Here is a 144179-nt window from a genome sequence, read left to right on the forward strand (position 1 = left end):
TCGGGTGACCCTCTTGCTTGCGGTTGGGTTGAATAATTTACGACCGAAGAAAAGAGTGAATCTAGATTTACAATATTTAAAAGACATTATTTTCTGTATGCAGGAAACCCATTTTGAGGGGACTCAAAAACATCTATCAGAATTCAAAGGATATCAAAATTATATCTAGGACTCTGCAAGGAACTCGCACCCGTAGTGCGACAATACTTACAAGGAAGGGCAAAATACGATTTACTAGAACCAGGGTGGATAGCTATGGTAGATGGGCTATTGTAGAATGTTTTTACATGGGACATTCTTTTACTCTGTGCTCTATCTATGGGCCTGTCAATGACGACTCAGAGTTATTGAACTGGCTTTGTGTTGAACTAGCAGGGTAGGCCCTTCCAGTGGTGATTTGTGGGAATTTCAATAATAATATTAAGGGGAAGGCCCTGAGGGCGGGCGCTATAACTTATCAAGGATGTAAGCCCAAGGTTTTCCGGTCATCGATGCAGCTTGTAACCACTCATGGGCTTTATGTTGTATGGGCTGATAAGGAGCCTATAGATCCTGGTCATACATTTTACTCAGTTCCTCATCAAGTGCATGTCCGCCTGGATTACTTTTTTATATCAAGCAGATTGGTACATGCTTCCCAAATATTTAAATATCCCCGGGTGATGTCTGATCACAACCCCTTAGTTTTAGAGCTTGATATCCAATCTATTCCACAATCTAGTAAGGGCTGATCATTTGAGAGGGCTTTGTTGTTAGATGATGACTATGTCATTCATATGAAGAAGTGGATCCCAATATTTATGACTAAAACATAGAGAGTGTTCCCATGGGTATGGCATGGAATGCATTTAATGCAGAGGTTTGAGGGGAAACCTCGAGATTTAGCAGGTCTAGGCAGAAGAAGGAGAAGCAACAGCTTCAGGAACTCTATCAAGCCTTATCGCAGGGTGAGACAGGTCTTGTAGAAGCTGTTTCTACTGGACTAGCTATTGAAGATGCTCAGCTTCGTGTTGATTTTGCTAAGGCGGCGATCAGAAATATCTCAGCTAAGAAAGCAGTGGAAAAATATATGGTTTGGAAAAATAAAACATAGATTTAATGAAAAGGTGGGGCATATGTTAGCGTTTCGTGCTAGGCAGCAGGCAACCTATGGGGACATTAAGCAAATCCGAGAACCTGATTTTAGAATATCTCTGATGTAGGAGGGATACGGTCTGCCTTTCAGAGATATTATCAGCAATTCTATGCCAAGGAGATCGTAGAGGCAGGAGAGATAAAGTCATATCTGGATCATGAGGTCTAGGGAACATTAAATGCAGAGGATTGTGATCTTTTAGATCAACCTAATTCAGCAGAAGAAATCACATCAGCGGTTTCTAGATTAACATCCAGAAAAGCAGTAGGAACGGACTTTATTCCAGGGAATTTGATGAAACTTTTGCCACTAGTCTCCATAAATATATTCTTGAGGTATTTTTAGCTATTCAAAGGGGTACTCTTCCTCCGGATTTATGGGCCTCCACCAAGACTGTGGTGTTTCCTAATGAGGCACAACCTGTGTTGGAGCTTGGTTCATATCGACCAGTCACATTAATCAATAGTGATACTAAAATTTATGCTAAAATCTTAGCCACAAGGTTATCTGGGATAATTACGAAAATTGTTACAGCTGTACCGGAATGGGTACAACAAACCACATTCGTGGAGTAATTACCCTATTTGACGTTGCTAAGATCCAGGGAGACCCTATGGCATTGTTACTTCTAGACGTTGAGAAGGCGTTTGATAGTGTCTCCTGGTCATATTTATGGGCAATATTGGAGAAGGGGTTGGGTCTGGAATATATCAAGTGGATCAAAGCATTATATAATAATTCTATGGCTAAGATCTAGTTAATGGGATACGAGTGAGAGATAGTAAAGATCCAGTGGGGGATAAGGCATGGGTGTCCGTGTTCTCCATTATTTATTGCTATCTACATTGATCCTTTAATCCAGTGAGTTAAAGGTAATTCTTCTAGCCTGCCAATGTCTACTAGCGGCTGGGATACCACAATCCTGGCATATGCAGACGATCTGGCTATAGTCACCCCAGATCCCACCTCAGCAGTTAAGAAAATTGAATCGGAGGCTGATCAATTTGGCCATATTTCTGACTATTGACTCAACCGAGATGAAACTCAGATACTTATAAATTGTAATCTGCAGTTTGACATTACACGGGTAGTGCAGAATGCAGTATATCTGTGCTATATCTGTGCACTTAAAGAGGGATATAGAGGATCGCGGGCTAGTAGACACACAAGACTACTCCTTCTACTCACATGTTCATGCTTCTTACGCATAGACTTCGCCTTTGTCACCTCTTTCCTCCTCCGTTTCCTAAGTACTGTGGAACTTGCAGACATATCTATCTCGGATCATGCACACATAGAGCTTATTTGGGATGCTATGGCCGTCCACCCTGGGAACACACCACAATGGCTGCTGCCGAGATCTCTCTCATACTTAAAATGGGTGAAGATCTTGCCCTGCGCTCCTCTTACTGCCCGATAGCCCTACTCAACATGGATGCCAAGCTTTTTACTAAAATACTAGTTACCCGACTGGAACCATACTTATCATGCCATATTAGCCCTGACCAAGTGGGCTTCATTCGTCAGCGGCAAGGGGCAGAAAATGTCTGTCACAAAGCATATACAGTGGAAAAATCACACCGATTTGATATCCCGGCTTGCCTTCTCTCACTTGTGCAGAGAAGACAATTGTCAGAGGAGATTGGTCATATCTTAAGGCAGTACAAAATAGGCCTTGGAGAGGACTTTATCACTAAAGTCAAAGCCTCCTATGTGGCAAAGGTAGCTTGTATCCATGTCAACAGGCAGATCATTTGTTCCATATCTCTGGGACGGGATTCCCGCTCTCGCCCTTATTGCTTCACTCTGGCAGTCGAACCTTTGGCTATCCGAGTCCGAGACACGTAAAAGATCAAAGGCATACCCTTTGGTGGCCAAGTGCAAAAGATAAGCCTGTTCGCAGATGACCTACTTCTACCCTGATACAACCTGAGATATCGCTTGCCAGAGAAAATGTCTACAGTCCTTTTTTTGGCCATCTCTGGTTTTAAGATTAACATGACTAAATCTTCCGTGCTCAATCTCACTAATCTGACTACTCATTTTATCCCCCCTCCGCCCTTAACCCCATGCATGCCAGCAAAAAGCACAAAAAAAAAGGAAAAGAAGACAGGTGCATACAGCAAACATGTTAAACAGTGACAGCATACAAGAGGCACAAATATGTGGTGTGCTGTTCCCAGCTTGCTCCTGGAAGCCGGTGTGGCAGGCACCTTTTCTTTCTCCCAAAAAAGGTCTGGGTCGACATCCTAGTGGTGGTGAGCTCCTTCTTCTTGTCACTGACCACTTTCTTAGTAGGACCTTTTTTAGGGGGAATCTTGAAGCTGTCAGTTGACAGTGGCACTTAGCTTCATAAGTTGAAGAGATGTCTGCAATGTGTGGTCACATGTCACGTCATGCACAGGCCTTCTGTCTAGAAGTACTGTGGGTGATGTCTGTTCTCTTGTGCACCTAAAAGCAAAGAAGCAAGATGAATATCAGCGAAATGAGACATTGTTACAGTGGTCACTGGTTACATAAGTTATAAATAATTAACCATACTGTGTATCCATTTGTACAACGGAAAACCACACCAACATGAACTCTCATGGTGTACACTCAGGAAGTAACTGTTTGCTTTATGTGAATCACATGGGATGTGGCAATCAGGAAGGTGCAGCTGAAAAAACTACAATGGAATAATCCTTAGACAATTAATGCTCTTTTGCACCTATAGCAGACATGGGATTGATTAAGTGATGCCAGATGTTTTGAAAATGATTACAAAAAATCAGAGTGTTTTAAATTTACTTTTCATAAAATTAAAGCAACATTTTAAAAAATGTGATACAAAAATACAAATAAAATATAAAATATTAATTAAAATACAAAACAAAATGTAAAAACGAAAATTTAAAAAAGCAAAATTATACAATTATAAATAAATTAAATAATCTTTAAGAATGTAATTTTAATTTATTAAACTGCTATCTCTTTGCTCAACCATCCATACAAGCATATGGCAAAAGGCCATACTGGGTGGACACACAAAATTGTTGCCTGCCATTGCCACATGGTTATCAACAACAACACTGAGCAAGTAAGCTTTGGGAACAAAGAGAAGACATGCAGGCCTATGGCCGAAGCACACTGGCTGCCTACACAAAATGGGCACCGACCGACCACGTGGTGAACCAGCAAGCAAGGAGGCATGGCCACAGCATAATAATCGAAGAACAAGACATGCAGGCTTATGGCAAAAAGCGCACTGAATGCCTATGCAAATTGGTCGCCAGCCACATGGTCAAACAGCAAGCAAGGAGGCATGGGGAACAAAGAGAAGACATGTAGGCCTATGGAAAAAGCACACTGGCTGGCTACGCAAAATGGCCACCAGCCACATGGTCCTAACATCAAGCAGGAGGCCTGGACAATGAAGAACACATGCAGGCCATGGCAAAAGCACACTGGGTGCCCACACAAAATGGCCACCAACCACATGGTCAAACAGCAAGTAAGGATGCATGGCCACAACAAAGAACACATGCAGGCATAGGGCAAAAGCAGATTGGCTGGACACACAAAATGGTGACCAGCCACATGGTCACAACAAGAAGCAGGAGTCCTGGAAAACAAAGAACACATGCAGGCCTATGGCAAAAGTACACTGGCTGCCTACACAAAATGGCCACCGACCACATGGTCAAACAACATGCAAGGAAGCATGGCCACAACAAAGAACACATATAGAAGTAAGGTAAAATCACACTGGCTGGCTACACAAAATGGCCACCATCTACATCATCACAACAACAAGCAGTAGGCCTGGAAAACAAAGAACATGTTCAGGCCAGCGGACACTGAATATACAACATGGCGCCTGACTACATGGGGAACAAAGACACTTGGTGGTCTATGGCAAACACATTCAAACACTGTCCAGACAAAGGACGCATGGTAAAGATTACACAGCATTAATTCAGCCATACCAAAAATGAAAATAAACAGGGCAAAAAAATGAAAATTTACAGGGCAAAAAAATGTTTAAAAGTTAAAACATTACACATCCTCTTAATCCATTACCCCACCCTATATACCCTTTGCCCCAAAATAAACGTGAAAAAACACTTTTTGGATTTTAATCCAAATCCATCCATGTCCTAAATTATGTTTCAATTCAACAAACACCACAAAAACTGTTCTTTCTTGCACCCATGACTGGCACTGGGCCTCCTGGCTGGAAGGCCCATCGACAGACTAGGCCACATAGTGAATTAAATACATTTTGAAAAAGTATTTTAAAAATGGAAAAGATTTAGTGAATTGTGCAACATTTTCCCTTTATAAGAGAAGAAAAAATACTTCAAATAAATACCTAGGCCCCTACTGAAACTACAGGCCACCCACCTCAATGAATTTGACAAATTAATTAAAAGTACAAATAAATCCAGGTGCATGGTCCCAATCAGGTGTTCGCCTTAAGTTGGCAGGGTATGCCCAGATGTGGGTCCCTTGCTCACTTTGCCACTGGATTCAAGCTAACCTGGCTGATGAGGGCTGTTATCCCGAAACCGGTCCCAGGATGCTTGTTTCCAGTCCAGGGAAGACATGGCTCGGCAGTTCGGGCTGGATTGTTCCCATGAGGCACAGAGTCAAGACTGATTTGCATATAGCTGTGTCTGAACTTGAGTGGCAAAGTGAGCTAAAGGACGATGATGGATTCAACCCAGATCTGTAACTGGGGGTGAGTGTCTGAAAAGTTTCAGCGCTCCGTCCATCATCTCCTTGTGTTTGCTTTGTTCGCGCTAAGTTGGCAGGTTTATGACCAGACGTGGGCCCCTTGCTCACATTGCCACTGGATTCAAGCTAGCCTGGCTGATGAGGGCTATTAGCCCCAAACTGGTCCCATGATGCTTGTTTCCGATCCAGGGAAGACATAGCTTGGCAGTTCGGGATAGACTGTTCCCATGAGGCACAGGGTCAAGACTGATTTTCATATTTCTGTGTCTGACATGGGGTGGTGAAGTGAGCTATAGAATGATGATGGATTCAACCCAGATCTATGACTGGGGGTGAGTGTCTGAAAAGTTTCAGTGCTCCGTCCATCATCCCCTTGTGTTTGCTTTACTCGTCCAATCAAACAAACAACATCAGTTTTTCAACTTACTTGAGAAATCTCAAATACAAAGTCCTTAAATCCAATGGTATATGCAGCAAACAATGATCCTTTCAGCTCCAAATCCAAATTCAAAGTGAACAGGAGATGACAAAGTACTGGGATGAGCCTGCTGGACAGGAACAGGACGTTGGAGACTCGGGGGCACTAACTTCCAGTTGGAAAGAAAGTTTTAAAAAATATACTTCTTGAGCAAAAAAAAACAACAGAAAAGGCCCATTTGAGGAGGTTTTTGACTCCAAATCATAATTTCAGGATGCTTTTGGTAATTCTTGAGTAAAAAACGTCCCCAGATTGTAGCCGTGGTAGATCCTGTGCAGTTGGTACCGCTTATGTCAGAAAGCATCCGCCGGAAGTCACTGGCACGCATAAATGACATGTTAGCGACTGCAAAATATTGTGGGAGCATGCGGCTGGCTTGCAAATCCCGTGCCACTTGCAAACAGTTCTGAAAATCCGGTGGGAGATCATGAGCACCCAGCAAGTCACTCCAGTACCAGTATGCCCGAAAGAACATTTCAAGCTTGCTAACAAAAAAAACCTCCACTCTGTTGAAGAGTGTGGAGTTTATCGTTAACTCTGTGTTCTACGCAGAGTTGCCGAACTCTGCAAGAGGAATGAAGTTTTATGCCAGGCCTACTCATCAACAGCTGTAACCAAGACGTTATCCACTTCTGTTTTCTGTTCAAAGGTAAACCAAGAGTCTGAGACCTGGTACTCATCTATGTGGACTAGAGGGGTGTGCATTTGTGAAATGATGTTGTGTGTGTGTTGGACTTGTGGCAAAAGTGAAACTCTGAGTCCTCCTCATGTGTTTTTTAGCTCTGCATCTAAGTCTTCTTGGTACACTCCTCATGAAACTTACCTTCCTTCTGTCCTTCTCCTTGATTCGAAAATACTATTTCTCTTTTAAAATCTGCAGCCATTCTTCTAGTCTCCTGCATGAACGAATGGTGAAAGCTGAGCTCAATAACTCTTCTGCTTCTTACCTACTGGACCAGTCCAGACAGGACCAAGGAGTGGACAATCCTGAGGAGAATGCAGATGCTATCAACAAATAAAGAGCAAGGATTATTTGGACCACGTCCTTTTCCTCTCAGTAATGAATTTCAACAATAAGGATGGGCCCTGACAAAGTCAACTGCATCCAAAGACAATCATGCTAAAAGACCATTAGGTTTTTAAGAACACTCACCTACCAACCTAGTTGGTGGCATGCTTCATCATTGGGTTCCCACCTAAGGTGCTGAGTGCATCCTAGGTGTGCTTTGATGCCTGATTACAGCGGATCTGGTATATTTGTGAAAGACGATGAAAAAGGTGATTTTTTAAATTCTCTCAAGGATCTCCCTCCAAAGCAGGAGGACTTTTAGTAGCGGGGTCCTGGAGTATGGTTAAAAGCTGAATGCTGATGTTTCAACCAACATTTTATAGATTCTAAGGCCTTCTTCAAGACCAGAAATGAAAAGGCCATTTAAAAACGGCCTCAATGTGGTGAGAGTGAATGCGCTAAGGTGTAACATCTATTTTAAGGGTGAGACAATCACTTAACCAGTGTCCTGTATCTGTATGAGAAAATGACGCAATGATCAATTGTCACCATAGCATAGAAGTTATTGAATGCATTATGTGGTGTGGTATACCAATTTCGTGTTACCTTCACCATAAAGCATTCATGCAGAAAGGAACTGTATTCCTGCAATGCACCTGTGTAGGACTCGTCGTTCCCAGTATTTAAGACCTTGTGCTTCTTTAAAAAAAAAAAAAATTCTTTATTAAATGAAACTTTTTTAATCTTTGCATGTATTAGGTTACAAATCAGGTGACCTTAGAACATCAGGTGCATAGCGTTTTATACAGGTATATACTCATGCAATCAAATCAGATGTAGAATGATTATTCCTAGATATTTCCATTTCTACAGTGGGAGATATACATAGGTTCCCTCGATATATATTCCACCCACTCCATTTTTTATCCCATTTCTTGGGACATCCCCTAGATTTAAACACTTCTTTTTCTGCAATCATACATTTATCCAATTCGGCCGCCCAGACATTCGTCGATGGTTGCCCCGGTACCCCCCACCTCATTGTTATTGCTCTTTTTACTAATGTGTAACCTAAGGTGACTAACTGTTGTTCTACTTCTGTGAGATCAGTCGCTTCCCAAATATTGAGGAGCCCCAGTGGTGGAGGGAGGTTAATCGCCTTCCCAAGTGCTTCTTGCATGTGTGTGGTTGCCCCCTCCCAAATGGCTCGCAGGGTTGGACAGTCCCAAAGAGTATGATAGAAGGTGGCTTCTTGGTGACACCCCCTCAGGAAAAGTGCATCCTGCCTAGTCCCTATTTTTGCCAGTGTGACCCCTGTGAGGTAAGTTCTATGTAAAAATGTTAATTGGATCAATCTGAAACGGAGCGAAATGGCTACCTCTCTTGGGGACATTAGAGCTGTTTGCCAATCCTCATCATCTATATCTCCAATGTCATCTTGCCACCACCTGCGGAGAGCCTGAAAAGGATCTGGTAAGTTATTACATACTTTGCGATACGTTAAAGAGATAGCTTTGCTTGAGATTGGTTCAGAGAGCAGCTGATCTTTCACTGTAAATATTGGAACATTTCCCCCGAGCCATTTCATATTTCTTATGCAGTTCCTGGAACATTAGGATGTTACCTTTTTGATCAAGGTGGCCTATGTTGGAGAGTCTGATCGCATCCCATTTGTTGAACCCTGTTTGATGGCACAAAAGTCCTAGCTTAGCTTCTGGGTGTACCACAACGGAGTGGACTGAGTCAGTACACCAGCCCAGCCTAAGCGTTTAGTAGCCTGATTCCAGAGTTCCACCGTACAGGCTGTGGGGCCCAGATATCTACCTTTTTGGACCTTAGTTTACAAAGCACCAAGGTAACCCTCCCTCCCCATCTGTTATTTGTCGAGCATATAGGCTGGGTCCAACGGAGAGCGATACAACCAGTGGTTCACCGCCATGAGCTGCGATGCCCAGTAGTAAAGTCGCATATGCGGAAGGGCAATCCCCCATTGTACCACCCTTTGGTCAATTTATTCAGAGCTATGCAGGGTGCCTTCCCACTCCACAGCAATGATCTAACCTTGTTACCAATACTGTTAAAATATGAGTTGGGAATCTTATATGGGCAGTTCTGAAGGACATATAAAAACCGTGGGAGAGCGACCATCTTTAACAAGGCCGCCCGGCCTAGCAACAAAAATGACAGGGATCTCCAATGAGTGACATCATTCCTGAGTCTATCCAATGGGATACATAAATTCTTGTCATAAAAAAGTTGAGGATCAGGGGTAATAAAAATCCAGAGGTAGCGAAAACCATCAGTGGCCACTTCCAGCTTGCATCCCGTGGGAAGTTGAGGAATTGAGCCCTTGAGAACAAATAAAACCAATTTAGCCCAATTAATGGCATAGCCTGAGTATTTGCTGAAGTTGGTGAAGATATTGAGGAGTCAAATTAGAGACGTGCAGGGGATGCCAGATACACCAGGATATCATCTGCATATAAGTATATTCTTTCTTCAAGACCCTTTTTCCATTTCAGTCCTCTGAGTAGGACATCACCTCGCACCCAGGATGCGAATTATTCCAGGATCAAAGAAAAGGTAAGGGGGGATAGCGTGCAACCCTGCCTGGTGCCCCTACCTAATGTAAATGTCCAGGATATATGATTATTAAACATGACTTAGCCACGTAATTCCGTATAGAGCAACCTGATCCAGCCCTGAAATTTTCAGGCCAAACCCCAGGCGCTCCAACACCTGAAAGAGATAGGGCCATTCAATGGACTCAAACGCCATGGAGGCATCAAGGGACAACACTACAACATCTTCCTCTATATATTATTGCCTCCCCAAAACACTGTGGAGACGACGAATATTCAATGCTGTGTTTCGTCCCGGCATAAAGCCAGATTGGTCAGCATGGACTAATGATGAGATTATCGGGAAAAGACAATTAGCCATGAGTTTGGCCAGTACCTTGGCCTCGACATTGATCAAGGAGAACGGTCTGTAGGAACCGCAACTATCGGCAGGTTTGCAAGGCTTCCGAATGACAACAATAGATGCCAGTCGTTGATCCTCAGGTAGAACACCTTTGTCAAAACTCTCAATAAACATATTTTTAAGGTGGGGGCGATTCACAAGGCCACAGTCTTAAGGAATTCAATAGGGATGCCGTTAGGTCCCATTGCCTTCCCTGATTGGATATTAGTAACTGCCCGGCAAATTTCATCATCCGAGATATCTACCTCGAGGCCATTCCTATCAGCTGTGGATAGAGTGGGTAGGGGCATGTCTGTTAACAGCTGACGTGTATGTGGTTGATGTAGTATAAACCTTCTGTAAGTGGTCTGCAAAGGTGTCTGCCACACCCTGCGGGTCAGTAATCTGCCCTGTTGTAGGTGGGGTCAGTCTGGGCACCCAGTGCTCCCCTTGTTCTCGTCTCTCCAACCATGCTAACTCCCCACACTGTCTCCCATCTCCTACACCTTATGCTGTGTTTGTAACAGTCTGGCCCTCGTCTTTTCCTCAGCCAAAGCTTTGTATTCCAGCTGTTTGATGGCTAAGTGATGTGTGGTGGTTTCACTATTTGAGTGTGTATTTTGAGTTGTCAACTGTTGAAGCTCAGTCTCCAAAGCGAGCAATTGCTGGTTCTGCTTTCGGACATATCCCACTTTTAATGCTAGTGCATGCCCCTTGATCACTGTCTTATATGCCTCCCATACAATCTGTGCCGAATCCACGGAACCAACATTTTCGGTAAAGTAGTGTTCTGTCTGAGTTGTCAAGCTCTCCCTTATGTCTGGGACCCTGAGCAACCATGGGTTAAGAGCTATAGTTTTACGGTGTGTGCGTTGAAAATAAGTAAGCTCAAACCACACTGGGGAGTGCTCCGAAATGCCTCTCGGCAAAGCCTTTGGATGCCTAAAGTGCCCGATGTCCGTCAGGTGTGTGAGGAAATAATCGAAGCGGTACATGCTCTTGTGTGCGTTGGTATAGAACGTATATTGCGTCACGTCAGGTTGCAAGGAGTGCCACACATCCGTCAGGCCCAGTGCTCAAGTGAAATCCTCCATGTGTGTCGTTGGGCGGGTTAGGTGGCGCCGAGGATATGGCATCTATTTAGGATAAATACTTCTCAATCAAGTGAGGGCCATCCAAAATGACCCTGTGGCATTTTTACATTGTTGCTTTTATATTCCTGACAGTGTATGTACAGATTACGTAAAAGAGCAAATTAGCTGGTATTCAGTGAGTTCCAGGGAATGTTGTCATTCAGTCCTTTTTTATGTGTGGGCAGTCTATACACCCATCTTTGTTCTTTTTTCAAGAGTCGACTCTGTAGAATATCTTAGGTTTTTTCCAATGTTCTATGACAATCTATTTTAGGTCATTTGTTGTGTGTCCCATTTGCAAAAAGTGGTCAGTCATTCTTGTTGTATTGCAGTTGCATCTTATGTTACTGTGATGCCAGCAGATTCTCATCTTTATCTTTCTAATAGTCATTCCAATATACTGCAGACCACAAGGACAGACCCAGATGCCTGGAACGACACCTGGTGGCCACGTGCCCTCGAAAGCCTGCCCAACCCCACGGACCACACACGCAACCTGGGAATCATCCTGGACTCAGAGCTCAAAATAGACCGCCAGATCAACTCCGTCACGTCCTCCTGCTTCCACACCCTCCGCCTCCTACGTAAGACCTTCAAATGGATCCCCCTCAAACACAGAAAGACCGTCACTCACACCCTGGTCACCAGCAGGCTCGACTACGGCAACGCACTCTATGCCGGCATAAACAAAAACCTCACCCGCAAGCTACAGAACATCCAAAACGCTTCCGCAAGACTGGTCCTCAACCTGCCAAGAAACTGCCACATCTCCCAGCACCAGCGCACACTGCACTGCCTCCCCATCGAAGCTAGAGTCACCTTCAAGATGCTAACCCACGCTCACAAGGCCCTCCACGACAATGGACCAGCATACCTGAATAGCCGACTCAAATTCCACGCACCCCAAAGGACCCTACGATCAGCGCAGTTCTCCTATGCCGTAGCCCCCCACACCAGAAAGACCAGATCCGGAGGCCCCTCCTTCTCCTTCTACGCGGCTATAGCCTGGAACGACCTTCCGCTCTACCTCAGACAGATAACATCGCTCCCCATCTTTGCAAGAAACCTCAAAACCTGGCTCTTTGACAGACCCCCTCCTTGATGGACTGGAACCTGCGAACCACCCCACACACCCCCCAGTGCCTTGAGACCCATTCGGTTGAGTAGTCACACTTAACAAACACCTGATATATATTATGATATTTACATATATATCACATTGCTTGAATTGCAATTGGTGTGTTTTTTAGGTGCCAAGATTTTTTTGGTTCTAAATTGAAGGTCTTGGTGGTGTTTGTCATCTGACATACCCTACAGTTGCCCCACGGAAAATGTCCTGCCACGTTCGGCAAGCCCAATGCATTGAGCACCATGTTGGTAGGGTGTTCAGGATGTTTTTTGGGTGTGTAGATACTAGGCAATCTTTTAGTCTTCTTGCTTTTCTGAAAGAAAGCAGGTTTTTTCCCTAGTTCGATTTGCATGTTTGCAGTATCCCCCAGTGTTTATTAAAGGCTTTGGTCACTTTGTTTGAAATATAACTGTAGGTTGTAACACACATTGGAGGTATTGTTGTTGCTATTCTGGGTGACTCTTCGTGAAGGGCTTCTCTGTTTTCATTGTGTGTGCGCTTTTGAGAAGTTTTTTATAATTTTGTCTGGGTAACCACAGTCCCTCAGTTTGTTGGACAGAGCTGATGTTTGAACATGATAGTCTTCCACTTGGCTGCACTTTCTTCCAAGTTGGAGGAATTGCCCGAAGGGTAAATTCTCCCTTAATGCCCTTGGGTGGAAGCTGTCAAATTTTAGTAGGGTGTTCCTAGCTATAGGTTTGTATTAGGTCTTTTTTCAAGTTTCCCATTATCAGCAGTTATCTTAATATCCAAGAATGTTATGGTTTCATTGTCCACACAATGAGTACATTTCAGGTTCCTGTCATAGTTGTTTATCCACTCTTAAAAAGGGAACCAGTGTCTCTTCTTGTCCTTGCCAGATCATCAGTATATCATTATAAACCATTTCCAGAATGCTATATTTCCTCTGAAAGGGTTGTTTACATTTAGTATGTATGTTTTTGCAAATTCAAAAACATACAGGCCAGCCACAATCAGGGCAAAGGTGCTGACCATGGTGCCCTAGGTTTGTAAGAAGAGGTACCTTTCCAAGTCAAAAAAAGTTTTCTTTTAGTGCTAATTCCTCTTCACATTCCGCAATAAAGGATTTGGGGGTTTTGAAGTCCCATGTGTGTCCCTCTAGGGTGTTTTAATGACCTTGATTGTGTCATCCTGGGGGAGGCTTGTGTAAAGACTTTCAATATGCAAGCTAACAAACAGAGAGGTCTCTGGGTCAAAACTAATGTCTTCAAATAGGTTCAAGAGATATTTAATGTCTTTCAAGTAGGTGAAGGTATTCTGTACTAGAGGCTTTAGAAAGAAGTCACAGAACCGAGACAAGGGTTGAAGTAGAAACCCAATCTGGGAGACAATTGGACTACCAGGATTTGGGGTTTGATTCTTATGTATCTTGGGCAATGTATAGAAGTACGGGATTTTTTCATTCTCGGCGTATAGAAATTCAGTAATTCAGAAATGAAACCCCTTGTCTCTGCTTTTTTGACAAAGAGTTTAATCTTTTCTTTCAGTTACTCCGATGGATCCTTTTGAAGGGTCTATAGTTTTTGTCATGTTGTAAAAGACACCTACATTCTGCGTTGTAATCTTCCTTGTCTTGTAAAACTACTCCTCCCCCTTTATCAGCTTATTTTATGACAACGGTGCCATAAGTTTGCAACGTTTTTAGTGCTGTGAGTTTTTTCTTTGCTCAGGTTGTGGATTGTCTCCTTGTATTCTGTTCTTTCTATCTCATTGAACATAGCTTGTTCAAAGGCAAATAGCTTTACTGGTATCGCATTAGGAGAGGGGCAAAAGGTAGATTTTAGTCTTAGGCCTGTATCTCCTTTGTTTTCAGAGTTTTCAATGGGATCATGGCTCTCAAAGAATGCTTTTACATTTAGTTTCCTGAATTTTTTAAAATAAAGTTTGAATCTGTCCAAGTGTGCTGTTGCAACACAACCCAGACCCTTGTTAAGAACTTTTTCTTCAATTGGTGTAAGTGTATGTGAAGAAAAATTGGTCACTAGACTCTGTGGGTACTTGTTCCCGGTTGCAGGCCTTTCGAATTGCTCCTGGTGTAGGCTCCTACAATCTTCTCCTCTTCCCAGTGTACCTGGTTTGTCCCTCTTCTTCTGCCTCTTCCCCTTCTGCCCCTTCCTAAAAAAGGAAACCTCTGATTATGTTTGAGAAAGGGTGAGGTGGGTGTTGAAAAGGAAGATTCCATCCAAACATCGGATGCAGTTGGTGTGGATTAAAATGTCCCGGGAAACCCATTGGACCTGGTAGTGGATATTGTTTCCATTTTTGTGGCCACTTTTGGAAAATACTCTTTCCCTTTTTTTTGCTCCTATATCTGCCTCCACTCGATCCGCTACTTATTGAATAGTCCTCATCTGAGAAATCTGAGTGGTTGTCAATTTTGGCTATAGGAGCGTAATCTGGATCTGCTTTGGGATACGTTTTTATGTATGAGAGTCTTTTCAAAACATTTTGGAACTTTTGAATTTTTGACTGCATTCGATTTTCTTTATATTCTGCCATTTCTTTGGTTATCTCACCAAGCCTCTTTTTAAAGGCAGTGATTGTTGATTTTTCAAAGTGATTTTCAGTTGCTTGTATTTCAACTAGCATAGCTTCTGATATCTTTTTTGCTGTTTTAATAATCAGGATAATCCAATCCTCTGTACAGTGCCAAGCAATCTGTGCCCAGTTTTTCCTGAAGGAGGCATCCTCCAGAAAAATCCTTGGTGCATTTGTGACAAACAAGCCTCTTGGGGCAATGTTGATTCTTAGGTATTCAGTTAATATCACTCTGTGTAGGATTGTTCTGTTTCTATTCTTTTTTTGTTCGGTTAGATTATCCCAGTCTGTCATTTGTGCAATTGCTTGGGCTATGTTTAAATCTGAAAGCAGAGTGAGACCTGAGAGGATTTGATTCACATCTTCCTCTGTAAGGGTTAGCCGTTGATTCGCTGCCATTGTGTTCCGTATAATCCTTGCTCTTTAATTGTCGATACCATTATTGGCAGTGCACAGCTGCGAGAGCCTTTTTGTGATTACTAGCTTTATCAAAACATTTGTTTTGTACTCCTTGTGTGTGCCAATTCCACCATGGCAGAGAATCAAGGGTTAACCTTTAAAGAGGGGGACGTGAATCAAATCACATAAAACAAGTGAAAGTGTTGTGCTGTGATTTACTTTCCAACACTTAGTGTGATTTGTGTTGAAAAGTGGTCTAATGTGTCGCAAAGTAGAGCTGCATACTACTTTGTGGCAAGGAGGAGTTCCATGGGTGGTAAGTGGGCATTCCCATGCAACCACCCACGGTTTTTGATGCAAAGCCCCAGCTACTAAAATAATTAGACAGCCCTTTGTGACAATAATCTATGCTTCCTCAAGGCAGCTGTAAAGTATTTTGAAAGTGTTAAAGGGTATTCTTCAATCCAAAACCTATGCTTGACTTCAGATTTCCACCCTTGCATTATTGCAGAATGTAAATAACAATAAACCATACTTGCAGACTGTGACTACATGCCTGATTTTCTTTTTCACTTCAGAACTATGCAATTGAATTTGTTTACATTTATAGAAGCCAGGCACTTTGTATAGGGACAGTGGAAAGTCCCCAAGGCCAGCTCTGTCCCCCTAGAAATTTGGTGTCCACTACACCGCTGGTCTCATGTTGAGGTGTTCTTGCCAAAGATCACTACTTCTGTCTTGTCAGTGTTGGGTTTGAGCCTGTTGGCTTTCATCCAGTTAAGGACTTCAGTCATGGAGACAGTAAGGTTGTTTCTTGTGTTGGGTGTCTTGATTTAGAGGGAAAGTATGAGTTGCTTGTCATCTACATAGGAGAGGATGTTGATGTTGAGTGCACAGATGCCATTGGCCGGAGGAATCATGTATTAATTGAAGATGGTGGGACTGAGCGATGTACCTTGTGGCACTCTACAGCTGAGTTTGCAGTCTTCTGAGGAGTAAGGTGCCATGCTGACAGCCTGCTCTTGGTTGCCAATCACATGCAGGTGAATGCTGAGGATGTGGAATGAGACTGTGTCAAATGCTGTAGAGATGTCAAGGGGAAATAGGGCTACTGTGTCTCCCCTGTCAAGGATCATTTGATATCCCTTGTCAAGGATCATGTCATGCTGTCTGTTGTGGTGATGAGTGTTGTTTCTGTACTATTGTTGCACATGAATCTGTACTGCATGGCATCGAGGAGCTGGTGGTTTCTGAGGTGACCAGTGAGGCGTTGGTTGATCAGTTTCTTTAAGAACTTTGCCGGGTATTGTAAGAGAGAGATGGGTATGTAGTTAGAAAGCATGTCTAGGCCAGCGGATGAATTCTTGAGTGGGGGCATGGCATGTTTCCAGGTGTTCAGGAATGTGGCTGAGCCGATGGATGTATTGAGGATGGGTTTCGTGCTTTGCTGATCAGTAAGAGTACTTTGGGGCAGGTGTGGTGGGGTCAAAGGTCAGATGGAGCATCCGAGTTGATGGTCTTCATGGTAGCAGCGATTTCTATTGTGGTGACGCAGGCAACAAGGTCAGAGTTTGTTCATCTGCCATGATTGGAAGTTGAGTTTTGATGGTGACGGGGTTCAGTTGAGGGAGGAGATTTTGATATGAAAGAATTCTTAAAGCTTGTGCAAGGATCCTGTGAGGGGGTGATATTGCTGGAGGCAGCTGGAAGTTTGGTGAAATCTTTCATGATGGCAAAGATTTCCTTGCTACTGTTAGTTTTGGCATCGATGTGATTTGTAAGAGTTGTGTGATTGATGTTCTGTATCTGCTGGTGATTGCGTCTTAGGGCTGATTTGAAGACGTCTTTTTCTTCAGTGTCTTGACTGTTCTACATTTGTGCTCATGTTGCTTGGAATGGTATATCTTCAGCCTGATATCTTCTGGCCTTTTTCAGAGAAATTTGTAACACTTTAGGCCAGCCTCCCCAAGATCCTTCAGAATCACATGACAAAAGAACCTGAATCTCAGCTTGAGTGACTGCTTATGAAACCCAGAAGACTTCTTTGAGTTTGAATTGAGAAAAGCACAAACCACTTGCAAAATGTGTCTTTAAGAAGTTTTGATCACAGTCACACGGTTCTTGCACCCCTACAGGGTGGCTTTGTCCAACACTATTTTAACCATGCTTCTGGACTCTTAATGCAAGCTCAATAAGCCTGATACAAAAGCACAGTGGTTTCCAAAAAGCTGCAAAATTCATTAAGGCTTTCAGTTATTTTCTGAGAAAAGCACAGAAGGAACTAAAATCAATAATAAAGGTCAACTCACATTAGACGTTTTCCAATAAACCAGAAATGAAGGCATTGGTGCTATTAAAGCAGATACAACACAGTTAGTGAAAGGTTTGCTGGTGCCCTTTCAAATGCTTGCAGACATACTTTGCAGCAGCAGGACGCATCCAACGGAATTACATTAAATTAACAAACAACATTTTGATTAGAGACCTGAAATCGTGTGGGCGCTCAGTGCTATGCATGAAATAAAATTATGTGCTACTATTCGTGAAAAGATCTTTATGTCCAATGTCACAATTCTAACATGCCAAAGAGCACCTCCTGTCAGTATCATACTATAGAAAATCATATATAGCAGAGTTACACTTTGTCCCAGGAATATAAAAAATGCACAAGAGATACAATTCACCGATTACTGGAAGGCGACATAAATAAAATACAATTTGTTTGGCAAAGCCAAAAGACCTGACTTGAAGCTGAACGTACCTAGATGGTTCCATCCGTGCAGTCACTCACACTTGCGCTCACACAGCTACTAATCAACCTATTGACTCATTGTTGCATTAACCCACTTGTCCATTTACAACAGCACAAACACAAAATCACCAATGATAAGGCACTTTCAGTTATTTCCTACACATATTGGCTTTGCTCGTAGTTTTTTAGGTTTGTGCAATCTTCTAATATGTGAGTGGTGTGAAAGAGCTCTCCGTGGTTTGAGGCTTATACTCTGAGAGGGTGTTTGTGACTGCTATCGTTAGGCTATGACTGCTAGTCTGTAAAGAGAGTAGGACTTCTTTTGGTAGTGTGTGAATACTACTCATATGTGTGTTGTAGTGCACATTTGCGAGTATGTGAAAGGTAATATGGGTGCTTCTAGTAATGTGCAACTGGGGGAGTGGGAGTGCTTCTGATAGTGTAACAGTGTAGTATATGAGGGGTGTGCACTTGGGGGTAGATCTACAAGAAAGTGCTGCAGCGCAGCACCGCAAGCCCTTTGGCTGCCCCACACTGCACCACTTTCAAAGCACAGGAATGCAACATATTTACAATAATATGTAGCATTCCTGTGCTCTTCCGCGCGCTGGCTCACAAACAGCAGCCAGGCGCTGGTGCAGGCACCCTTGCACCATGGTGCTAGGATGCCTGCATCATGGGGAGATTGTTTTTGTGTAGGAAGGGGCACTACAGGCATTTTCCTCTTTCAATGCGTGCTGTAGAATGCGGCACGCATCGAAAGAGGAAAAAACATGGAGAAATTAAAAATTTCTCCTTGTTGCGCCTTGCTATGCCACCCCTAGGGTGGCGTAGCATTCTAACACATTTCCAGGTTAATGATTCCTCATAAATCTGGAAATGTGTTAGGTTCCATGGTTGTTGCGTGGGAACACCCACAGCAACACCCATGGAGCCCCCTTTCACGCAAAGTGTTGCGTGTAAAGGGGCCGTATTGACAAGGACAGAAAAAGTCACGGAGGGTGGTTTTTCCTGTCCTTGTAAATATGGGGCACGAAAAGTGACGCACTGGTGGCGGAAGGGGCTTGTAAATCTGCCTCTTGGTAATTAAGGTGGTTTGCTTTTCCACCACTACCCCTTTAACAGTTCACCTTCATGTTGTCATTATAGTCATGGATTAAGCCTCACTGTCCAAAGATTGGATGATACATTAGTGATTTAAGCTGTGCATTTACTATTGAGAACTTTGCTAGTGACCACTCGCAACTAGTGGCTTGTTAGTGAAACTTGCAGACAGCCCATGTCCATCAACCCCTTGCACATATCATTGACTCCCACAAAACGTGCACAAATCATAGCATTTAATGTTTTTACCAAGCACAAGTTGCTCCACTGAACATAGTGCAAGTGTTCCTAAGATACTGGTCACTAGAAGTGGTTGCAAATTCTGACAATTTTGGGGGGTGATCTGACCTATGTACTATTAGGACAATTCACAAAATATTGAATAGTAGTAAGTCTCAGACCAAACCCCCTAATAAATATTAAGGCGACAGGTCACACTTTGCAATTTACCACAATTGACTGCACTGACAGGGCTCAGGGGATGCAATGATCAGCATCCCTGTGATTGCTTTTCAAAATTGAAAACTGTTTTTCAACATTCGGATACCCTTAAAATAAATGTGCCTGATTTTAAAAAAACATTTTCACTGTTACAAAACATCAGTGACAGCTAGCAGGGGTCAGATGACCCATTTCCTACTTCAGCTGAATCTGTCACCGATTCAAACAAAGGAAGGGATCCAAAGGGAGACCCTGTGGTCATTTGCGAATGACTTACCAGCACAACTTGGAAGTCAGTACCTTATTGATGGCTTGCAATCAGAATTCTGATCTGCACGCATTAATACACAGGGGACCAAATCATAATTTTTAAGGGACGCCAAACATGCTCCTTCCAAATTGCAATTTGGTATTCATTTATAAAACCATTTTAGGAGTCAATTACATTTTACTGACTAAAATGGGTTTGGTACACACTTAATAACTTTTTAGTGGTAGAAAACCCATGGCTTTGTGAATCGGAGGGTTTGTGGCCATTAACAGGTTAGTATGTACGGCCCTTAGTGTCACTACTCTCCCACCACACCCAATAATGTTCACAGTCATTCCTCCTTCCTCTCGGACTTTGCAGCAATTATTAGCAATTGCGCTCTCTGTCTGCTACCGATCGCGGTACCCCTACCCCAAAATTAACTGCTTCATCCCGGCATGCATGGCACAGAGAGCACATCGGTCACAAAGCATCCTGCAGTGCAGATGTGGTATTTACTGAGATAAGCAGAAGCAGTATGGTGCCACAGGCAGGATCTCTATCATGTACATGTCCCAATGAGCATGTACTAGTTCACGCACCAAAAAGTTAAATACTCATGCACTAGCAAACCAGCTTAGAGCAACATTGATTCCTCCCAGTGCTTTTATCGTCTTCTGAGATAAAAGGGTGTCAGCTCTAGCAAAGGAGTGCCAACTTTAACACATCCAAGAACAATCAAGAGAGAATACAAGGGGCATGTGAAGCCCTCAAGGCTAAGATCAACACACTAATGGAACGAGTATCAAGGGTGGAAGCATCATTGGAGTAACTGGGCAGAGAGGTCGAGGCGAACCAGGAAGAGATACAAGTTTTGAGAACCAACAAGAAAGATCTAAGGGGAAAAATTTAAATCATGGAAAACCAAGCGAGAAGTAACAACCTGAGAATCTTGAATGTGCCAGGTGCTTCGTCATAAATATTCTGAAGGAATTTGTCCCAGGCACTGAGCTTGCTCTCCTGGCTGAAGATATCCAGAGAGTTCACCGAGACCCGTTCAGGAAAGGAACTCTAATTAAGAATCAACAGAAGATTCTAATCAGCTTCAAATCTTATGTATTGAAAGAGAAAATACTGAATGAGGCCCTCAAAGCCGGCTCCTACACCAAAGGTGACTGGTCCTTCAGAATTCGATCTGACACACAAGATCAACAGTGGGAATTAGGGCAACTCATTCTGGAACTAATGTCCTTGGGGGCATCAGCACAAATGCGCTTTCCAGCCACTTTAAGAGTGATGTAGAAAAGACGAATGCATAACATAAGGGACCCCAAGGAGGCGGGGGCACTCATTGACCAGCTCAAGCTTCAGGCAAAGGGATGAAAGGGAGGAGAGGAGAGTAGAAAAGGGACGCACAAATCGCCCAGAGAGCAGAGATCTTTGAAGGGGCGAGAGTGGCTTTTGCCTAAGAGAAGATTGGGAGGGTACTTCAGAGAAAGATACGGACTGAGAGGTCACACATGGTAAAACATGAATACAAATTTACACTGGGTGTGGGAGCAAGAGGGGGGAAACATAAAAAAATGAAATGTTCTCCATGAATAAAGTCAAGAAACAGGGTTTAAAGGGGCTCAAGGAGAATATCTCCAATAACATAGATGGCAATTGACATAATAAATTGGAATGTGAATGGCCTAAGAGTGTGGAGCGAGAAGGCAGATAATTATGGAGTATTTAAAAGCAACACATTCTGGAATTATAATTCTACAAGAAACTCATGTGAAGTAGAATGGGTAGAGATAGCTAAAAAAAATAAAATGGATAGACACATATGCGTGCACTAACCAAGAATGCAATGTTAAGGGGGTGGCTATACTATTTAAAAAATCAGCCAAAGCAGTGGTGGAAGAAAGAAGGGCTGACACAAAGGGGAGGTGGCTTATGGTCAAATTAAGACTGTCCAGCAAAGCATTCATCCTGGCAGGCTACTTTGGGCCAAATACTGATGTCCCTACTCCATTACAAACCCTATATAGTCAACTTTTAGATTTCTCAGACCTGTTAATCATAGGTGGGGATTTTAACTCAGTAATCAATCCAAGGGAGGATAGAGTTCCAAAAGGGAAAATATCTAACCTGCCGAGAATGAGAGAATGGCTGAAGCGCTATATTGACTATCTGGGCATGGAGGATGTCTGGAAAACTAAAGGGGTCAAGAACATAAATTCACGTTTCAGAATAAAAAATATGGTCACTCCTCTAGAATAGACTTTTTTCTGACTGACAAATCCTTAAGTAAGAGCGAACAAAAAATTGAACATCTACCAGCACATCTGTCTAGTAGTAAACAAGATTAATACCCCTCCCCCAGATTGGCTTTGGACAGAACACTACTCTTAGACCACCAGATTAAGGAGAAACTGAGACTAGAAACAAAAGAATACATTCTAACAAATAAATCGGGAACCTCCCTACAGGTCACTTGGGATGCATAGAATTCAGTCCTTAGGAGGAACCTGATCAGCATTGCAGCCCAGAAAAATACAAAATAAAAAGGAGCTCAATCAGATAGAAACCGAGATACAACGCTTAAGTGGGACACTAGAACAAGCTCAACAGCCTCAAGATATAGACAAAATAGAAAAAGAGTTAGAAATGAAAAAAACAGGAGCTATATTACATTCTGGAACTCTCAGTCAGAAGCAATAGGGAGACAAGCAAACTTGCTCACTATGAATACGAGGAAGTGTGCGGCAAACTGTTAGCCTGGAAACTGAAAAAAGAGCAATCCTATAATAAGATCACAGCAATACAACAGAAAGATCAGACAACCCCCAGCACGGAAGACTCAGGAATTGGGAGAGCCTTTGCAAACTTTTTTCAGGACCTATACACAGAGGATACCATAGCCACAGAGGAGCAAATTAATGATTATCTAGTTAAAATAACAACCCCAACATTGTCAGAAGACCAGAGATATGTACTCAGCTACGACACAACATTCCAAGAGGTGGTCAGCGCAAAAGCAAAATTAAAAAAAGGGAATTCATCAGTGCCAGATGCACTACCAAATGACATCTACTACACTCTAACAGAAGAGCTAGCTGCCTTCTTAACTGAGCTTTTTAATTCCATTTTTGTAAATGGGTAAGAAATTCCAAAATCATGGAATTAGGCAATTAAATGCCTAATATTTAAACCAGGAAAAGACCCTAAAAAATGTGAGTCTTCCAGGCTCACATATCTACTGGACTGTGATTACAAAATATACACACAAATTATAGCTGGAAGGCTAGGGGAGGTCGCTGCACATCTGATACACATGGACCAAAAAGGCGTTGGGAATACAAATCGAAGAACTATTGCATGAGCTATTGGGGGCAATAGATGTAGCCTCTCAAGAGAAGATTCCCCTCTTGGTGCTCACATTTGATGCTGCAAAAGCTTTTGACAGGGTCAGCTGGCCTTTCCTGTTCAAAGTAATTGACTGAAATAATCTAGGAGGGGTATTCACAGGGGGATGAATACTTTCTTTAAAAACCCAACCGCCAAACATCTAGTCAATGGGTTTTTCACAGAACAGATAGACATAAGGAGGGGCACCAGACAGAGCTGCCAACTCTCTCCCCTACTTTTTAATCTGTACATAGAACACCCTAGCCTATGCTCTTAGACAGAACACCAGAGTCACACCCTTCTGCTTCCAGGGACGGGAAGAAAGAATTGCCTTGTACGCAGAAGACTTAAAGTCTTCACAAATAATCTCCCAGCTACATTCCAAATAATACTACAAGATCTTGAAGACTTTGGGAGAGTCTCTAGATGCCAAGTAAACCGGCAAAAAAAATAAATTTGGAATGGAAAACGCAAAGCAACAACCCGCTGGTAAAAGTTGAAATAAAATATCTAGGCATTCAAATGACACAAGACATAGACAAAATAGCCTCGGTGTACTTTAATAAGTTGTTCTTGAAACCAAAAATGTAATAAAAAGCTGGGAGGCCCTTCCCTTAACCTTTATTGGCAGATCTAACATTTTAAAAATGTTGATTCTCCCAACATGTACTTTCATTTTTAACACTAAACCATTTGGAGTTCAAAAGGGACTGGTTTAAAAAACTTCAAGGAGAGCTGAACAGCTTTAAATGGGCTGATAGAGGAGTTAAAATAGCTTGGATTAAGCTCAGAACAAAAAAAAAGAATGCAGTGAGATAGCTACACCAGAGTTTTATCAGTATTGCAGAGCCTTCCGATTAAAAAATGTAGGAGTATTAAGAGAACAACAAACGTACCCCCCTCATCTGTTGGCCTTGATGAAGGCACTTTCTTCCTGTACAAATTTGGTCACCCAAAGTTCTACAAAAAAGTGAAGTTGAAGACACTATGTTGAGCGTGCAAATTATGGTGCCAGATCAGGAGAACTACCAAGATACCTAACTACAGCAAATTTGCAATAATCTGAGACTCCTTAGGAACGCCGGCCTGCCTGAAAGATTCACACGCACGACCATTAAGGAAAGAAGGTATATTGAAATGGGGTCAACTGCTAGAGGAAAACAAACTAATAGGCTGGGAACAGCTCTGATCAAGGACAAATGGCAATACATTAAAATTCAAATGCTACCAGCTCAAGAGCTGCGCAGGCTCATTTAGAAATGAAGAGTCAGAAAACAGAGATCTAGAAGAAATAATGCAAGATAGTCTGACGGAAAACAAGGAAACAGCAAGATGGTATTGGAGCTTAATAACAGCGGAGGGTAGGGACTGTACCTTGCAAGTGGAGGTCTGGGGGAGAGTGCTGCTGACGCTGAAGCATTCGGACCTATGGCAAGTTTCAATGTCTACATGTTGGTATGTTGTTAAAGCTGCAACCCTCAGGAAGAATCATTTATTCACAGTGCACAGAGCAAACTGGATGCCCAAAAAGCTAACAAAAATGAGCAAGCAAGAGGTGAAGTGCTGCCTTAAATGTGGAGAAGAAAAGGCCGATGACATACACATGTTCTGGCAGTGCCCATAGCTCCAAGATTTCTGGCAAGATGTGGGTAAGACGCTTACAGATGTGATGAGTTACAACATAGAGGTAAGCCCAGTACTAATATAAGTTGGGGTACTCAGTTGTAATGAAAACAAGGTGAAATTAAGCAATAAGTATAACAATCTACTCTTCATTTGGATTCTATTGGCTAGGAGGGAGATTTGCATTAAGTGGGTATCTAACATCTCACCCACGCAAGAGGAATGGGCGACCTTAGTCCAGAGAATAAACAAAATGGATAGAGGGGGGAGCCAAGCAAGAGGGTAGTTTTTTTGGATATTTGGGATAGGAAATATGGTACAGACCTAATGGGACAAGTGACAATATAACGTTCAATGATTATGCAATACAGCAATAATCTATAAATAAGGTACTCGCACTGGCGGTGCCAGAAAGCAGACCTCCATTTGCTGGAACCAATGGGACAGGATGGAAGCGGTCTATCAGAGTAGAGGGCCCCTAGAAAACAGAACCCGACTCCAGACGGCAAACAAGTCCCTGGATTTCTCCTTTATCCCTGTTTATTGCACGAATAAGGACAATTTTGTTTAAAAGAATAAAAAAAATACTCATCTCTTCTATATATGTGTAGCACTAGCTAAATGAATTGACATGCTCTTCCTCTCTGATACAGACGGACATTCACATATGGCAATCTATATTTATCATATTAATTTAGCCACAGAATGATATAAAGGGTCTCAGTGACCTCACTGTAAAGATGGACTACCTGCTAATGGTCCTATTACTCTAGAAATCCCCCCATACCTCACAGGACCTTAGTTGAGCTATATGAATGACCCAAACAAATTAAAGTAAAGGCCTTGGAATGTTGTGTCATTGGACTTTCATGCCTGCCCAACTCTACATTCTGCAGTTCTCCTTGCAGTAAGATCCAATTCATAGCTCTTTGCTAATGACTCAAATGTAACTGGAGAATGAAAACTCATTGGGGCATATTCTCAAGGACAGAGTTAGCGGCACTTTATTGCCGCCAAAGTAGTGATAAATTAATCACACTATTCACAAGCTGGTGCTAACAGCCGATATCAACACATTTCCTGCGATAGCAGCCGCGAAAAACATCGCCACAGATGACACCGGCAAGTAACGCTAATAAGATGTAGAGTAGGCGTTCCCGTGCAAAATGCTGCGACAACACCACTTTGCAACATTCTCAATGACCAGCCACATCGGCGATAAGTGCACAAAACATGTGATAAGGTGCGTTAGCAGCAGGGATTTAACACCTGCTCTTACCTGGTATAAAGTCGGATGACAACCTGCACCATGAAGGGGAGCCCAGCCCAGAGCCACCCCTGCAGAATGACAGATGCCATGGAGCCACTCATCATGCAGCTCGGAGCCCCAAGAGGACCACAACACCACCGCGACCACCCCCAAGAACCCCTCCAGACAAAGAGATATCACATCAACTGCACAAATTCCAGAACAAAACAATTCGCCTGATGTTGCACAATCACAGCAATCAACAATCATGTGTGGTCAGAAAAAGGCGATTCAGTCATTCATCTTTTAATTTAAAAACAAAACAATTTATTCAAATTAAACCAACTATGTGGAAGAGTCATGGCGTGTCTTCTCTGGACAATGTGTAAGTCACAGCCTGCAAGACAACATTTAAAGATAAGAAGGTGTGTCACGCGCTCATCCAAGGACAGAGAGAAAGTGAGAGAGCATGAAAGGGAGAGAGAGACAGAGTGAAAGGAAGAGAGAGAGAGAGAGAAAGAGAAAGAGAGAGAAAGAGAGCGAAAAAAAGAGAGAAAGAGAAGGAGAGCGAGAAAGAGAGCAAGAAAGAGAGAGAAAGATAAGGAGAGTGAGAGAGTGAGAAAGAGAGAGAAAGAAAAGGAGAGCAAGAAGGTGAGCAACAAAGAGAGCAAGAAAGAGAGCGAGAGAGAGAAAGAGAAGGAGAGCAAGAAAGAGAGAGAAAGAGAAGGAGAGAGAGAAAGAGAGAGAGAAAGAGCGAGAAAGTGAGCGAGAAAGAGAAGGAGAGATAGAAAGAGAGAGAGAAAGAGAGAGAAAGAGCGAGACAAGGGGGAGAGGGATAGAGTGTGCTGACACTGCAGACCCAGGCCTCACTGCTCACCTGCTGCCACCAGTGTGACTCCAACCACATGCCGGTACACACTGCAGTCCACCAGGTCCCTCATCCGAAACAGATTACCGATTCATGAATGGCGGAGTCTACATCATTGCACACGCCATCAGCGCTTGCCCGCACCTGCGCACACAGTCTGCTGCACACCAGCCCCTCCCGCCACCCAGCGGTGATTGGCCACCCCTGCTCAACCAGGCCTCCTTGCTCACCTTCTGCTAATGTGCCCACCACGTGACAGTGCAAGCTCCAAGCCCAGGTCAAGTGACCTTGGCAGCCTCCACATCATGCAGCCCCGCACCACGTGCCACAAGGTCACACACCTGATTCAGGGTCTTGATTAAACAATGGCAGAGATCACATCACTGCACAGGGCATCATCACAGGCTGCACACCCACCCATCCCTTTCAGTGCCACCAACTCTGCGAACTGCGAGGCAATGCCACGTGGCGGTAGGCCAGCGCTGCCCCCTGGCTCAGGCTTACACTGTGGTCCAGCAGGGCTCACACAAATCCCTACTAGTCCAGACCACCAGGACGGCGCATCATCGCAGGCTGCACACCCGTTCAGCACCTACGGTGCCCCTACCTCAGTGCACCGATAGTCACCGACCCGTGGCGGTAGGCCCGTGCCAGCCGCTGTGCATCCAGTGCCACCAACTCAGTGCAACACAAGTTATGGACCCTCTATGATTGAGTCCAGTAATATGCTAGGCAGACGCAGCCATGTCACCTCTGGCAGTGGGGAAGAATTGGGACACGTAGCGACGTCGTCTCCCCTTTCTACATAAGCCGAGTGGGCTGAGTTGGCGTACGCCAGGCCAGCGTAGGGGTGTGAACAATTATCCCTGGACTCTGAGCGTGGTTCATTTCTTGGCTGGATAGGAAACCAACTGATGCTGTCTCTGTCGCCGTGTCGGTGCCACACAGCCCGCAATTGGCAATGTTGCAATTTAGCATGTACCCATAGGGCAGCCGTGCACGAAGGGATTGTACAAGGAGCGCAAGACCGCTCAGGGTCCTGGATCATACATGCCAACTGTTGTGTATGTTTCGCCAGTGGTGCACCATAAGCCTAAGGCTAGACTCATTTCCAGCGTGAAAGAAACCTCACATTTCCAGAATGCAAGCAGTTGTCGGACTAACATTAGGGATGAAAGCACCTTTGTCTCAATACATAATGCGGAAGGACATCTGCACCTCCAACTTTGGTCTTGCATGTTGCCAGCCCCCCTGAGAGAGATACCATAGCAGATGATGTTGACTCCCACACTAGGCACAGTGCAAATGTAAGAGCAACGTATCCACACCACAGACACAGAAGTCCTGGCTCGAGGTACTCTTGCATGGAATGTCCTTGACCCTTACGTACACAACTACCCATGCGTCCAAACGTTGCACACACATATGACTCATTGCTCCAAGCTGTGGCATGTCATCCACATAACTGCCACATGTCAGAAGAGTGCCGAAACTACGGGCCCGATTCACAGAACTAACTTAAGACAAAATCCTAAACTTACTACCATTTTGGTATTCACAGAAGGCACTTAGTCATTTCGGTATTCACAGAAGTTAGGAGTCCTAAGTTTAGGACTCCTAAATGCCTTCTGTGAATACCGAAAGTCTTAAAATTAGGATTTTTCTCAGTTTAGTAGTAGTATAGTTAGGACTCCTAACTTTAGGACTCCTAAAAGCTTTCTGTGAATACTGAAAGTATTAAAATTAGGATTTTTCTCAATTTAGTAGTAGTAAAGTTAAGACTCCTAACTTTAGGACTTCTAAATGCCTTCTGTGAATACCGAAAGCCTCAAAATTAGGATTTTTCTCAGTTTAGTAGTAGTATAGTTAGGACTCCTAACTTTAGGACTCCTAAATGCTTTCTGTGAATACCGAAAGTCTTAAAATTAGGATTTTTCTCAATTTAGTAGTAGTAAAGTTAAGACTCCTAAGTTTAAGACTCCTAAATGCCTTTTGTGAATACCGAAAGCCTCAAAATTAGGATTTTTCTCAGTTTAGTAGTAGTAAAGTTAGGAGTCCTAACTTTAGGACTCCTAAACTGAGAAAAATCCTAATTTTAAGACTTTCGGTATTCACAGAAGGCATTTAGGAGTCCTAAAGTTAGGACTCCTAACTTCTGTGAATACCGAAATGAGTAAGTGTCTTCTGTGAATACCAAATTGAGTAAGTGCCTTCCGTGAATACGAACATGGTAGTAAGTTTAGGATTTTGTCTTAAGTTAGTTCTGTGAATCGGGCTCTATGGGCCCGATTCACAGAACTAACTTAAGACAAAATCCTAAACTTACTACTTTTGGTATTCACAGAAGTTAGGATTTTGTCTTAAGTTTGTCTTAAGACAAACTTAAGACAAACTTAAGACAGACTTAAGACAGACTTAAGACTGACTTAAGACTGACTTAAAACAAACTTAAGACAGACTTAAGACAGACTTAAGACAGACTTAAGTTAGGATTTTTTCTTAAGTTTGTCTTAAGTCTGTCTTAAGTTTGTCTTACGTCAAACTTAAGACAAAATCCTAACTTCTGTGAATACCAAAAGTAGTAAGTTTAGGATTTTGTCTTAAGTTAGTTCTGTGAATCCGGCCCTACGAGAGCCACCAACGCAATGACAGGACCTCCCGGGCACATGCACAATGGCTGTCACGTGTAACTGTACCATGACCGAATGCTGCCTGTTAGTTTCTGATGCATTGGTCTGCATGTTGTTGCCCTTGTCCTGCCCGTACTGACACCCACATGCAAAATAAGTCTACGCAACTTTACTAGTGTCCAACCATGATGAGTGTTGATTAGAATGACAAATCGTGTGCCTCAATGAGCATTGGCCGTACACAGTGAGGGACTGACTGATGCATTTCACTGTGGGGTGAATCCCTATTTCCAGCTCCACCTCTGGGAGCCAGACATTGTGGTTGGGATAGTTGCTGATAGACCTGTGCTCTTACGTGTCTTCAGCAATGTGAGCATGGTGTCCAACTTCTTGCCATGTGGATCAATGTGACCCCTCACAAGTGTGAGTAGGTATGCAAAGAGATGTCCTGTTGTCAAATGTGATGGGGGACACTACTTTAGGCCTGCCAACGACTTAGACATTACATACACAGCCCCATTCCTAACATTGCGTGGGGCTAAGTCGTGAAAGTGCGTGAGTGTTGTTTCTGTGCATTGAGGCCACAGCAAGTGCACACAATTCCAGTCATCTCACTGCCTATGTGTGTCACAGTCACACATGCGCATTGCTTTCATTTCCCAGGGTGTAACTTTTTGTTCAATCAATGTCCTTACATTCATCCATACTTTGCCGCCAGGTTGAGAATACAACGTTAACACGGCGTTATTTTTCCGCAATAGAGTGCGATGTGCAAAGTTGCGTTAAGCAAATTTTGCGATAGTTATCACACGTTCTTGAGAATATCCCCCATTGGGTTTGGTGCATTTGCTAATTAGGCTTGTAAAAAGCTACAGACAAGGCAATATTGGTACATCATCAGTCTCTGTCTGTGGGTTTATCCTGTGGCCATTAAATAGCTTGCATTACAGATATATCATATACCACACACTTGCCTCTATTTAATAATCAAGTTGATCCTACATTGCCACCAAGACCTGGATCAACCTGCCCCTCCACCTCTGAACACCCTCCCTGGCGGACATCAGGAAGAAACTCAAGACCTGGCTTTTTGACAGAGGCACGGCACCTTCAGTACCAAGATACCCCTAGGGGTGATAGTGCTGAGCTTTACAAATGATTTATTGATTGATTGATTGAAAGATAAAAACATGTACATTTGGGATACTGCAATAAGCATCCAAAAGTGTATGTTTATACCCTTTTAGTTAAAGAAGTGGTTTCACCGTTTATGTGGCTATCTCTTCTGCCTCAAATGTATTCCATTACTACATAATCTCCATATTACGATAAAAATGTTTATACAAACCAAAGGAAATCAATTCATAATGTTAAAACAGATATGAGCAGATAGATATGTGGTTATACTTTTAGCTGCACTCTGGGGGCCTGTGGCTAGCAACAAAGATGTACGTTATAATGTCAAACAACCCTTTTCACTCTAACTCTCAAAAAGCATGTTTGTGCTATAAAATATCTGACTGGTATTGCTGCTGGTAGAGTAGAGGTTTACCAGTAAACTTGCGTACAGTTCAGACAATCACTTAAATACAATTTAACATAAAATAAACCCATCAAACAATAAACCCAGACGATGCTTTAATAACTGTGTTTGTGGCTAAGGCATTTTTGTTCTACTGGGAAATTTCACCAGGCTAAATTGCAAAGGGTTTCCTCTTTTTCTTGTCGATTACCACAAATAAATTATGCATACCTATGTAATTAGAAGAAAGCTGAACTTTGGGAACTTTTTGACCACATCACAAGCGGTAGGTCAGAACGAATTTCCAAGACGCCAACCTAATATAGGTTGCAGTTTCCATATTCAGAAATGTACATCAAACAGTGCATTTCTTGAGAAAGGATTAGCTTATTGCTCAGACAGTGTTCCCCAGAGCATGACTACATTTTAATATCCCTTAACAATCAATTAGGCCTGAAATAAATTCTGATACGCAGTTCATTTCTTTCCCTCCCTGCTAAGATCATATGAGTGAGTAGGAATCATGTGACTATTTTGATGAATTGAAGGTGTTTGCAACCCCCTGGAAATTGTAAAATTAAATTAATTTCAAAACTGAAGGATTATGCTAATGCACTGCTGCTTTTATCATTCCTTTTTTCTCTCTCCATAGATCCCGTGATACAGAAGCATATTACTCACAGACACATTAAATAATATAGTCATATTTCTGTTCAAGGTTAGAATAATATGCTGAGTTTTTAAAAGTGTCTGATTAGAAAGGCCATCATAATCTCTACCTGTGAACAATCTGTACCGCTGAATGTAGGTGCTGCTTCTGGATGAGAGAAAGACTCAACCAGAGCGAGAGTCAGAAATGTTCCCAACTATGAGGAAATTGATTCAACCTGTCCTTCTTAACAGAATGAACCCCGGTAGTGATGGCAGGATAAGAAATATGGCCATTTATAGATGGTTTGTTATTTTTATATTATCTTTGTATTGTTCAAATATGATGGGGGAAATAATAGTTAAGGAATAACTAGAGAAATCCTTACTATTTCGAAACATTCAGAATTATAGATTCTTTTGTATTGAAGCCACACATATTTCACTGTAGCTAGGTAAAGGCATGGGACCGCTTTTAGATTTCGCCGTATTGGGCACTATTCCTCTGCCATGGTGGAATATTGTGGTCTGTTAGATTGGCAGATGACCGATTAGGATATTTAAGGTTCTTTTCTGTCATGTCCACTCTCAAGGCTAGAGCTAGAGCCCTGAGGCGGAAGCCGGGGCTACTAGACTGCAACGAAACCTCTATTGTGTTTTAAAATTGCTTACTTGCACAATCTCAAACTGCTTTTAAAAATCGATCTTTTCTCCTTGTGTAACACAGCTAGCGTCGCTGTATCACGTGACACGAGGCCACGCCCCCCTCGCTAGCCACGCCCACTCCAGGAAGCTCTTAAGCGCTGTGCCTGCCAGAAGCCAGTGCTGACCAGCTAGAGCCCTGAGGCGGAAGCCGGGGCTACTAGACTGCAACGAAACCTCTATTGTGTTTTAAAATTGCTTACTTGCACAATCTCAAACTGCTTTTAAAAATCGATCTTTTCTCCTTGTGTAACACAGCTAGCGTCGCTGTATCACGTGACACGAGGCCACGCCCCCCTCGCTAGCCACGCCCACTCCAGGAAGCTCTTAAGCGCTGTGCCTGCCAGAAGCCAGTGCTGACCAGCTAGAGCCCTGAGGCGGAAGCCGGGGCTACTAGACTGCAACGAAACCTCTATTGTGTTTTAAAATTGCTTACTTGCACAATCTCAAACTGCTTTTAAAAATCGATCTTTTCTCCTTGTGTAACACAGCTAGCGTCGCTGTATCACGTGACACGAGGCCACGCCCCCCTCGCTAGCCACGCCCACTCCAGGAAGCTCTTAAGCGCTGTGCCTGCCAGAAGCCAGTGCTGACCAGCTAGAGCCCTGAGGCGGAAGCCGGGGCTACTAGACTGCAACGAAACCTCTATTGTGTTTTAAAATTGCTTACTTGCACAATCTCAAACTGCTTTTAAAAATCGATCTTTTCTCCTTGTGTAACACAGCTAGCGTCGCTGTATCACGTGACACGAGGCCACGCCCCCCTCGCTAGCCACGCCCACTCCTCTCTCCTCCCATAACTATGCTCACTACCCGACAGCGCAGCGGTCGAGCGCAGCGGGCACACCCTCAGCACGCCGAAGACACGCCAAAGACTAGCCCGTCTGTGCCCGTCCGTGCCAGGACGAGGCACGAGGCCGAGGCTCTCCCCCCAACTGCACCACCCAGATTGGTAAGAACGTCTTCCGCTCTGAGAGCACTGCGCCCTACCCCTAAACCGAACTGCTCTCTACCCAACCTACACATAGTCGGAACCCATGTTTGCTCGGAGTGTAAACTATCCACTGACGTCCATAAACCTTACTCCGACCCACCTAGGAGAAGCAGGAAATGTAAAATCCTACGTTATAATGTACAGCCAACATACGTATTTTACAGTACTAACTGCAGATCACTGCCCAAGCACAAGCATGAAATTTTTAATCTCCTCACTGAAGAAAGCCCCAGTGCTATCTTCCTAACCGAGACCTGGCTACATGACAGCGCTGGCCCAGATGTTGCTATTGCCCTCCCTGACAATTACGCCATTGTCAGACTCGACAGGGAAAAACAGGTTGGGGGTGGGATTGCCATCATTTTCAACAGAGAATACAAATGCACCCTGGAATCCGTTCTAATTCCAGATTGTGAAGCGGGTCTTTTTAAAATAACCTTAAACCCCAATTTCACTATGTCAGGCCTTCTAATCTATCGTCCACCAGGTAACCCCTCTCAATGGGTATCAAACTTCGCTAATCATATTACCCCCTATTATATGTCATCTAGCAATTTCTCTCTGCTAGGTGATCTTAACCTACACCTGGAAGATCCCACCATCCCATCATGCTATAATTTTCTGGAAGATCTAGCTGTAATGAACTTATCTATTATCAACTCCGGCCCTACCCATATTGCTGGCCACCTGTTGGACCCCATAATAACGAACGTCAGTGAACTCACGTACATTGCCACCGTCCCTTCTGGATGGTCCGACCATCACCTCATCAACTTTAGCATCTCTTTTCCACCCCCCCCTAGAGTAAAACAAAATACTATTGCTACTAATAGAAGGAACTGGAAGTCAGTCGACATAGGTGCCTTAAATGCGGCACTCAAACAAAACCCTCCTAGCTTAAACCCCAACATGGACCACGCAGCAATTGAGACGCAAAATTGGCTTACAAATGCTGCCAACAGCTGTCTGCCTTCTATTCACACCAAAAGGAGTAGGCATCGTCCCCCGGCTCCATGGTTTAACGACAGCCTCAAAACTGAAAAGTCAAGATGCAAAGTATTAGAAAGAAAATGGCGTAAAAAGTACGACCCTTATGCAAAAAAATGCTACCATGAAGCCAGAAACAAATATCATACGGCGTGCACAAAGGCAAGAGCTGCCTTCGTCTCAAAAACAATCATCGAAGCAACTAATATGCCCAAAACCCTCTTCTCTACAGTTAAGGAATTGGCAGGCGCAAATACTGCAGCCGCTGCACCCCCTTTAAGCACTCAACAATGTCAGGCATTAGCTTGCTTTTTTACTGAGAAAATTGACAAAATTATCTCAGACATCAACACCAAAATATCTAACGCTGACCCACCCCTTCCATCTAACCCCTGCCTACCTCAACCCACTGCTGCTGACAAAAACCTGCTGGAATCCTGGCCGAATCTCTCACTGGAGAATCTCAAAGGAATCCTTAAATCTGTCAAGTCTGGCTCCCCTAGGGACCCCATCCCTATTAAAATTATAAAACAATTGGATGACCAGTCCCTGAATATCATTGCCAACATTTTAAATTTGTCCTTCGACCTCGCCACTGTCCCTGCCTTATGGAAGCACGCTATGGTGACACCCCTCTTGAAAAAGCCTAATGCAAACCCAGAAATACTGGCCAATTATAGGCCTATATCTCTGCTCCCTGCTTTCTCTAAGTGCCTCGAGAGACACGTACATTCCACGCTAGCCACTTTTGCAGAAGAAAACTGTTTACTCCACCCTTCGCAATCTGGTTTCAGGGCTGGTTTCTCGACGGAGACCGCCCTGTTAGGTGTCACCGAAAATATCCGACAACTCCTTGACCAAGGCCAAACGGTAGCACTTGTGCTATTGGATCTAAGTGCGGCGTTCGATACCATCTCCCACGAAACGCTCCTTAGAGAACTACACACAAATGGCATAAGAGGAAAGGCTCTGGAATGGATTAAATCCTTTCTGGCTAACAGAACCTTTCAGATCGCATCAGCACAGGCCGAGTCAGACTCTCTACCTGCAGCTCATGGAGTGCCACAGGGGTCCATCCTGAGCCCTCTGTTTTTTAATATTTATCTAAAACCATTAGTAGAACTTGTTGAGAAGCTAGGGCTAACGCTCATGAACTACGCCGATGACACCCAAATCATTTTTTCCCTGTCTAACTCTTGTCCCCACTCCCCGTCGCTACTCAAGGAAGGACTACTAAAAATACTGAACTGGATGACAGCAAACCAGTTAAAACTGAACGGGGACAAGACGGAAATTCTGATTTTGGGAAAAGACAACGAACTCTGGAACCCCGCGCATTGGCCAGAACAGATGGGCACCCTTCCTACCCCGGTGCCCCATGCTCGTAATCTGGGCTTTCTACTAGACAACGCCTTATCCATGGATAAGCAGGCCAGCAAAGTTACCGGATTGTGCCTCACCATAATCAGATGGCTGAGGAAAATCCTGTGGATGTTGCCTTCGTCAACACAGAAGACCGTAGTCAATGCCCTTATCACATCTAGGCTTGACTACGGCAACATCCTTTACTTAGGCGCAAATAAATCAGTCATTGGACGCCTGCAAGTGGCACAAAATGCCGCAGTCAGACTCCTATGCAAGATTCCCAGGAACGCTGGAGTCTCGAACCACCGCCGGGACCTCCATTGGCTCAGGATTGAGAACAGAGTTCGTTTCAAGGCTTTGAACTATATGTTCAAAATAAAAACTGGTGGAGCCCCAAAATACCTCCAATCCCTTGCCTGCCTCTACACACCAAAGAGAAACCTCCGGTCCCAGACAGCAGCACGGTTCTGTATACCTAGGTTCAAACGTGCAAGATCAGGGGGCAGATCCTTTGCCTATCTTGGACCGACTCTATGGAACTCTCTTCCTCCAAACATTCGGAAGGAAGATAACCACCTTAGCTTCAGAAAGCTTGTAAAGACCTGGCTATATGAACAGTAACCACTCAAAATCCCCCCTCCGTCTTTTGCCTTTTCTTTTCTAGCTGTGTCTAGGCGCCGGGAAACCCTTCTTGGGTAGCTGTCGCGCCCTACAAATTGACAAAATAAATAAATAATAAACAAGGCAAAGTTAAATCTATTGACGGTCCTTTCTCCATTGGCGGGTCAACCTCCTTATGTGGGTGGTCATATGTCTGCAACATTCCTGTAGCGGAACATAAAAGAACGAGAATTTGAATTTTGCAACAAGCCATTGTGACAGAGAATGCGAATGGTGGACAGCAAAACATATGGCAGAGATCCATAAACCTTAACCAGATGATCCGTCAAAACATACCTGATGCACATCTACCAATTACAAGTACATGTTGCCTCCCCACAAGCTAAACCATTTATCACTCACACCACTGACCTCTGTTGCTCCACAACAGAGGCTACTGCCTTGGCAGGCAGAAGAGCCCCTTGCTTGTCTGAAAAGGTATAAACTGTAATGGATGATGAAATTTTGAGAGTAGAACAACAGTTGTTCAAAGCTTATTTGCAGAGTATACCCAAGAGTCAGTGTAAGGAAATGTGGACCAGATTAGTAGTTAGGGAGAATGCTGGATTCAGTGAGTGTTGCTCACAGGATGACATACTCATGAGATAGAATCATTCGCATCTAGAGTCCGTTCCCTCTACTTCCAGTCCATGGCCGGACTGGCCGGAGTGGGCATCAGGCGTTTCCCCAGGAGGCTGGCAGGGTGCGGGCCGGTTTTGTTACAGGGGCACTTTTTTGAAGCAGTGCAGCAGTTTTGAAAGCCCCCGCTGCACAGTTCCTTGTAAATAAAAAAGTTTTCAGGCAACAGTAAAAATGATAAGAATACTCCTGTGATTAATATACCATATGGGGGCTGATCTGACAATATTTGCCAGGGCGGCTTCGGGTTCCCAGTTCGGCCCTGTTCCAGTTCCTCCAACATGCAATGGGTAAGGTGATGGGTCTCCTAGGCCCCTCTATCTCAATCCATGCCTCGAAGGAAAAGGTATTGGCAGTATTCCACACTAGAGGCATAATGGGCTTCGAAGGTGTAGTGGACAATAGCAAGTAAGCTATAAAAATTTCTTTACATTAGGTGGGATGTACCTTCTTTTCTGGACCAATGTCAAAAATCGATAACCTTTTAGTTAGTTAAGTGGTTTTTATGTGCAAAACATTAAAGCAACAAATGATTCGACATTTGCACCTATTTGACTCAATATACACAATACTTCTATTACTCATTTCCCATTTCCAAAATTCGCAACAATTTCAAATGTATATGACTTTTGGGTGAGTAAAAAAGTCCATGTCATCATTATCACATAGGGCCTGATTACGATGTTGGGCAGAAAGCCACTGACCAGCGGTCAAAGGTTTTTCCACCCGAGATGGTAGGTTTAAAGTCCAACCGCCGTATTGGGATGGCGGCGGTTGGAGTTTAAACCTGCGAAGGAATTCTGACGTGGCCCCGGCAGGCTCTGCCGTCGGGATTATGATGTTTGTTTCTGACAGCCATTCCATGTCAGCCTTTCCGACATGGAAAGACTGTCAGAAAGTGACATTGGGGGGCCTAAAAGGGGCCCTTTTTCCTGTGGCCATCCGTATTTGGGCATGGGAGGGCACCTTTTTTGCCCCCCATAACAACCCTGCACCTTGCTGTGCTTGCCACACAGAGCAGGGATGTTTCAAAACATCCATTTCACAATGAAAGCTTGTGTTGCAGGCCTTTTCCGCCCGGTGCAACAAGCTTCCATTGTGTAATTGATGTTTGCGACCTCCCTACAAAGCGGTGTTAAGCCACTTCACATGGCTTAACGTTGCTTGGTAAATATGGTACCCTTTCACGCAGGTATCTGCGTGCAAGGGGCGTACAATGGGTGTTGCTGTGGGTGTTCCACCGCAACACCCATTGCTTTTTGACACTGCCTCAGATTTACAAGGAAGTGTAAATATGAGGCAGCACCAAAAACTAACGCCATGCAAAAGCAGACGTTAGATTGGTGCAATGAGGAGAAATACTTGCAGCACATAGAAAAAGCAAAACACCATTAGCCCCTTCGATGCTGCGCAGATTCCGCCGCTGTGCTGGCGGAATCTTGCGCGGGCGTGGTCATGACGGAATGGTTCCGTCATGAGCACAGCTCAACCGTGGGTCATGACGGAACCGTTCCGTCATGAGCACCGAAGGGGTTAATGATTGTTTTTTGTGCAGGAAGGTGTCCCTTCCTGCACAAACACAATATTTAAATAATGGCGATTTTCTACTTCTATGTAGAATGCAGCACACAGATCGATAGCAAATCACCATTATTGATTGTTTATGTACAGGAACGGACACTTTCCTGCACATAAACAATCATCCCTGCAACACAGGCACTCTTGCACTATGGGGCAAGGGTGTCTGTGTTGGTGCTAAGCAGATATTTGTAGCGCCAGTGAAAGGGAAAACACAGGGGTGCACCATATTCTTGTAAATATGGTGCATTGCAGCATTTTTTTTAAATGACACAGCACAATGCTACAAAATTTACCTTCAGCCCCACGCTGCACCATTTCCTTGTACATATGCCCCATGGTCTGTGGCACCCTGTGGCTTTGATAAATGTAGGTAACATAGGCCTATATGTACAGAATTCAGGGATTAATTGTGAATCGTAATTAGGAAATCACAGTTCCCAGTGCAGTGGTGGCTCCTCAAGGAAGTGCTGTGGATTGGGGGGAGGGGACAGGGTGGGGAGTAGTAAACTCCTGCATATGGCTGAACGGAGTTAAGAACATAAATGAATAAAACAAATTACATTGCGCACGCTGCATCGCCATTTGGCGTTGCATCACACGCAATGTAATTTGTTTAATTTATGTATTTATGTACTTAACTCCATTCGGCCGTATGCCGGAGTTTACTACCCCCACCCTGCCCCTCCCACGCCCACCCCACCACCCCGCAGCACTCCCTCGAGGAGCCGCCACTGTCCAAATGTATGAAAACCTAGAAATTGGAAATAGTGATTCCGCAATAGACCTACCTCATAAATAATAATAAGGCAGGTTGCTGTGGTGCCCCTTAGGAACTGCAGCTATCACAGACATGGTGGTCTGCTGGGGTCAGCAGGCCACTATGTCTGTGATTGCTTTTTAATAAAGCAATCTTTTTTTTTTTAAATGCAGCCTGTTTTCCGTGAAGGAAAACAGGATGAATTAAAAAAAAAAATGAAACATTTAAATTAGATTTTTTAAGAATTCGCAATGGTACATGGAACCACTGTCTGCTATTAAAAAATATTTGTATTAACATTCACAAAGGGGAAGGGGTTTCTTATGGACCACTTCTTATTTGTGAATGGTTACTATCACTCTTGAGGAATCAGTAAAAAATGAATGTTTTGGAACCATAATTTGGTCTCAAAACATTCATACATACCTCTGCAAATCAGTATTAGGAAAGAACGCCCCAAGCACGCCTCTTCCAAATACCGATTTGCAAACCCAAATTGCGATTCGGTAATAATTTACTGCATTGTAATTTGGCTTTAGTATATTTCAAAAAAATTTTTTGCCGTAGCAAATAACCTGATTCTGCAAATCGGAACATTTGCAAACAGAAAAAAGATTTTGCGCATATGGCCATTAGTACTACCATTTTATTTTACATTCATTTTGAAAATAGACCTAGAATTTGAATGGACTGATAGGGAATGATATGGACACAATCTCCATCACTGTGAAATAACCAATACATGTTACCAAAAATGAAAATGCATATTCATGTTCTGTCTTAAAAATCAACAGTAGGCACATTCAACATTGTGGTTTAATAAAAATGCTTCATTGCTTTCTAAGATTTGAATAATAACAATGTCTCATGTGAAATCAGAGTTCTAGCAGATGTACTTACATAAGTGTGGCCTACTTCTTTACATAGAAGGGCAGTTTAGTTAATGGATTATATAATCAGTATGTATTTTATTTTTTTCCTTACATCAATAATTTATTTCATTTAAATTATTGTACACAAATGTGTATTAGGAAATGGTTGTACGTAGTGTTTTAAATCTTCAACAGCTAGAACTACAACTATCTTAATCATATTGGTTGTTTGTTCTTAAAACAATGGAGGGAATGATTATAGGAAGAATATTTGAGGGAGGAATTGTCATAAAATGATATCCCTCTGTTGATATTTACAAAAGGATTAGTAGTAAAGTTTGTATTTCTTTAAAATAATACAATCATAGTACAATGAATTAATCTTAATATCTGATTAATTTTACTTGTCATCCATATTCTATTATATGAACTGAAAATGAAATAATTCTTCTGAACAAGAAAAAGATATATTTTTGTCTTTAGGCCACTGCAATATAAGCATTATTAGGTCAGTATGTCCATATTGTTAGAAAATGGCGCCTATTCACAAACTTCATTTAGAAGTTCTACAATCCAAATGCTAAAATGCTACAAAATTCTATTCATTAACCTATATGCATAGGTCTGCGTTCCGCCTCTCCTATCTTTCATGTGTGGGGATCTCCACCTTGTAGGTATATGTTTTAGCAGTAACTGTGGGAGGGACAGTGGGGATTGGCGGGAAAATTGGGAGCACTCACAAATAAATGGGAGTGGTACAGGTAGGAGTAACAAACAGTTTAGGTTGGGTTAAGCAGGGATTTAGAGAGTGCCATGCACCCATCCACAAAAGAGTAATTCATTGCTATTCACAAATTGCAATTTTACAGTTATAACTGTCAAAATTGGACCCAAAACAGTAGCAAATGTACTGCAGCTCTGAGCTGGAGTAAATGCAGGACCAAATGTGGCCACCATCGGTCCTGCCAAACCCTCCCATAGAAAATAGTTGAGTCAGGGATTTAAATCAAAAGCTGATAGAAGCTAAAAATCAGTGATACCACCTTATTGTCACTTTTTAAAAATAAAAATACATTTAATGCAATGTTAATAAAAATATATGTAAATAAAACAGAATTATTCATTTTTTTACAACATAAACTTTTTTTAAATGTAATAAATAAAATTCAGGTTGTGGGAACATGTAAGTCTATACTTTTAAGTAACTTTAAACTCATAAATGGCAAATAGTCAAAAGTAGTAAACTTACTCAAAAATGTAAGAGTTAACTCACACTTGTACATTCACTCATGTGTAAGTTTACCCTAGTAATAGCCCCCATCGTTTACGTATTTTATATGATGAAGATTAAATAATACTTGATGACAATTTATACAAATCTTTTCATTAAATTGTAAATTATAAATTAAAAAAACATCTGTCTTCATATTGTTAATTTAATTGTTATTATTCACTTAAAATAATGATCTAGCAATAACCTCATAATGATCATCTAAAATAATGAATTGTTAATTATTTATCTAACATTATGAATGCATTTATTTTAGATGTATTTCCTTCATAAAAGAATTGTTTATTTACAGTCTTTAGGAAAATCAAGTTTAACATTAATTCACTACTCTGTTCTGTAATATATGGATTACTGTAATTTTCGAAAGACAGTAATGAATACAAATATTTTTTTATTTGAAATCCTATTATTTTGGAAATCTAATATATGTGTTCATAACTTACAAAGGAAATATGATCATTACATTAAAATAAGGATATTACATTTTTTTTATGTTTTTCAATATGAATTACCTATGCAATTTTTAAACAAAACCATTATTGTATAACCATTTTTAACAGACATTCCAAGGCAACATGGTTCAGATACTATACTTTTGTCAACATCTTCTGTAGTCGGACTTCACAAGCCTTCATTAGGAACAATGGTTGGTCTGAACATTCAAAACAACGGATAACTATGGGGCTAGATCAAGACCTACAGTATTTGTCTCACAATGAAATTATCATTCATCATTGTCTATATGAATATATTAGAATTTCCAACAGGTTAAAATTATTTATTCACCCCCTGCAATGGAAAGGTATTTATTACATTTTCTTCAGACTTTATGCCTCTGTACAGTTGGCATACATTTCACCACATATATACTGAATATATGAAACATAGTAAATTACAGAAAATATTTTTGTTTCTTTTCCCTCATTGTACATCGTCAAGCATGTAGGTGTTTATCTAATTATTAAGTTCATAATCCATCTGGAGGTATTACCAAATGTCAAGGAGTGAGATAAAATTGCCTCCATTAATTTCTTGCTCAAGCAGTCTAAATTGAAGTCCATTTGATCGAATTATAACGTTCTATGCATTTCAACCATGTTAAATCCTCTTCTGGACCAAAGAAAGACAAGTTCACACATTCCCACTAAACACATTCATGATACATGATATATTAGGGCCTGACATTCTCAATTATTTACATACATAAAGATACAGAAACCAATGCTGTTGTGTACCACCAATTGGACAGAATTAAAATCACAGATGGCACACATTTATTCATCAATCATAGCTGCTCACTTACAAAGGTACACATCAAAATATGGGATTAACCTGTATTCCTCAGAACCAAGATTGAGTTCAGTATTCATAAAGTGGTTCTTCCAGGACCAATTTACATATGTCATTCTCTTTAAAAAGAGTCCATAGTACAGATCCTCCTTCTAAGCAAAATAGTGCCCATACACATGAACAAAAGAGCGAGTTTTCGAGGTTATATTGACTTGACAGAGTTCATTATTTCAAGCAAGCATCATAGTTCAACATTTTTGAAGAAATGCATAAAATGGGTGCTCTGTACAGTGTGTAACATGATCGTCACCTTTACGGCAGCAGATGCGTCATGCATTTGTCTATTCTTGCCTCCATGGTGCGCCGCATTGTAAATGCGGCACATCCATGGTGGCGCAAGAGGTGTCTGCCATGATGCAAAATTACTGGCGTATCCCTGCTGATATGCAAGGATGCGCCAGTTATTGTAAATCTGCCCCTGTATATTTACCAATAACTAGGTTTAAATTTAGGCACTGATCAACAGTGCCAAGGCCTTTCTTAAAGCCATACTGGGTATTGATTAAGATGTTGTTCTCAGCAACCCATTTTTTCAATCTGTGTAGGAGAATATGACCCATAACTTTTGCTAGTGTGTCCATAAGAGAAATCAGTTTGTATTTCTTGGGATTAGATTTATCTCCTTTTTTATAGATGGGGATGATTACAGAGCTGTTCCAAGTGGGTAAGGGGCCTACTTTAGCCACAGCATTGAATACATTGGTTAGGAATGGTGCCCAAAAGTCAGAAGTATCCAAATAAACCTCAAGTGGGACCCCATCTGGGCCAGGCATCATACCCTTATTACTTTCCACCAGTGCTCTACAGACCAGGGGGGAGCTCAAAGACTGAGGGCACGCTAAATACCTCCATATTATTCATTATTCTTTTATCAAGTTGAATGATTATTATAGATCATGCGAATGTGCTAAACCCAAGTATGAGCTCGAATATGGGTTCCTATGAACGGGGTTGAGGGATAACTAAGGAAGGTTTCATTCACCACCCTTCAAAAGGCCATGCTGTCTTTCATTTGGCTGGGATTTTGGAGAGCTCTTCATATTTCCTCCTTACTTTGCTTTTTTCTAAGTGCCAGATGGATTTATAAAGTGTTCTTGCTCTGGCAAGTCTTGTAAGGGACTCCCTAATTTCCATAGATATATCTATAAAGGCAAGCTTAAAAGTATCCGCCTGTGCTAGTGGGTCGAGGCACATAGCAACCTCTTGTTGTTCTCCTTGACAGTTGTGAACAAATTGAGGGTGCTCACCTTAGTCCATTTAATTGTGTATCCATTTTTCCACAAAAAAGAGCTCATATGCTCATATATCAGTGCCCATACAGTATTCTACGTGGTTTAAGTTACGGCTGGTTATGCATCAATTAAGAGATACGAGGGTAGGGTGGCCAGGAGTCCTGGATTTGCCGGAACTGTCCCGGTTTTCCACCACCTGTCCCGGGAGACTTCATCAAATTTAGCTCATGTCCTGGTTTTCATCAAATTTAGCTCATGTCCTGGTTTTTAGAGAGGGCCGACTGAAAACTGTGGGAGGTATCTTTTTATGTTCTGCAAAGCAGGGATCATAAGCAGCTATTATAAGAAAGCAATTTAATAAACAGGCATACTACTAGCTTTAAAAATGGCACTTTATTTATGTTTTTAGTGCCTCTCCTGTAATTCTCTGCTAAGGAGCACTGTCACTCTGCACTTTCTGTTAAAGTAACATTGTAGTCCTTCTATGTTTGGGAAATGTCTGGTTTTTATCTTTAAAATTCTGGTCACCCTATACCAGGGGAACAAAAAGTAGCCACCCGATGAAAAAAAAGAAATCACTGGGAGGTTGCCCAGTCCAGCTTTGTCCGGCCTCGGACTTGCTGTAGAAGCTGCTGGGCAGTTTTAAGCAGGTCAAATGATTGGCACTGCCTTCTCCCTTGATATCAACCACAGGTGTGTGCTTCCGGATGTCTCCTGGGACAGCAAGTCTCTTCGTGCATAAGTGTGTCCCCATTATGGGAGCCATGGGCTCATTTGAGCAGTTCAAAAGAATTACACCTCCGACTCCCTCGATATCCGACACAGGTGAGTGCTTCCATATGTCCCCTGGGAGAGCTAATCCCTTTGTGCAGAAGCGTGTTTCATCATTTACAATTGATTAGAACAATTAAAGCAATCCATCCATTACACAATGAACAACCCTTACAGCTCTAATGTCACAAATGCAGTCCTTATGTATTAGCTAGATTCAATGGCACGGAGAAAACTCCTATCCTCAACCGGTTTGACCTCAACTGTCCACCGTGTACTGAAAAATATACACAGGGGTCTTCATCAGGACAGCAATGAAAAAAATGCCATCAGGAGACACCCTTGACTCAAATGAGAAGTGTTGATGGGTCAATCAATCAATCAATCAATCAGGGGGTTTATAAGCGCACTACTCCCAAGTGAGTTTCTCAAGGTTCTGGGGGTTCAACAGCTCCATTTCAGTCGAAGAGCCAGGTCTTCAGAGCCTTCCTAAAGGTGTTCAGGGAGGGGGCACATCTGATGTCGGTGTGGAGCGTTTCCAGGTCTTGGCCGCGATGTAGGAGAAGGATCTCCCTCCTGCTCTTGCTCTGCGGATGCGCTGGGTTTCAGCGAGGAGGAGGTTGGTGGAGTGGAGGTTTCGTTTGGGTACGTGGTGGGTGATTCTGTCCTTGAGGTATTGGGGTCCGGTGTTGTGTAGGCATTTGTTGGCATAGGTCAGTATCTTGAAGGTGACACTTTTCTTGACAGTGGAGTTTGCGTAGGTGTTGGCTGATGTGTTTGTGTCGAGGGACCCCGAGGACGAGTCTGGCGGCGGTGTTCTGTATTGTCTGGAGCTTGCAGAGTAGAGATTTGTTGATGCTGGCGAGGAGGGCATTTCCATAGTCCAGGCTACTGGCAATGAGTGACTGTCTTCCTTGCCTGAGGGGGATCCATTTGAAGGTCTTGCGGAGGATGCAGAGGGTGTTGAAGCAGCTGGAGGTGACGGCGTTGACCTGTCGATTCATGGAGAGGGATGGATCCCTAATGGTTACCTCTTAAAAATCAATCAGCCATCCTCTCTGGGGGCTACTCACGTTCAATTTATGTTTCACCATCTCATCACGCTATAGTAACAATGTATTGGTAGTTTTGAAATCCAACCCAAACCTTGCTGATGAAATAGCAGGGGTGTTTTTAACTTAAATAGTACTCCTCGCATCCTCCCGAACAATAGATATATCACAGCATTTTTTCTCTGGCAAAGGATTCTAATTGTTTGAACCCAGGAATCCTTTTGCCATATGCAAGTACTGCACTCGCAAAAGTGGGCAGCTGAAGCACGACCCCCTAGGTTGCCATGCATAAAATTCATGATGAGCCACACTAATGGCAACACCAAGGGCAACTGATTTAAACGTATTGATTGCAGCTTTTGTACTTCCCTTAACATCATGCATACTAAGTCAAATAAATAGTGTGACTTAGAGCGAACTTAATGATGACTTGTCTTCACACTGTGCACACATCATAAGAAAAAGTTGTGTAAACTAAAGCAACCATAAATCACTTGTGGTGCAGTAAATATTGCGCTCTTATCATGGCATCCAATTGTGGGACTTACATGTTCTACGAGTATGACATGTAGGCATGCAAGAGCTGGATCTGCAATGTACCTACATCTCTACCAACCCTGTGTATCCTTATGTGATGGATTGGGAAAGAATACTCTTTAAGGTAAAACACTAAGCTGCAGTCTAAAAATCAAGACCAACAAGTATGAAAAGGAATACTGCCACCCACTATTCTTGTCTTACCCTGTTTACTTAACCCAGGAGAAGAAGAAGGAGCATCTTTCCTCACAATCACAGAAAGTTATCTGGAAACATCAGACACAGAAAAGACACTCTCTAAAGAAAATCAACGAAAAAGGGAACACAGGGACCGTTATACCCTTGAACTCTTGCTTAACTTAGGCTGCACAATGTAATTCGTCATGTCTTTCTTGGGCTACAACTTCAGCAGCATACAGTTCTACATAAAATAATGCATGCGATTTAAAAGCGTCTTGAAAAGTGAATTGGCGAGGCACGCTTTATCAATGGGGCGCAGGGGGAAAGCTTCTTGGGGAAACAGGAAAATGTGTTCAATCCTTATGTATCAAAGTCAGCAGCCTTGGAGTTGCTTATGGACATTTTTTTTATAGCCAGAGAGACTCCAAATATAACAGTGTCCATGGAATTAACATAACATAGAATCACATTTTTCTAGGATTTGTGTGATCATAATGAATGTAACTGATTCATGCCATATTAAACTTGACAGCCATCTTCAATTGCTAACATGAATGTATGTTATTGCCAAAAAACTCAAATTATCCGTGTATCAATGGAACGAACATGACACAATGCAACATTTGTGGACATATGGAATATTTCTGCTGTAGTCAATAGAAAGGATCTGGTTAACAAATCCAGCAGTGGAAGAATAAAGACTTCGGAGTGACTGCTAAATTCCCAACGTTTTTATTTATGAATAATTCTCTCTAAACTGTTTAACTGCATATATGTTCATATATTATTATAATTGTCTATAAAAGGTAGTGAATAAAAATATATTTTTTTTATTTGAAATCCTTTTATTTTGGAAATCAAATGCATGTGTTCAAAATTGACAAAGGAATTATGATCATTACATTAAATTACTGTTTTGAAGTATGAATTTTTAAACACAATATTTATCTCATACCCATTTTTAACAATTATTCCAAGGCAACATGGCTTACACTCTACACTCTTTTCAACACCTTCTACAGAAAGGGACTTCACATGCCTTCAGGGAGAACAATGGTTGGTCTGAACATTTAAAACAAAGGAACAATATGGGGATAGATCAGGGCTTATTGTATTTGTCTCACAATGAAATGATCATTTATCACTGTCTATCTGAATATATCAGAATTGCCAACAGGTTAAACATAATTTATTCACACTACCCAATGGAAAGGTATGTGTTGGAATGGGTAAATACAATGTCAATGGGTACCATGATGTGTGACGTCCTGGCAATGACCATACCGATAAATGCTATACCAACATATGCCATAAACTGTGCACATATGAAAATGTCAATGCTCCAAAGTACAATGTCAAAATATGTCATAATTTATGTCTACACAACAGCAATTATACTGGCAGTAGCAATGTCAATTTCTTCCATAATCCATGTACCAACAACAATGGTGTTACCAGTAAAAGCAATGTCAATGTATGTCATGATCTAGGTACTGTAATGCCTTTTCAGAATGCAGAAACTGGTTTATGATGCTTCCAATATGTGCATACAACCAGTCAAGAGGTTTTGTACACCAAGAGATTTTCCTCAGTCTGTCAATACACTCCCGGCCGCTGTGTCTAATTCAACCAACTTGTTACTGTTTTGCCAAATGACTCTTGTCTTTTCTTTTCTTTAAGGTAAATTCATATCCACACAACATATGTATTACATTTCCTTCAGATTGTATTCCTCTGGACAAATGACATACATTAAGTAACATATATACACATATATACTCAATATATAACATAAATAAATTACAGAAAATATTTTTGTGTCTTGTCCCTTGTTGTACATCTTTAAGCATGTAGGTGTTTGTCTAATTATTAAGTTTATAATCCATCTGGAGGTAGTCCCAAATGTCAGGGAGTGAGATGAAGAAGCCTCCATTAAATTCTTTATCGCGCAATCTAAATGAATTAGTTCAAAGTCCATTTGATCTGCAAAGACTCCTCCAATTATAAAGGTCAATGCATTTCAGCCATGTTATATCCATCCAAATGCATGTGGAAGAATGTTTTTCCTAGCATTCTAGATCGTATATTTGAGTGATAATCAAAGGATTTTAAGCTCAATGTTTTGATGTATGACCTCATGTTGCCTGCATCACTAAACCCGGTAATCAGTGTATAGAATTTCAAAATCATTTTGGCTTCTATGTTATACAGTGTGGGAGCTAGAGACCCTCATCTAATATTATGTTGTACTACAAAGAGGACAAGCAAATTTAACAAATTTTCTGAATGATTCATTGCCTCAGTGTTCACATAATGTGGTCCCTTGTGTACGGCATCTGATGAGAGACCCATGTTGGAGAACTCAGGTTTTGACGGGTTGTGTTGCTTGTCCAATGTATACTTTCTCACTGGCATTTAACATAACACACAACATTTTTTGTTTAGGTGCTGGAGATACCAATCAAAGATTTGGTTTCATTAGTACATTGACATGCTGTGCATCTTTGACATCTGTAATGCACTGATATGGAGGTTAGGCCTAGTATATTCTTTATGTCTTCTCACACTTCTTGCATTGTTAAGTCATATATTTTCATCTCTTTTGAAGGAAAATAATGGTTTAGAAAGCCTGAAGCTTGATAACATTTTCCTATTTCGTTGAGGGGTGAACCAAGCCCATTTTAAGGAGGATTTGAAGAGATTCATGGGATAGCCTCTATTTATAGGTCTATTTCTTGCATACATTGTCAGCATTATGGAAGTAATCACCTTGTATAGTACAGTTTCTCCTAATCCGGAGGAACTGGCCAAATGATCTTGGGTGGCCACGCTTGAAATGGGATAATGTATTGCAGTCCATAGGTTTGGTGTATAGACTGAGTGTAAATTCACTGTCTCTTATGTTCATCCTAAAGAACAGGGAATTGATTTTTTGTTGGATATAGGGAACAGTAAATTTTAGATCCCATGCCCTGTGTTTGAGCCATACAAGAAACTGATTCAATGCTTCTGCGGCACCATCCCAGATCATACAAATATCATCAATATAACAATACCAGGTATTTATGTAATGTCTGAATGGGTTATCCTCACCATAGACACATTTCTGTTGAAAGAAATATAAATACACATTTGCAACTTCAGGGTAGAAGCTACATCCCATCGCCACTACTTTCCTTTGGAAGAATAATTCATCTTTAAAATGTGTTTTTGAACAGATGTTTGCAAAATCCAACCCAAAAATCGGTGGGTACTTTGTACAACTGTAGGAAAAATCATGTTGCAATACCAATTCCACAGACATATTGGATTAAATACTTAATTGAACTGTATGTAATTATCTCTGGCTTGATGGATGGCGAGAAGCTCCCAAAGACATCTATTGAGCTGAACTGGCATATGATACCTCTAATTGAGAAACAGATCAAGATGTATGTAAGGAAAGCAAGATCATCTGCAGCAATTGGCCCTGATTAGTTTCCCATAAAAGTATTGCAGAGTGATCCAGAAGGTTGGAGTAGTCTTCTTACCTCCTTGTTTTCTCATTGTTATGAGACAGGGCAAATTCCAAGTTTATGGACAGGAAGTTCAGAAGTTCCTTTGCATAAAAAAGCATCCCACCGTTCTCTTTTCAACTATCATCTATATTGCACTATTAGATGCAACGGGAAAGATTTTCACCTCAATAATTTTGGACCACCTCAAAGATTGGGCATACTCGAAGGGTGTGATACCACTAGTCCAGGTCGGTTTTAGACCCAAACAGTTGTTCACTCATAATATCAAAATAGTGCAAACTGTTATTGATAAGTATGTAGTATCTAAGTCACAAGTTATATGTGCTGTGTTTGTGGACTTCTCTACTGCCTTTGATTGGGTCGATAGACCAACCCTTTGGAAAAAACTAGTGAGATTGGAGATCCATAATGACTTTTTAAGACTGATCATTGCACTTCATTCATCCACTTGGAGCAAATTTGTAATGGGGGGGAACAAGGGACTGAATACTAAGATTTTAACTTACAATTGCTTGAAGCAGGGATGTATTTTAGCCCCACTTTTGTTTTCATTATTCCTTAGAGATTTACCAGCCTGTTTTAATACCACCAAAAATTCCCTCCACAAATAGCACTTCAAAATGTGCATATTTTAATGTACTCTGATGACGTGGTCATTTTTGACCTTACATCCATTAACTTCAGCAGAATCTGGATGTCCTTTTGAGTATGCAGAGGATAACTACCTGAAGTTAAATATTTCTAAAACCACGTTAGTACCCTTTAGAGGAAAGAGACAGTACTGCCCTTTTAACTGGAGATTGGGTGGAAGGCCTGTATTGGTGGTAACTACATATATCTATTTAGGAAGTGTCTTCTCACAGACCCTAGAAAGTACCTCCCATTTCTTTCACATAGGTCTTAAGGCAACTGCTCACATTGGTGTTTTAAAAAGGTTGTATTGCTCTTCTGGCAGACCACATTTTAAAATACTTTTAGACATCTATTAGGTAAAGATTCCGCCCATTTTATCTCATGCCTTCGAATATATTCCCACAAGAAAAAGGTCTCTTTTAAATGTATTCAAAGGAAAGGTTCTATGGAAGATAGAATCCCTGAGTCATGGGATTACCGTCCAAGCATTACACTTGAAGCTTTCCCTCTTTAGCGCCTACACCAGATCCTTGGCAAATGTGCTTAGATGGGCCTACAATCTACTTCATTACGAGATCTCTTAAGGAATGAAATATTTATGGATAAAATAGGAACCTATACCTTTTATATTGATCTTGAGATTGCACTAGTAGTATTTTCATGTTCTATTGCTCACTTTTAGCTATGGACACCAGCATAACTAAAATTGTTTTTAAAAAATGCGATAGCCAGACTGTGTTACACACAGTATATTACACATTGTTCTCAGTTAGAAATATATAAAACTTATAGCAATAGCCAATCTTTTAAGCAGAATCAATAATACATGTTTATTTTGGAAAAAAGTACTAGGTGCTTCCTAATCATGCTCAGAATGGGTATTTTACCTTTTAACAATTTTAAAGAGCATTGGTTTGATAAAGAGGATAAGACAGGAACTTGGGAACTCTGTAAGGATTGAATACAAGATATTCAGCATGTTTTTTTTCATCTACACCTGCAAGCGAATGACGAAAGTTGGGAAACGTTTTTTAAAACCCTTGTGTTTCAAATATAATGTATTTAAAGCCAATGATCTGATTGCCTTAGCAAAGATGCCTTCCAATGAACTTGTATTTTACAATCTGTATACATTTTTAAAATCATATTTACCTATGTATTGACAGTATGCTTATTTTGTGATTGTCACATTGATTATGTGTACTTTCAATCAATTATTTATAAATTGTATACATTGTTGATCTCTGATGGGATCTACATCAATACATTTTTAATTTTTAATTTGAATTTGTACAGCTGTGTACTTGTTGCCAAGACCTCTGATAACTGCGATAACCGCATTGTAAAGAATACTCTTATATAATGCTTTGTTGTCACAGCTGTTGAGAATTGCATTTTCTATATAAAAGCCTTTCCCCTCTATCTTGTTAATCAAGTTCATGAAGTCCCTTATATAAGCCTGTGTGGCATAGGCAAATGGCTTGAGAAACACATCATTAAACTGGGTCAGACGTTCAAGCAAAGAACCCACATGCTGAAACTATTGGTCTGCCAGGTAGATTATTTTGGTTTTTGTACCCTTTTGGTAAGCTAAACATTGCAGGCATCTGTGGTTCCTTTTTATTGAAGAATTTCAAATCTTTCGTACAAATCCACTTTTCAGCTCTTGCCTTCTTTGTGATGTTATTATTCTGCACTGTAAGACTTTTAGTGGGATCAGCTTTCAGTAGTCAGAAGTGAGTTTCATTGTTCAACTGATGGAATACTTCATTGTAGAGCTCACTGTCTTGTATTACAAACCTTCTGTATTTACCTGCCAGTTTAACACCAATAGCATTGTCCTTGGTAGTATTGTCCCACCTGGTTGGTCTGACCTACCCCAAACACTCCCACAAGTTTCTTCAGTACTACTTCATCCAGATATTTTCTATTTTACACGCAACCAACACAGTTGGGCTAACAACATTCACATGTGCCATGAACATTATCATCAGCACTGTGCCGGGTCTTGCCTTGTTTCATAAGAAGACAAACCACATCAGTGTTTGGCAGGACAAAGGAGTCATGTGGCCACACCTTTGGGGCCACAGGGACCTCCTCAGGCTAGTTAGACCTACTGTTGAGAGGGGGTTGCAGGGTGAATGCCAAAATTTAAATCAAATGAAGGAAAGCCTGACTAGTGTTGCAACACAGCAGGAAGCACAGCTTCAAAAAGTCTAACCCTTCTTGAAACAGAGAATGGTCTCCTTGGAACAGAACAATCTATCATTATTTTTGATTGGTTTATGAAACTATTTAGAGCCATTACACATCTTCTGTTATTCATGGCTGAAGAACACCTTCTGCCACCAACACATCTATAAATATCATGATGGCATAGTTATAGAGAGATCTGTAGTGCCACACACTGCTGCCACTGACAAACATCATCAAACTGGCACCTGATCAACATACACCAAAAACAACAGCCACTACAGGAGTTCATTCTGAATGTACCACTGATACCAACATTAGGAAGTCTACTACAAAGAAAAAGAAGAACTAATGTAGGTCTTTGAGTCCATTTCTTGTTTTTTGAGTGTGACAGTACTCATGTGATGGCTGCATATTTTTCAACCTTAAGAATACTTTGCTTTATGTACTCTGACTATAAACAACTATGGTGTATTTTAACCTCTGGGAAACCATGGACGTGGCTTCCACATCCATAACGCTCTCAATTGGGTCCTATGAATATGAATGAATATCAGAGCATCCCTCTGGTACTGACACAGAGGAATTCCCTTGTTTTCTTTTTGAGTCAGACTTCAGGGTAACAGCTACCACAGCAGATTAAGGCTGTTTTTATTTTTTGGGGGGGAGGAGCTCATTAACTATCAGCATGCATGGGGCACTGATTTCATTACTACAAAAAGTGAAAATAAAATGAGCTGATTTTCATTTCACTTCATCAGTGCTCATGGTTAGATTTCAGCCTCTCAAACATTGATTCAGTTGGGGGTAAGTATCACTGGAAATGGAAGAATGTCCCTTTTCCAATTGTATGCCGCCCAATTGAATTTCTGCTTGGTATCAGAGCAAGAGTGTGATCCCCAAGCAGTAATCCACCCACTAGACTCCAGGAATTAGTGTTTGAGGTAGAGTTGCCTCCCGGACCCTTCTTCTCACAGAGAACAACTTTCTTTCTGCACCCCAGGCAGATGGAAGGTCTTTACCCCCATTCATTCGCAAGGGGAGCAGAAAGCCCAGTAGACATCATTTGAAAAAAGGAAGGAATGGGTGCAACCCACCATGGACAGGGCTATGTTTCATCTCCTTAAAAGGCTCCAACAGTATTTATGTGCCCACTTGGGGGAGCAGGCTGGGAGTTTTTCCCAAATCTGCACCTGGGAGTGACACCAACATACCCAGGGTCATACTTCTACCCAAAAAAATGGCAAAACAGTCTTTCTGTGGCCTGGGGTGGCAGATTGTGGAATTTCACCCAAGTTGCTTTCCAGAGATCGGAAATCACACTAGAGTGCATGGATGATAAAAGAAAATATAACAAAGGGGTGGGGGCAGTCCACCATGCACTGGGTGATGTCCCCATCGCAAAAAAGGGCACTGCAGTCTTTCGTCTGCCCTCCTTGGGAGACAAATTGAGGGTATTTCCCCAATCTGCTTCCCCCATGGTGCAGAAAGTCTACTAGACACCTGGGATTATGGGTAGGGCTGTATCCTCTATCAAAAACAAGGCACAACATTCAAACTGCCTTCCCGGAGTCAGCTGGGAGTTTGCCTCCAATCTTCCTTCATGGGGGGACAGAATGCCCACTAGAACACGGGGAAAGAAAAAAAAAAGGATGGGGTTGGCCCACCACACGCAGACCTATGCCCCACCCTAAAAAGGGCAAATCAGCCTCTTCCCCAGGGAACTGATTGGATGTTTTGGCCAAATCAGTCCCATGGGGCTGAAAACCCACTATACGCCATGCCATGCCCCCAACCCAGAAAGGGTCAGATTGAGTTAATTGTCCTTAATCTGCCCCTACTGGCAGAAAGACCACAAGATACCATTAAAAGTACATCAGAGCAAGCAGAAGTATGCGGGCAGCCTACCCAGGCATCAAGACATTCTTCCTCCCCATAAGGGGCAATTTAACCCAAGCTTGAGGAAGTTAGCAGGTTGGGGACTAAAATGGGGAGGTTTCCCCAAACCTGTCCCCTTGGGGGTGGTGGGCACAAGGCCCACTAGACACCATGGATTTCAATACGGCCACAAAACAAATAAAAGACAAAATTAAGGGGTGTGGGTGTCCCACCTTGGAATTGGTCCCTCCACCACCCCAAAAGGGACAACCAGTATTTTAAAACCCCTAGGGGCAGAGAGGGAGTTCACTCCCAGTTAGCCCCTTAGGAGTGAGAAAGCCCACTAGACACCAGGTATTTCAAAATGGCACCAAAACATACAAAATGATGCAGAGGCATACAGTGGCTTTGAGCAATAGAGCCATTTTCAGCCCTGTGGCCTTATAAAAGTCTGTCCCGATTGGAGAGGTGGACCGTAATCTGCATGCAGGGGTGCCATATGGTCAGAATGCCCACTAGATGCCAGGAATATATTTTATGAAATAATAGGTTGGGGCCTGGCTCATCCAAACTTAAGGCTATCCTCCGCACCCCAAAATCCTTAACAGTCATTCAGCTCTCCTGGAGAGCAAAGCATCCAATTCCCAGTGGCAAGTGAGAGGGAATTCTGGTTTGTTTGGGTGTTGTTTTTACATATGGGCTGCCAAAGTGTGCAAATATTGTCCCACTTGCCATGTTGAATGGCTGCACTTTTGGGCTTGGGTTGGCTGAGAATTGAGGAAATATACCAATCCCAGATTTTTCAGAAAACTGACACCTGGGGGATTCTCATGTGGATCCCACAAGGTTTTCTTTTCCACATTTCTGTTTTGTAAACGTACGGAATCCGGAGAGTTGCAGAAAATTCCTACCACCTATCATTCTCCCACATGCCCCAATGAAAATGTTGCCCCATTTGTATGCCTAGCACCTGCAACATAAATTTCACAAAACTTAATGTGGAAATATCACCAATAGGAGGGCTTGAGGGAACATAATGCAGTCATAAGACCAAACACTATGCATCCCTTCATTCTTCAGCTGAAGAACGAAAGCTCCATTTTGAGAATGCTTGTAACCACCACAAACCTTTCCTGGGGTCATGTTGCATACACCTCATGAAACATAGAGTTGCTTTTCATAAATGTTTTCTGGGAGCCTTCTGCACTCCCTGCAGCCTCCATAACAGTGTGCCTGCCCAAATTAGACTAAATAACAAAGTGATGGATCGAATGCTTTAATTAATCTTAGCCACTGGTAACTGCTTGGCCCGCATGCCGGTCCATCATTATTTTGCACACTGTGCCACCTCAGTTTGGACACAGCCATATGCAAATCAGTCTTGACCCTGCTCAGAAGATAAATGGTGCAGCCTGAACTATCAGGCCATGTACTCTAATTCTCTTTGTATATCATTAAAGAAAGGCAACTTGAAAAAGAAGTAAAAATACTGATAACATACACAACAATACAATCTTCCTAAACTATTATGAAACCAACAATTAAAACCTTAAAGACATGATGAAGCTGATTGTTAGACCTGTCAGCCATAGGGTGTTCTTCCTCCAAACCTTTTGCCTCTCTTAACTTATTAGAAGTCCTCAGACCTCGGTCCAAGGCACACACTCTGCCCGGCAGCTCTGTGGTGCTCTGCATCACCTGTGAAGCCAGCCCCTCTCCATGGCAGGGTTCAAGAATACCTTGGTACAGCTTTCCCCAACTAGCGCATGGTGATTGTTTTGGCTGTGATTTCTGTGATTTCGCATATTGTTGATCTGAGCTATTCTAGTGTCACTTGTGTTCTTTTTCGTATTTCCACTCACTTTACAGCCCTTGCTGTGGGCTACTGCTCCCCCTGCTCCCCTTTGTCTCCCCGCCATTTTTTTCCACCACCGCTGACCCCTCCCCCACCACGCCGGTCCCACCTTCCAGCTCCTCGTCCCTCCCCCCTCCCCTTCATTATGGCGACAGCTGCACGGTCATGCAGCGGATGCTTGCAGCATGTGCGCTGCTGGCGTGCCGAAGGTGCGCCTAAGTAAAGCCCGTCTGCGTCCGTCCGCACCTCAACCGCGCCCGGCGCCAGACCCCCTGGCCCCTGCAAACGCCACATCGCCCGACGCATCTACAACACCAACACACTCCACGAACTCAACACCGGCCGATCATCCACCTGCATCCAGGCCACCCCAAAACTCACACACGGACCTTTCCCCTGCCAAAACTGCAGCTTCACCAGCCAGCTAACACCGGAATGTCCTGTCCTCCTCACCAAGGCAGGTCGCAACAATCTCAGATGCATACTACTCAACACCCGCTCCGTCCACAAGCACGCTATCGAACTCTGGGACCTACTCGACTCATCCTCCCTGGACGTCGCCTTCCTGACGGAGACCTGGATAAACCCCTCCTCGGCGCCAGACATCGCCATAGCCATCCTGGACAGTTACAAGATCACCTGCAGGGACCACATCAACAGACCAGGAGGAGGAATCACCTTAGTCCACAGGAACACCCTCAGAATTTCGACCAGCACTGAATACACCCTCAGCGCTGCCGAACACCTGTACTTCCAGATCCACACCGATCCCAACACCATCCTCAGAGGAACCCTCGTCAACAGATCCCCTAGGCCCCAGCCATTGTTCAGCGACGCCATCACCGACGTTGTCAGCACGCACACCCTTGCATCCACAGACTACATCCTCCTTGGAGACCTGAACTTTCACCTCGAGAACTCCAACAACAGCAACTCTACCACCCTGCTCGACAACCTCGCCAACCTTGGACTCAAACAGCTTTTCATGACACCTAACCACTCCGCCGGACACATGCTCGACCCCATCTATTCCGCCAGCAACCACGTCACCTTCAGCCACACCATCAAACTCCACTGGACCGACCACCACTGTACCCACTTCTCCTTCGAGAAACTCACTGCACAGAAGACCAGCTGATCACCACCTTCACCCGAGACCCACCTACCGACCCCACCGACAACGACACAGCTGCCCACGACTTCAGACTCTGGTTCACGACTCCGCCAATACACTCGCCCCGATCAAGAAACCCTCAAACAGACATTCTAACAAAAGGGCCATCTGGTTCACCACTGACCTCCAGGCATCCAAGCAGACTTGCTGAAGACTCGAGAAGAAGTAGCGCCACAAACAAACACCAGACAACCACGCAGCCACAAGAACGCCAGCAGCAAGCACCACCAACTCATTTGAACCGCCAAAAGGACCTCCTTCAAGGAACACATCGACAACAATGAGCACAACCGCTAAGAGCTCTTCAACATTGTGAAGGAACTCGCCAACCCCAGCTCCAGCTCCAACGGCATCCCGCCATCACAAGACCTCTCTGACTCCCTAGCCACCTTCTTCCACTGCAAGATCGCAGACATCCACGACAGCTTCAACATCCAGACCCCCCGACAGATGCAGACACCTCACACACACCACCCCCCCAGCCACACCGGCCTCCTACTCTCCTGGAACCGCATCAACGATGACGACACCATCAAAATCATGAAAAACATCCACTCCAGCTCACCATCCGACCCCTGCCCTCACCACAGCAAGCTTCATCATCGCACCCCAACCCCGGAAGATTGTCAACAGCTCCTTCAAAACCGCCACCTTCCGGGAGAGCTGGAAACATGCTGAGATCAACGCCCTACTCAAGAAACCCAAGGCGGATCCAAAGGACCTCAAGAACGTCCGGCACATCTCCCCGCTTCCATTCCCAGCGAAAGTCATCGAGGAGATAGCTAACAGGCAACTAACCCGCTTCCTCGAAGAGAACAACGGATCTCTGACATATTATCGACAGACACATTATCGAACTACACAAATATCGCATCAAATATATCGACATCAAAAACATCGACATTGTATATTTATTTAAAAAACTACACTAATATCGACACTACAATATCGTAATACAATTATATCGATCACACAAAAATCGCACACATAAATATCGCAATACTAAATATCGACATGAGTCAATAAATATGACACATGTCACAAATATCGATAACCAAAATATAGACATCAATAATATCGTTTTTTTAAATATATCGACAATTCTAATACTAATAAAACCAATACTTTAAACAACATAAAGACAATATTTTCCGAAAACATACATTTTCAAATGAGATTCTACTTAAACATAAACATAACATTTATAGCGATCTCAATATTTAACAACATAATAAAAAAACACTGAAATAATTATCACATTGGCATTTCGAACACATTTTAAAAAAATTACTACACATTATAAACAATCTTTTTATATATAATGATTTAAAACTCTCCTCCTTTAAAACTAAATATACTCTTACTTAACATTTTCCATAAAACGAAACCAATTAACTAAAAAAAATTCAAACCATCCAATAGAAAGGCCACATACAGAAAACAACCAATAACATTCAAGAAACAATTTAAAACCACTATATAAACCAATTAAAACAAGTCTTCTACTGTGCCTTAAACCAAAGCATTGAAGGAAGAAGAAACTGTGCTAAACAGAAGAAACCTACATCCTACTACTATTCTAAAAACGTAAGTAAATATTCTTTTCAAACTAAACTGCCAAATTAAACTAAAACACTAATTTATCTTTACTCAAATAAATAACTAACTTATATATTCCATCTCTTTATGTTTCCACTACAGATATTACTCCAAACAGCTAAAGAAAATATTGAAGATTGCCAGAAAAGACTCACTAAAAAGTAAGTATACTATCAAAATACTTTATAAAATATTAATTAAATCCTACTCAAACCCCAAAACATCCTAAACCCCTAAACAAATCCATGTTCTCTTTTTTAAGTTTTAAAAAACCTGTATAAATTAACACCTATAGTCTATACCACTGGGCATGAGGGAAGGCTCTGTTTGCTTAGGGAGAGGTTGGGCTACTGCATCTTATTTATTAGGGAGGAGGGGCACATAGTAAGAGGGGTAAGGGACGGGGGTACATTGACATGTGGTGGGGGAGGGGGGGTAGAGAGCTGAGTGGAAAGGTTGTTCCTTCTCCTGAATAATTGGTCTTGATGATAAATGTGTGGTACTTCCGGGACAGGTGAAGGCGGGGGAATGTTTTTTGAGTTGTTGATTTGTAAAACAATAAAATACGTTTCAACAAAAAAAATATAGTCTATACCAAACAGCAATACCACCCCACTTAAAAAACTAAACCAACCAAAACATTATATGTTCTTTAACTTTCAGAGACTACATCAACTAAACAGCATTTTCTCTAGAAACAACATCTTCATTCAAATACAACCAAAAACACTTGGTAAGTATATATAAAAAAAATGCTTTTTTGCTATTTTCATTTAAATATATAAAGTACTATTGCATATATTTTCATATACATTTTTTCCAGATTTCTAACACATCACGATGACAGAAGAAGCCCAATTTATAACTTCGCAGAAAGGAAAATTCCTATTGTGTTACATGGGTTACACATACACCCAAGAAAAGCAGACAGACCGAAAAGTGAACTGGAAGTGTACTAAATATTATTCTAACAAATGCTACGGACGAGCAACAACAAGAGAAACAACTGTACTATATACAAGAGAGCATAACCATCCACCCAATCTCTCTGAAATAGAAGTCAGATCAACCCTTGAAAATATCAAAGAATTAAGCACTGGTTCACAAACTGCTACAAGTGTAATCCTAAAAGAACTATTACCTAGAGAGCCCAAAGAAGCAAGAGGCCAATTACCATCAATTGCTTCTATAAAAAGAACTATTGCTAGGACCAAAAAAGCAACCACGACAACTATACCATCCCCTAAAACTTTTCAAGAGATCATCATTCCACCAGAATTAACTATCACCCACAATAATGAACCTTTTATTTTTTTTGATAACAAAAGCACAGAAAAAAGAATAATAATGTTTGCTACTGCAAACAATATAACTAAACTGCAACAATGCCAAACATGGATGATGGATGGCACCTTTACAATATGCCCAAAACCATTCTACCAGCTTTACACAATACACGGTCAATATCACAACACTTCCATACCTTTAATTTATGCACTATTACCTAACAAACAAAACACAACATATAATGAAATGCTAGGAAAACTAAAACAAAAATCAAATGATTTTTACCCTCAAAGAATTATCATAGACTTTGAGCAAGCCATGATAAATTGCATTCTAAAACTGTACCCCCATACAGCTATCCAAGGATGTTACTTCCATCTAAACCAATGCATATGGAGACATTTACAAAAATCTTCACTTGGGTGCCGATCACGATCCGGTAAAAACCGGGTACGAACCGTCGGACGGAGCATATTCTCCGTCCGACGCGTACCCGGTCGTCAAAATGTACAAACAAGGAATTACGATTCGCACGGAACACCATTTCCTTACGATTCGTAAAAAAGCCCGACCGAACAAAATAAACCTACCAATGCGATCCGGGAAAGGGCCGACCTGACGTCGGGACGCTCGCAGCCTGCCATTCACGAACCAGGAATCACGATTCGCACCGACGTCATCCCGCACGGTGAATATTTTCCGGCTGCCAAAAACTGCCGGGAAATCAGGACGACGCGAACAAGGACCACCAGTACGCGACGGACACACAGGATGCCGCGAACAAGGAGGACCAGTACGCGACAGGACGACGTGAACAAGGAGTACCAGTACGCGACGGACAGACAGCACGACGCGAACAAGGAGGACCAGTACGCGACAGGACGACGCGAACAAGGAGGACCCGTACGCGACGGACAGACATGGACCCGAACCTACGGGTCATCCCGGCCCTCATAGCAGTCCACCTCCTCTACAGGTTACGACGCAGACGCCGCAGAAGGTCAGAACAACTAAGGGAGGGGGGAACGGGGGGGGTGGGGGTGGCAGGACCAGGGCAGGCCACAAAACCCCCACCAAAGTCACACACCACACATGCCCAGGACATACCTGACACCCATGCCCTGGTCACTACGAGGGGGTGGGGGCGTGTCCAGCTAAGCCAGCGACCGCCACAACGGAAGTCCGTCACCACGCGAACCGGCAACACAACCAGACCGGTACGTCCCGTACCCACGCCTCAAGAGCGTGGGTACGAGACGTACCACGCCCACACCCACGTCACCCCAACAATGGCGGGACGGATCGTACCCACGTGGCAAAGGCCTGGGTACGGCCCGCACAAGCATCACATAGCGTGGGGATAGAGATGTACGGACCCTACCCCCACCCCCCCTATGCATGGAACGTACCCCCACCCCAACAGTGTAAGTACGACCCGTACCCTCACCCGCGTATGCATGGAGCGTACCCCCACCCCAACCGCGTATGTACGTACCGTACCCCCACCCCAACAGTGTAAGTACGACCCGTACCCTCACCCTCGTATGCATGGAGCGTACCCCCACCCCAACAGTGTAAGTACGACCCGTACCCTCACCCGCGTATGCATGGAGCGTACCCCCACCCCAACCGCATATGTACGTACCGTACCCCCACCCCAACAGTGTAAGTACGACCCGTACCCTCACCCTCGTATGCATGGAGCGTACCCCCACCCCAACAGTGTAAGTACGACCCATACCCTCACCCGCGTATGCATGGAGCGTACCCCCACCCCAACCGCGTATGTACGTACCGTACCCCCACCCCAACAGTGTAAGTACGACCCGTACCCTCACCCACGTATGCATGGAGCGAACCCCCACCCCAACCGCGTATGTACGTACCGTACCCCCACCCCAACAGTGTAAGTACGACCCGTACCCTCACCCGCGTATGCATGGAGCGTACCCCCACCCCAACCGCGTATGTACGTACCGTACCCCCACCCCAACAGTGTAAGTACGACCCGTACCCTCACCCGCGTATGCATGGAGCGTACCCCCACCCCAACCGCGTATGTACGTACCGTACCCTCACCCGCGTATGCATGGAGCGTACCCCCACCCCAACAGTGTAAGTACGACCCGTACCCTCACCCGCGTATGCATGGAACGTACCCCCACCCCAACAGTGTAAGTATGACCCGTACCCTCACCCGCGTATGCATGGAGCGTACCCCCACCGTGTATGTTCCAAGCGTACATATCCAGAAATAGGAGGTGTGTGTGCAGAGTCCTCCCAGCAGTGCCCTGAGACAGGAGGGGTGGGTGCCTAACACTCCCAGCAGTGCCCTGAGACAGGAGGGGTGGGTGCCTAACACTCCCAGCAGTGCCCTGAGACAGGAGGGGTGGGTGCAGAGTCCTCCCAGCAGTGCCCAGACACAGGAGGGGTGGGTGCCTAACACTCCCAGCAGTGCCCTGAGACAGGAGGGGTGGGTGCTGAGTCCTCCCAGCAGTGCCCTGAGACAGGAGGGGTGGGTGCCTAACACTCCCAGCAGTGCCCTGAGACAGGAGGGGTGTGTGCCTAACACTCCCAGCAGTGCCCTGAGACAGGAGGGGTGGGTGCAGAGTCCTCCCAGCAGTGCCCTGAGACAGGAGGGGTGGGTGCCTAACACTCCCAGCAGTGCCCTGAGACAGGAGGGGTGTGTGCCTAACACTCCCAGCAGTGCCCTGAGACAGGAGGGGTGGGTGCCTAACACTCCCAGCAGTGCCCAGACACAGGAGGGGTGGGTGCCTAACACTCCCAGCAGTGCCCTGAGACAGGAGGGGTGGGTGCTGAGTCCTCCCAGCAGTGCCCTGAGACAGGAGGGGTGGGTGCCTAACACTCCCAGCAGTGCCCTGAGACAGGAGGGGTGGGTGCAGAGTCCTCCCAGCAGTGCCCAGACACAGGAGGGGTGGGTGCCTAACACTCCCAGCAGTGCCCTGAGACAGGAGGGGTGGGTGCTGAGTCCTCCCAGCAGTGCCCTGAGACAGGAGGGGTGGGTGCCTAACACTCCCAGCAGTGCCCTGAGACAGGAGGGGTGGGTGCCTAACACTCCCAGCAGTGCCCTGAGACAGGAGGGGTGGGTGCAGAGTCCTCCCAGCAGTGCCCAGACACAGGAGGGGTGGGTGCCTAACACTCCCAGCAGTGCCCTGAGACAGGAGGGGTGGGTGCTGAGTCCTCCCAGCAGTGCCCTGAGACAGGAGGGGTGGGTGCCTAACACTCCCAGCAGTGCCCTGAGACAGGAGGGGTGGGTGCAGAGTCCTCCCAGCAGTGCCCTGAGACAGGAGGGGTGTGTGCCTAACACTCCCAGCAGTGCCCTGAGACAGGAGGGGTGGGTGCCTAACACTCCCAGCAGTGCCCAGACACAGGAGGGGTGGGTGCCTAACACTCCCAGCAGTGCCCTGAGACAGGAGGGGTGGGTGCTGAGTCCTCCCAGCAGTGCCCTGAGACAGGAGGGGTGGGTGCCTAACACTCCCAGCAGTGCCCTGAGACAGGAGGGGTGGGTGCAGAGTTCTCCCAGCAGTGCCCAGACACAGGAGGGGTGGGTGCCTAACACTCCCAGCAGTGCCCTGAGACAGGAGGGGTGGGTGCTGAGTCCTCCCAGCAGTGCCCTGAGACAGGAGGGGTGGGTGCCTAACACTCCCAGCAGTGCCCTGAGACAGGAGGGGTGGGTGCCTAACACTCCCAGCAGTGCCCTGAGACAGGAGGGGTGGGTGCAGAGTCCTCCCAGCAGTGCCCAGACACAGGAGGGGTGGGTGCCTAACACTCCCAGCAGTGCCCTGAGACAGGAGGGGTGGGTGCTGAGTCCTCCCAGCAGTGCCCTGAGACAGGAGGGGTGGGTGCCTAACACTCCCAGCAGTGCCCTGAGACAGGAGGGGTGGGTGCAGAGTCCTCCCAGCAGTGCCCTGAGACAGGAGGGGTGGGTGCCTAACACTCCCAGCAGTGCCCTGAGACAGGAGGGGTGGGTGCAGAGTCCTCCCAGCAGTGCCCAGACACAGGAGGGGTGGGTGCCTAACACTCCCAGCAGTGCCCTGAGACAGGAGGGGTGGGTGCAGAGTCCTCCCAGCAGTGCCCAGACACAGGAGGGGTGGGTGCCTAACACTCCCAGCAGTGCCCTGAGACAGGAGGGGTGGGTGCTGAGTCCTCCCAGCAGTGCCCTGAGACAGGAGGGGTGGGTGCCTAACACTCCCAGCAGTGCCCTGAGACAGGAGGGGTGGGTGCTGAGTCCTCCCAGCAGTGCCCTGAGACAGGAGGTGTGCAACACATGTGTGTGAGGCTGGAAGTACCCACATGCATACTGCCTACAAGGGAACATGTCCCCATTAACTCATGTCAACAGACTCCACACACAAGTACAGTGATCACCAAGGATGCCACGAATGTTGCAGGTGGAGACATGGCCCTGCATGCATGGCCAAAGTAGAAGGGCTCCGTCACACACACAGCTCATGTAGACACAGCTCTGCACTAAACATTGGGAACACCCTGCAGGGAAGATATCAGGGTACACAGAGGGAGGAATACACCCTGGGACAATTGCACCATGCAGTAACTGCTGACATGAACAAAGAAAGTTAGCTAACACCTTGTGATGGCACACAGATCCCAGGGTCCCCCCAATGAGCAGCCCACTACTACATTTCCCACACACCCAACACATAAACACCACCCAAAACCATGTAGCAGCCCCACCAACACCAATACCAGCATAGCAGTAGTGTCAGAATGGAAAAAAAAATAAGCTTTATTCAGCATGATCACAGTGTCCGTGGATTGCAGGCAGTTAAATATTCACAAAGCCCATAGGGCAGTCAATAAGTCTCAGCTGGATGGGGGACACAGTGGGATGCGTGTCCCCTAGCTTGCCTGCACAGTTACATGCCGTCGTCTTCCACAGGGGTGAGGCCATCAGGGGGGGGGGGGAGCACCAGGCACCGCAGGGACATCAGGGCAAAGGGGAGGCGTTGTGGGTGCAGGGATGGAGGACTCCACCACAGGGGGTGGGGCAGGGCCAAAGGCGGAGGCCAGGATGGCACTACACACCTTTGCAAGGTCCTCCAGGGAGTCCCCTGCACCCGAAGGATCCACCGGCCCCAAGGAGGGGGGGGGTCAGAGGGATGGGTCGCAGCGCCACCGGGGGAGGGCGTAGACAGGGGGGGAGAATCAACCACCGTGACCGAGGACTTCCTTGACCGCTTGCGGGGTGGTGTCACTGTGGGGCTCAGGGACAGAGCGGCCATGAAGGAGTCCTTGGGGGAGATGTGGCCAGGAGAGCTTAGGGGAGGGGATTTGGAGGGAGTGGACTGGGTGGAATGCGGACTCCCACTATGGCTGCGTGTCACACGTTTGCCCCCCGACCCAGGGGGTGTGCCTACCTCACCCTGTGTGTGCGTGTCAGGAGGAGTGCGGTGGACCTTCCCTGCTGGTGTTGTGCCTGTGTCTGTTGATGTGGGTGCATGCCGACGTCTGGGTGTACGTGGGACAGGCATGGGAGTGGGAAGTGTGGATGGGGCAGGGGTAGGTGGGGGGAGGTCGCGCTGCAGGAGACCCACTGCTGCAGTCAGTGTCGAGTCTATGGACCTCAGCAAGTTGCGTTGGTCAGCCTGCGATGAATGAATGCCCTCCAAGTATGCCTCGATGTTGTTGAGTGTCTGCCCGTGGGCATGGAGGACATTAAGGATCGCAGCCTGACCAACCTGCAGTTGCCGCTGGATGTCCACAGACTCAGCATTGGCGGCAGCAGTGGAGACAGGGGCAGGGGGTGCGGTGCCTGGCATGAAGGAGACATGCGGTGACCGGGCACGCTGGGAAGGGACACGAGCAAGTGGGAGGCGGCTGATGGGAACTGAGGGGGCGGTGCGAGGTGTTGTTCCGCTGTCAGCTGCTGGTGCAGCCTCCGCCCACTCGGAGACATCCTCCTCGGACCTGTCAGCTTCGTATTCTGATGTGCCAGTCGACAGGTCCTCGGCCACACTCTCCTCCGCCTCTGTCCCACTCGATGTGCCAGCCCCGATGTCACGGCTGGCACTGGTGCTCGGTCCCTCCGCCTGGTCCGTGTCCATGTCTCCCTCTGTGTCCCCCGACGATGCTGTGGGCAGGGTGGAGAGACAGAAATTAATCAGACACCTGTACACATCTGTCACATGAGTCCAATCTACATAGGTAACATTGCATAGCCTGAAAAGGAAGATCCCTAACATCTACTAAACAAGGTACCTATGTAGGGCATGAAACACACAGTTGGTTGAGCCACCATGCCACTGAAATACCATGGAGAGCATGAGACAATAGCTAAAGACAGGAAACGGAGTCTGACATAGCACCCAGGCCATGGGGACAATCCAGCACTGCATCTGCACCACACAGCGTTGGCGAAAATACCGATGACCAGGGACCATATCCATGAACTTGAGACACATGCTGCATAGGTAATGCAGAAAACATGCACAACATGACTCGGTCACTGCACCTTGCGTGTGTGTCCAGACAAACATCACACACTGCCCAGACCCAGCAAGTAGAAATCTGGATTTGACATATAGGCTTTGCCCGCCCCAACCACCCCCTACACGAGGCAAATAGTTGAGACACAGGTGGCACCAACATCTCATAGTCTGGGTGATAAACACAGGGGCAGGCAAAATGCAAGATTGGACGCCAAACAGCCAAGGTGCGCCTGTACAAATAATGAGGCACCAGTGCCCATCCTCAGATGAGTATAACAAGACACACAGGCACTAGCAACTGTGAGTATGAAGAAGGACATTCAGGTCAGGCTGCACAGTGGACACCTGTACAAAATAGCACGTCTATATACATGGTGCCAGGGGACAATGGCACAGAGCACAACCTACGCTGTAGACACTGAGAGTGTCCACGTTTATGATGACACATACAACACCGATGAAAAGGTGCCCCAGGGGACAGTAGTGGCCACGCAACTCTATGCTCCTGAATGGTAATGACTGCAACACACGCCACCATCCCTGCACTATGTGTATCGCACACTCATGCACATCATGTCACAGGCCACTACATAGGACATGCGCGCTGTAAGGCATGACACATGAGAGACCAACTCCCATGCCTGGAGTCGGCATCAGTGCCAACTGACATGGAACCCACATGCAGTGAACTTGACAGGGCACAGCCAAGGTCCCAAAACCTGTTACCCACCACCCCCACACATGATGCTACAGGCATAGTTCTCGTGGACAAAGCGCCAGCCTACATTACCTTGTGAAGGAGTGGCTACACACAGACCAGGGAACACTTTGCAAGGAGGGGAAGGGTGGCAGGGGCGCAGCGCTATACTGGGGCAAAATGGATCTGCACAGCACCTTTAAACCCTGGCAGTGAATTCATGCTACTGTGCCCTTACAAATGCTGGTGACACACAACACACACATGTACCTACCCCCTTCCGGCTGCTGCTTCGCCTGTAAGCGCCGATCCAAGTCTGGAAAGACCACCGGCAGCACACGCCTGTGGAGGTGGCTCAGACGGCGGCGCCCGCGGTTCTTGTGGCTCTCAGGTGAGTCCCCCAGCAGGACCCGTGCAATCCTCCGCGTCCAGCACCGGATATCCTGCCAGCGTTTCCTCACCTGGGACATGCTCCGCCTCCGACCATCCACACCCCTCACGGCACTGACGGCGGTCAGCCAGATCTGCTCCTTGGCAGTGGCGCCTACCTGTGAGGAAGTACAAGTGACACCACATCAATACACCAGCCACATGTCACAGAGAGACATTTTATAACAAATTAGCTGGTAACAACAAGGCATGTCATGCAGCTAACGCATTGCACCTTTGTCATAGGGACATGATCCTCTGGTGAGGGAAAAAGCAGTACGTGCCATAGTGGGTACACAGGTGGAATGATGGCAATGTCACAATCAATGATCAAGGCTCAGACTGTGCATCACACCCACCCCTCCTGTCTCAGGGCACTGCTGGGAGCACTCTGTACCCACCCCTCCTGTCTCAGGGCACTGCTGGGAGCACTCTGTACCCACCCCTCCTGTCTCAGGGCACTGCTGTTAGTGATAAGCACACACCCCTCCTGTCTCAGGGCACTGCTGTTAGTGATAGGCACACACCCCTCCTGTCTCAGGGCACTGCTGTTAGTGATAGGCACACACCCCTCCTGTCTCAGGGCACTGCTGGGAGCACTCTGTACCCACCCCTCCTGTCTCAGGGCACTGCTGGGAGCACTCTGTACCCACCCCTCCTGTCTCAGGGCACTGCTGGGAGCACTCTGTACCCACCCCTCCTGTCTCAGGGCACTGCTGGGAGCACTCTGTACCCACCCCTCCTGTCTCAGGGCACTGCTGTTAGTGATAGGCACACACCCCTCCTGTCTCAGGGCACTGCTGTTAGTGATAGGCACACACCCCTCCTGTCTCAGGGCACTGCTGGGAGCACTCTGTACCCACCCCTCCTGTCTCAGGGCACTGCTGGGAGCACTCTGTACCCACCCCTCCTGTCTCAGGGCACTGCTGGGAGCACTCTGTACCCACCCCTCCTGACTCAGGGCACTGCTGTTAGTGATAGGCACACACCCCTCCTGTCTCAGGGCACTGCTGTTAGTGATAGGCACACACCCCTCCTGTCTCAGGGCACTGCTGGGAGCACTCTGTACCCACCCCTCCTGTCTCAGGGCACTGCTGGGAGCACTCTGTACCCACCCCTCCTGTCTCAGGGCACTGCTGGGAGCACTCTATACCCACCCCTCCTGTCTCAGGGCACTGCTGGGAGCACTCTGTACCCACCCCTCCTGTCTCAGGGCACTGCTGTTAGTGATAGGCACACACCCCTCCTGTCTCAGGGCACTGCTGTTAGTGATAGGCACACACCCCTCCTGTCTCAGGGCACTGCTGGGAGCACTCTGTACCCACCCCTCCTGTCTCAGGGCACTGCTGGGAGCACTCTGTACCCACCCCTCCTGTCTCAGGGCACTGCTGGGAGCACTCTGTACCCACCCCTCCTGTCTCAGGGCACTGCTGGGAGCACTCTGTACCCACCCCTCCTGTCTCAGGCACTGCTGGGAGACATCAGGCATCCCCCCCTGGGACCCCCCCAACAGTACATGGCATGTGTGTCACACCAGGACACAATGGCAGAAGTCACAGTCACAACATAGGGACAGTCTGTGCTACTGGCCTATGCACTCACCTGATACCCTGGTCGCCCATACAGCATGGGGTACTGTGGGAGGATCACATCCAGCAATGCCATGTTCTCCTCCAGGGTGAATGGCTGTGACCTCTCCACAGCCCTTGACATGGTTCCAGGGAATCAGTAGCAGCAGCCGGGTCGACGAATTCAAAGATGTGCAGGCAAGTACTCCCTCATGGGACCTGGCTGCCTTATATGTGCCTTTCTGCCCTGTCTCATGCACAGGAGTACAGAGTGATTGGTCACTCACATTTGCATCCTATGTTTCCACCAATCCCTTCAAACCTAGCAGTCTGTGTGTACTCCATCGGTTTCATTCTCCTGCATGATGTCAGCTCCACAAACACATTGCAACAAAGTATTTTTATTCCAACTGACTTCTGCTGTTCACCTTCCAGAAGAAATTCGAATTTTGAACTTGGTCTCCATGACAACCAGCATGCATGTAGACCTTAATACTTGTCCCTCATGTGTCCCCTATGTAATTCTGAGCTCCACACACAGGTACGGTGCGTTCCAGGGCCCTAGGGCACCCCAAATGGATTGCAACGGCCCGTACACGCGTGACTACGTTCACTATCAGTATGTGTGGCCTCGCGTATGCGTACTCGTAGTGGTACGGGCCGTACACACGCCTGTACGCTCCCTATCACTACGAGTACGCATACGCAAGGCCACACATACTGATGGGGAGCGTACAGGCGTGTGTACGGCACGTACCACTACGAGTACGCATACGCGAGGCCACACATACTGATAGGGAGCGTACACACGCCTGTGTACGCTCCCTATCAGTATGTGTGGCCTCGCGTACGCGTACTCGTAGTGGTACGGGCCGTACACACGCCTGTACGCTCCCTATCAGTATGTGTGGTTCGCGTATGCGTACTCGTAGTGGTACGGGCCGTACACACGCCTGTACGCTCCCTATCAGTATGTGTGGTTCGCGTATGCGTACTCGTAGTGGTACGGGCCGTACACATGCCTGTACGCTCGCCATCACGATGGGTACACATACGGCTGCACTCCCATAGTGATATGGGAACGTACACAGGCCCTCTTTGCAGCCGTACAGCGGGATTCACACATCACAGTGGTGACAGGCGGCACACAGGTAGGGATAGGGCGGACATACTTGTCCATGGATGGACATACTTGTCCATTAATTGACATTGAGGCATCGTCTGTGCATCACTACATGTGTGGGGCACAGGTGTGAAAGGCCTGTGATGTGGAACATTACTCCTGAGTCGAGAAGGCACCAGATGTAGGATGAGATGTGTACAGATGTACTGTGTGATGGTGCGATGTGTGCCAGGCATGCCCTTGACTCCTTTGACATGTGTACATGTCGTACTGCGCACTTGGGGTGAGCGTCACTGGCATGGCACGGACACCAACACACGGAAGTGTCCCCTGATGCCCGGTACAGGGGTTATGACACCTGACTTGTCACTACCCACGGTGCACAATGTGACTATGTCATGTATGTGTGGGGGCTTCACATCAGGTTGATGTGGGAGCACCCTCAAAAGCTGCAGCCGTTGCAGCAACAAACATGTGTCTGTGTGTAGATTGTCATTGCACACTGTTCCGCACCCCATGCCACATGTGGTATCGGATGTGAGGTGCACATGTATGCATGGGACACGGAGTAGCGTGACAAGGACATGTCAGCATCCTCACAAGGTATGTGTGGTGAGTCATGACATGTGCACCTTCATGGCAAGGTGTGTGGGCTGGCCTATTGTAATGTCATGTGACCTGTGGCTCCAGTGTTCCGCTACCAATCTCTGCAATCGGCATCCTACTGCTGCTGATGTGTGGGCGTATGTCACTCCTGTGTTGCGTCTGGCTGTTCACTTGCACTGGGACACAGCTATTCCCATGGCGTGGCATGGGGTGGTTCTCAATCTCCGTGTGTAGCTGGGTCTTTGAAGGAGTGTCACCTTGCATCCATACGTGTCCTGGCCATGTAGCACATACCTGACTCCCTATGTAGCATGTGTGTATTGCCAGATTAACATGTGCTCAGTACACATGAGTTGTTGTCGTAGTGCACTCACTCTTCCTTGTCACTTCCAAATTACTGCAGAGCGCCGCCTCTTGCCCGAAGAATTCCAGACTTGGCTGCCATGCAGGAGAATGACAGCATCCGGCTCTACCGCTTCACCCAACCATTGATTCTGGAGTTGACAGCGAGACTGGCACCACACCTGCAACCGCAGCACAGGTATCCCACGGCACTGACACCCCAGCTGAAGGTAATGGCTGCCCTACATTTTCTTGCCACGGGTACCTTTCAAAATACCATAGCTCATGTTGGTGGCATGTCCCAGAGCACGTTCAGTGGTGTGCTGCATGATTTCTTAGAGGCCATGTTGATTCACCTGGATGACTTCATCAAGTTCCCAACCCCTGAACAGATGACTGAGGTCAAGCGTGGATTCTATGCCCTGGGAGGGATGCCCCATGTCATTGGGTCCATTGATGGGACACATGTAGGTTTGGTACCACCACACGCACGGGAGGTGGCGTACCGCAATCGGAAGCACTACCACTCCATCAATGCCCTTGTGGTGTGTCTGTCCAACATGGTGATTTCACATGTCTGTGCTCGTTTTCCAGGATCAGCACACGATGCCTACATCATGAGGCGTAGCGGGATGCCTGATATGATGATGCAGCTGCGCAACGAACGGGCATGTGTTGTTGGTGGGTACAGTCTGTCTGTCCTGTATTCAGTATAGCCTACCAGCACGACTGCTTCACCACTTCTAACGATGACCATGTGCTTTCCATGTAGGGGACGCTGGCTATCCCAACATGCCTTGGCTGCTCACACCTCTCCGCAACCCCATCACGCCGGCCCAGCTCCGCTACAACACCGCCCATGGCCGGACAAGGCGAGTGATAGAGAGGACGTTTGGCATGCTGAAGAGCTGATTCAGGTGCCTCCACAAGACCGGCGGCGCACTCCCATATGCCCCGGCAAAGGTCTGCAAGATCTTCATGGTCTGCTGCATGCTGCACAACATGGCAGTTGAAAGAGCTGTGCCACTCATCCTGAATCAACTTGACGAGGACCATCCACCCGTGGAGGACGAAGGGCTTGGCAATGGGGCTAGTGATGTTGAGGATGTGGAGCCGCAAGAGGACATCCGGACTCGGCTCATACGCGACTTCTTTGCATAGTGGTGAGTACCAGTGTCTGAGTGTGCACGCATTGGTCCCCGTGTGGCATGCGTTGTGATGTGTGTCTCCACCTGCATGTATGGCACGTGAGTCAGAGGTGTGTGTGTGTTTGTCACTGGAGTGATGGTGCCAGTGATGGTTGTACTTCCGCAGTCATAATTGTGACCTAGCATGTTGTCATCCATACATGTGTCGAGTAAATGCCAATGCAAGTGGCTGTGCTTTTTGTGGCTGACTTCTTGTGTGTTTCTCTTCCCCAGGTACCTGCGCATGCCGTCTGCTGGTTGCATTGTTGTGGCACTGCTATTCCTCATGGACATGACATCGTGGGCTGACTCAGCGTTACAGGCACGGACACGTTTGGAAGTCTCCATGGGGTAAGGGATGCATCTGGGGTGTATTGGGTGTGGCAGTTGTTCACGATGTGTGCACACTGCCCCTGTCGGTGTTTGGTTCCTCTGCAGCCATGTCGCATCCCCATGGGACACGACATGCAGCTGTGTACACCTGAATAGATGGTCTGCCTGGTTGACAGTCATCAGTGATGGGATAGGGGATTGTGATGATGGCATCAATGTGTGTGACACTGCCCTCGGACACATTCGGTTAGCATTGGCTTGACATGGTGTGGGACTTCGACATCCGCGGATCTATGGTGTATGGCAGGCTCTCCGTGTGCAGCTGTGGGTATTTAGCTGTTAGCCGACACTTGTGTGCCAGTTCCATGGCGAACACGCATGTGTGCTGCTGAAGGGGGGTGCCAGTGTTGGACCCACATGTTACTCCACATGATGTGTTCATGTGTACTTCGAGTTGCCTCTGCAATCCCGAATACATGACTAATAAAGGTGTCCCTATGCCTCCAAGGTGCCTCTTCTCAGTCAATGCTGGTGTGTTGCCATGGTGCATCCTGCTTGTCTGGCATGGTATTCCCTGATTGTGGCTATGTGTCAATGTGTCGAGTGGCAAGATGCAAGCTGTGTGTGTGGGCTGAGACTGTGTATTGGGCATGATGTCCATGACTGTGTGGGTATTGTGACATGTGCCATCCCCATGCATCCAACGTTGGCCAGGCCCCCATTCTCTGCATCCACCGGACTCAAGCTTGCAGGACATGTTTCTGCCTCCTGTCTACACATACCTGGGTGCCCCCCAGGACACTGGACTGGATCCCTGACCTCTGCGCATGACTGTTGCTGTACTCAATGTGTCTGTCAGCACGGTTGTTCGGTAACCCCCTCAGCTGGTTGGGCCCATCACGGGTGTGTATGGTGCTCCATGTCTGTCTTGCCTAATACACTGTGACCCATGTGTCCTGTGCCAGACTCAGGCCCCAGGGTGTGGGTGGTTGAAGACAAAAGATGACTCAGGCATGTTTTGACTTTACATGACACATGTTAGGTAATAATGCTACGAGCAGCCATCTACTCTTCATAGTGTGATTTATTATGGGGGGGGGAACAAAGTGAGTGTCTTTCCGGGTAGTTTGAATCCAAAGTTCAGTAGGGGAGTTGGTGTCCTTGCCATTGGATGTCCTCAGAGTCCATGCCACAGTCTTTGTCAACATTGGTCAGCCAGTGACCAGCAGGGCCATGTGGCAGAGAATGTCTCTTGATGCTGTGATGCTGTTGCTCCAGTGGGCCAGGTGCCAGGCCAGGTGTCCTGGGAGATGGTGATGTAGCGCCGACCCTCACGGTCCTTTCCGTGGACGACCCGGCCTCCTGCGGGGAACCTCACCAGCAGGCCGTGACGACATCTGGGATGCTCCGTCGGATGTTTCCTCCTCCTCCTCCTGATCCCTCCCTGTGGGTGGTGATGTTCTCCGCCTTCTGGCACAGGGAGGGTCGGCCATGTTGTCGGCCATCCGACGGAGTGTAGCGTGAATCCCCTGGAATGCCGTCACTTGCTCAGCCTGTCTGTCCTCCATCCTCCGTTGGTGTACCAGTAGACAGGCATGTAGCTCCGCATGTTGCTGGGCCTGCTGGGTCTTTATCTCATCGAGGCTCCCCTTGATCTCATTGAGGGTGGACACAACCTGGGCCATGCCCGTGGTGTCCTGCCGGTATGAGTCCAGGATGTTACGGACATGGGAAAATACCGGATCCCCAGCCAACTGGTCAGGCTCGTGCCTCCGCCGTCCTCCACTCCCACCACCCCTGCCCACTTGCGCCTGGCCTGCCCTTGCGGGCACATCGGGTGTCCGGGACCCCTGAGGGGTGGCATTGGTGTTGTCGCCTGCCTCCTCCTGGGTGCCCGGGACACCGTGTCCCTCCTGGCCAGCCTGGCTGCATTGTGGTGTTGGGGCAGGGATCCTTTGTGTCTCCTGGGATGTGGCAGGAGTGGGGGTGGTGGTTGGCACAGTTGTACCTGACGCAGGTGCTGCAGGAGGTTGGACACCAGAGGGGCCAGGTTGGTCGGGGTCGTCCACAGAGTGGTGAGAGTGGTCGCTGCCGGTGGGATCGGGCTCCTGCAGATCCGGGTCCTGTGAGTGTTCCCCCCCAGTGTTGGGGGGTGCACCACGACGTTGACCTGTGTGTAAGAGAGACAATGTTAATTTTGGTCCATGCAACATCCATGTTTCATCATTTCATAAGTTGGCACATTTCCTCTTGGAATTAGGATCTGTCTTGCATTCCACTCACAGTGCACTTGTGCATGGGTGTGTCCCTTGGGCACCACTTTGGCACCTTTAACTAAGTGTGGCACAGTCTTACTTGCTGCGTCAAGTGTGACTGCAGTCAGCAGTGGGGTGGGCCGGTGTTGCGAGCCATGCATTGGCGCCTTCCGTGTAGCACTGTACATGTGCACATGGATTTGTTCCACACACTTATGTGATGCAGGTAGCTGTCATTGTGCTCGTGCACAGGTTGTGACATGGCCCTGTGTTTTGCCATTGTGAAGAGGGGGGGTTCTGGCATGGGCCACCCTTGGCTACATGCACGCAGTCTACCTGCTGACGAGCAGACATTCCCACACACCACACGGCTGATTTGCTCTCCCTGTGTCTCGCTCCCTCTCTGTCCCCCTCTCCCTCCCTCTCTGTCCCCCTCTCCCTCCCTCTCTGTCCCCCTCTCCCTCCCTCTGTGTGTCAGCCTCCTCCCTCTGTCCGTCTCCCTGTGTCTCCCTCCCTCTCTGTCCCCCTCTCCCTCCCTCTCTGTCCCCCTCTCCCTCCCTCTCTGTCCCCCTCTCCCTCCCTCTGTGTGTCACCCTCTGTCACCTCAGCCCAGCTTCCTGGGCACACACTGTTAGCAGATCTTTGAGTGGCCCTTGGCTTGTTGATGTGAGTTTGTTTCTGATCTCCAGGCACCCATTGGGTGTGATGTGTGTCTGTGCGCTGCTGCTGTGGTGGTGTGTGCTGCCACTCTTTCACAATGTTGGCTGTTCATTAGCTGCTGTCATGTGCAAAACAGTGCCTTCACCCCCATGTGTTGATGCAAGGCGTCCGCCATTTGCTGGCAAGTCATTCCTGTGTTGGGACACACTGTTTGTCTGGCTGTGACCTAGGCCATATGGGCAGAGTGCATAGTTGTCTGCTTCGGAGTCGCACTATGTGATTTTTGGGGTCCAGCCTCCCGCCATCCGGGTTACCGTGTCATGTGTTGTTGTCTTCTGTGACTTGCCATTGTCCAGCTGGGTGCATGGGGCATGGTGGCAGCAGTGGCATGTGCGTGCTCATGGAGTGTGGTTGAGTAATGCGATGGCTTGTGGTGGTTGCGTGCCTGTTAGTGATTTTGGTTGTGGATGCCGTTCCCCCCATGTGAGGTGCGTTGTTTGTGTACTCACCCGGGTCTCGGAGTCCTTCTAATCCTTCGACTGCCTCCACCGGCAGTATGGCCATCACCCTCTCCTCCCAGGGATGGTACTGTACGGGTCTGCGGGAGGGCCCTCCTCCGGTGGCGTTGGCCTGGTCGTGTTCCTCCTGCCTCTTGGCTCTGACCCTCCTCCGCAGATCGTACCACCTGTTCTGGCATTCCTGCCTGGTCCTCCTGGTGTCCGCAACAGCATTCACAGCATCGACGATGGTCTGCCACATGGCTGTTTTTGCTGCCTGGCTGGTGTTTCTGACCAATGTTCCAAAGATCTGTGGCTCGACTCTGAGGATTTGATCAACAAGGACCTCCAACTCTCGGTTACTGAACTTTGGATTCTTGGTAGTGGGCATGGTGAGGGGTGTGGGTGGGGATGGTGGGGGGGGTGTGTGGATGTTGGGGGGGGGGGGGTTTGGATGGTTGTGTGTATGTGTGTGTGAATGTGATGAGGGGGTGTTTGTGAGGGTGGTTGTGTGAAGGTGTGCAAGTGTAAGGTGTGGTGTAGCTTGTTGTATGGTTCTGTGGTGTCTGGCAGCAGTGAGTCTGTTGCAAAGGCTCATGGTTTGTGTGTGTGGGCCCTTTTTATTGGTCCATGGGTGGGTGTGGCAGTGTTTGAAAATTGGGTGGGTGTGTTATAAGTAGTGGTGGTGTTTTGGCCCTCTGTTTGTCTTTGGCAGTTGCAGGTCAGTGAAGGTGTATTTGTAGTGTTTGTTGGCCATGTTTAGTGGCTTTGTGCCATTCGAATAGTGTCTTCTTGTGTTGTTTTGTTTTGTCCTGGTTGTGTACGTGCGTTTCGAGCGTGCCTACGGTGTGTAGATGGCCCATTTGGTTGTACGGTGCTGTCCTTGTGTGTGGGTTGGTACGACTCGTACATGCGGTTGTGCTGTTGGGCCCTGGGGTGCGCTCCGTACTTAGGAGGTTGTGTTGGGGGTAGGACCGGAACGTACTGTGGTGTACATAGACGGTGGTACGACACGTACTGGGGTGGGGGTACGACTGGAACGTACTGGGGTGTAGGTACACGGGGGGTATGACACGTACTGGGGTGGGGGTGGGGCTCGAACGTACTGGGGTGTACATAGACGGTGGTACAACACGTACTGGGGTGGGGGTACGACTGGAACGTACTGGGGTGTAGGTACACGGGGGGTATGACACGTACTGGGGTGGGGGTGGGGCTCGAACGTACTGGGGTGTACATAGACGGTGGTACGACACGTACTGGGGTGGGGGTACGACTGGAACGTACTGGGGTGTAGGTACACGGGGGTATGACACGTACTGGGGTGGGGGTGGGGCTCGAACGTACTGGGGTGTACATAGACGGTGGTACAACACGTACTGGGGTGGGGGTACGACTGGAACGTACTGGGGTGTAGGTACACGGGGGGTATGACATGTACTGGGGTGGGGGTACGACTGGAACGTACTGGGGTGTAGGTACATGGGGGGTATGACACGTACTGGGGTGGGGGTGGGGCTCGAACGTACTGGGGTGTACATAGACGGTGGTACGACACGTACTGGGGTGGGGGTACGACTGGAACGTACTGGGGTGTAGGTACACGGGGGTATGACACGTACTGGGGTGGGGGTACGACTGGAACGTACTGGGGTGTAGGTACACAGGGGGTATGACACATACTGGGGTGGGGGTACGACTGGAACGTACTGGGGTGTAGGTACACGGGGGTATGACACGTACTGGGGTGGGGGTGGGGCTCGAACGTACTGGGGTGTACATAGACGGTGGTACGACACGTACTGGGGTGGGGGTACGACTGGAACGTACTGGGGTGTAGGTACATGGGGGTATGACACGTACTGGGGTGGGGGTGGGGCTCGAACGTACTGGGGTGTACATAGACGGTGGTACGACACGTACTGGGGTGGGGGTACGACTGGAACGTACTGGGGTGTAGGTACACGGGGGTATGACACGTACTGGGGTGGGGGTACGACTGGAACGTACTGGGGTGTACCTAGACGGGTGGGGGTATACATACACGGGGGGTACGTGTCGGACGTACGGGGGCTGGGGGGAGTGTTGGGCGTGTATGCGGGCACATGTCTCCATGGTTGCTATAGGAGTTCGGTGCGGACGGTGTTTTTTCCATACGGTTGTAAGCTCGGACGCACGGGATGGATCGTGATTCCTCGGTCGGACTTGGCTTTTCACGTTTGTAAGGTAATTCGTCCGAGGACGTGTCGGACACATTTTCCGACCCGAGGACGTGTGGGGAATGATTCCCAGTGCGGTTCGTATGGACTTTTTACCATGCGAATCGTGATTGCCAGTTCGTACGGCACTTGTACGATTCGTACGGTAAAAAGACCCGATACGAGTCGTACGGGGACATTTTTTACCGGATCGTGATCGGCACCTAAGTGTAGAATATGCCACTAACATAAGTTTTGCACATCAAATAAAACTTCTAACAGCCCTAGCTTATGTACCAACCACAGATGTTGCAGAACATTACAATCTTTTATTAGAAAGTCCATTCTACAAACAAAATGAAGTAAAGTTATCTCCCCTCTTAGATTATTTTGAGGATACCTGGGTGGGGAGACTACACAGATCAGGCCATAGACGTCAGCCCAAGTTCCAAATACCTTGGTGGAATGTATATGTAAGTACACTCAACCAACAAGCCAAAACTAACAACGCCGTCAAGGGCTGGCATAATGCATTCCTAACTTCTAATGGGAGAACAACTCCAACACTACAAAAACTACTAATTGCAATACAAAAGGAACAAAGTTTCCAAGAATTAAGAATGCAACAATCTGTCCTACAATTAAAACCAAAACAATCTAGACAAACTACTCAAATGTATAATTACCTACAACAACAGGTACAGCTATACCCATCCACAAGAGGACTTGAGTACTTAAATATAATAGCTCAAACTCTCTTCTAAACCCTTTCCTAAATATTAACCCACAATTCTACTAAAACAACTATCACAACATAAATAAACCACTTTATTATATCACATATTTAATTATGTGGTCTAAAATATATAAATCAATTACATCGACAAATATTTAGACAACATAATTAAACAAACCAAGTACACAACAACAATATTAAATATATAAAGTTTTGCCACCAACAATTAAAATATTTAAATGAACTTACCTGTGTAGTTGCTCCAATGGGATAATAATATTCCTTCCAAATAAATCCAGGTAGTTCAAAATCCATAGGTATCAAAACAAAATCCAAATAAAATGTAAAAATACAACTGTTTATCGAAAACAACGTGAACACAAAAAAACGACTATCCATTAACCATAAAAATCCCGAAAAATATTAAAAAGGTAAATAACCGCTCCTGGAAACCCGAACAATAAAGGAAATGTAAAATAAAGATTAGTAAACACAACTAATACACACTTCCTTTAAAAAAAATAAGGTGTTTGAAACCGACGAAAATATCTTCTCCGTAAAACCTACAAAAGAGAAACAAACATTCCCACCCACACACAAACACACATAAGGCACCTAAAAACTATCACTACTAACGTTATTCAAACACTATAAAACTTTAACACACCGAAATAACAAAACACTAACAAAGCCACAAACACGGAACACAACGTAAATTATAAACCCGTATACAAACTATTACTAACACCCTAACTTCTAAAACATCAATCCATACACACTTATTAGAACATTACTACTTCCACAAAACACTTAAAACTATTTAATAATAAAGAAAATAAATCTTACCTTCTCAAACGCGAAACAGCTCCCGACCGCGACCTGGATTCTACCAAAATAACCCAAAACAACAGCGAGCGGTTACAAAAATAAAAGACCCAAACAAACATAACAACTAAAACAATACCAATAAATGCCCTAACTATTTATTTAACATTACACATTACATAAAAAATTAGTAAAACATTAGAATAAAATACTCAAAAATAATACCTATTGTTTTTATCTATGTGAAAATTATTTAACGTATAATAATAAATATAATAAATAAAATATTTTTATTAATATAATAATAAAACTGTATATATTACCAAAATAAATTGATGAACATGATATAATTAATATATTGTATCTACAACATACCAAAAAAAAATAAAAAAATACATATTCTAAAATGTAAACAATTTCAGTATTAATTATGTAATATAAATATTAATAATTAAAATATATTAATCATGTATTTCAAAACATACAATTTCTTATAAATTCAAATAAATTCTAAAAATTTTGAGAGTACACAATATTAAACAGCTATAAAAATCATATTTTTTTATTTTTAATTATTTTGTGTGTTCATATATTCATGTCCAAAATATACATTAAACAAATATATATCCATTATAAAAAAATTATGACTATAATCCAAATGTTAAATAATAATTATTTTATTACATGTTTATTTCAATGATTTAATTATTAGAATATGCGTAATAATAAACAATATTTTCTCTCTAATGAATATACATTCCAACAACTATAAAACAAATCTTATTTTCCTTTCTACTATTTAATAAAAAAAATTGGAATTTGCATTCTGATATAACTTCTATCTTTTATCCAACCAAAACTAAAATCTACAATTTTTTTGTAAATTAAAACAAATTAATTTAACTGTTACTATTCAACTCTATATTTAATTCTAATATTTGCTATTTACCAAACTTAATTAACATACTACTCCCACTACAGACTGAACTTAATTAATTTACTATTCTCACTCCAACCTATATTAAATTATAGTAGGTGCTGGACACTGAACTAAATTAATTTACTATTCCCACTCCAGTCTATATTTAATTAAGATAAGTGCTGGACACTGAACTTAATTAATTTACTATTCTCACTCCAACCTATATTAAATTAGGGTAGGTGCTGGACACTGAACTAAAATAATTTACTATTCTCACTCCAGTCTATATTAAATTAAGACAAGTGCTGGACACTGAACTGAATACATTTACTATTCTCACTCCAACCTATATTTAATTAGAGTATGTGCTGGACACTGAACTGAATTAATTTACTATTCCCACTCCAGTCTATATTTAATTAAGATAAGTGCTGGACACTGAACTAAATTAATTTACTATTCCCACTCAAGTCTATATTTAATTAAGATAAGTGCTGGACACTGAACTTAATTAATTTACTATTCTCACTCCAACCTATATTACATTAGAGTAGGTGCTGCACACTGAACTTAATTAATTAACTATTCCCACTCCAGTCTATATTTAATTAAGATAAGTGCTGGACACTGAACTTAATTAATTTACTATTCTCACTCCAACCTATATTAAATTAGGGTAGGTGCTGAACACTAAAGTAAAATAATTTACTAATCCCACTCCAGTCTATATTAAATTAAGATAAGTGCTGGACACTGAACTTAATAAATTTACTATTCTCACTCCAACCTATATTTAATTAGAGTATGTGCTGGACACTGAACTGAATTAATTTACTATTCCCACTCCAGTCCATATTTAATTAAGATAAGTGCTGGACACTGAACTACATTAATTTACTATTCTCACTCCAACCTATATTACATTAGAGTAGGTGCTGAACACTGAACTTAATTAATTAACTATTCCCACTCCAGTCTATATTTAATTAAGATAAGTGCTGGACACTGAACTTAATAAATTTACTATTCTCACTCCAACCTATAATACATTAGAGTAGGTGCTGGACACTGAACTTAATTAATTATCTATTCCCACTCCAGTCTATATTTAATGAAGATAAGTGCTGGACACTGAACTTAATTAATTTACTATTCTCACTCCACCCTATATTAAATTAGGGTAGGTGCTGGACACTGAACTAAAATAATTTACTATTCCCACTCCAGTCTATATTAAATTACAAAAAGTGCTGGACACTGAACTTAATAAATTTACTATTCTCACTCCAACCTATATTTAATTAGAGTATGTGCTGGAAACTGAACTGAATTAATTTACTATTCCCACTCCAGTCTATATTTAATTAAGATAAGTGCTGGACACTGAACTAAATTAATTTACTATTCCCACTCCAGTCTATATTTAATTAAGATAAGTGCTGGACACTGAACTTAATTAATTTACTATTCTCACTCCAACCTATATTACATTAGAGTAGGTGCTGTACACTGAACTTAATTAATTAACTATTCCCACTCCAGTCTATATTTAATTAAGATAACTGCTGGACACTGAACTTAATTAATGTACTATTCTCACTCCAACCTATATTAAATTAGGGTAGGTGCTGGACACTCAACTAAAATAATTTACTATTCCCACTCCAGTCTATATTAAATTTCGATAAGTGCTGGGCACTGAACTTAATAAATTTACTATTCTCACTCCAACCTATATTTAATTAGAGTATGTGCTGGACACTGAACTGAATTAATTTACTATTCCCACTCCAGTCTATATTTAATTAAGATAAGTGCTGGACACTGAACTTAATTAATTTACTATTCTCACTCCAACCTATATTACATTAGAGTAGGTGCTGGACACTGAACTTAATTAATTAACTATTCCCACTCCAGTCTATATTTAATTAAGATAAGTGCTGGACACTGAACTTAATTAATGTACTATTCTCACTCCAACCTATATTTTATTAGAGTATGTGCTGGACACAGAACTTAATTAATTTACTATTCCCACTCCAATCTATATTTAATTAAGATAAGTGCTGGGCACTGAACTTAATTAATGTACTATTCTCACTCCAACCTATATTAAATTAGAGTAGGTGCTGGAACCTGAACTTAATTAATTTACTATTCCCACTCCAGTCTATATTTAATTAAGATAAGTGCTGGACACTGAACTTAATAAATTTACTATTCTCACTCCAACCTATATTACATTAGAGTAGGTGCTGGACACTGAACTTAATTAATTAACTATTCCCACTCCAGTCTCTATTTAATTAAGATAAGTGCTGGACACTGAACTTAATTAATTTACTATTCTCACTCCAACCTATATTAAATTAGAGTAGGTGCTGGACACTGAACTTAATTAATTTACTATTCCCACTCCAGTCTATATTTAATTAAGATAAGTGCTGGACACTGAACTTAATAAATTTACTATTCTCACTCCAACCTATATTACATTAGAGTAGGTGCTGGACACTGAACTTAATTAATTAACTATTCCCACTCCAGTCTATATTTAATTAAGATAAGTGCTGGACACTGAACTTAATTAATTTACTATTCTCACTCCAACCTATATTAAATTATAGTAGGTGCTGGACACTGAACTAAATTAATTTACTATTCCCACTCCAGTCTATATTTAATTAAGATAAGTGCTGGACACTGAACTTAATTAATTTACTATTCTCACTCCAACCTATATTAAATTAGGGTAGGTGCTGGACACTGAACTAAAATAATTTACTATTCTCACTCCAGTCTATATTAAATTAAGACAAGTGCTGGACACTGAACTGAATACATTTACTATTCTCACTCCAACCTATATTTAATTAGAGTATGTGCTGGACACTGAACTGAATTAATTTACTATTCCCACTCCAGTCTATATTTAATTAAGATAAGTGCTGGACACTGAACTAAATTAATTTACTATTCCCACTCAAGTCTATATTTAATTAAGATAAGTGCTGGACACTGAACTTAATTAATTTACTATTCTCACTCCAACCTATATTACATTAGAGTAGGTGCTGCACACTGAACTTAATTAATTAACTATTCCCACTCCAGTCTATATTTAATTAAGATAAGTGCTGGACACTGAACTTAATTAATTTACTATTCTCACTCCAACCTATATTAAATTAGGGTAGGTGCTGAACACTAAAGTAAAATAATTTACTAATCCCACTCCAGTCTATATTAAATTAAGATAAGTGCTGGACACTGAACTTAATAAATTTACTATTCTCACTCCAACCTATATTTAATTAGAGTATGTGCTGGACACTGAACTGAATTAATTTACTATTCCCACTCCAGTCCATATTTAATTAAGATAAGTGCTGGACACTGAACTACATTAATTTACTATTCTCACTCCAACCTATATTACATTAGAGTAGGTGCTGAACACTGAACTTAATTAATTAACTATTCCCACTCCAGTCTATATTTAATTAAGATAAGTGCTGGACACTGAACTTAATAAATTTACTATTCTCACTCCAACCTATAATACATTAGAGTAGGTGCTGGACACTGAACTTAATTAATTATCTATTCCCACTCCAGTCTATATTTAATGAAGATAAGTGCTGGACACTGAACTTAATTAATTTACTATTCTCACTCCACCCTATATTAAATTAGGGTAGGTGCTGGACACTGAACTAAAATAATTTACTATTCCCACTCCAGTCTATATTAAATTACAAAAAGTGCTGGACACTGAACTTAATAAATTTACTATTCTCACTCCAACCTATATTTAATTAGAGTATGTGCTGGAAACTGAACTGAATTAATTTACTATTCCCACTCCAGTCTATATTTAATTAAGATAAGTGCTGGACACTGAACTAAATTAATTTACTATTCCCACTCCAGTCTATATTTAATTAAGATAAGTGCTGGACACTGAACTTAATTAATTTACTATTCTCACTCCAACCTATATTACATTAGAGTAGGTGCTGTACACTGAACTTAATTAATTAACTATTCCCACTCCAGTCTATATTTAATTAAGATAACTGCTGGACACTGAACTTAATTATTGTACTATTCTCACTCCAACCTATATTAAATTAGGGTAGGTGCTGGACACTCAACTAAAATAATTTACTATTCCCACTCCAGTCTATATTAAATTTCGATAAGTGCTGGGCACTGAACTTAATAAATTTACTATTCTCACTCCAACCTATATTTAATTAGAGTATGTGCTGGACACTGAACTGAATTAATTTACTATTCCCACTCCAGTCTATATTTAATTAAGATAAGTGCTGGACACTGAACTTAATTAATTTACTATTCTCACTCCAACCTATATTACATTAGAGTAGGTGCTGGACACTGAACTTAATTAATTAACTATTCCCACTCCAGTCTATATTTAATTAAGATAAGTGCTGGACACTGAACTTAATAATGTACTATTCTCACTCCAACCTATATTTTATTAGAGTATGTGCTGGACACAGAACTTAATTAATTTACTATTCCCACTCCAATCTATATTTAATTAAGATAAGTGCTGGGCACTGAACTTAATTAATGTACTATTCTCACTCCATCCTATATTAAATTAGAGTAGGTGCTGGAACCTGAACTTAATTAATTTACTATTCCCACTCCAGTCTATATTTAATTAAGATAAGTGCTGGACACTGAACTTAATAAATTTACTATTCTCACTCCAACCTATATTACATTAGAGTAGGTGCTGGACACTGAACTTAATTAATTAACTATTCCCACTCCAGTCTCTATTTAATTAAGATAAGTGCTGGACACTGAACTTAATTAATTTACTATTCTCACTCCAACCTATATTAAATTAGAGTAGGTGCTGGACACTGAACTTAATTAATTTACTATTCCCACTCCAGTCTATATTTAATTAAGATAAGTGCTGGACACTGAACTTAATAAATTTACTATTCTCACTCCAACCTATATTACATTAGAGTAGGTGCTGGACACTGAACTTAATTAATTAACTATTCCCACTCCAGTCTATATTTAATTAAGATAAGTGCTGGACACTGAACTTAATTAATTTACTATTCTCACTCCAACCTATATTACATTAGAGTAGGTGCTGGACACTGAAATTAATTAATTAACTATTCCCACTCCAGTCTATATTTAATTAAGATAAGTGCTGGACACTGAACTTAATTAATTTACTATTCTCACTCTAAACTTTATTTTATTAGAGTATGTGCTGGACACAGAACTTAATTAATTTACTATTCCCACTCCAATCTATATTTAATTAAGATAAGTGCTGGACACTGAACTTAATTAATGTACTATTCTCACTCCAACCTATATTAAATTAGAGTAGGTGCTGGAACCTGAACTTAATTAATTTACTATTCCCACTCCAGTCTATATTTAATTAAGATAAGTGCTGGACACTGAAATTAATAAATTTACTATTCTCACTCCAACCTATATTACATTAGAGTAGGTGCTGGACACTGAACTTAATTAATTAACTATTCCCACTCCAGTCTCTATTTAATTAAGATAAGTGCTGGACACTGAACTTAATTAATGTACTATTCTCACTCCAACCTATATTAAATTAGAGTAGGTGCTGGAACCTGAACTTAATTAATTTACTATTCCCACTCCAGTCTATATTTAATTAAGATAAGTGCTGGACACTGAACTTAATAAATTTACTATTCTCACTCCAACCTATATTACATTAGAGTAGGTGCTGGACACTGAAATTAATTAATTAACTATTCCCACTCCAGTCTATATTTAATTAAGATAAGTGCTGGACACTGAACTTAATTAATTTACTATTCTCACTCTAACCTTTATTTTATTAGAGTATGTGCTGGACACAGAACTTAATTAATTTACTATTCCCACTCCAATCTATATTTAATTAAGATAAGTGCTGGACACTGAACTTAATTAATGTACTATTCTCACTCCAACCTATATTAAATTAGAGTAGGTGCTGGAACCTGAACTTAATTAATTTACTATTCCCACTCCAGTCTATATTTAATTAAGATAAGTGCTGGACACTGAAATTAATAAATTTACTATTCTCACTCCAACCTATATTACATTAGAGTAGGTGCTGGACACTGAACTTAATTAATTAACTATTCCCACTCCAGTCTCTATTTAATTAAGATAAGTGCTGGACACTGAACTTAATTAATGTACTATTCTCACTCCAACCTATATTAAATTAGAGTAGGTGCTGGAACCTGAACTTAATTAATTTACTATTCCCACTCCAGTCTATATTTAATTAAGATAAGTGCTGGACACTGAACTTAATAAATTTACTATTCTCACTCCAACCTATATTACATTAGAGTAGGTGCTGGACACTGAACTTAATTAATTAACTATTCCCACTCCAGTCTCTATTTAATTAAGATAAGTTCTGGACACTGAACTTAATTAATTTACTATTCTCACTCCAACCTATATTAAATTAGAGTAGGTGCTGGACACTGAACTTAATTAATTTACTATTCCCACTCCAGTCTATATTTAATTAAGATAAGTGCTGGACACTGAACTTAATAAATTTACTATTCTCACTCCAACCTATATTACATTAGAGTAGGTGCTGGACACTGAACTTAATTATTTAACTATTCCCACTCCAGTCTATATTTAATTAAGATAAGTGCTGGACACTGAACTTAATTAATTTACTATTCTCACTCCAACCTATATTACATTAGAGTAGGTGCTGGACACTGAACTTAATTAATTAACTATTCCCACTCCAGTCTATATTTAATTAAGATAAGTGCTGGACACTGAACTTAATTAATTTACTATTCTCACTCCAACCTATATTTTATTAGAGTATGTGCTGGACACAGAACTTAATTAATTTACTATTCCCACTCCAATCTATATTTAATTAAGATAAGTGCTGGACACTGAACTTAATTAATGTACTATTCTCACTCCAACCTATATTAAATTAGAGTAGGTGCTGGACACTGAACTTAATTAATTTACTATTCCCACTCCAGTCTATATGTAATTAAGATAAGTGCTGGACACTAAACTTAATTAATTTACTATTCTCACTCCAACCTATATTAAATTAGGGTAGGTGCTGGACACTGAACTAAATTAATTTACTATTCCCACTCCAGTCTATATTAAATTAAAATGAGTGCTGGACACTGAACTTAATTAATGTCCTATTCTCACTCCAACCTATATTTAATTATAGTATGTGCTGGACACTGAACTGAATTAATTTACTATTCCCACTCCAGTCTATATTTAATTAAGATAAGTGCTGGACACTGAACTTAATTAAGTTACTATTCTCACTCCAAACTATATTAAATTACAGTAGGTGCTGGACAATGAACTGAATACATTTACTATTCCCACTCCAGTCTATATTTAATTAAGATAAGTGCTGGACACTGAACTAAATTAATTTACTATTCCCACTCCAGTCTATATTTAATTAAGATAAGTGCTGGACACTGAACTTAATTAATTTACTATTCTCACTCCAAACTATATTACATTAGAGTAGGTGATGTACACTGAACTTAATTAATTAACTATTCCCACTCCAGTCTATATTTAATTAAGATAACTGCTGGACATGGAACTTAATTAATGTCCTATTCTCACTCCGACCTATATTTAATTATAGTATGTGCTGGACACTGAACTGAATTAATTTACTATTCCCACTCCAGTCTATATTTAATTAAGATAAGTGCTGGACACTGAACTTAATTAAGTTACTATTCTCACTCCAACCTATATTTAATTAGAGTATGTGCTGGACACTGAACTGAATTAATTTACTATTCCCACTCCAGTCTATATTTAATTAAGATAAGTGCTGGACACTGAACTTAATTAATTTACTATTCCCACTCCAGTCTATATATTTAATTAAGATAAGTGCTGGACACTGAACTTAATCAATTTACTATTCTCACTCCAACCTATATTTTATTAGAGTATGTGCTGGACACAAAACTTAATTAATTTACTATTCCCACTCCAATCTATATTTAATTAAGATAAGTGCTGGACACTGAACTTAATTAATGTACTATTCTCACTCCAACCTATATTAAATTAGAGTAGGTGCTGGACACTGAACTTAATTAATTTACTATTCCCACTCCAGTCTATATATAATTAAGATAAGTGCTGGACACTGAACTTAATAAATTTACTATTCTCACTCCAACCTATATTACATTAGAGTAGGTGCTGGACACTGAACTTAATTAATTAACTATTCCCACTCCAGTCTATATTTAATTAAGATAAGTGCTGGACACTGAACTTAATTAATTTACTATTCTCACTCCAACCTATATTACATTAGAGTAGGTGCCGGACACTGAACTTAATTAATTAACTATTCCCACTCCAGTCTATATTTAATTAAGATAAGTGCTGGACACTGAACTTAATTAATTTACTATTCTCACTCCAACCTATATTTTATTAGAGTATGTGCTGGACACAGAACTTAATTAATTTACTATTCCCACTCCAATCTATATTTAATTAAGATAAGTGCTGGACACTGAACTTAATTAATGTACTATTCTCACTCCAACCTATATTAAATTAGAGTAGGTGCTGGACACTGAACTTAATTAATTTACTATTCCCACTCCAGTCTATATGTAATTAAGATAAGTGCTGGACACTGAACTTAATTAATTTACTATTCTCACTCCAACCTATATTAAATTAGGGTAGGTGCTGGAAACTGAACTAAATTAATTTACTGTTCCCACTCCAGTCTATATTAAATTAAAATAAGTGCTGGACACTGAACTTAATTAATGTCCTATTCTCACTCCAACCTATATTTAATTATAGTATGTGCTGGACACTGAACTGAATTAATTTACTATTCCCACTCCAGTCTATATTTAATTAAGATAAGTGCTGGACACTGAACTTAATTAAGTTACTATTCTCACTCCAAACTATATTAAATTACAGTAGGTGCTGGACAATGAACTGAATAAATTTACTATTCCCACTCTAGTCTATATTTAATTAAGATAAGTGCTGGACACTGAACTTAATTAATTTACTATTCTGACTCAAATCTGTATTTAATTATGGGATTTGTAAAATTCTAAATTATATTTAAATTTTCTAAATAATTATTTTTTTAAATTAAAAAATATATAAACATTTTTATTTAACTTCCGACCCTTATCCCCTATAACCCAACATTCCACTCCTAAAATTATTTGTAAAATTCTAAATTTAATTTACAATTTCTAAATAATTTTTATAAAAAATTAACAAATATATAAACATTTTTAAAACACTTCCCACCCATATCCCCTATAAACCAACATCCCGCTCCTAAAATTATTTGTACAACTCGAAATTTAATTTACAATTTCTAAATAAATTTTTACAAAATTTAAACAATATATAAACATTTTTAAAACACTTCCCACCCTTATCCCCTATAAACCAACATCCCGCTCCTAAAAATATTTGTAAAATTCGAAATTTAATTTACAATTTCTAAAAAATTGTAATAAAAAATTAACAAATATATAAACATTTTTAAAACACTTCCCACCCTTATCCCCTATAAACCAACATCCCACTCCTAAAAATATTTGTAAAAATCTAAATTTAATTTAAAATTTCTAAATACATGTTTTTTAAATTTAAACAATATATAAGCATTTTTAAAACACTTCCCACCCTTATCCCCTATAAACCAACATCCCACTCCTAAATATATTTGTAAAATTCTAAATTTAATTTACAATTTCTAAATAATTTTTTTTTTAAATTAACAAATATATAAACATTTTTAAAACACTTCCCACCCTTATCCCCTATAAACCAACATCCCGCTCCTAAAATTAAATATACATTTCACATTTTAAATAAAATTTACTAATTAAATCTTACAATATATTAAAAAAATAAATTTACTTTTTTAAAACACTCCCCACCCTTATCCCCTATAACCCAACATCCCGCCCCTAAAACAATATAAATTTTTCTCATATTATACACATTTTAACTATTTATACAAACAACTTCAAAATATTTACTAAACACACAATAACGATATTTTCACATGTCGATATTATTACTAACGATATTACTTACATCGACATATAAGTAAAAAAGAAAACGATATTTTTCACATCGATATTATCTATTTCGATATTTTGTACATTCGATATTTTTGACTCGATATTTATATCCCTCGATATTAAAAAGTCGATATATAGACTGCTCACCGAGAACAACACCCTGGACTCATCCCAATCTGGATTCCGCAGCAACCTCAGCACCAAAACTGTCCTCATCTACGCCACCGACGACATCAGGACCCTGCTGGACAACGGCGAAATTGCCGCCCTTATCCTCCTAGACCTCTTGGCCACCTTCGACACCGTCTGCCACCACATCCTACACACACGCCTTCACAATGCAGGGATCCGAGACAAGGCCTTGGACTGGATCACCTCCTTCCTCAACGGCAGAACCCAGAGAGTCCGCCTCCCTCCATTCCGATCCTAAGCCACTAATATCACCTGCGGCGTCCCCCAAGGTTCATCACTCAGCCCGACCCTGTTTAACGTCTACATGGCACCGCTCGCCCACTTCGTCCGATCACATGACCTCAACATCATCTCCTACGCCGACAACACCCAGCTGATCCTGACCCTCACCAAAACCCTGCTACTGCCAAAACCAACCTCCAGGAAGGAATGAAGGTCGTCGCCGTATGGATAAAGAACAGCCGCCTCAAGCTGAACTCTGACAAGATGGAGGTCCTCATCCTTGACTCAACCCCCTCCACCTGGGACGACTCCTGGTGGCCGGCCACACTGGGAGATGCTGCCGCTCCCACCAACCACGCACACAACCTGGTATTCATCCTGGACTCATCGCTATCAATGACCCAGCAAGTCAATGCCATCTCCTTCTGCTTCAACACCCTTCGCAAGATCTACAGCTGGATCCCCACCGGGACCAGAAAGACGGTCACCCATACCCTCATCAGCAGGCGGCTGGACTACGGAATGCCCTCTATGCTGGAATCACGGCCAAGCTCCACAAAAGACTCCAACGCATACAGAACGCATACAGAACGCCTCCATGCGCCTCATCCTCGACATCCCCCGCCACAGCCACATCACTGCCCACCTGAGAGACCTACACTGGCTCCCCATCAACAAGAGGATTACCTACAAACTCCTTACCCACGCCCACAAAGCACTCCACAACGCCGGACCAACATACCTCAACAAAGACTTACCTTTTACTCCCCGAACTGCCGGCTTCGCTCCGCCGACCGTGCCCTAACCACCGTTTCACGCATCCCCCGAACAACCGCCGGTGGCAGATCATTCTCCCACCTCGCAGCCAAGACATGGAACACGCTCCTCATCCACTTGCGACAGGCCCAGGACCTGCTGACCTTCAGGAGACTTCTCAAGACCTGGCTGTTCGAGCAGTAGCAGCACCCTTGCCCCCTTCAGCACCTTGAGACCCTTACGGGTGAGTAGTGCACTTTACAAATGTTTGATTGTTTGATTAGTGGCAAAAAAACTCACGCTAGTCAGCCCAACGTGAGGTTTTTTTTGTCACTAATGCAAAAAATAGCCTATCAGTCAACCTTCATTTTTGTTGGCCTTAGGACTCTGTACACTTTACCACTGCTAGGCCAGATTCACTACAGGGGGTATGGAGCCCTTTGTGTGGAGACATGATAGAATCTATTCAGGTGCAAGTTGTCAGCTCCTTCCTCCCATCCTGCTCAGGATGACCCATCAGGATGTGGAAGGCCACTCAGCCATACCTAATATTCCATTTCAGTGCACAAAGGCCAGCTGTCTCCAACCCTAGACATGCATTGGAGACAGGCTGCAGGCACACGGGGCTAAGAACAGAGAAATGTAATCCTTCTAAAAGTGCCATTTTTAAAAGAGTAATGATACATTTTACATATCCAGAAAAACGTATTTATCATTACCATTTCAATTATATGAAACATATTTCTCCTTCTCAATCCGGAATTATAGCTTATAAAATGTAATAAGGAATTCCTAATGTTAACCTATGAGAGGGCTAGGCCTTACAGTACTGAAAAATGAATGTGGGTGTTTTTCACTACCAGGATATGTACAACTTAAAAGTACATGTATTTCCTTTTAGTTAAATAGTACGCTGCCCTATGGATGACCTAGGGCCTACCTTAGGGTTGAATTATATCTAAAGAAAGGGGAGGTTATGGCTTGGCAAGGGGTTTTAAATGCCATGTCAAAATGGCACTATAAACAGCACACATTGGCAATGAAGTGGTAGGCCTGAAGCTAGTTTAAGGGATACTTGAGTGGGTAGCACACACAGTGCTACATTTCCACTAGTATTATTTAATTTACAGGCCCTGGGCAAATGTAGTGCATTGTTGTAGGAAAGTAGGATCTGCTTTTATGGTTACCCCCAATTTTTGCCTGGCGCTATGCTATTTCTGACTAGTCTGACTGGGATCCTGCTTACCAGGACGCCAGTTTCTGTGCTTTCTCCCCTAAATTGGTTGTGGTAAGTACAAATGTACATCCCAGTTTCGTTACTGGTGTACCCTTATAAGTCCCAAGTTTATGGTAATGAGGTACCCAGGGCATAGGTACACCAGGGGTCCCCCATGGGCTGAAGCATGTATTATGCCACCCATGGGAGACCACTCAAACTGTAAGTACCAGCATGCCATACCAGCCTGTGCAAGCTGATGGTCGCACCACTCACGACAGATATAGGCTTCCCTATATCTAAGATCACTGCACTTAAAACCTATAAGTCACCCCTGAAACAACCTTTCAAACATGAAGTCAGAGTGCTCAGTTCTAAGTGTGAGGGTGCCCCTGATTGAGCAGAACACCCCTCCAACCTTTGGAGCCCATTCTCCCGGGTTGTAAGTGCATCAGCCATTATGATACATAGAGTGGCCAAGCGTCATTACACGATGACCATCTCTAAACTGCCTGTAACAAACTCTGTCATGTTTGGTATCAAATGTGTTGGAATTATACCCCCTAACCATAAACAGAGTTGGAGGTATGATTCCATGCACTGTAAACCTGCTCTGGGAGGCCCTCAGTGCCAACTGTATCAGTCTTCTAGACCCAGAGAGAACAACATGACTGTTACCGACCAGAGACACAATTCTTCCCACCTGCTGCTGAGCCAAGCTTGAGCAGGGGAGGGGAGGGCAGAAAATAGGTATCCTGTTACAGGGAGGTGTGACCATCTCCTAGACAGGGTTTAGTGCATTGGGGCCAGAAGGGAGCATTTGCCAGTGCACTTAATCTGCTTTATTGGCACATTTGGTGCCCTCCTTGCATAGTCTAGTTCATACCAGCTCAGGGAGCTGTTGGCTTCTGCTCTGGCGCAAAACTGGACAAAAGACATGGGAATATCCTCCCCACTGTCCAACCCCTCTCCTGGGAGGGAATACTGAATAATTCCATCCCTTTCCTTAGGGTACTTAAGGGCTTTTCTCTAGGTGGCCCCCTAGATTCATCGTGGGACATGATTCATATCAAGACTCCACTTCTTCTTGGACTGTCTGGGCACTCTGGACTTCGCTGGACTTCGCTCTTGGTATCAAGACTGCAAATGGGAAGACTCCTGCTGCTCCTGATCTCCTCCCCTGCTAGTCTGCTGAAATGTCCGTGCCTGTGCTCCATACAGGACCTTCCAAGGCCTGTGGGCATCCAAGACACCTGAAGGAATCTCCCTTGAAGTGAAGGAGTCACTTCCCTGTATATTCAAGCACCGCAACAAAGCTGACTGGTCTGCTAAAACCTGGAGTCCCACAGACTCCAAAAGGCTCAGCAACAGAGGTCATGGTTCTTCACATCCCTCAAGTCCTCACCAAGTTTAAGGGCCAGTATCACTCGTTGGAGCTGCACAAACCGAACCCCTGTACACAGCATCAACTTGCCATTGCAAGGGCTTGTTGGCTTCCTTCCTCCAAGATCTTTGGGCTCCACGTAGCTCCAGCCTCAAGCATCTCCTGTGGCCAAGATCTTCATCCTTACCAAATAGCAGGCACCGTGGGCCTGTATCTTTAGTGAGCTGCTTGAGGTCCTTTTGTGACTCCTGTGCCTCTGGCCTGTGGGTCCTCGTGAGGGTCTTCTCTGATTTCAGTGGGCTCTCCTGATTGCTCAGGACTTGTTCTAACTCCCCTACTTGTGGTGAGTCACTTGGACCTTGCTTGTCCCGATACTGCAGCTTTTTCACTTTCCACGTTGGGTGCAGTAGGCAAGGCTTGTTTGTGATCCTGACGGACACAACCACTCAACTCCCAACATCCGATGTGGGATAGCTCAAGAACGGCTCCTGGTCTTCCACAGCCTCGCCTGGTCCGCACAGCTGCAGCTCCAAGGACACCGTCAAACCTCCTACAACACCTAACATCAGTGGGCATTCATCTTCTGTGCCTCCTGGACACTCCTGAGTGGCATAGACTCTGTACTCTCTGCTTGCAGATAATCTTCATCTTGAATCCACCTTTGGGTTCCACCAGACACTTTCACCTTCTCCAGCAGTGGCATCTTTCTGAAGTCCTCCATTGAGTTTGATGGTGGTTTCCGACACCACTTTACACATATACACCCGGCTTCCCTGGTTGCTAGGGTATCCAGGGGTGGGGTGCCTCTCCAACCTTCTGTCTTCCATAGGGTTTCTTCAGGGTCCACTGGGAAGGGTCCCTTCTTCTTTAAAATTCCAACCGCAACTTACCCATTGGCTGGTATTGAGCCCGTGGTTGTGGTCCCACTATGCACATGGCCTCTGTAGGGTCCCTGGTTACTAACTTGAGTGGTTCCTTGGGTCCCTGTCACTTCCACATCTTCTGGGTATAGTCTTGACTTGAGCCGTGGTTCGCAATCCATGATTTTAGTATATGTTTTGGTTTCCCCCTGGGGACCACTGTGTATTTAGGCTACTTACCTGTTTTGATTGCTAAGTATTGTGTGCATTGTGTACATCTCCGGACAGTGTTTTATAATAAATACATATTTTTATAAATGCACTGTGTGGGCCTTTTTTACTTAGTCTATGCCTATAAGACTATGGTCTGGTATAACAAGCTGCTTTACACTCCTTCTGGACAAAGCATGAAGGCTGCTCTCCACAGCTACCACTTAGAGAGCGTTCTAAGGTTGTCTAAGATCACTAAAATCACCATAAGTGTTGTCTGGATTAGTGCAGGGTTCCCACTTACATAAGTGTGCTTCATATATTAAGCCAGCTTCTCACAACTGTACTGAGTGACTTACAGGTAAATTAAATGTGCCAATTTTGGATACCAATCAAACCATGTTTAGGGGAGAAGGAAATGTATTTAGCATTGGTTGGCAGTGGTATGAGGATGAGTCCTATGAGCAACAAAAAGAATTTGCAAAAATATGAGGCAAGTAGGCATAACGTTTGTGGAGGACCACTCTAAGGATGTCAGATCATATAGCCCCATTAATGCTTGGTCTCACTAATATCTGACAGAATATCACAGATTATACCTTTGGTTCAGTCACCAACTGAGTCTAGTAAGCATGGAAAAAACTACTTTATTTTGAAATATCACATTGTTGTGAAAACTCCCAAAAACCCTTTCCCTTTGTGACAACATTTTTAGATTACACCTGGTTGGTTTTAATACCTTACTGCATGAACAGACTACATAGTGTGTCACAATATCCCATTCAAGGACACAACAGTAAAAACAAAGTTACAATGCATTCTGTCGACTTCAGGAAGCTATGCAGCAATTCTACTTAATACAATGCATTAAATAAATCACTTCATTTTGATGCATCGCAGCATTGTAAAACTCAGCTCTTCAATAGTTATTACACTGTAGGACCTATTTTCAAACATAATGCTGAAACAATCTGCTAATTAAAAGACATTTTTATCTGAAGAATCGTAAACATTATATTCTGTAGTCTTATATATTTAAAAAAACATTTTTTACCTCCATTAATTGCATTTCCCCATGTGTCTTTCAAACAACCGGTTTCGCTCTTAGGGCATTATTACGACTAACGCAGTCCATTTGACTGACGTAGTTGTGGTGGCGGTCCATGGACCTCCAGTTTGGAGGTCCGCCAGCCACATTCTGACAATGGCAGTTGGACCACCACAGAGCCATTGCTGCCACCAGGGATCCGCAATCCATGGTGGTCTTGCAGTTGTGTGAGGCTGATAATATGCTGGCAGTGCCGCTGCTGTACTGCCAAGCATATTACTAGTATCCTCACTGCCACAGTTTTCATGGCAGCTATACGTAAGTTTAAAAAGTTATTGCTACTATAACATCCTTAATTTATTTAATCCATTGGGTAAAAAAGCATGCACAGCAATTCTGATATTTTCCAGCTGTATTTGCTGTATCTACTTGCAGCTGGTTGGGAGAGGGGAGTTAGTGGGAAGGGGAATGGAGGGAGGATTGGGGGGCTACTTTCTGGGAAATTGAGTGGGAAGCTTTAAAAGAATTTTTTTCATATATTTTATTCCTTTTGTAATAGTATGAATATATAAACAATTGGGAAAAAGAACATTGTAAATGATTTGGGGCATATCAGGATACAGCAATTTACATTAATACAATACAGACTTAAGGTGTGTGTCAGGTCCAACATTAACTTAAATATTGCAGCCGTATGAACCCCTACATATACGCCCCTGTCAGGCATTACCACATAAGCTGGAGCATACAAACATAATTCTTGTTCAAAGACCTCCCTCTATGGGCCCAGATTTTTTCAAACTCCCTTAGGCATCATTGTGCTTGGTACAGAGGTTTCTCTTACTGCATATACCTGTTCATATTCCGTTCCGAATGTACCACCCGAGGTAGAGACACACTTACCCACAGCTACGCAATATTTCGTCTAGCCATCATTAAGGCTATATTGCATAACACAAGTACATACTTGGGTAACATCTGCTCCCCCCATATTCACAGGCATATCACTTGTGCACTCAGATCAATCATCAAGCCCTGCTGACTATACAAGATAACTGTGTACCTCTCCCCAGAAATCATTCAGCCTTGGGCACTTCCATAACATATGGATCATGTCCCTCTTTTATTGCACCTGCACAAAATTGATAATTAGTGAGCCTCCTCTTTATGTAGAGTCTAGTTCTAGTGTAATACACACAGGTGCCGATCACAATCCGGTAAAAACCGGGTACGAACCGTCGGACGGAGCATATTCTCCGTCCGACGCGTACCCGGTCGTCAAAATATACAAACATGGAATTACGATTCGCACGGGTACACCATTACCGTACGAATCGTAAAAAAGACCGACCGAACAAAAAACACCTACCAATGCGATCCGGGAAAGCGCCGACCTGACGTCGGGACGCACGCAGCCAGCCATTCACGACCCAGGAATCACGATTCGCACCGACGTCACCCCGCACGGTGAATATTTTGCGGCAGCCAAAAACTGCCGGGAAATCAGGACGACGCGAACAAGGACTACCAGTACGCGACGGACAGACGACGACGCGAACAAGGAGGACCAGTACGTGACGGACAGACATGGACCCGAACCTACGAGTCATCCCTGCCCTCATAGCAGTCCACCTCCTCTACAGGTTACGACGCAGACGCCGCAGAAGGTCAGAATAACTAAGGGAGGGGGGAAAGTGGGGTGGGGTGGGGGTGGCACTACCAGGGCAGGCCACAAAACAACCACATGAGTGACACACTACACATGGCCTGGACATACCTGACTCCCATGCCCTGGTCACCACGAGGGGGTGGGGGCGTGTCCTGATAAGCCAGCGACCGCCACAACGGAAGTCCGTCACCACGCGAACCGGCAACACAACCAGACAGGTACGTCCCGTACCCACGCCTGAAGAGCGTGGGTACGAGTCGGACCACGCCCACACACGTCACCCCAACAATGGCGGGACGGATCGCACCCACGTGGCAAAGGCCTGGGTACGGGCCGCACAAACATCACATAGCGTGGGGACGGATATGTACGGACCCTACCCCCACCCCGTATGCAAGGAGCGTACCCCCCACCCCAACAGTGAAAGTACGACCCGTACCCCCACCCGCGTATGCAAGGAGCGTACCCCCCTGCCCAACAGTGTAAGTACGACCCGTACCCCCACCCACGAATGCATGGAGCGTACCCCCCATGCCAACAGTGTAAGTACGACTCGAACCCCCACCCACGAATGCAAGGAGCGTACCCCCCAGCCCAACAGTGTAAGTACGACCCGTACCCCCACCCACGAATGCAAGGAGCGTACCCCCCACCCCAACAGTGTAAGTACGACCCGTACCCCCACCCGCGAATGCAAGGAGCGTACCCCCCTGCCCAACAGTGTAAGTACGACCCGTACCCACACCCGCGGACGTACGGAGCGTACCCCCAGCCCAACAGTGTAAGTACGACCCGTACCCCCACCCGCGGACGTACGGAGCGTACCCCCAGCCCAACAGTGTAAGTACGACCCGTACCCCCACCCGCGGACGTACGGAGCGTACCCCCAGCCCAACAGTGTAAGTACGACCCGTACCCCCACCCGCGAATGCAAGGAGCGTACCCCCCTGCCCAACAGTGTAAGTACGACCCGTACCCCCACCGACGAATGCAAGGAGCGTACCCCCCACCCCAACAGTGTAAGTACGACCCGTACCCCCACCCGCGAATGCAAGGAGCGTACCCCCCACCCCAACAGTGTAAGTACGACCCGTACCCCCACCCGCGAATGCAAGGAGCGTACCCCCCTGCCCAACAGTGTAAGTACGACCCGTACCCACACCCGCGGACGTACGGAGCGTACCCCCAGCCCAACAGTGTAAGTACGACCCGTACCCCCACCCGCGGACGTACGGAGCGTACCCCCAGCCCAACAGTGTAAGTACGACCCGTACCCCCACCCGCGGACGTACGGAGAGTACCCCCAGCCCAACAGTGTAAGTACGACCCGTACCCCCACCCGCGAATGCAAGGAGCGTACCCCCCTGCCCAACAGTGTAAGTACGACCCGTACCCCCACCGGCGAATGCAAGGAGCGTACCCCCCTGCCCAACAGTGTAAGTACGACCCGTACCCACACCCGCGGACGTACGGAGCGTACCCCCACCACACCAGTGTCAGTAGACTCGTACCCTCACCTCTAATGCAGTGTGCGTAACCCCACCGTGTATGTGCCAAGCGCACATATCCAGAAATCGGAGGTGTGTGTGCAGAGTCCACCCAGCAGTGCCCTGAGACAGGAGTGGTGGGTGTGGAGTCCTCCCAGCAGTGCCCTGAGACAGGAGGGGTGGGTGCCCATCACTCCCAGCAGTGCCCAGAGACAGGAGGGGTGGGTGCAGAGTCCTCCCAGCAGTGCCCTGACACAGGAGGGGTGGGTGCAGAGTCCTCCCAGCAGTGCCCTGACACAGGAGGGGTGGGTGCAGAGTCCTCCCAGCAGTGCCCTGACACAGGAGGGGTGGGTGCAGAGTCCTCCCAGCAGTGCCCTGACACAGGAGGGGTGGGTGCAGAGTCCTCCCAGCAGTGCCCAGACACAGGAGGGGTGGGTGTGGAGTCCTCCCAGCAGTGCCCTGAGACAGGAGGGGTGGGTGTGGAGTCCTCCCAGCAGTGCCCTGACACAGGAGGGGTGGGTGCAGAGTCCTCCCAGCAGTGCCCTGACACAGGAGGGGTGGGTGTGGAGTCCTCCCAGCAGTGCCCTGAGACAGGAGGGGTGGGTGTGGAGTCCTCCCAGCAGTGCCCTGACACAGGAGGGGTGGGTGCAGAGTCCTCCCAGCAGTGCCCTGACACAGGAGGGGTGGGTGCAGAGTCCTCCCAGCAGTGCCCTGAGACTGGAGGGGTGTAACACATGTGTGTGAGGCCAGAATTATCCACATGCATACTGGCTACAAGGGAACATGTCCCCATGAACTCATGTCAACAGACTCCACACACAAGTACAGTGATCACCAAGGATGCCACGATTGTCGCAGGTGGAGACATGGCCCTGCATGCATGGCCAAAGTAGAAGGGCTCCGTCACACACACAGCTCATGTAGACACAGCTCTGCGCTAAACATTGGGAACACCCTGCAGGGAAGAAAGCTGGGTACACAGAGGAAGGAATACACCCTTGGACAAGTGCACCATGCAGTAACTGCCTACATGAACAAAGAAAGTTAGCCAACACCTTGTGATGGCACACAGATCACAGGGTCCCACCAATGAGCAGTACACTACTACATATCCCACACACCCAAACCCTTACACACCACCCAAAACCATGTAGCAGCCCCACCAACACCAATACCAGCATAGCAGTAGTGTGATAATGAAAACAAAATTAAGCTTTATTCTGCAGGAGCACAATGTCCGTGGATCGCAGGCAGTTCAATCTTCACAAAGCCCATAGGGCAGTCAATGATTCTCAGCTGGATGGGGGACACAGTGGGATGCGTGTCCCCTACCTTGCCTGCACAGTCAAATGGCATCGTCTTCCACACTGGTGAGGGCATCAGGGGGGGGGGAGCAACAGGCACCGCAGGGACATCAGGGCAAAGGGGCGGCGTTGTGGGTGCAGGGATGGAGGAGTCCACCACAGGGGGTGGGTCAGTGCCAAAGGCGGAGGCCAGGATGGCACTACACACCTTTACAAGGTCATCCAGGGAGTCCCCTGCACCCGAAGGGACCTCAGGCCCCAAGGAGGGGGGGGGGTCAGAGGGATGGGTCGCAGCGCCACCGGGGGAGGGTGGAGACAGGGGGGGAGACTCAACCACCCTGACCGGGGACCTCCGTGACCGCTTGCGTGGTGGTGTAACTGTGGGGCTCAGGGACAGAGCGGCCATGAAGGAGTCCTTGGGGGAGATGTGGCCAGGAGAGCTGAGGGGAGGGGATTTGGAGGGAGTGGACTGGGTGGAATGCGGACTCCCACTATGGCTGCGTGTCACACGTTTGCCCCCCGACCCAGTGGGTGTGCCTACCTCACCCTGTGTGTGCGTGTCAGGAGGAGTGCGGTGGACCTTCCCTGCTGGTGTGGTGCCCGTGTCCGTTGATGTGGGTGCATGCCGACGTCTGGGTGTACGTGGGACAGGCATGGGAGTGGGAAGTGTGGATGGGGCAGGGGTAGGTGGGGGGAGGTCGCGCTGCAGGAGACCCACTGCTGCAGTCAGTGTGGAGTCGATGGACCTCAGCAAGTTGCGTTGGTCAGCCTGCGATGAATGAATGCCCTCCAAGAAAGCCTCGATGTTGGTGAGGGTTTTGCCGTGGGCATGGAGGACATTAAGGATCGCAGCCTGACCAACCTGCAGTTGCCGCTGGATGTCCACAGACTCTGCATTGGCGGCAGCAGTGGAGACAGGGGCAGGGGGCGCGGTGCCTGGCAGGAAGGAGACATGCTGTGACCGGGCACGCTGGGAAGGGACACGAGCAAGTGGGAGGCGGCTGGTGGAAACTGAGGGGGCGGTGCGAGGTGTTGTTCCGCTGTCAGCTGCTGGTGCAGCCTCCGCCCACTCGGAGACATCGTCCCCGGACCTGTCAGCTTCGTAGTCTGATGTGCCAGTCGACAGGTCCTCGGCCACACTCTCCTCCGCCTCTGTCCCACTCGATGTGCCAGCCCCGATGTCACGGCTGGCACTGGTGCTCGGTCCCTCCGCCTGGTCTGTGTCCATGTCTCCCTCTGTGTCCCCCGACGATGCTGTGGGCAGGGTGGAGAGACAGAAATTATTCAGACACCTGTACACATCTGTCACATGAGTCCAATCTACATAGGTAACATTGCATGGCCTGAAAAGGAAGATCCCTAACATCTACTGAACAGGGTACCGATGTAGGGCATGCAACACACAGTTGGTTGAGCCACCATGCCACTGAAATACCATGGAGAGCATGAGACAATAGCGAAACACAGGAAAAGGAGTCTGACATAGCACCCAGGTCCTGGGGACAATCCAGCACTGCATCTGCACCACACAGCGTTTGCGAAAATACCGATGACCAGGGACCATATCCATGAACTTGAGACACATGCTGCATAGGTAATGCTGAAAACATGCACAACATGACTCGGTCACTGCACATTGCGTGTGTGTCCAGGCACATCACACACTGCCCAGACCCAGCAAGTGGTAATCAGGATTTAACACATAGGCATTGCCCGCCCCAACAAGACCCTACACGAGGCAAATTGTGGAGACACAGGTGGCACCAACATCTCATGGTCTGGGTGATACACACAGGGGCAGGCAAAAAGCAAGATTGGACGCCAAACAGCCAAGGTGCGCCTGTACAAATAATGAGGTACCAGTGCCCATCCTCAGATGAGTATAACAAGACACACAGGCACTGGCAACTGTGAGTATGAAGAAGGACAATCAGGTCAGGCTGCACAGTGGACACCTGTACAAATTAGCACGTCTATATACATGGTGACAGGGGACAATGGCACAGAGCACAACTTACGCTGTAGACACTGACAGTGGCCACGTTCATGATGACACATACACCACTGAGGAAAAGGTGCCCCAGGGGACAGTAGTGGGCACGCAACTACATGCTACTGAATGGTAATGACAGCAACACACGTCACCATCCCTGCACTATGTGTATCGCACAGTCATGCACATCATGTCACAGGCCACTACATAGGACATGCGCGCTGTAAGGCATGACACATGAGAGACCAACTCCCATGTCTGGAGTCAGCATCAGTGCCAACTGACATGGAACCCACATGCAGTGAACTTGACAGTGCACAGGCAAGGTCCCACAACCTGTTACACACCACCCCCACACATGATGCTACAGACATTGTTCCCGTGGACAAAGCGCCAGCCTACATTACCCTGGGAAGGAGTGACTACACACAGACCAGGGAACACATTGCAAGGAGGGGAAGGGTGGCAGGGGCACAGCGCTATACTGGGCCAAACAGGATCTGCACAGCACCTTTAAACCCTGCCAGTGGATTCATGCTACTGTGCCCTTACAAATGCCGGTGACACACAACAAACACACATGTACCTACCCCCTTCCGGCTGCTGCATCGCCTGTAAGCGCCTCTCCAGGTCTGGAAAGACCACCGGCAGCACACGCCTGTGGAGGTGGCTCAGACGGCGGCGGCCGCGGTTCTTGTGGCTCTCAGGTGAGTCCCCCAGCAGGAGCCGTGCAATCCTCCGCGTCCAGCACCGGATATCCTGCCAGCGTTTCCTCACCTGGGCCAGGCGCCGCCTCCGACCATCCACACCCCTCACGGCACTGACGGCGGTCAGCCAGATCTGCTCCTTGGCAGTGGCGCCTACCTGTGAGGAGGAACAAGTGACACCACATCAATACACCAGCCACATGTCACAGAGAGACATATGGGTACAAATTAGCTGGTAACAACAAGGCATGTCATGCAGCCAACTCATTGCACCTTTGTCATAGGGACATCATCCCCTGGTGAGGGAAAAAGCAGTACGTGCCACAGTGGGTACACAGGTGGAATGATGGCAATGTCACAATCAATGATCTAGGCTCACACTGTGCATCACACCCACCCCTCCTGGCTCAGGGCACTGCTGTGAGGACTCCACACCCACCCCTCCTGTCTCAGGGCACTGCTGGGAGGACTCTGCACCCACCCCTCCTGTCTCAGGGCACTGCTGGGAGGACTCTGCACACACCCCTCCTGTCTCAGGGCACTGCTGTGAGTGATAGGCCCCCACCCCTCCTGTCTCAGGGCACTGCTGTGAGGACTCCACACCCACCCCTCCTGTCTCAGGGCACTGCTGTGAGGACTCCACACCCACCCCTCCTGTCTCAGGGCACTGCTGTGAGGACTCTGTACACACCCCTCCTGTCTCAGGGCACTGCTGTGAGTGATAGGCCCCCACCCCTCCTGTCTCAGGGCACTGCTGGGAGACATCAGGCACCCCCCCCCCTGGGACCCCCCCGACAGTACATGGCATGTGTGTTACACCTGGACGCAATGGCAGAAGTCACAGTCACCACATAGGGACAGTCTGTGGCAGTGGCCTATGCACTCACCTGATAACCTGGTCGCCCATACAGCATGGAGTACTGTGGGAGGATCACATCCAGCAGAGCCATGTTCTCCTCCAGGGTGAATGGCTGTGTCCTCTCCACAGCCCTTGACATGGTTCCAGGGAATCAGTAGCAGCAGCTGGGTCGACGAATGCAAAGATGTGCAGGCAAGTGCTCCCTCATGGGACCTGGCTGCCTTATATGTGCCCTTCTGCCCAGTCTCATGCACAGGAGTACAGAGAGATTGGTCACTCACATTTGCATCCTATGTTTCCACCAATCCCTTCAAACCTAGCAGTCTGTGGGTTCTCTATCGGTTTCATTCTCCTGCATGATGTCAGCCCCACAAACACATTGCAACAAAGTAGACAAATCCCAACTGACTTCTGCTGTGCACCTTCCAGAACAATTTCCAATTTTGAACTTGGTCTCCATGACAACCAGCATGCATGTAGGCCTTAATACTTGTCCCCCATGTAATTTGGAGCATCACACACAGGTACGGTGCGTGTGGGGGCCCTAGGGCACCCCAAATGCATGGCAACGGCCCGTACATGCATGCCTACGCTCTCCATCACTTTTGGTCTGCACGCGTATGCGTACTCGTAGTGGTACGGACCGAACACTCGCATCTACGCTCACTATCACTACGGGTACGCATACGCGTGCAGACCCATAGTGATAGTGAGCGTAGATGCGAGTGTACGGTCCGTACCACTACGGGTACGCATACGCGTGCAGACCCATAGTGATAGTGAGCGTAGATGCGAGTGTACGGTCCGTACCACTACGGGTACGCATACGCGTGCAGACCCATAGTGATAGTGAGCGTAGATGCGAGTGTACGGTCCGTACCACTACGGGTACGCATACGCGTGCAGACCCATAGTGATAGTGAGCGTAGATGCGAGTGTACGGTCCGTACCACTACGGGTACGCATACGCGTGCAGACCCATAGTGGTACGGACCGTACACTCGCATCTACGCTCACTATCACTATGGGTCTGCACGCGTATGCGTACCCGTAGTGGTACGGACCGTACACTCGCATCTACGCTCACTATCACTATGGGTCTGCACGCGTATGCGTACCCGTAGTGGTACGGACCGTACACTCGCATCTACGCTCACTATCACTATGGGTCTGCACGCGTATGCGTACCCGTAGTGGTACGGACCGTACACTCGCATCTACGCTCGCCATCACGATGGGTACACATACGGCAGCACTCCCACAGTGATTTGGGAACATGCACAGGCCCTCTCAGCAGCAGTACGGCGGATTTTACACATCACTGTGGTGATAGGCGACACACATGTCGGAATAGGGCGGACATACTTGTCCATGGATGGACATACTTGTCCAGGAATGGACACCAAGGCATCGTCTGTGCATTACCACATGTGTTGGGCACAGGTGTCACAGGCTGTGATGTGGAACATGCCTCCTGAGTGGAGAAGGCACCAGATGTATGATGAGATGTGTACATGTGTACTGTGTGAGGGTGCAATGTGTGCCAGGCATGCCCTTGACTCCTTTGACATGTGTGCATGTGGGACTGCGCACTTGGGGTGAGTGTCACTGGCATGGCACGGACACCAACACACGGAAGTGTCCCATGATGCCCGGTACAGGGGTCATGACACATGACTCATCACTACCCACAGTGCACAATGTGACTATGCCATATATGTGTCCGGGATTTACATCGGGTTGATGTTGTTGCACCCTCAAAAGCTGCAGCCGTTGCAGCAACCAACATGTGGCTGTGTGTAGATTGTCATTGCACACTGTTCCCAACACCATGCCACATGTGTTACCGGATGTGAGGTGCACATGTATGCAAGGGACACGGAGTAGCGTGACAAGGCCATGTCAGCAAACTCACAAGGAATGTGTGGGGAGTCATGACATGTGCACCTTCATGGCAAGGTGTGTGGGCTGGACTAGTGTAATGTCATGTGACCTGTGGCTCAAGTGTTCCGCTGCCAGTCTCTGCAATCAGCATCACACTTCTGCTGATGTGTGGGTGTATGTCACTCCTGTCTTGCGTCGGGCAGTGCACTTGCACTGGGACACAGCTATTCCCATGGCGTGGCATGGGGAGGTTCTCAATCACCGTGTGTAGCTGGGTCTTGGAAGGAGTGTCACCTTGCATCCATACGTGTCCTGGGCATGTAGCACATGCCTGACTCCCTATGTGGCATGTGTGTATTGGCAGATTTACATGTGCTCAGTAGACATGAGTTGTTCTCGTAGTGCACTCACTCTTCCTTGTCACTTCCAAATTACTGCAGAGCGCCTCCTGTTGCCCGAAGAATTCCAGACTTGGCCACCATGCAGGAGAATGACAGGATCCGGCTCTACCGCTTCACCCAACCGTTGATTCTGGAGCTGACGGCGAGACTGGCACCACACCTGCAACCGCAGCACAGGTATCCTACGGCACTGACACCCCAGCTGAAGGTAATGGCTGCCCTACATTTCCTTGCCACGGGTACCTTCCAATATACCATAGCTCATGTTGGTGGCATGTCCCAGAGCATGTTCAGCGGTGTGCTGCATGATTTCTTGGAGGCCATGTTGATTCACCTGGATGACTTCATCAAGTTCCCAACCCCTGAACAGATGACTGAGGTCAAGCGTGGTTTCTATGCCCTGGGAGGGATGCCCCATGTCATTGGGTCCATAGATGGGACACATGTAGGTTTGGTACCACCACACGCACGGGAGGTGGCGTACCGCAATCGGAAGCACTACCACTCCATCAATGCCCTTGTGGTGTGTCTGTCCAACATGGTGATTTCACATGTCTGTGCTCGTTTTCCAGGATCAGCACACGATGCCTACATCATGAGGCGTAGCGGGATGCCTGATATGATGATGCAGCTGCGCAACGAACGTGCATGTGTTGTTGGTGGGTACAGTCTGTCTGTCCTGTATTCTGTTTGGCCGAGCAGCACTACCGCTTCGCCAGTTCTAACGATATCCATGTGCTTTCCATTTAGGGGACGCTGGCTATCCCAACATGCCTTGGCTGCTGACACCTCTCCGCAACCCCATCACGCCGGCCCAGCTCCGCTACAACACCGCCCATGGCCGGACAAGGCGAGTGATAGAGAGGACGTTTGGCATGCTGAAGAGCCGATTCCGGTGCCTCCACAAGACCGGCGGCGCACTCCCATATGCCCCGGCGAAGGTCTGCAAGATCTTCATGGTCTGCTGCATGCTGCACAACATGGCAGTTGAAAGAGCTGTGCCCCTCATCCTGGATCAAGATGACGAGGACCATCCACCCGTGGAGGACGAAGGGCTTGGCAATGGGGCTAGTGATGTGGAGGATGTGGAGCCGCAAGAGGACATCCGAACTCGGCTCATACGCGACTTCTTTGCTTAGTGGTGAGTACCAGGGTCTGAGTGTGCACGCATTGGTCCCCGTGTGGCATGCGTTGTGATGTGTGTCTCCACCTGCATGTATGGCACGTGGGTCAGAGGTGTGTGTGGGTGTGTCACTGGAGTGATGGTGGCAGTGATGGTAGTATTTCCCCAGGCATAATTGTGACCTAGCATGTTGTCATACATACATGTGTCGAGTAAATGCACATGCAAGTGGCTGTGCTTCTTGTGGCTGACTTCTTGTGTGTCTCTCTTCCCCAGGTACCTGCGCATGCCGTTTGCTGGTTGCATTGTTGTGGCACTGCTATTCCTCATGGACATGGCATCGTGGGCTGACTCAGCGTTACAGGCACGGACACGTTTGGAAGTCTCCATGGGGTAAGGGATGCATCTGGGGTGTATTGGGTGTGGCAGTTGTTCACGATGTGTGCACACTGCCCCGGTCGGGGTTTGGGTCCTCTGCAGACATGTGGCATCCCCATGGGACACGACATGCAGCTGGGTACACCTGAATAGATGGGCTGCCTGGTTGTCAGTCATCAGTGATGGGATGGTGGATTGTGATGAAGGCATCAATGTGTGTGACACTGCCCTCGGACACATACGGTTAACATTGTCTTGACATGGCGTGGGACTTCCACATCAGCGGATGTATGGTGTATGGCAGGCTCTCCGTGAGCAGCTGTGGGTATTTAGCTATTATCCGACACTTGTGTGCCAGTTCCATGGCTATCACGCATTTGTGCTGCAGAAGGGGGGTGCCAGTGTTGGAGCCACATGTTACTCCACATGATGTGTTCATGTGTACTTCAAGTTGCCTCTGCAATCCCAAACACATGACTATTAAAGGTGTCCCTATGCCTCCAAGGTGCCTCTTCTCAGTCAATGCTGGTGTGTTGGCACGGTGCATCCTGCATGTCTGGCATGGTATTCCCTGATTGTGGCTATGTGTCAATGTGTCGAGTGGCAAGATGCAAGCTGTGTGTGTGTGCTGAGACTGTGTAATGGGCATGATGTCCATGACTGTGTGGGTATTGTGACATGTGCCATCCCCATGCATCCAACGTTGTCCATGACCCCATTCTCTGCATCCACCGGACTCAAGCTTGCAGGACATGGTTCTGCCACCTGTCTACACGTACCTGGGTGCCCCCCAGGACACGGGCCAGGATCCCTGACCTCTGCGCATGAGTGTTGCTGTACTCAATGTGTCTGTCAGCACGGTTGTTCGGCCACCCCCTCAGCTGGTTCTGACCATCACGGGTGTGTATGGTGCTCCATGTCTGTCTTGCCTAGAAAACTGTGACCCATGTGTCCTGTGCCAGACTCAGGCCCCAGGGTGTGGATGGTTGAAGTGAACAGATGACTCAGGCATGTTTAGACTGTACAAGACACATGTTAGGTAATAATGCTACCAGCAGGCATCTACTCTTAATAGTGTGATTTATTATTGGGGGGGGGGGGGCCAAGTGAGGGCCTTTCCGGGATTAGGGAATCCAAAGTTCAGTAGGGGAGTTGGTGTCCTTGCCATTGGAAATCCTCAGAGTCCATGCCACAGTCTTTGTCAACATTGGTCAGCCAGTGACCAGCAGGGCCATGTGGCAGAGAATGTCTCTTGATGCTGTGATGCTGTTGCTCCAGTGGGCCAGGTGCCAGGCCAGGTGTCCTGGGAGATGGTGATGTAGCAGCCACCCTCACGGTCCTTTCCGTGGACGACCCGGCTTCCTGCGGGGAACCTCAGCAGCAGGCCGTGACGACGTCTGGGATGCTCCGTCGGATGTTTCCTCCTCCTCCTCATGATCCCTCCCTGTGGGTGGTGATGTTCTCCGCCTTCTGGCACAGGGAGGGTCGGCCATGGTGTCGGCCATCCGACGGAGTTCAGCGTGAATCCCCTGGGACGCCGTCACTTGCTGAGCCTGTCTGTCCTCCATCCTCCGTTGGTGTAGCTGTAGACAGGCTATTAGCTCCGCATGTTGCTGGGCCTGCTGGACCTTGATCCCCTCGAGGACGGACACAACCTGGGCCATGCCCGTGGTGTCCTGCCGGTATGAGTCCAGGATGTTACGGACATGGGAAAATACCGGATCCCCAGCCAACTGGTCAGGCTCGCGCCTCCGCCGCTCTCCACTCCCACCACCCCTGCCCACTTGCGTCTGGCCTGCACTTGTGGGCACATGGGGTCTCCGGGACCCCTGAGGGGTGGCATTGGCGTTGTCGCCTGCCTCCTCCTGGGTGCCCGGGACACCGTGTCCCTCCTGGCGAGCCTGGCTGCATTGTGGTGTTGGGGCAGGGATCCTAGGTGTCTCCTGGGATGTGGCAGGAGTGGGGGTGGTGGTTGGCACGGTTGTACCTGACGCAGGTGCTGCAGGTGGTTGGACACCAGAGGGGCCAGGTCGGTCGGGGTCGTCCGCAGAGTGGTGAGAGTGGTCGCTGCCGGTGGGATCGGTCTCCTGCAGATCCGGGTCCTGTGAGTGTTCCCCCCCAGTGTTGGGGGGTGCAGCACGACGTTGACCTGTGTGTGAGAGAGACAATGTTAATTTTGATCCATGCAACATCCATGTTTCATCCGTTACAAAGTTGGCACATTTCCTCTTGGAATTAGGATCTGTCTTGCATTCCACTCACAGTGCACTTGTGCATGTGTGTGTCCCTTGGGCACCAATTTGGCCCCTTTAACTATGTGTGGCACAGTCTTACTTGCTGCGTCAAGTGTGACTGCAGTCAGCAGTGGAGTGTGCATGTGTGCCGAGCTATGCGTTTGCGCCTTCCTTGTAGCACTGTACATGTGCACATGGAGTGGATCCACACACTCATATGATGCAGGTGGCTGTCCTTGTGCTCGTGTACAGGTTGTAACATGGCCCTGCGTTTTGCCATGATGAAGAGGGGGGGTTCTGGCACTGGGCACCCTTGTCTACATGCACGCAGTCCACCTGCTGACGAGCAGACATTCCCACACACCAAAGGACTGATTTGCTCTCCCTGTGTCTCCCTCCTTCTCTGTCCCCCTCTCCCTCCCTCTCTGTCCCCCTCTCCCTCCATCCGTGTGTCAGCCTCCTCCCTCTGTCCGTCTCCCTCCCTCTCTGTCCCCCTCTCCCTCCCTCTCTGTCCCCCTCTCCCTCCCTCTCTGTCCCCCTCTCCCTCCCTCTGTGTCCCCCTCTCCCTCCCTCCGTGTGTCAGCCTCCTCCCTCTGTCCGTCTCCCTCCCTCTCAGTCCCCCTCTCCCTCCCTCTCTGTCCCCCTCTCCCTCCCTCTGTGTCCCCCTCTCCCTCCCTCCGTGTGTCAGCCTCCTCCCTCTGTCCCCCTCTCCCTCCCTCTCAGTCCCCCTCTCCCACCCTCTGTGTCCCCCTCTCCCTCCCTCCGTGTGTCAGCCTCCTCCCTCTGTCCGTCTCCCTCCCTCTCAGTCCCCCTCTCCCACCCTCTGTGTCCCCCTCTCCCTCCCTCCGTGTGTCAGCCTCCTCCCTCTGTCCGTCTCCCTCCCTCTCAGTCCCCCTCTCCCTCCCTCTCTGTCCCCCTCTCCCTCCCTCTGTGTCCCCCTCTCCCTCCCTCCGTGTGTCACCCTCTGTCACCTTGGCCCAGCTTCCTGGGCACACACTGTTAGCAGATCTTTGAGTGGCCCTTGGCCTGTTGATGTGAGTTTGTTTCTGATCTCCAGGCACCCATTTTGTCTGCTGTGTGTCTGTGCGCTGCTGCTGTGGTGGTGTGTGCTGCCACTCTTTCACACTGTTGGCTGTTCATTAGCTGCTGGCATGTGCAAAACAGTGCCTTCACCCCCATGTGTTGATGCAAGGCGTCCGCCATTTGCTGGCAAGTCATTCCTGTGTTGGGACACAGTGTTTGTCTGGCTGTGACCTAGGCCATATGGGCAGAGGGCATTGTTGTCTGCTTTGGAGTCGCACTATGTGATTCTTGGTGCCCAGCCTCCCGCCATCCGGGTTACCGTGTCATGTGTTGTTGTCTTCTGTGGCCTGTGACTTGACATTGTCCAGCTGGGTGCATGGGGCATGGTGGCAGCAGTGGCATGTGCCTGCTCATGGAGTGTGGTTGAGTAATGCGATGGCTTGTGGTGGTTGCGTGCCTGTTATTGATTTTGGTTGTGGTTGCAGTTCCCCCATGTGAGGTGCGTTGTTTGTGTACTCACCCGGGTCTCGGAGTCCTTCTACTCCTTCAACTGCCTCCACCGGCAGTATGGCCATCACCCTCTCCTCCCAGGGATGGTACTGTACGGCTCTGCGGGAGGGCCCTCCTCCGGTGGCGTTGGCCTGGTCGTGTTCCTCCTGCCTCTTGGCTCTGACCCTCCTCCGCAGATCGTACCACCTGTTCTGGCAATCCTGCTTGGTCCTCCTGGTGTCCGCAACAGCATTCACAGCATCGACGATGGTCTGCCACATGGCTGTTTTGGCTGCCTGGCTGGTGCTTCTGACCAATGTTCCAAAGATCTGTGGCTCGACTCTGAGGATTTGATCAACAAGGACCTCCAACTCTCGGTGACTGAACTTTGGATTCTTGGTAGTGGGCATGGTGAGGGGTGTGGGTGGGGATGGTGTGGGTGTGGGGGGGGGTGTGGATGTTGGGGGGGGGGTGTGGATGGTTGTGTGTGTGTGTGAATGTGATGAGAGGGTGTTTGTGAGGGTGGTCGTTTGAAGGTGTGCAAGTGTAAGGTGTGGTGTAGCTTGTAGTCTGGTTCTGTGGTGTCTGGCAGCAGTGAGTCTGTTGGAAAGGCTCATGGTTTGTGTGTGTGGGCCCTTTTTATTGGTCCATGGGTGGGTGTGGCAGTTTTTGAATTTTGGGTGGGTGTGTTATAAGGAGTGGTGGTGTATTGGGCCTCTGTTTGTTTTTGGCAGTTGCAGGTCAGTGATTGTGTTATTTAAGTGGTTGTTGGCCATGTTTAGTGGCTGTGTGCCTTTCGACTGGTGTATTCTTGTGTTGTTTTATTTTGTCCTGGTTGTGTACGTGCGTTTTGAGCGTGTGTACGGTGTGTACATGGGCCATTTGGTTGTACGATTTTGTCCTTGTGTGTGGCTTTGTAAGACTCGTACATGCGGTTGTGATGTTGGGGCATGGGGTGCGCTCCGTACTTAGGAGGTTGTGTTGGGGGTGCGCCAGGAACGTACTGGGGTGGGGGTACGACTGGAACGTACTTGGGTGTAGGTACACGGGGGGTACGACACGTACAGGGGTGGGGGGTGTACATTGACGGTGGTACGACACGTACTGGGGTGGGGGTACGACTGGAACGTACTGGGGTGTAGGTACACGGGGGGTACGACACGTGCAGGGGTGGGGGGTGTACATTGACGGTGGTACGACACGTACTGGGGTGGGGGTACGACTGGAACGTACTGGGGTGTAGGTACACGGGGGGTACGACACGTCCTGGGGTGGGGGTACGACTCAAACGTACTTGGGTGTAGGTACACGGGGGGTACGACACGTCCAGGGGTGGGGGTACGACTGGAACGTACTTGGGTGTAGGTACACGGGGGGGTACGACACGTCCTGGGGTGGGGGTACGACTCGAACGTACTCGGGTGTAGGTACACGGGGGGTACGACACGTACTGGGGTGGGGGGGTGTACATTGACGGTGGTACGACACGTACTGGGGTGGGGGTACGACTGGAACGTACTGGGGTGTAGGTACACGGGGGGTACGACACGTACTGGGGTGGGGGTACGACTGGAACGTACTGGGGTGTAGGTACACGGGGGGTATGACACGTCCTGGGGTGGGGGTACGACTCGAACGTACTTGGGTGTAGGTACACGGGGGGTACGACACGTACAGGGGTGGGGGGTGTACATTGACGGTGGTACGACACGTACTGGGGTGGGGGTACGACTCGAACGTACTGGGGTGGGGGTACACGGGGGTACGACACGTACAGGGGTGGGGGGGTGTACATTGACGGTGGTACGACACGTACTGGGGTGGGGGTACGACTGGAACGTACTGGGGTGTAGGTACACGGGGGGTACGACACGTACAGGGGTGGGGGGTGTACATTGACGGTGGTACGACACGTACTGGGGTGGGGGTACGACTGGAACGTACTGGGGTGTAGGTACACGGGGGGTATGACACGTACTGGGGTGGGGGTACGACTGGAATGTACTGGGGTGTACATAGACGGTGGTACGACACGTACAGGGGTGGGGGGGTGTACATTGACGGTGGTACGACACGTCCTGGGGTGGGGGTACGACTGGAACGTACTTGGGTGTAGGTACACGGGGGGTACGACACGTCCAGGGGTGGGGGTACGACTGGAACGTACTGGGGTGGGGGTACACGGGGGTACGACACGTACAGGGGTGGGGGGGTGTACATTGACGGGGGTATGACACGTACTGGGGTGGGGGTTCGACTAGAACGTACTGGGGTGTAGGTACACGGGGGGTACGACACGTGCAGGGGTGGGGGGTGTACATTGACGGTGGTACGACACGTACTGGGGTGGGGGTACGACTGGAACGTACTGGGGTGTAGGTACACGGGGGGTACGACACGTCCTGGGGTGGGGGTACGACTCGAACGTACTTGGGTGTAGGTACACGGGGGGTACGACACGTCCAGGGGTGGGGGTACGACTGGAACGTACTTGGGTGTAGGTACACGGGGGGGTACGACACGTCCTGGGGTGGGGGTACGACTCGAACGTACTCGGGTGTAGGTACACGGGGGGTACGACACGTACTGGGGTGGGGGGGTGTACATTGACGGTGGTACGACACGTACTGGGGTGGGGGTACGACTGGAACGTACTGGGGTGTAGGTACACGGGGGCTACGACACGTACTGGGGTGGGGGTACGACTGGAACGTACTGGGGTGTAGGTACACGGGGGGTATGACACGTCCTGGGGTGGGGGTACGACTCGAACGTACTTGGGTGTAGGTACACGGGGGGTACGACACGTACAGGGGTGGGGGGTGTACATTGACGGTGGTACGACACGTACTGGGGTGGGGGTACGACTCGAACGTACTGGGGTGGGGGTACACGGGGGTACGACACGTACAGGGGTGGGGGGGTGTACATTGACGGTGGTACGACACGTACTGGGGTGGGGGTACGACTGGAACGTACTGGGGTGTAGGTACACGGGGGGTACGACACGTACAGGGGTGGGGGGTGTACATTGACGGTGGTACGACACGTACTGGGGTGGGGGTACGACTGGAACGTACTGGGGTGTAGGTACACGGGGGGTATGACACGTACTGGGGTGGGGGTACGACTGGAATGTACTGGGGTGTACATAGACGGTGGTACGACACGTACAGGGGTGGGGGGGTGTACATTGACGGTGGTACGACACGTCCTGGGGTGGGGGTACGACTGGAACGTACTTGGGTGTAGGTACACGGGGGGTACGACACGTCCAGGGGTGGGGGTACGACTGGAACGTACTGGGGTGGGGGTACACGGGGGTACGACACGTACAGGGGTGGGGGGGTGTACATTGACGGGGGTATGACACGTACTGGGGTGGGGGTTCGACTGGAACGTACTGGGGTGTACCTAGACGGGTGGGGGTATACATACACGGGGGGTACGTGTCGGACGTACGGGGGCTGGGGGGAGTGTTGGGCGCGTATGCGGGCACATGTCTCCATGGTTGCTATGGGTGTTCGGTGCGGACGGTGTTTTTTCCATACGGTTGTACGCTCGGACGCACGGGATGGATCGTGATTCCTCGGTCGGACTTGGCTTTTCACGTTTGTAAGGTAAATCGTCCGAGGACGTGTCGGACACATTTTCCGACCCGAGGACGTGTGGGGAATGATTCCCAGTGCGGTTCGTATGGACTTTTTACCATGCGAATCGTGATTGCCAGTTCGTACGGCACTTGTACGATTCGTACGGTAAAAAGACCCGATACGAGTCGTACGGGGGAATTTTTTACCGGATTGTGATCGGCACCAGAGTGTAATATATCAAGTTGGATGGAGTGGCAGACTGATCTGAATGCAGCCTCCATTAGGTATTTACACACATCTCCCCAGTCAGTGTCATCAATAACACACAGATCTTGTTATCATCTGTGTTTTTTTTTTTTTATCTAAGTGTTGTAGGCAATTGGGTGGGAAGTTTAATGGAGATTTATTTTTAATACATGTTATTCATTTTGTAAGAGTATGCATACATTAACAATAGGGGAAAAGAACTTTGTAGCCCATTTGGCATCTCAGGCATTTCAAAACATACCACTTGCACACTCAGATCAATCGTCAACCTGGTTGTCTTTGCAAGGTACCTATGCCAGAAAACTTGCAGCCTTGAACACTCACAAAACATAAGGATCAAGGTCCTTTGATCCCACCTGCACAAAATTGATAATTAGTGAGCCTCCTCTTTATGTAGAGTCTAGTTCTAGTGTAATACACACAGTGTAATATATCAAGTTGGATGGAGTGGCAGACTGATCTGAATGCAGCCTCCATTAGGTATTTACACACATCTCCCCAGTCAGTGTCATCAATAACACACAGATCTTGTTATCATCTGTGTTTTTTTTTTTTATCTAAGTGTTGTAGGCAATTGGGTGGGAAGTTTAATGGAGATTTCTTTTTAATACATGTTATTCATTTTGTAAGAGTATGCATACATTAACAATAGGGGAAAAGAACTTTGTAGCCCATTTGGCATCTCAGGCATTTCAAAACATACCACTTGCACACTCAGATCAATCGTCAACCTGGTTGTCTTTGCAAGGTACCTATGCCAGAAAACTTGCAGCCTTGAACACTCGCAAAACATAAGGATCAAGGTCCTTTGATCCCACCAGCGCAAACATTGATCATTAGTGAGTCTGCCCATTCTGTACGGTCTGGTCCTAGTATAATACATACGGTGTAATATCTTAAGTTCGATGGGGTGGCAGGCAGATCTGATTATGACCTCCATTAGGTATTTACACACATCTCCCAAGTCTATCATCAATAGCACCCAGATCTTGTTAGCATCATTTTTTTCCTTCTAAGGGTCTAGGCTATTACTAACCAATGTGGTGTATATTTGTGAGATTGTATGTCTGTGGAGAGTAGCCAGAAGTCTGGGTTTCCCTTTCGATTTCTCTCATCAGTGTGGCTTATCTGACCAGGTCATGTTGCACCAGTAGGTAGCTGAAGTGCTGGAAGTAAGCAAGCTAGTATTGCATTTGAAGTTCCCTAAACAAGAGCATGCCTTGTGTGACCCATAGATTTCCAACTTTAGAAATGCCCAAGAGGTCCTACTTTCAAAATACTTCCAGCCTCCTCAGGTCGGCCAAATCATCCAATCCCCAAAGTGGCATTTTGTTACGGCGATTTCCCCTTTCCACCCTGTCTTCCTATGTTAAGCAAGGAGTGGGGATGTTCTCTGTGTATCTCTGTATGTCCTCCATGGTACAACTGTGTTGGGGGTGTTCAAGATAGGATGTGAAAGTTGCCACTCTCTTAGGCGTGATATCAGCATCTGCCCCATAGTGGATTTAATCATATGTACACACCTCTGGCCCTCATATTGGCAGGCCAGCCATGCAGTAGTTTATTCGTCTTATTGCCCATCTCAAAAGGTGTGCGCTGAGAGGCATCGAGAAGTATTCTTGTCTCAACTCCCTGTATCTGCCTGTATTCTTCCCTGGCCATTGTGATGCAGCGTGCCAAGTATGTTCTGGGCTAATTAGATAGTCCTACTCCCACTGGGTGAAGCTTTGTTTTACTTCTCCAACTAATCTAGAATTTTCCTTACATTTCCCAGTTATCTTGAATATGAAGTGTTCGCTTATGACCATTATATATGCTTCCCACTGTTTTTTTTCCACAAGATATTTTATTGTTGACATCTAATACAGCAACGGAGTGTGAAAGAGCACTTCGTACATATAGCAATAATACCCAATTAACGGAGCAACATTTTGAGAAATAATAGCAAATTAATTTCAAACAGAACAAATGACAAAAAAGTTAATAACCGCAAAAAGAAAAAAAAGAGAAACAGGAGAAAAGAAAAACCCGAAAGAAAAGAAAAAAAGGAAAAGGGAAAGAAAAAGAGATACAAGAACAGGCATGCCACATTGTCCGCTTCAAATAGAGAAAAGATGGTCCCATCGTCTACATTTAAGAAGTGTTTCAATTCTACATACATGCCAAACAGTGGGTATCATGGTAATGGTTCTTCAGCATTGGACTGGGGGTGAAGAGGCTCAAGATACAGGTCTCTATAGTTGGCCCATCGTTTCCAGATTTTGTAATGTTTACCGGGGCAGCCCCTCGCCTCAAAGACCGGGAGTTCTAAGCCTATACAAAAGTCTAGCCCTTTCTTCCATATTCCAAGCGCCGGTGGGGATTCGTCTTTCCAGGCCCGGGCAGTCTCCCATTTAGCGAGTGTAAGAGTAAAAAATAGAAGGTGTCGCTCGTATCCATTCCCACCTATATCTTCTGTAATATGCAGTACAGCAAGTCTCGGGGAGAAGGTGATGGTCCACCCCAAGATCTCCAATGTGCATGTGAATAACCCCTTCCAGAACGTAGATAATGAGGGGCATGACCACCCAGTATGGAGAAAAGTGCCCTCTTGGGATTTGCAGTGAAGACAGTGTGGGAATGCGATGAGTCTGGCACACCGTAGTCTATGCCTAGGATAATAGGCTCTATGCAGGTATTTGAGCTGAATGAGCGCAGGCGAGTCGCAATAGCTGCGCTGCGTGGGGACTCCAGAGCCTCCACCCAGTCCTCCTCCTCCAGGGGACCCAGATCCGTCTGCCATGTCTCTCTAGTTTTAGACAGCATGGTGGGGGTGTTGTTGATAAGTGTACAGTAAATCTTAGTAATCTTGTGATTACCCAGGTCACCCATAAAAACCTTAGCTTCAATGGGGTTGAATTTGGGGATTTCTGTCAGGTGGGACAAGTATGGGGTAAGGGCATGTCTGATTTGGAAATAGCGATACAATTGCATGATGGGCATGTGGTAGCATGTCTGTAGGTCGGGGACGGACTTAAGGATGCATCCAGGCACTATTTCACCCACTGTATCAATCCCAATGGCCTCCCAGCCCTGGAACCCGGACAAGTGTGTTAGCTGTAAAAACTGCTGTTATTCCAAAAAAGAGTCTCCCTGATAAGTGTCCCCACCAGCCCATCCGGCGGAGCGCCGTCTTCCAGATCCTGAAAATCGTGGATGTTGCAGGCGGTAATGCACGAAGGAATGTCGCTGAATAATGGATCATGTGAAGGGCATTGTCTCCCAGTAGCCACCGTTCAACCGCGTAGGCCGGGTCCTTATGGTCACCATACCACTATAATGTTTTTGTACTTTGTATTTAGTGTGTTTTTATTTGTATAGCTTTTCAGCCCTGACGAAGTTCCCTTTGGAATGAAACGCATTTGCTGATGTCCAAATTTTAAACTTAAGAGTCATAAATAAAGAATATATACTTTGGAATACATCTGGATCTATCTTGACTTCATTCTGGTACACCGTCCTTCAATTCTCGAATCGTTGAGAACAAGCAAATGGGCTGCCATGTAATATGCTTGAATAGCTGGGGTGCCCACTCCGCCTGTGTAGGTGGACTGAAAGCAGGTCCTTAGAGCCACCCGTGCTGCACCGCCCCCCCCCCCCCCGAGGAAGCAGGCTAGAATCGCATTCAATTGGCAGAACCAGGTAGGTTTTCTAGGATAGGGATCATTCTGCAGCTGGTATAGGAGACGGGGGAGGGTTATCATTTTAAAAATGGCGGACCGGCCAAACAGGGTCAGCAGCAGGTGTGACCAAACTCGTGTCTGATCCCCCACTTGTGCCAAAGGGGGACGAGGTTCTTATTCCACACCAAGGTCGGTGACGAAGAGAGATAAATACCAAGATATTTACAACCATCAGAGGCCACCACCACCTCCTGCGACCGGTCGCCCAATCGCTCCCCACCCTGCAGCGGCCAAAGAAAGGACTAGCCTGAGTTCATATAGAGGTCCGAGGTTTTGCCAAAAATCTGCATAATGTGGAGAAAGCACGGACTGGTCCGATCCAGATCCGTGAGAAAGAAAAGGACATCATCCGCATATAGCGCAATGCGATCGGAGAGACCAGAAGCCCACTCAAAGCCACTCATCTGTGCATCGATCCATACCCAAGCCGCAAGCGGTTCCATGGCTAGGGCAAAGAGATAGGAAGGGAGTGGGCAGCCCTGACGCTTTCCTCGCCCGACCAGGAATCCACCAGAAACCGAGTCCGTCACGCAGACTGAGGCAGTTATATCTGTCTAGAGCAAGCGAGTGTATCGAAGCAGCTGAGTGCCGATGTTGAGGCGATTTAGTAGGGCAAAGAGAAATGTCCAGCTAAGAAAATCAAATGCCTTGTTCATATCTGCCAACAGGAGTGCGGTTGGAGTACCAAGCTTGTCAACCGTGGCAATGGCGTTATGGGCACGCCTAATGTTGTCGCGTGGCACGGTGTGGCATAAATCCTGCCTGGTCAGGATGGATCAACTTCATAATATATGGGACTAAACAATTAGAAATCACTTTAGCCAGTAGCTTAGCCTCCACGTTGAGTAAAGAAATCAGGCAATAGGATGAGAAGTGCTCCGGTGAACGACCCGGCTTCAAGAACACAACAATCTCAGCGTGTCGCCAATCAGGCGGGAGGAGTCCGCATTCACAAAAAGCCTCCAGGGCCGCTAGATAAGGTTTTAACATTTGGGTGTGATATTTTGGAAAAACTCACATGGGTAGCCATTTGGGCCGGGTGCCTTACCTAACCCTGGGCGTAGTTTGCGTAGTAGCGCTACACGTAGCTACGCGAAGTGCACTTTGCACTATGCGAGCTACGCGTAGCACTACGCGAATTGCGTAGTGCGCTGTTCAGGATGATTGTACAGTGCCAGATGCTTGTCCACACTGTGCAATCATTGAAAACGGCATCTCGCACAGTGGGAGCTGTTGTTTTCTGCCGCTCTATTTTTATTCGAGCGGCATCTTTCTCAATGCAGACTAGTCGTTTCTCATCGCGAGCGGTCGCGAGCTTACGCGACCACTCGCAATGAGAAACCTGACCTCCCCGCGTTGAGAATCTCGCCGGAAGGTTTATTTTCCTTGCTCGCGATCGCCATCTTGATGATGCTGATCGCGAACGAGGAAAAAGTCTCGCCACCGCCGGGATGTCTTTTTGCTCGCTCGCGGTCACCAACTTGACGTTGAGGACCGCGAGCAAGCAATAAATGCCAACTACGCTATGCTGCGCGCTTTTACACTGTGCTACGTGCAATTTTCGTAGCGCAAAGTAGCGCAAACTACGCGAGCGGAGCGTAGTTGGCCGCCCAGGGTTAGCCTTACCCACCCGCATAGCCAGTAGTGCAGGTAGGAGCTCATCCGTCGACAGGGGAGCATCCAGCGCATCCCGTGCTGCATCGGATAGGGTGCGGGGGGAAAGTCATCAATAAATTTGTGCACCGTGACCACAGGCAGCACCTCACGAGGGGCCTAGAGGTCTGCGAAGTAGGAGGTAAAACTGTCAGCAATGGGAGAAGGATCAGTAAGTGCGGTCCCATACTGGCCATGCACACTCGGGAACACATGGGGGCGCAACGTCTGCTGACATAGGCGACGCAAAAGCGCACTCCATTTCTCTCTCCATTGGTAGATCTGACTACGAGTGGTAAGCCAATAAAGGCGAGCTTTGTTGATGACCTCGCTACCATATATCTGCTGCATTGTCTGCAAGCGCCTAAGCGTCGCATGTCCTGCCGCATCCTTTCTAACACGCTCCAAATCAAGTAACTGTGCTTTGATGCTAAGTAATTTGTCCCGTCCCAGCCATCTCTGGGCAGTGCAGAAGGCAATGTCTACGCCCCGGAGTGTAGGCTTCATAGCCTCCCATAGAGTGATGGGCGACTCAACCATGCCGATGTTAAGTACTAAATATTCTGTTAGAGAGGTAAGCATGTGTGTCCTATATTTCTCATCTTGTATTGATCATGGTGACAAACACCACTAAAAGCGGGAGCACCTAAGGTCGAGGGATAGAAGAATGGATAAAGGGAATGATCCGATAGGCCCCTAGGAAGAATTGTAGCTTCAAGCAGTCTATGTGTGTGTGTCTCCGAGAGGAAGACATAATCTAGGCGTGAAAAGGAGTTGTGAGCATTGGAGAAATAGGTGTATGCATGTAGCTCGTGGTGTATAGTCCTCCATGTGTCCACCCACCCCAGGCCGCGAACCAGGGGCTGTGGTTTGGGATCTGGAGGCCCCGTGGTTTGAGCCGTGGCACACCATCTATCGTGTACTGAGGACATAACATCATTCCAGTCTCCACCAACCACTGTCATCGCCGACGGGAGATCGGTCCAGAGCACCGTCAATTTCTCAATCAAGGGCCATGAGAGAGGGGGAGGAGCATATACACTACATAGGACAATGGGCTCGCCATTTAATGTGCCATGAATTACAATATATCTGCTCCGTGGATCTGACCATGTGCGACTATAGACGAAGGGGACGCTGTGATGTATAAGGATTGCTCCTTCCCAGGAGCCTCTGGTAAAGCCAGCATGGTACGTGTGTGCAAACCCAAACCGTCCCAGACAGGGTGCCTTAGTGACTGCCAGGTGCGTCTCCTGCAGACAGAGCACATCCACCTTATGTCGCTTAGCCTGGCGCAGGACCTCACCTAGTTTAATCTTGTCTAATAGGTCATTAACATTCCAGCTAAGAACTCGGAGCTCTCTAACCCCGACCCCTGCTACATCTGGCGGCATAGGAGATAATGCTGTAGAATTAGTGGCCTAATAGCATAAATGGCATTGGCAATGTCAAAAATATACATAGCAGCAGACATAGCGACAAGAACGAATAGCATCAAACAAAACAGAAAAACCCATCCCCCCACCCCACCCACCCTATACCTCAAAACAGTAGAAGTATCTCTCACTGTGAGTGCTGAACCATCGCCCAAACGGGGGCAGGGCCCAGCCCTACACCAATGGATCCCCATAACACAATCCCCAAACATATATTAAAGTCTCAGATACCTGAGAGTAAAAGGAAAGAATTGGGGGAGAGGGCCCACCTTGGACCCATATACAGTGCCATCAACGTAAATGATACACAAATCACAGCAAATATGAACCTTATAGCCATGTTAAACAATCAGAAAAAATAAATCAATAAAGGAAGGGATTTAGTGTTCCACTCTCAGTCCACTCGATGCCCTGCCACCACCAGCAATCTTCAGTCCCCTTGGTGTGCCGACGAGGAGTCACGGAGAGTACCATCACTCTGGGAGCAGAAGGCACCCTGAGACTGTGAGCAGCGCCTTGATCATGATCTCTGGTTAGTGGTCTTTTTAGTCTTAGGAAGGCCCTGCACCACTTCTCCTGAGGACGACTCTGAATAAGAGCATGGCGGGGTGTTGGGCTAGAGTTTCCGTCATTCATCAGTCCAAGCAAAGACCTCTTCGGGGGTGTCAAAGAAGAGGGTACGTGATTCATAGATGACTCGCAGCCAGGCTGGAAAGAGTAGAGCATATTGGAGTTTGAGGTCTCGCAGCCAGGCCTTGGCAGCCATGAATGACTGTCAACATTGTTTCGTATAGTCAGGAAAGATTAGGATATGATGATGAAGCTTGCCCGACAGCCTGGCCTGCGTAAGAACTGCATCCCGGTCATGGAAGTTCAGGAATCTAGCGATAATAGGCCAGGGCCGAGCAACCAGCTGGTGTCTCTGCGTCAATGCACGGTCGGCGCGCTCGATGATGAAGCATGAGGAAAGAGACAACTGAGGGATCCGACTCTTTATCCATAGGGTGAGAAACCTTTCCACGCTATTGTCTTCGCACCCCTCCGGGAACCCCACAAAGTGAAGATTGTTCCTCCGGGCCCTACCTTCAGCGTCCTCCGCTCTGAGCGCGAGCCCCTTGGCACTGCATTCCAGGGAGGACACCCTCTGTTGGAGAGAGACAACCGTATCCTCACCACACAAAATCCGGGTTTTGGCCTCAGTTATCACTTTGCTAAGGTCCTGGTGAATCAGCATCACATCGGACCCCACTGCCCCAATTTTGGCTTCAAGGGAGTCCCGCAAATATGTTATCGCTGCCATCAATGCAGCGTTGTCTGGACCAGCAGGACCTTGGCCACTTGGGTCCACCAACTGCGCCCCCGCGGTGGCGTGGTGATCCAGTGTGCCCTGCTTGGCATTTTGTAGTTTGTCGTGGGTCATGGCGAATGTCACCGGGTAGAGTCCCAATAGCCAACGGAGTAGCAGAGCTGAGGGGGCTGTGCACCATGAGAGCCAGAAGATGGCACACCCGTGCCCCAAAGCCACAGTTGCAAAGACAGAAGCACCTGACAGCAAGCAGTCAGCACAGAGTAGTCAGTAAGCAGGTGCAGAAACCACCCGCACACAAGCTGCACCAGGGCCTAGCCCATCCACTTCTGTGCGCAGGCGACTCCTCACCCCCCTAATTGGTGCCACTGCCCAGTCATAGCCCCACCGCACCACATGGCCCATGGGTAGATGTAGTCCAAAGAGCGTGCGATAGGGGTGTAATGATCAGAGACAGGTTCCAATGGTGGCTACCTCACACACCCCGCAATGTGTAGCAGGGGAGGGCAGGCCCTCCGCAAGACCCCCGCCCGACATCAACGCAGGTCCAACACAACATCTACTAACAGGCTGCCCCACCGCACCGTCCGCCACACAGCCCACGAAGGGGGACGCCAGGCTCCATCAGGAATCGCCAGCCCTGAGGCAATGCATACATAAGTAGCCGGGGAGGCGCAGGAGGCAGCCAAGAGCACCACAGGACCTGTCCAACATAAAGTGGGGCCCTCCAATGCAAATGAAATAGTGGAGGTAGGTCCTTGGGTGCCGGCCAGTCCCCAAGGCAACAAAAGCAGGTGGCCCAGGCAGGGACACAATCCACCCAGAAGGGGTCCAGGCCCCCAGACTTATATACGAGGTAGGGGGAGGGGGCCCACACACCGACCTTGACTTAGGCCTCCAGCGGCCGCGAGACATCCTGTGACACAAGTCTGCCTCCCCACAGTCCTGAGCAGTCAGGCCCGATGTCAGCGGCTGTCACACTCACCGGTGAGGACGTCTTCCGGAGGTGGTGTATTGCGGTTGCAGGGCCATGAGCCAGCCCAGGCCTCGATATGGGCCTGTCCTCATCCAGGGGGAACAGTCAAGGGCTCCAGCAGCCACCAGAGTCCCCGGCCATGGAGAATATGCTGCGGCAGGGAAAACCAAGCGCGACTGCCGGCATCCGTCCACACGCCACGTGGGCCGCCGGGCGATGCAGCGGGTCCAGGCACTCCCTCCTCAGCAATCAAGGCAGCTGAGTCAGCCGCCCAGCACAAGTCTCCGATGCAGAGGCCCAACACGTCTGTCAGCACGTCTGTCAGCAGCCCACCGGCATGATCCGGCTGCCGAGCTAGCAGCCGCGAGGTCCCGACTGGTCTGCCCCGGCCGAGAGGCGACTCCCACAAGCAGCCCGTCACCACTGATGCGGCTCCAAAGCGCTACTGCAGCGTGAAGGGCACGGGCGGGCATCCGGCAATGAGGGTCAGGGTAAAAGGAATATCAATTGCACAGGATGATTAAGCGGGCCTCCATAGTGAGATCAGAGCACGTCCGCCATGTTAGACCGCTCGGCCACGCACCCTAGGTCTGCCACTTCCCACAGTTTTATCCCAGATTTTACTCATACAGTATTCTACTCAAAATAGCCCTCAGTGGCCTGCAGCAAGGACTTTCGTGTCCAAGTCCCTTAAATCTAATGGGTCCAATCTCCATGAGGGTCTGTTTATGGTAGTTACAGTCTTCAGTATAGTACACAATGAGGGATGATAAGAAATTCCTCAATGTAGGTAGTATTTGTCCCTCTATCAATGCCTTTCTGCATGCATGCTCCTGAAGGCATCAGGCACTTTCCCTACTGTTGCTCAGTTTGGAGTGGAAATAGTAAATCTGATCCCTCCAAAGTCTAAAACATTTAATTTTTGTGTTTGTACTCATAATAATTTTTATCAGTTATGTTTAAATTATAATTTTAGTTTTTGCAATTATTATATACTTTATTATATATTGTAAGTTAATACTTTTTATATATGTTTCTATCATAAATATATTCTTTTTGAAAAGTAATAGCATTAGCTTTAATATATTTTTTAAAGTTCAAATAGTGTATAATGGTTAAAATGTGATATACTTACCTATTTCTTGATGCTGTGGTTGTCTGTATTTTTTTTGTTGATATTTCTGACTTTACATACAAAGTATGTAAAGTATGTAAGTCAGCATTTGTGGCCTTGATGTTTGTGTTCTCGATATTTTGGGCAATATTTTGGTTGCCAACCAATTTTGTTGTGATATTTCATCATGTAGCCCTAATCTGCAGCCAGAGTGATGTCATTCTCAGAATCTCCAGGCCCGATTCACAAAGGGCTTCCAAACTTGTGGGAGAGGCTCCACAGTTGTAGTGGGGGGGGGGGCACAGTTGTGGCAGGACCTCCACATTGCAGTTTGTCATTTCAGAGGTCCGACCATGAGTGCGGGCCCCTGCCATGACTGCGGGGCTCACCACAAGATCTGACGGCCTTTGTGAATAAGGCACTAACCTTTTTTGCTTTTAGATAAAATAAAAAATGCAGAGGAATGTCTTACCAGTTCTCCATGTGAAAGAAGTAGTAACATGTGTTGCTTCCATTCTTTAGTGCATGGTTGGCTGGTTAGTGTTCAGCTTTATGTTTTTATTACAATTAGTTATGCATCACCAGTGATGTTTTGATGTTTTCTGAAACTCATCAAAGCCTACTCAAACACCTGTAAACCTCTTAACTCACACAAACACACCCATACAACAGATGCAGACAAAGAAACAAACACACACACACACATTCATATTACTTAACAATTACTCAGATGTTCTAAGCCTAACATGGGACCTACAATAACATAAGCTATTCATGGTTCATAAAAGTGAGTCCAAGTATGTTTACTCATTCGCAAACCGATTTAAAAACTTGAGAAACTCAGTTCCTTCTTGAGGTCTTCATGTGGAATATATTTGCAGGGATGGTATAAAGGCATACATATTGTGCTATGACTTTGGGGGTGAGCGATGCTTTTGGGTAGTGGTGGGTGGAACTCACGGAGTTTCACTCCATGAAATTCCATGGAGTTACATAAAAACTCTGAGTGATTCCCCAGAGTTCCGCAAGCGACCAGAATTCAGTAGATCGCGCTGCTCATGCTGATTTTAGTGCCAGGAGTTTGTTCCACTCTGCAAAATAAGCACAAACTGCACCACATGGCGTGTCAGAGGGCACTGCTTCTCTGCTGCCACTCAAGTAGGTTTTCTCACCACGAACGGTAGCAAAGGCCCACGACTGCTGTGTTGAGAAAATCTTGCTGGGTGCCGTTCTAATGCCCAAAAATCATGCAAGGGGATGCCAATTCTAGCTTACCAACTTAATTTTAGCAAGCTGTGCACCAAAAATACTCCCCCACCTGACGGTTGGCTGAGTTTTGCCAGAACTCAGTGTTACAAGCAGAACGCAGAGAGGGCAAAACTCTCTGAACTCCGCCAACAGAGCAGAAATTTTTACACACAGAGCAGAATTTTTCACCCATTGATACTTTAGGGCCTTTGGATATACTGATATTTACATAACCTATATAACAACATCCTTCATTAATGTAGGTGGGCACGAGGAGATATTTCTATTTCAAAGGGCATGGGTAATGTCATATCTTGGTTGTAGTGCATTGACGTCACCTCAAGGGCCCACGTTCCACCTGGGCGATGCAATTTCCCGGGGGCAGGCGATTTGAGACTACCACTTATGAACCAGGGTATGTTGGGTGCTGTCATTTCTGGGGAGGGACTTCCAGGTCAGGCCTGGGACTGCCATTATTTGCTCATTAAGTAACTTGTGACATCACTTCTTGAGCCTGGAGCACCTAAGGGCCATCCTATTTTTGGGACAAGCAATCAATTCCAGGTTAACGGACCCTGGGACAATGTCATGGGTTGGGTGGTTCAAGCCTCATGGGTAATATCAATTACTGGCTGAATGGTCATGAAGTAATGCAACTGCTGGGTAGAGACTTCTTGGGTTTGGCCACCTGTCACTTGATGCAAACCACACCCCACTTTGAGTTTCATGGACGATATCCCTTTTTACTATTCTTGTGTTTTAATGTCTTTTTGAACCCTTACTGATCTAACATAATGAATGTTTAAGGAACAAGCACCCCCCATAGGTTAGTTCTAAATCACACTTAAATTCAATTTAAGAAATGGAGTATGATCAATGCACATTAAGGATGAGATGAAGACATTTCCAAGGTGGTCTTGTTAAACTCTGAGTGAATTTGAAAAAGGATCTGAGTGAATTGTGACATGTACATTTACCTGTCTTTACCCATTCTTTCTGTTTACCTTTTACTAAGCTGTTGCTAATTTTTTTGTCTGCTTCAGTTCTCTGGTCTTTCACAGGAGCAATGTCCAATGCAGATGCATCTGGGATGCCAGTATTGACAACTGTCATTTTGTTTGATTTGGTCATTCACTAATAGGTGGGTGAATCCTTCAAAACAGAGTTTTAGGTAGCCCTCAATTCCATCATATAGACTTGCACAAACTCACCTACAGATTCATTGGGTCTCTCTGGAAATAGCACATGACATTTTGGTTGACTCACCAGTAAGTTCCAGCTGTGTCTGATACCGTATGTGATCTTCAGCAGTTTACTCAGTTGATCTAGGACGATCAGGGATATAATAGAAGTGGTGTAACTCTTGGGACAGGTTTGTTATGTACAATTTATATTGTCAGTAATGTGTAACATGACAGCGATCTCTTCTGTTGACTATGAAAAAGGGTCCAATTGCTTTGTTTTCTCCTGGTGTCTGAGATCTGTAATGTCTGTGTTAACTCAGAGAAAGCTTAGCCCAAATCAGTAATGGGTTTAGACCGGGAGATTGGCAGCTAACTGAGTTTTTCACCTGGTTGTTCTGTGTAACATGGGGGATCTCTGCTGACTAAAGCCAACACACTTCAATATATGATATTTAAAGGACAGCTCTACTAAGTGAGGACAGAACCTGCAGAGTTTGTAAAACTTGAGATGTGCCAAATCTGCCAAAATGTTAAAACCAAATGGTGTAAGCATGGTGTAAGCTGAGGGACAGGGCAACCCTGGTGTGTGGTGACAGAAGTTGCAGGTTTAGTCCCTCTATATTCCAGGGAAACAGCCATTACATTGCATGCGTTACAACGCATGCAATTACAACACGGTTGTTGCAACGACCGTGATGTTACATCGCAGTACATTACAACGCAATTCATTCCATCAACTTGCTGCAGGGGATGCGCTGACATAAGGAATAGTATAATTTATTATTCCAACACCTTTCCTGCTATGGCGCACACTGGACTCGGAATAGTAAATTATACTATTCGTAAGTCCAGCACGCCCCCTACAGCAAGTCTATATAACTTCTTGTGTTGTAATGTACTGCGATGTAACAACGCGGTCGTTGTAATGACCGCGTTAAAATCGCATGCATTGTAAACGCATGCGATGTAAAGTGTCCTATTCATATTCCATTGTGTTGAGGGGGTCATTAGGAGATGGACTCCAAGCTGCCCTCTTTAAAATTCAATGCTAAATCATACCATGTGCTATATCAGCAAGTTACATTTCACAATTCACAAGTGCATTTTTGGCCACAGACGTAAATTTATGTACAATGATCATTTTTTTATGGAGTAACACCCCTTTCAGGATAGGGATAGGAATCAATGACACCCAAATTCCTTTGTACTGTAGCGGAAGGGCTTTCTCCTTAAAGAAAATATATTTCCCTTGGATAAGAAAAAAAATATAAAAATGTACTTTTGCAAATTTGGCTTTGCTTTGGACAGTGTAGTATTGTACACCATTGAGACATTTTAAAGGGGTAATTTGCATAAAGAAAATTTCATAGGTGAATTAGAGCGCCCGGAAACCTTATCAGCTTTCCAGAAGCACTACTACTACTGTTCGTATGAGTATCAATCAATCAATCAGGTGCTTATAAAGCATGGCAACTCACCCATGAGGGTCTCAAGGCATGGGGGTGCAGGGGCTCCAGGTGTCTCTGGCCAGAAGATCATTTGAGGAGTCAGATCGGGAGGTCCTTCTTGAATAGGGTTAGCGACTCAGTTTGCTTGAGGTGGAGGGGCAGGGAGTTCCAGGTCTTGGTAGTGAGGTAGGAGAATGAACTTCTTCTGGTTCTGGCCTTGTGGTTCGTGGGGATGGAGGCTAGGGCGAATTTGGTGGAATAGAGTTGTCTGGCTGGTACGTGGAATGCGAGTCGGTGGTTCAGGTATACTGGTCCTTTGTCATGGAGAGCTTTGTAGGCATTTGTGAGGAGCTTGAAGGTGATTCTCTTGTTGACTGGGAGCCAGTGGAGTTGTCGGAGGTGTTGCATGATGTGGGTGAGGCGGGGGATGCTGAGGACCAGTGTGACTGCGGCATTTTGAACTTACTGTAGCTTCTTGAGTTACTTCTGGGTGATGCTGGCATAGAGTGCATTGCCTTCAGTCGAGTCTGCTGGTGATGAGTGCGTGGGTGCCCGTCTTTCTGGATTCTGTGTGGGTCCATCTGAGTGCCTTTCAAAGCAGGCAGAGCATGTGAAAACAGGCTGAGGAAAATGCATTGATTTGGCAGTTCATTATGAGCAATGAGTCCAGTATGATGCCTAGGTTGCATGCATGGTTCGTTGGGGTGGGAGGGGGTCCCAGAGCGGTTGGTCACCAAGAGTCATCCCAGGTAGATGGGCTATTTCTCAGGATGAGTACTTTGGTCTTGTCCGAGTTGAGTTGAGTCTTTCATCCAGGTAGCAATGACCTTAATTTTTTTGAAAACACACGGGGCCCCTAAATAATTGGATAACCCTATCAGGGAATTAAACTATATTGGAAAAAAGAGGTTGCACCGGGTTCAGTGCCGATTAGCAATAACACAGAAATGGCGCAATTTTAGACATACAACCACATACTATACAATATGACACACAATATGAATCAATTATAATCTTTTTTATCTTTATAAAAATAACTATTTTCTTCTTTATATTAGTCTTTTTATGATTTTATCTCCCTTTTCTCAGCAATAAACAATTAATTATTTATACATATTCAAATTCAGATTTAATTCTTTTCAATAACTAGATAAATTGACATTACAATCTGTATTATACAAATTTGATCACCGTATAATATGGAATCAACAATTTCAACAGTATACTATATTTTTCGCATATTTTGTTATCAGACCACAATTTGCAATAAAAATCAAACTCATATAGATAAAACACTGGCAGTGATTTGAGGAATACCACCAACGCGTTTCGGCAAATGCCTTCTTCAGGATTTTCTTTTACCAATGAAAACTAAAAATAAAAATTAAAATTAAATACAAATAAAGGTTGTCATCAAAAGTTAATTTGCACCAGTTCAAAATGTTTATATTCTATGTATACATATAACACACAATTAGAAATTCTGAAATGAGGTCTAAGATGATTAAAATCGAACAGCACTGTAGACAGCCACTGTGAGTGATGTAACTATGCATTTTCTCTTAAAGAAATGTTTCATGTTATATGTTCTAACACGAACATTTCCAATATAGTTGTAAAGCCACAATCAGAGAGACAAAGGCTCAATAACTAGCCAAATTGTTATTCACCAGTGACCTCAATATTATTATAGCTATTCTTCCACCTAGTTATCCAATTGTAGACTATGAGCTGACAATTCTATTTAATTCCAAAATATAAAACACTTGTTATCTATGTTTGTCAGTATATCTTTATGATCTTATACTGTATTTAGATATAGATCACTATATTTGCTTATAATCACATTTTATAAGGTACCTGCTTCTAGACGTGAGTATTTCTTAATGTTTCCAATGTTGTTCGAGATACTCGAATGGATCCTACGTGTTTGCTTATCTGGAAAGCACAGGATACAATCTATAAAGATCTTTTCTCTAGAGCAATCATGCTGCCACACTGTTTCTCAGATGCTGACACTATTATTCTTTACTACTTACTTTAAGAAGCATTTTGTTCCATCTATTTAATTATCTTGTCTAGTTGTAGACGTCGCCGGTATGTAGTATCTATGTATATATCTCTTCTGAAATATTAATACATTAATAATTCATTTTCTCATTTTTAATCTTTATGATTTATTATACTAAATTCTATAGGTGTTATATTAATACACGTATAACAACCTAGCTTACACTGGAACAATTTTGCTGTATCGCGATTATTATTTCATTATCTCCCAAATGTGTCAGTCTGGTTGGCAAACATTTTTTTTGTAGAATCCTATATGTACAAAATGAAAAACATATATAGAGACCCATAGTCACACCTAGATATTTTTATGTCTAGTTCAACTCTGCTTCATTACAATAACTGTAAAGGGAAATTAAAACATGCATTCACCTAAAATTTCACATATCTTTCTTCTTTAGTTACTTGAGATGAGCATAATAATTTTCCGTAAGTCTGTTTTTTATTTTTTCAAGGCCACTGTGAACACAAAGTTATATACGAGAAAAAAAGGGATAATAAGCCCTAGTTACGAGCCACAATTCAAATATGAGCCAACCAGATATATTTTTATATAACATCCCTTAATCTCTCCATATGACATTAATTATCATTTATATGCAACCAATATCTTGCCAGACTCTACATCGTTTTTAATGTCAAAGATCATAAGACATACTTTTTGGTAGCCACATAGCCAAAAATAAATGTTATTGTTATGACACTATTTTGCCACATGTATATAATCAGCCAGAAGCTTAGTGCTAAATTGCAACTACTCTCACATGATATCAATACATAAAAAGTGCTCTTAAATTGTAAACAGACACCTATTATTACGTCTGCTCCATATGTTGATTTACAAGAAAACTTTGTAGTGGTGTCTATGCTATGCTAATTGTATTTCCGATTGTTTTAAACCTCATATATTACTGAACCTTATATCTTACATATCAATCATAATGGGTTTACAACTAATATCATTTAAAATGATATGCTTCTTTTTTTATGATTGAAAAAAAGCGTTTTCATTTTGACTCATCCCTTAAGGCTGTCTGCAAAGATCGCTATTTTTCAAGCTTAACTAACTTAATCATTACTCGACTTCGTGGTTTACACCTATAATAGTTGACTATGATGTTCTCGTAATAAGTAAAATAATGTGTATTCACGCTAATTTGCCACGCGGAGCTGTCAGCAAAAGATCGCTGTTTAACGCTAACTAGTTAGCTAAATGGCGACTCACCTAGAGTATGGCACTTCTTCCGACTAACATCGACCTGCTTTTCTGCCTTGCAAGGCTTGCTACTCTCTCTTCCGGTTAAAGTATTCTATCATAGCCTAATCTTGCGTCATGACACAATAGTGTCAGGTTCTAATCCTCCCTTTGTTGTTGTCGTCTATAGCAGACATATTGGAGTGTGTGTTTATATCGATTATTGGTCGGTTATTTTTGCTGTCAAGTTATGATACATTGTGCTGTTTAATATACGCTTAGCGTAATTATAAGCCCTAATTAATAATTTCAGAATCCCTAATTGTATAAGGTGATTTTCTCACCTAGGTTATGATATATTTTTAAACTATGTCCGAACTACTTTAACACTTAACAAAACTTTTTGTTTTCTCCTCCAATGTGAGATATAATTTCATAGCCTAATCTTACATGAAGACATGATGGTATCTCATATTTATCTACATGTTATCATTATTCTCGTGTAAGGCTGGCATTTCGCGATGTTTATTTATGTAATTCATTAGCTGGTTATGATAATTATCGAAATATTGTGCATTAAACTTGCTTACTTATACTTAACCCTATTGTAGACCCGGTATCATGATGTCAATCAATAAAAAATTATTTACGCTTAAAGTACACCAGACCTTACTTTCTCAAGTTGTTTAATATCTGTGGCATACACTATCGTGGTGACGCATGGCACCATGTGTTACTTTGCTTGTTACTATTGTCATCTATAAACGCCATAAGGAGATATTTATTTTATTAAATTACTAGCTGATTTTATTCCCAAATACATGTTGGTACATTATGTCTTATTTTTTATATGTTTATCTGATTGTAAACACTAATTTAAGATGAAATGCATATTTATTTATTTAGTTTGCAATAGGGAGCTCATGGGTGAAATCTCGTTCTAAGTGTTTTTTTCAATTAGTATTTACAGTGTGTCTTATATATATTATTTAGATGGTTTGCAATAGAGGGCTCATAGGTGACATCTTCAATTTGGCAACAGGATAATATAACGTATATTGAGGGAACATATTTCTATTTGGATTTATATTAATTTGGGAAAATCTTCTACGGTCAGTTTGTATTTGATTGCGTGATCCCAGGGTATCTCGAGATTAAGACCTTTGATAGAGGTTCCCAAAATAAAAATCCAATAGACTTCTCTGAGTTTTCTAGTTTTATCTAAATTGAGCCCCTCTCTCTGACTGATTCTCGATAAAATATAACACTGCATATCTTCCGGTGCATGATTCTTTTCAACATAGTGATTAACCATGGGTGCTGCAGTTTTCTTGGTCCTGATCGCTGACCTGTGTTCCGTTAATCTCACATTTAGCGCCATGCCTGTCTCCCCTACATAGCCCAGTCTGCATGGACATATTATCAGATAAATTACATTTGAGGTTTTGCAATTATTAAGATTTTTAGGAGAGATTACTTGATCATTGAAGTTCAATGTTGGGGCTTCTAGCACAGTGGCACATGATTTTCAATTCATACATTTATATGTCCCTACTATTGGTTTATCATCCATAATACCCTTTTGTTGACTCACATTCATTCTCTTCATGCGTGAGTGTACTACATGATCTTTTATAGATTTGTTTTGTCTGTATGCAAACATAGGTTTAGGGATTCTGTCTGCTAGGGATGCATTCACATTTAGTATGTGCCAATTTGCACATACCGCCTGTCTAATTCTCTCATTTAACATGTACTGCCTGGTAACAAACACCAGATTTGGATCCTTTTTCTATTTAATGGTCGACAGCAAATGCTGTCGATCATAAAAACGAGCTCTTTTATAGGAGTCTCTTATGATCTTTTTAGGATAGCCCCTAACCAGGAACTTCCTTTTCATTATCTCAGCCTTTGTATCAAAATCCTGGATGTTAGTGCAATTACGTCGAAGACGTAACAATTCTCCAAACGGAATGCTATTTTTCTGAATTGTTGGGTGATAGCTATCATAATGCAATAATGTATTTCTGGCGGTGGGTTTAACAAATAAATCCACAGCCAGAATACCTGCCTGATGTTTTATCAACACATCTAAATACTCTACTTGTTCTGTGCTAATATGATTCGTGAAATGTATATTGACATCACACAGATTTATCCATTCCAGGAATTGTTGTAAGTTGTCATGAGTATCATTCCAAATGAAGAAGACATCATCTATAAACCGTGACCATTTGGTCACGGATTCATAGAACGGAGCTATCTCGTTAAAGACATATTTTGTCTCAAATTGTGACATGTAGATATTAGCTACAGTTGGTGCACATGATGCCCCCATACTTACACCTTGTTTTTGTTTATATAGCTGATTGTTAAATTCAAAAATATTATCTCCCAACACTATTTTTAAACATTCCAGAAGAAACAATGATGGGCATCTCATCTTAAAGGTTTGAATAAACCAATGAACTGCTGCTATTGCTCCATCGATGGGAATATTACTATAGAGAGCCTCTATGCCCATTGTCACCAAAAATTGAGTATCTGGACAAAATATGATATTTTCCACAAGATTGATGATGTGTCTTGTATCTTGCACAAAAGCTGGTGTCCGAGATACATGGGGACATAAAATAGCATCAATATATTTGGCTAAAGGTTCTGTAGTTCAACCTATTGTGGTTACTATAGGTCTTAATGGTGGATCCAGTACACTTTTATGTATCCTAGGGATGCCATATATACTGGCCATCCGAGGTTTCTTTACATTTAAAAAAGCCCATTCTTTTTCACAAATTTCTCCATTTTTCAATGCTTGAGTAGTAAGCTTAAGTATCTTGTTGACTGTATGTAGTGTTGGGTCCCTTTTGATCAATGCATAGAAATGTGTGTCGCTCCACATTTTTTCGATTTTAATTACATAGGTAGGTGTGTCATATACAACAATCCCTCCCCCCTTGTCACATGCTTTAATGATCTTGTCACTACTGTCTTTTAAATCCTCTAAAGCTTTGTATTCCTCTCTGTTCAAATTAAAAGGGTTTGTTTTTTGTACATATTTTGTGATGTTAATAAATTTATTGTACAATACTTGCTCAAATATAGCCCCCTCTGGTGGTAACTGCTCTAATGTACGGGTGAAAATTGATTTTGGTGCATGGCCCGATAAATTTATGTTATCACTTTGATCTTTATGTTCAGAGAAAAACACTTTTAACTTGATATTTCTTAGAAACGCTTGAAGGTCTCTAAATAATTCAAATTTATTAAGACCCGAATGGGGGGCAAAAGTAAGACCTTTAAATAGAACTTTTGCATGGTTGTTGGCGATAACTGGGACCCACTAAGATTAAAAATGGGGATAGTCTCTACTCCCTCCAGTATCTTTTGTTCCGTGTTTCTAGATATTGATTGTAACCCATCTGTGGATTGGCCTGGAATTGATTGAAATCCATTTGCGGGTTGGTTCTGAACCTTGGTTGGTATTGTGGTCTCCAATTTACCCGTCTGGTAAAAAGCCTCCCTAAAAAGGCTGCGTACCACATTGTCTAGTATTGCTTCTAAAGCTCTGATATCCATTACCTGTATATTGGCCTTCATTACCGAAATCTGAAGAATCAGAGAAAGTAATAACTTTTTTGCCATAGTTGTATTGCTTATTCATGAATTGACCATATTGACCCCCTTCAGGTTGATTGTAATATTGTTCTTTCAAATAGGGGTAGGTGGCTTCCTTACTAAAAAACTTAACATCTTTTTTTAGCTTTTCTATTTTACGTTTAGTTAGGTTTTCTGTATAGGAGTGAAGATCCTTTTCTATCTCATCTAGCTTTTTCTTGGTGTCTTCCACTATGCCTGAGCTTTTGATTTTGTTTTCTAGGTCCTGAATCTCTGTTGCCAATTGCTCTAGGACCTCTTTGGCTGTTTCGACAATTAGCATCATATAATCCCGTGGGTTGTATGACATAATTTCGACAGACAGAAAATCGACCTACAAATATATCGCAACAAAAATATCGATGTCAAGAATATCGACATCCTATCTACAACATGGTAAGTACAAAAATATCGAAAATTAAATATCGATGTCAAAAATATCGTTATTAAAAATATCGTTTTTTTTAACTTTACAAATATATGTAAAATAAACCAAATTATACTTAGAAATTAAATAAACATAATTAAATATATTGTATAATATTTAAAAAGTATAATTAATATATATAATTTAGTAAAACTTTAATTAAACATATACATATAATATATAATATATATACTTACTTAATAATTAATTTTACTAATAATTTCTGTAACGTATAAATTATTAAATGTTTTTAAAAATTACCAATACATCTATACACACAAAAAAATAACATTAATAAATATTTAATAATTACATATAGCAAATAATAATCAATATTTTTAATGTGAATAATTTTTAATATTAATGATATATTACAATAGCAAAAATAATACAAAACATATGAAATATCAGACACAATAAAACTACTAGTCCAACTCCAACAAAAACAACAGAATGTAAAATGTTGGATACCGTAGGGGTAAAAATTACTATTCCAACTCCAAAGAGTGCAACAGTAGGGAAAGCGTTGGATAGCGTAGGGTTAAAATTACTATTCCAACTCCAGAGAGTGCAATAGTAGGGAAAGCGTTGGATAGCGTAAAGGTAAAAATTACTATTCCAACTCCAGAGAGTGCAACAGTAGGAAAAGCGCTGGATAGCGTAGGGGTAAAAATTACTATTCCAACTCCAAAGAGTGCAACAGTAGGGAAAGCGTTGGATAGCGTAGGGTTAAAATTACTATTCCACCTCCAGAGAGTGCAATAGTAGGCAAAGCGTTGGATAGCGTAAAGGTAAAAATTACTATTCCAACTCCAGAGAGTGCAACAGTGGGGAAAGCGTTGGATAGCGTAGGGGTACAAATTACTATTCCCACTCCAGTAAGTGAAACAGTAGGTAAAGCGCTGGATAGCGTAGGGGTAAAAATTACTATTCCAACTCCAAAGAGTGCAACAGTAGGGAAAGCGTTGGATAGCGTAGGGGTAAAAATTACTATTCCAACTCCAGAGAGTGCAACAGTAGGGAAAGCGTTGGATAGCATAGGGGTACAAATTACTATTCCCACTCCAGTAAGTGAAACAGTAGGGAAAGCGCTGTATAGCGTAGGGGTAAAAATTACTATTCCAACTCCAAAGAGTGCAACAGTAGGGAAAGCGTTGGATAGCGTAGGGGTAAAAATTACTATTCAAACTCCAGAGAGTGCAATAGTAGGGAAAGCGTTGGATAGCGTAAGGGTAAAAATTACTATTCCCACTCCAGAGAGTGCAACAGTAGGGAAAGTGTTGGATAGCGTAGGGAAAATAATTACTATTCCAACTCCAGAGAGTGCAACAGTAGGAAAAGCGCTGGATAGCGTAGGGGTAAAAATTACTATTCCAACTCCAGAGAGTGCAACAGTAGGGAACGCGTTGGATAGCGTAGGGGTACAAATTACTATTCCCACTCCAGTAAGTGAAACAGTAGGTAAAGCGCTGGATAGCGTAGGGGTAAAAATTACTATTCCAAATCCAAAGAGTGCAACAGTAGGGAAAGCGTTGGATAGCGTAGGGGTAAAAATTACTATTCCAACTCCAAAGAGTGCAACAGTAGGGAAAGCGTTGGATAGCGTAGGGGTAAAAATTACTATTCCAACTCCAGAGAGTGCAACAGTAGGGAAAGCGTTGGATAGCGTAGTGGTACAAATTACTATTCCCACTCCAGTAAGTGAAACAGTAGGGAAAGCGCTGGATAGCGTAGGGGTAAAAATTACTATTCCAACTCCAAAGAGTGCAACAGTAGGGAAAGCGTTGGATAGCGTAGGGGTAAAAATTACTATTCCAACTCCAGAGAGTGCAATAGTAGGGAAAGCGCTGGATAGCGTAAGGGTAAAAATTACTATTCCCACTCCAGAGAGTGCAACAGTAGGGAAAGTGTTGGATAGCGTAGGGAAAAGAATTACTATTCCAACTCCAGAGAGTGCAATAGTAGGGAAAACGTTGGATAGCGTAGGAGTAAAAATTACTATTCCCACTCCAGTGAGTCCAACAGTAGGGAAAGCGTTGGATAGCGTAGGGGTAAAAATTACTATTCCCACTCCAGAGAGTGCAACAGTAGTGAAAACGCTGGATAGCGTAGGGGTACAAATTACTATTCCCACTCCAGTAAGTGACACAGTAGGAAAAGCGCTGGATAGCGTAGGGGTAAAAATTACTATTCCCACTCCAGTAAGTGAAACAGTAGGGAAAGCGCTGGATAGCGTAGGGGTAAAAATTACTATTCCAACTCCAGAGAGTGCAACAGTAGGAAAAGAGCTGGATAGCGTAGGGGTAAAAATTACTATTCCAACTCCAGAGAGTGCAACAGTAGGGAAAGCGTTGGATAGCGTAGGGGTACAAATTACTATTCCCACTCCAGTAAGTGAAACAGTAGGGAAAGCGCTGGATAGCGTAGGGGTAAAAATTACTATTCCAACTCCAAAGAGTGCAACAGTAGGGAAAGCGTTGGATAGCGTAGGGGTAAAACTTACTATTCCAACTCTAGAGAGTGCAATAGTAGGGAAAGCGTTGGATAGCGTAAGGGTAAAAATTACTATTCCCACTCCAGTGAGTCCAACAGAAGGGAAAGCGTTGGATAGCGTAGGAGTAAAAATTACTATTCCCACTCCAGAGAGTGCAACAGTAGTGAAAACGCTGGATAGCGTAGGGGTACAAATTACTATTCCCACTCCAGTAAGTGAAACAGTAGGGAAAGCGCTGGATAGCGTAGGGTTAAAAATTACTATTCCAACTCCAGATAGTAAAACAGTTGGGAAAGCACTGGATAGCATAGGGATTCTATAAACATAATAACCAATTAAATAATTAGTTTAAAAAAAATAGCATATTAATAATTAATTTACAAAATATGTATTATTAAATACCAATTATTTAAAATAATTATTTATATAAATAACTTTAAATTACATCCCACACTATTCCCCCTTTAACACACAACACACTACACATACAAAATACACAATACATTTAAATATCAGTGTATCTATTATTTACAATTCATAATACATTCTTTATAATTAATATACTTATTATTTACAAATTTATACATATTAACTACCAAATTACAATTATTCACAAATTAATTATTAATTAACAATACATTAATTAGCAATAACAACAAATAACATGGAATAATAAATTATTTATATTTACTATATTTAACGTACTAATAACAAGTAAATACCAATTAATAATTAATTAACAATTAATTATTATTAATTACAAATAAATAAAAATTATCAGTAATTATTTGAATTTAATTACATCCCACCCTATTCCCCTATAAACCCACAACCCACTACACATAAAAATTCACATAATTAATTAAATCATCAATTAATCACTTAATAAAATTAAATCACCAATTAATTAGAATTAACAATTAATTAATTAACAATACCAATAAAAAAATATTAATATTAAACTAATTATAACTTATATAATTAACCAATTAATAAAATTAATTTACAATTAATAATTAATTAACAATTGATTAATCAATTAATATATTTAATTAACAATTAGTAATTAATTAACAATTAATTACTCATAAATACCAATTAAACAATACATATTAATTAATTAATTATAATTAAATTACTTCCCACCCTATTCCCCTATAAACCCACAACCCGCTCTGATACTAAAACGCTAAATTATATTTTACATAATTATTAATCTCTAAACATTTATTTTAAAATGTATTAAAATACATTACAATAGTCTTTAACATACAAATAAAATACATATTAAAATACATTACACTAATAAAATATCGATATTCTTGACATCGAAATTTTTGATTACGATATTACTTACATCTATATTAATGACTTCGATATTATTAACTTCGATAATACTTACCTTGGGGTCGATATTCTGTCCATCGATATTCTTGACTTCGATATTCTTTACCTACGATATTTCCAACTCGATATACTTGTAGTTCGAAATTTAAAACACGATATTTAGACTGCTCACCAATCCCGTGAGCACCGGTTGGATATCATGGCCCATTGTTCTAGAAATTCTTTAATTTGAATAAAAAGCCCAGGAATGTTCCTAACACGCAACCCTTGAGGTATTACCCCTGCTTTTAAATACTCAAGCATGTATTGTCTGTGTAACTCAATCCGTTTCATTTTCTTTTTTAATGCCAATAACGTTATAGCATCTTCATTTTTGTCTGAATCAATAGGTGTTTGATTGCCGCCAAAAGTGGTAGCACTTCCCACCATATTGGCAAATTGCTCATCTGTAAACCCAAAAGTGGGTAAGTTGGACATTGTTTGTTTCTTGGGGAAGTCTGTGTATGAGTTAACATTTTTGCACTGCTACAACTTAATACTATGCATTATCTGTTTACCATCACCAATTGGTTGGACATACACCCAAAATCTCAATGACCGAAAACAGTGATTATTCAAGTTCAAGATCACAGACCTCTCAGAGATTAATATAACATTCTCAAAAATAACTTATACATTATAGCTATAATACCCCTCACAGACTGGCTGCGAGATAATCACTTTTTTTAAAACACGTGGGCCCCTGAATAATTGGATAACTCTATCAGGGAATTAAACTATATTGGAAAAAAGAGGTTGGACCGAGTTCAATGAGAATTAGCAATAACACAGAAATGGTGCAGTTTTAGAAATACAACCACATACTATGCAATATGACACACAATATCAATCAATTATAATCTTTTTTATTTTTATAAAAATATTTTTTTTCTTCTTTATATTAGTCTTCTTATGATTTTATCTCCCTTTTCTCATCAATAAACAATTAATTATGTATACAAATTCAAATTCAGATATACTCCTTTTCAGTAACTAGATAAATTGACATTACAATTTGTATTACACAAATTTGATCACAGTATAATATGGAATCAACAATTTCAACAGTATACTATATTTTTCGCATATTTTGTTATCAGACCACAATTTGCAATAAAATAAAACTCATATAGATAAAACACAGGCAGTGATTTGAGGAATACCACCAACTCGTTTCGGCAAATGCCTTCTTCAGGATTTTCTTTTACCAGTGAAAACTAAAACTAAAAATAAAAATTAAATACAAATAACGGTTGTCATCGAAAGTTAATTTGCACCAGTTCAAAATGCTTATATTCTATGTATACATATAACACACAATTAGAAATTCTGAAATGAGGTCTAAGATGATTAAAATCGAACAGCACTGTAGACAGCCAATGTGAGTGATGTAACTATGCATTTTCTCTTAA

This window comes from Triturus cristatus, chromosome 4_2, assembly GCF_964204655.1.
Source record: "Triturus cristatus chromosome 4_2, aTriCri1.1, whole genome shotgun sequence".
Taxonomy (NCBI): domain Eukaryota; kingdom Metazoa; phylum Chordata; class Amphibia; order Caudata; family Salamandridae; genus Triturus; species Triturus cristatus.